Below are 138,479 nucleotides of genomic sequence, written 5' to 3'. Positions count from 1 at the left end.
AAAATGACCATGGGTATCTTGAAAGGTGCTAAATAAATCTAAGTTTCATTCATTCATTCTTTCATATTCCATTTCTGAGCCATGTTCCATTGCCATATTATCCCAGCCCTCATGGATTGCAACACTACAAATATTGACTTCCACCTCTACGTCTACTTGGACCATGTTTTATGCTGTACGTACCATACTCCAGTCCCTTTTGAGTTATCTTCACCTTGACTCCAGCATCCGTTCCGGAAGACTCTGGACAGGACAAAGCCAATAGGACCAGAATGCACCACCGAGACATCATTGGCATTCAGGCCTGGTAGAGATACACATGGACTTTATAATGGAGCTTTTTAGCATCTGTATGTAATCAGTTTCTCCAGATGGGGCCTACTGCAGAACTATCTGAGAGTTTCAGAAGTGCTTCAGAAGTGTTCTCATTTTGCCCTGTTAATTAAGCCTGTTGGCTTTAAAAGCCTGTCATGTGTTAATTGTCCTTTAATATGTGGAAACTGTATTGGTTGTCATGTATATGTTGTGGTCCTGCAGTGTCCAGATCTGTGTCCATTATGGACTCTTGCAAATAATTGGAATTATACATTCCAATATACACAGTTTTGAGACATTTTCTGATTGCCTTAATCTCAGTACAGTTTTGGACTGGTGGTTCTTCCCTCTAGGAACGTAACTTCCTCTTACGGGTGTGTGTAACTTCCCAACATGTCAAATGGATTCTCACTTCATAGCATTGTTTCTTCACAAAAGAAGAAGAAAGCAACAAAAAAGTGGAATCAAGCTTCATGGAGATTTTAGAGACCAAACGCCATCTAGCCTACAATCCAGTGTATACAATCAAGTGAATAAAATCCAGTGAATACAACCCAGTGTATGCAATCCAATGGATACAGTCAAGTGTATTCAATCCAGTGTATATTGGCCCTTCTACTGAATTGGTTCAAAATACAGCCAAAATAATATAAAAATAAAAATGTGAATTGAGTCTGAATGGGCCTTGTTCATTTTCAGCATTTTCTCCATTGTCAATGCATGAGAGCAGAAAAGAAAATAAGTGAAGAGAATGGATTAAAAATCTAGGAGAAGGAATCAGAGGTTAAGGCTGAACCTTCGGCTTAATTATTAATGTAGCTGTTGGTTTTTTTTTCTGTAGTAAGTTGACCAAGCTCTTCTTTACCTCTGACAATTGAAAAGTAATATGTCATTTGAAATAAAAAATGTATGCGATAGAAAGTATTGTTATGCCTTTGATAATTAGAGTAACACTGGGTGTTTGGTCAAAAATAAAGTACATTGAATTATCGTTTAAAGTTTTATGATAATGCTTGGTTGAATATATGCTTAATTTATTAATTCAAAGTCATTAATTCAAAGTTAAATCAATCAACTTTGAGCATTTTACAAAGAAACATCACATTCATGTTTTCATGTGTAATATAAATTGAACTGAAATCTGGTAAAAAATTTCATTTAAATGGGTTTCATGGAGAAAATCCATGGTGTTTTATTAAAATGTTACTTTCTTTTGTGACGTACGGGGTGGAGCGAAGGACGAGACACAGAATCCCTTGCTGCGACAGACGTTACCTTTTATTTTTACAAATATTGTGCAATAGCGCACGTGGCACATGTAAACAGACACGGAACGTGTAAACATTAGACAACGACGAGCACAGGACACTGCGCGAGCGCACATTAAATGGACAAACCACATTAGCCCCACGTGATTACGAGACGAGTCACAGGTGAGATGGATTATCACAAGACATAACCACAACCACGTAGATCCACAGACGCAGACGATACACGTGGACAATGTAAACACACACCCAAAAGGGAGGGGCCGGGGTCCTCAACGTGACATCTTTAAAGTAAAAAATCTTAATAGGTTCATATAATCCTTTGTAATTTAGTTTATTGTTCTGAATGTAAACAATTCAGAAATTGAAAAATCTTCAGAAATGAAAGATTTTGGGAGATGAAAAACATTCCATACAGTATTAAAATACAATATGAAAACTAACTGCACTTTTACCTGAAATGTGTAGATATGGTGCACTATACATATGCAATTAGATTTCAGAAATAAAAAAAAAACAAATTTCAAAGTGTTTCTAACTTTGACTGAACTAATTGAGTAGCGTGTGTTGGGTGAACAGTTGCCCTCCAACTCTCCTGACTGCAGACTGGATTTGTGAAGATGTGTCTAAGCCCTGTGTGTGTGTAATGTGATGTAGTCAGATACACACAACTGTGGTCAACTTAGTAGGGTTTTTTGGCATATTGAATTAGGCCTGGAATCCTGACACAAGACATCACGCTGCAGCTGATGTGCTTAGACATGTGATCTGATTTGACTGTGAATCACAGTGTGTGTTTTTCCCTCTGTCTCCGGACAACTGCATTTAGTAAGTAAATTTAGTAAGTAAATTTTATTTATAGAGCACAATTTAAAACCAAAGTGCTTTACAATGTCAAAGAAACACCATACCCTCTGCTCTCAAAACATATAACTTACATAAAATAGAATAACAGAAACATATGCTCACATAAAACATATAACTTACATAAAACAGAATAAGACATCCCTCCAAATGCAGTTAAAACAGTTTAACAATTGCAGAAAGCTAGCTTGTAAAAATATGTTTTTAGTTTTGATTTAAAAACAGTCACAGATTTGGTGAGTCTAATGTCATGTGGAAGACTATTCCAGAGTTTAGGTGCAGCAACAGAAAAAGCACGATCCCCACTCTGAGGCGAACTCGTGGAACCACCAAAAGTGACTTTGATACAGACCTTAACGATCTCGAGGGTGTATACATACAAAGCATGTTCTCTATATAAACAGGGGCATATCCATTCAAAGCTTTAAAAACCATCAGCGCTACTTTATACTGGACTCTGTAATGCACTGGGAGCCAGTGTAAGGATGCCAAGATAGGAGTAATGTGATCCCTTTTCTTGGCTCCAGTTAATAATCTGGCTGCGGCATTTTGAACCAACTGTAAGCGTTTAAGGGACGCTTCATGCATTCCAATATACAGTGCATTACAATAGTCCAGTCTAGAAGTAATAAAAGCATGGATGACTTTTTCCATATGTAGCCGATGTAACCCAAACGAATGTAAACTACGCCACTCCCGAATTATAAAAGGGGGGGGGAAAGCCCCATCCAATCGTAATGGTTCCCCGTGATGATCCCCATACAGTGATCACACAGCTGTAGGTACGATAACACTTTTATTATAACAAATGTAAAAGAAGGAGCGATGACATCACAACCCCAAGGTTAAAAGACTCTAAGATAGTAACACTAGGTACAGCCTCAAATGGGTCCCGTGGGTGGCAGCTACGCATAGCCCAGGTACAAGAAAATAATCACTGCAACCATTAGCTGCGTCCTCCAATTTGGACACACACCCAAGTGCGCAATGCCACTCCCCAGACTTTCAAACGTAAACTGTTTCAAACACCCCAAGCACAGCACACAACCCTGGGCTAAAGTGAACTGCCAACCACCAGACAACCCAAAAAAAGGGGACCCAGCTATAGAGTCTTACATAAAAAGGGGCTGTTAAAATACAACAATTACAGCTGGTTATTTAAAATAAAATACAAAGCAGATAGAGCTCACCTAACTGGCAATGCAGAACTATGACTAATTTACATCGACAATAATGCCCAATATAAAGTAAAAATCTGTAGAGTTCGTTGTAGGTGTTGTACTACACACCACAAACACAAATCAAGGTGGGAAAAAAACAGCGGCTGCACCACAGGCGCGTCTCCACTCCTCTGCAGCCTCCCCGGACAACTAAACAAAAATATTAGAAATAATTAATATATGTAAACGAACCCAGCAGTTAAAACAGGACCGTACCGAGTCACTCCTTAACAGAATTCAGTCCCCTTCTTCAGACCGTATCCAACTTTGCCACAAAACAGCATAATTACCTGCACTTCCAATCTTCTCCCCCAATATCAATGACTGTGTCAGCAGCCCAAACTCTCCGTACTGCATCCAGCTATAAATGAACAAGCCAGCCCATTGAGTCAATACACAGGCATCTGCACTACTATTTACACCGACACACACACCCAAAGCATTCACATACCGTTTCTCCTGCGTACAAGCGATCAACCCACGAACCCGGCAAAGTCGGCAACTCCAAACTCCGTTCGCGTTCCGAGCACATGTTTCCACAATGGCGGCACCTCACGGGTATCGAGGGAGCTCCTTATATCCACATTACGTGATTACCAAAACGCTGATGCTTCCTGCTGGGTCCTAGTGCCCCTCCATTTCCTTCCCCACTGGGACTAAGTCCCACAGGCTACATCCACCCCCACTTAAGAAGTCGCCGTCCCGGCGGCAACTAGTCTAACACCATGGTCTAAAATAGGCTTGAATAGTATCTACCTGAAGGTGAACTGCAGCCCCCACCTGCCCATTACCTTGGGCCGCAAAAGCCCGAGGAAGGTGGTGCGGGTTAGAGTGGAGTCCAGCCGTTGCTCTGCCAGTCCGACGGATGGGGCCAACGGTGGCTGGGGGAGCACAGGAAACTGGGGTCAACTCAGCTGTTGGTCTAGCGGCTGGAGCGGAACTGCGCTCCTCTCTTGCTTCCCCAGGTTCAGATGATGGTGCTGGGGGCCTTACAGTCGCAGGTTGCACTCTTAGGTCTGCATCACGAGGTGCCACTACCACTACTGGGCCACTCCAGTCATCCTCTTCATCCTGATCATCCTGTGCCTCGGTCCTACTCCCTGGGCAAGGGACCCGTTCCTCTCCTTCGCCAAGGACCACCTGAGGTGTTGGCCCTGGAGCCACTCGTAGTTCTGTCCGATGAATATTATGCCTCCTGCCCTCACCCTCAACAGGTGTAATTGTGTACACCCGTCCCACATCATCTAGGCACTTCACTATCACATACTTCTTAGCGTCCCACACATCTTGAATTTTATGCCTACCCAACACATGGTTCTTCTTGTACACTATTGTACCTGGCGGCAGGAGGTCAACATTTCCCTTGGGCTGTTGCTGTACTCTTTGGGCCGCTGCCTCTTGCAGATGGCGGCCTGCCAACTCATAGGCTGACCGAAGATGTTCCTGGTGTCTTGTAATCCAGTCCTCCACAGGGACCTCAAGCTGACCTTCTGGATGAGTTCCCAGCAATGCATCAACTGGAAGATGTGGTTTTTGTCCAAACATCAACTCAAAAGGACTGTAACCTGTGGAGGAGTGCACAGTGGTGTTATACGCGAACAGCACATGGGGCAAGTGTTGTGGCCATTTTCGCTTCTTCTCTGGAGGAAGAGTTCGTAGTAGGTCATGCAAGGTGCGATTGAATCTCTCGCACTGCCCATTTCCTTGTGGTCGATAGGGTGTGGTGCGGCTTTTCTCAACCCCATACAGTCTGCATAAGCTTCGCAAGAGGTCCCCCTCAAAGTTCCGGCCCTGATCAGAATGTAACCGCTGGGGGGCACCATAGACATAAAACCACTTTTCCGTAAGTATGCGAGCCACTGTACTTGCTTTCTGATCTGTGGTGGGATATGCCTGAGTAAATTTTGAAAAGACATCGGTTACGACTAGTACATTCTCTCTCCCGTCACTTGCTCGTTCTAGGATCGTGAAGTCAATGGCCACCACCTCCAATGGTCGAGAAGCCAACAGGTTGCCTGGGAAAGTTCGTACTTTGGGCTGAACCGCTTTGGCTAAGGAGCAACGCTCACACTCCTGACACCACTTCTCAATGTCCTTCCTCATGTTCGGCCAATAGCACCGTTGCCTCACCAAACTTGTAGTCCGCTCACATCCTTGATGGCCTTGGTCGTCATGTAGGGCTACAAGTACTTCATTGCGCAGGGAACGGGGTAACACTAATTGCCATGAAGGTCTGCCCCCCTCTGGTGGCTGCACATGTCGATATAAAACTCCATCACGATCTCCAAGCCTTTGCCACTGTCGAACCAGCTCTAGGACATCGGCGGAAACTTCCTTCCGTTCCATAGCAGTTGGTAATTGCCCCCTCCGCCAAAAATGTAGAAAGGATCCTATAACAGGATCGGCCTCCTGTAGAGTCTGTAAATCAGCCCTTTCCCGTACTGGAAGAGCATCAATAAGAAAACAAGGGGCTTCTAGTACCTGACTTCTAGCCAACGGACCCATGGACAATGGGCCCGAAATGCCTGGGGCAACTGCTGCCATTTCCTTGGGGGATGCAGGACAAGGCAGCCGGGAGAGTGCATCTGCATTACGGTTCATGGCCCCTGGGCGGTACTTGATGTCAAAATTGAATAATGCTAATTGAGAGGCCCAGCGCTGCTCAACCGCCCCAAGCTTGGCAGTCTGTAAATAGCTAAGGGGGTTGTTGTCCGTATAGACTGTAAACCTGGCACCCAACAAGTATTCTCGGAACTTCTCTGTGACCGCCCATTTCAAGGCAAGCAATTCCAGTTTCATGGAGCTATAATTGGACATATTACGTTCCGTTATGGAAAGACCCCGACTGGCAAATGCAACTGGCCTTCTCCCTTCTCCATGATCTTGTGACAGAACTGCTCCCAGACCTGCATGGCTAGCATCAATCTCAACAGAAAATGGCTTGCTGAAGTCGGCATACCCCAACACTGGAGAAGCCACTAATTTTCGTTTCAACTCTTGGAAAGCTTGTTCACAGACACTATCCCAGTGTTCGTTGAGGGAGTTCCCTCCCCTGGGTGTACGTTGACTCTGAAGAACCCCAACCAACTTATGCAGGGGAGCTGCCGCCTTGGCAAAACCCTCTACAAACCGCCTATAGTATGAGGCAAAGCCAAGAAATGAGCGAAGTTCAGTCAAAGTGGTGGGTTGCTTCCACTCTACCACCGTCTGGATCTTGTCCGGGTCTGTCATAACCCCAGCGGCTGAAATCACGTGCCCCAGATACTTAACTTCAGACTGGAAGAAGCGACATTTCTTCAACTTTAACTTCAGATTGTATTGCTTTAGTCGGGCCAAAACCACCTCTAACCGCTGCAGATGACTCCCAAAATCAGAAGAAAAGACGACAATATCGTCGAGATAAAGTAGCAAAGATTGGAACCGCTCATCCCCAAAAATGCGCTCCATCAAGCGCTGAAACGTACTCGGTGCGTTGCACAGACCAAAGGGCATCCTGTTAAACTCAAAAAGACCAAATGGTGTACAGAATGCGGTCTTGGCCTTGTCTTTGTCTGCCATAGGCACCTGGTTATACCCACTGGCCATGTCAAGTGTTGAAAACATGGTGGCCCCGGCCAAAGCGTCCAATGATTCTTCTATACGAGGGAGGGGAAAAGCATCCTTCCTGGTCCTAGAATTAAGTTGCCTATAGTCTACACAGAGGCGAATGGTGCCATCTTTCTTCTGTACCACGACAATAGGGGAGGCATAGGGGCTACAGCTCACCTGCACTACTCCCTGATCCAGCAGCTCTCCAATGTGTGTCTTGACCACTTCATACTGTGAGGGAGGGAGGCGGCGATATCGCTGCCGTACGGGTGCGTCCTCCAGCAAAGGTATTTCATGCTCTATGAGATTGGTGCAACCCAAATCTCCATCCCTACAAGAGAAGACGGAGCTATACTGCTGAAGGAGGGCCTTACTGCTCTGTTCTTGTGCAGGACTGAGATTAGACCAAGAGATATCAGACAGGTCAAGAATGTCCTTTGGAGTCTGGACGGACTGAACTTGCACTGTACACTGGGCATTAGTTTCCTCTCCGAACACCACCATGTGGCCACTGGCTGGCTGTACCTGAGCCATAAATAATGCACCCAGAACCACTCTGCGGGGAAGCCAGATATCCCTGGTTTCCACATTTACAATAGGCACAGAAACTTCTCCATTATCGATAGTCACGAAAGACCTAGAGGCTAATAGACCATCGGGCATTTTCCCACAGTTTGGTTCATACAGTACATGACGGAGAGCCTGACCAAATACCTTAGTACAAGTAGCAGTAACTGTTTGTATGGACCCCGCAGGGATGCAAACCGCAGCCCGGCCTTTAGACCTCACCTTGCCCAAATATCCTGAAGAAGGCAAACCGTCAAGTTTCTGACATGTTAATAAAGCTTCCTTCCATGCCTCACTAGCCCCCCGAGCTGGACCAGAAGTAAACAGAGCAGACCCATGTTGGCGGAAAAGTTCATCGTAGCACTCACTGATCACATTCATCCCCAGCAAACCCGGCGCCTGAAGAGTTTGACTACTAGCCAGCGGGCCAGCGGGGTCCTTTACTACTAAAACCCCCATTCCAGAAAGAGTCTTACCTAAAATCAGCATATCAAGTTCCATATAGCCTAGGTATGGGATCTCTAATCCATTGGCAGCTCGAAGCTGCAACCAATTACACTCCTGCAACTTACCACCAACCCCAGGCTGGAAGTGTTGTCTAAAAAAACTTTCTGGAATGGTGGTTACCATTGACCCGGTGTCAATCAAGCAAGAAACCTTCATGCCCCCCATACCAACTTCCACCAAAGGTCGAGTCCCCACCAATTTCGAGGACTGTTTTACCGGAATAGCTGAGCCCCCTAAACCCCCCTCTGACGTTGGGCTCCGTTCGCCAGGGGGTACTAGTTTCCCTGTTGTTGGGAAGCATAACCCACCACCCCCGGGTGTTGACTCTCCCCGACCACCCCTTCCGGTCTGGGTACACTAGAGCTAGTTCCCATATGCGTACGGCAAAATCGAACTATGTGGCCCGGTTGTCCGCAACGATGGCAAATAGGCTTTCCATCTGGTTGGAAACGATATGGTCTACGACTTACGCTACCATTACCCGTGCTGAAAGAGGAACCTGGAGGACATGTACTTAACTGTTTTAAAATAGCATCCAATTGCGCTTGTTGTTTGCGCAAACACGCTTTTACCTCCACCAGATCATCTTTAGGGCCGGCATTGACAGCGCAATCGTCCACCACATGAACCCTCGAATCGCATGAATAAGCTCTAGTCCTAGGGGCCGGCACATGCTCTCCCTCCTCAACCCAACGAACCGCCTCACCCCGAACTGTTAAAAAAGAAGAATCAGGGTTACATCTAACAAAACGTTTCAGTTCGCGTCGCAACATTCCATCCCTTGTATGCTCAATAAATTGGTCTCGTACCAGAATATCTGACTCTGGAACACCCCCTGGTTTAATTTGCATGATTGCCCCCATCAGAGACAGTAAAGCATGCGAATATTCACGCACAGATTCTCCCTCTCTCTGTTTGCGTTGAAAGAACTGTTTCTGCAAAGAGACAAATGACTGGGAGGCCCCATAGGTCTCTGATAATATATTAAAAATTTTGTCTACTGTATCCCTATGGGACTGTGCCCGGAACTTGACTTCATTCTTGGCCTCACCCTCTAAATGATCAAACAAAAATAAAACTTGTTCGCATTGAGGCATATGGCGTACACTCAAGGACTGACGGGCCTCTTCAACCCATTCCTCTACAGGTAAACTGCTAGTGTTGCCAGAGAATTTGGGGCATTTTCTTTCTCTGGGTACATAAACATAGCAATCTGGTCTATTTGGAACTGAAGGCACAGAACTACTAGATTCTGCAGCATCTCTTAACCTTGCATTATCTGCCTCCAACTGTTGAACTCGGGCCAATAATGCCCTTAGCTGTTCCCCCATACTTTCCCCTACCGCCCCGGGTTCAGTACCAGTAGACATTACAATAAACAAAACGCAACCTCCAAAAAATAAGTAGCCAATCAAAGGCAAGCCTCCACGATCCTTGCTGAACTTTGGTTTCCCCTTCCAATCCACTGCAACCACTGTTTTTTTCCCACTTCCAACACAACCAAAACTCTAACTTTCCAACAGTTAAGAAAACCAGCTGTGTGATCCTGCCGACTGCGCCAAAATGTAGCCGATGTAACCCAAACGAATGTAAACTACGCCACTCCCGAATTATAAAAGGGGGGGGGAAAGCCCCATCCAATCGTAATGGTTCCCCGTGATGATCCCCATACAGTGATCACACAGCTGTAGGTACGATAACACTTTTATTATAACAAATGTAAAAGAAGGAGCGATGACATCACAACCCCAAGGTTAAAAGACTCTAAGATAGTAACACTAGGTACAGCCTCAAATGGGTCCCATGGGTGGCAGCTACGCATAGCCCAGGTACAAGAAAATAATCACTGCAACCATTAGCTGCGTCCTCCAATTTGGACACACACCCAAGTGCGCAATGCCACTCCCCAGACTTTCAAACGTAAACTGTTTCAAACACCCCAAGCACAGCACACAACCCTGGGCTAAAGTGAACTGCCAACCACCAGACAACCCAAAAAAAGGGGACCCAGCTATAGAGTCTTACATAAAAAGGGGCTGTTAAAATACAACAATTACAGCTGGTTATTTAAAATAAAATACAAAGCAGATAGAGCTCACCTAACTGGCAATGCAGAACTATGACTAATTTACATCGACAATAATGCCCAATATAAAGTAAAAATCTGTAGAGTTCGTTGTAGGTGTTGTACTACACACCACAAACACAAATCAAGGTGGGAAAAAAACAGCGGCTGCACCACAGGCGCGTCTCCACTCCTCTGCAGCCTCCCCGGACAACTAAACAAAAATATTAGAAATAATTAATATATGTAAACGAACCCAGCAGTTAAAACAGGACCGTACCGAGTCACTCCTTAACAGAATTCAGTCCCCTTCTTCAGACCGTATCCAACTTTGCCACAAAACAGCATAATTACCTGCACTTCCAATCTTCTCCCCCAATATCAATGACTGTGTCAGCAGCCCAAACTCTCCGTACTGCATCCAGCTATAAATGAACAAGCCAGCCCATTGAGTCAATACACAGGCATCTGCACTACTATTTACACCGACACACACACCCAAAGCATTCACATACCGTTTCTCCTGCGTACAAGCGATCAACCCACGAACCCGGCAAAGTCGGCAACTCCAAACTCCGTTCGCGTTCCGAGCACATGTTTCCACAATGGCGGCACCTCACGGGTATCGAGGGAGCTCCTTATATCCACATTACGTGATTACCAAAACGCTGATGCTTCCTGCTGGGTCCTAGTGCCCCTCCATTTCCTTCCCCACTGGGACTAAGTCCCACAGGCTACACATATCTAAAACATTAAGAAATGATTTCAATTTGGCAATTGTTCTAAGCTGGAAGAAACTAGCCTTGACCGTTGCATTTATTTGTTTGTCAAATTTTAATTCTGAGTCGAAAATTACTCCAAGGTTTTTAACGTTTGTTCTTAAAAATGGGACTAAAGAACCCAAATTTGTTTTTAAATTTTTGGTTACCATAGAGGAACCAATTAATATGACCTCTGTTTTAGCGACATTCAGTTGGAGAAAGCTATTTGTCATCCAATTTGTAATGTCAGTGATACACTCGTGAAGTCTATCCAGGGAGGAACAATTTCCTAAACTTAAAGGTAGGTATAGTTGTAGATCAGGGGTACTCAACTGGCGGACCGCGGTCCGGATCCGGACCCGAACGCAGTCCTGTCCGGACCCAATCTCATTCCTGATTAACTGGATACGGACTAAAACAAAACCGTAGCATTTATTTCAGGGCTATTGAAAAAACACTCCGTCACGAGTGTTACGTTTGCCACCCCCGCTCAACAACTTACGTTCGCCACCCCCGCTCAACAACAAGCCTGCCTGGTTGACGCTTCGCGAGCGGCGCGAGGGTCCGCGCGGCGAAAATAACGTAATCGCTGTGGCTCCGCGTGTGCGCGAGTGCCTCGCGCGCTGTCGGTTCGCGAGGTCGTGCACCTCTCGAATTTTGTAACTTCGCGCCGCGCTTCAGCGCAATGAACAAAGTCACGTTTTCAGGGTTCATACACCTTTATAAGGTGGAATTCAAGCACTTGTACGTCACTTTCAAGGTTCATTTCAATATTTCCCAGCATGTTAAACATAATTAAGTTAAAAAAAACGCCCAATCTCATTGGTTCTCTCATGTTTCGTCCTGGAATTACAAGAGGCTCGTAGGCCTATTTGTTAACCTAATACAAGAGAACTATTCAGTCAGACAGATATTTGTTGTGAAACCAAGTAGTTACAATTTCAAGCAGTGCTTTAACCTAAATTCCAGCACTTTTCAAACCTGAAACATATAGCAACATTAAAATTGGTCAGGTAAATGTTCATTTTCCTGTTTTGAGGGGTGTTTCTACCACATATCGTTTCGGACAAAACGCCTATCGTTTAGGACAAAATGCTCGCGAAAGTATAAACGCCTCCACCGTTCGCGCACCGTTCGCCCCCCCCCCCCCCCCCCCCCCCCGCTCAACAACTTACGTTCGCCACCCCCCGCCGCACCGGACCTCAGGTCACAGGTATCTGCCAAAACTGGACCGCGGACAAATTTAGTTGAGTACGCCTGTTGTAGATCATCCGCATAACAGTGAAATGAGATGTTATGTTCCCGAATTATTTGACCAAGGGGGAGCATATATAATGAAAAGAGGACTGGGCCTAAAACAGACCCTTGCGGAACCCCGGAGGCCAGAGTAGTGGCGGCAGAGGAGAAATTACCAATATTAACAGAAAAAGTTCTTTGTTTAATATAAGAAGTGAACCAATTAAGAACTAAACCTTTAAGTCCAACACAATGTTCCAGACGTTCGATGAGTAAATCATGATCCACAGTATCGAATGCTGCACTCAGGTCCAGTAAGACCAGGATTGAACAATCACCAGAATCGGCATTAATAAAAAGATCATTAGTGACTTTTAAAAGAGTAGACTCAGTACTATGTAGTGCCCTAAAACCAGATTGAAAGATCTCATAAATGTTGTTGCTGTCTAGAAAAGACGCTAACTGACCAAAAACAACTTTTTCCAGAACTTTTGCTATGAAGGGCAGTTTTGATATGGGCCGATAGTTATTCAGAATTCCAGTATCTAGATTATGCTTTTTTAAAAGTGGCTGAACTACTGCATGCTTAAAATATGCAGGAACTATGCCAGAGGCCAAGCTTGTATTTATGATTGATAAAACATCAGGGCCAATGGTATCAAATGATTCCTTAAATAACCAAGATGGAAGAATATCAGCCGAAGAGGTAGAGCACTTCATGTGGGAAACAATGCCAGATAGCTGGGATAGAGAAACTAACTCAAATTTCTCAAATATTGGGATATCCAGCTCATAGACAGGACTAGTTGTGGAAATCGATATATTAGCTCTAATATTTTCAATCTTCGTCAGAAAGAAATCCTGAAAAACTTCACAGTTTTCCTGGGATGGCTCAGGACCATGATATGAAACTGGACTTAATAAAGAATTGATCGTGCTAAACAGAAATTTTGGCTTATGCTGATTTTTTGAGATGATTTCTGAAAAATAATTTGCTTTTACAGATCTAACAGTTTCCTGGAATCTAAGCAAGCATGATTTAAGAATCTCAAAAGACACTACAAGCCTGTCCTTTTCCCACTTGCGCTCAGCTTTCCTGCATTCCCTTCTAGCAGCTCTAATGGACTCATTCAGCCATGGTTGAGATTTAAATTTAGTCTTTCTCACTCTGAGAGGGGCAACCACATCGAGTGCATTTGTACAAGAAGATTTAAAAGAAGCAGTTAGGTCATCAATGTTCAGGTGAGGAACAGTGGAAGACAAACAGTTTCTGTATACAGCTGAGAACTGAACCGCTGCAGTGGGGCTAAACTTCCTAGAACGCAGCTCTGAGGCTCTGACTGGCTTAGCTTGTGCAGCTAGCAGTGAGTTGAACATAACAGGCATATGATCAGAAAATGCTGATTCTGCAATTTTCATATCACTGACATTAAAACCATGAGATAAAACAAGATCAAGAGTATGACCGTGCTCATGAGTAGGGCCATTTACACATTGCATAAAATCAAAAGAAGTGGATAAATTCACTAACCATAGGCTTATTAGGGCAGCAGATGTGGATATTAAAATCCCCCATAATCAAGTTTAGAGTGGTTTAGTGTCCAACATACCAGTCAACTTGCAAAGCGTCATTACTTAAGCAGTAGAAATATGAAGATCATGCAGTGAGATAATAAAAGTATACAAAGCAAAACTTATAAAATGCTAAAAGCTGAAAAAAAAAGGTTTATTGTTAAATTATTATTAAAATGCATCACAGATGCCACAGCCTGGCAACTACTGAACAATCACAGCATGATTTCTGTGAAGTTGTATGGACAAGGTTCCTCTTTTATGTGACATACAGTCCATGGTGCCTTTTTGGTGTATTTTTTGCTAACTAATAAACAGAACTGTCAAAGTTGTTAAAGCATGTTGACCAGGCCAGGAAGTGTGTTCTCTTAATCACTCTGTTCAGAACCTATTAGTAAGCTAATAATATATTTTACATGTAGGATTACCTTGGGATGTCGTAGTGAAGGTCTGTGTGAGACGGCTCGTCTTCACTTGTCTCTCTGACTGACAGAACTACTAAGTGAAAGCAGGAAGTGAAAGGCCTTATATTAACCAGGAAGAGACAGTCACATAAATGTTCACACCAAAAACCAGTTTTGCAGAATTCATATGTTTATGCTGAGACAGGAAGTTGTTGTATTTGGTCTAGAGGAAAGGGTATTGTTTTAGGTAATGTCCTGAGAACGTCAGGTCAGGTTGCTCAGGTGTGAAGGAGAGATTTTCAGAACCTCTCAGCGATGGGGACGTGTGCAGTAAAACAATCACACTAGGGTGCTGGAGGCCATGAGGCGTGGGTGAAAGACACTTGTACTACAACTCTCACCACAGGAACAGTTTGAGATTCATCTGGTCGTCTTAAACCTCTTAATGTCTAATACTTTAAGATGTCATGCTCTGGGATGTTTACGTAGGTATTCCAGGGAGGTATACCTTGAACTGGTGGAAAACATTCGAAAGATAATACCAGGTATCCCATCCTTACCAATCTTTCAGTATGTAATTATGAAATTATTGTAATCATAATTGAAGACTATGTGGGAATGTATAACTATATATGACTTATTTCTGCAGGGGTTAGTCTGAGCAGTGACCATCTGCTCAGACTGTGGGGAGACAGATGATGACCACCAGCAGTCGGTCAGAGAAGTGGGCTATAAACTTCTTCTTGTCTTCACGAGAGGCACTTATCTCTCACTCCTGCACTCCCTGGTTTTTGCTAGGCTTCTCTGTCTCATCTCAGTACCCTGACGCTGCTCTTTGAATTCGAACAAAGAAAACGGAACTGGTTAGGTGGTCTCTCAACGCAATTGACACTATTTTTTCCATGAGGAGTCATGGTGTGGGAGAACCCACATGTCCAGACGTTCTCAGCTGTATATGTATTTGACTCATGGGGGACATGGCGTGGTTTTTGTCTCGCGCCTCTTTTCCTGGAAGATGTTGAGGACGTGTTCTTATTTGGAACTTTGATCACTGGGTTTCTCCTGATTGGAGAAAATGTAAAGAGTGGGGTCAGTTATTGAACGCCTACGGAAATTACCCTGCGTGATTGATGCGATGGGTAGAGCTGTCAGAACGCAGACTGTGACAGTAAGTAAAAGCTTGGATTCGATTGGAGGGTCTCGGTACTCTACATGCAAAGTTGGATCAGTTGGGAGACCGCTGGCTGACTTAAGAGGAGTTTCACATGCTCAAGGATGGGCTCCTTGCTAAATTCTCGCTTTTCTACATTGGCGCCCAAACAAAATTTGCCCGGAAGGTCATCGTCTTGGTTACCTGCTTTCCCCCACACAGAGTGTCCTAGCTACAAGTTCTGCAGCCGATCGGGGGAGGGGGTGTGGGGCAGCAGCGTTGAATTTGTGCGGAGAGGACAACATGCTCCCAAAAATGATCCTGTTCATTTATAAAGATTATGCTGTTGTGAATAAAATAAGAAATAAGACATGTGAAGTCAGGATAAGAGATGGAGATGCAACCACTTCAAACTTTGTTCGACATTTGAGGCTGCACAAACAAAAGTAAGTCTCTGCTATGTATATTTAACATAATGCTATAACGGTTAACTAGCTAGCTGGGATGTGATAACTCAGGGGTCGGAAATGAACTTTTACAAGGGTCCACATGAGCAACTTGACTTGTGTCAGCGGTCCGCACCAACGATAATTCGAAAGCGGGTGACTTCACTAGGACTTGAAGTTTAAGACTTTGGACTTGACTCGAGACTCACTTGTATTGACTTGGGACTTGACTCGAGACTTGATTGTGAAGACTTGAGACTTACTTGTTACTTGCAACTTAGTGACTTGTTCACATGTCTGATTACAACTCAATCTGCCTGTGGGCAGTATTTTTCCTCAGGTAAATGTGAGAAAGTTCGGATGTAGTTCAATTATACAACCTCCCCTCTTCGCACACATTTTGAGTGAGGAAAAAGCGGCTCGCGGGTTTTCTCCCCAAAGTCCTGATCTCGACCTGCTGGCGCTGCCCGGTACCGTGACCCCATATCTCCACCCAGAATATACAGACATCCATCCTGGGCTCCTTACACTTGCAAGCTAGCTGCCATTTGCTAGACTTTCTGTGTTTGTTCGGGACTGGAACTGATGTTTGGTCTCATAATGCCTGTTGTGTACTTGTTACACTAATAAGATAAACGGTGAGGCATATTACCGGTGAACACTTTGTATGTGACCTTTATTTTTTTTACCCGCGCTAGACACACACCAGAAATGCCGACGAACATTTATATTCTTTCATCACAGCGACAGCTTCATTGCAAATTAAACGGATACACTTTCCATTACATTTACTTGATATTTTGATTTTTTCAGGGGGGTGTTAGTGTGTAAAATGGAGACAAATTAAGTATTATATAGCGATCGATTCTTAGTGTTGACTTGTAACTCCCGTCGTAGCACAACTCAAAAGTATGCCAAAAACCCGCACCCCGCGACCCCATAATTTTTACCCGCGGCTGGATTTTCAAACAAGCCCAATTTGGCGTGAAAACCGCGAACCTGGCAACTCTGCTTGGGCGGGCCATATTCCAATTGTATTTTCAGATTTTGCTGTGGGCCAATGAAAACTGGACATTGGGCACCCCTTAGTTTGGACACCCATGCTGAGGGCAGGTGCTAATTCCCTAAAACTGCCTTTCTCATGTAGATGTCTGCTAGGCAGTGTTGCGAATAACGGCGTTAAAAATAACGGCGTTAGGTAACGGCGTCATTTTGTCAGTAACGGGATAATATAATTAATTACTTTAACTGTCGTTACAACGCCGTTGACGTTACTGGTCATTAGAAGCGGTGCGTTACTATATTGATATACTAATGCGAGCTGACCGCTGCCCAGGCTAGTGAGGAGTAACAGATCTCGATAGGTCACAGTTCTCGGTGTAACACCTGTTTAACTTAACAAGTCAGTAAGCGATTGGCTAATGCAGCGTTATGGTAGCCAATCAGAGCCAGTGTTTTTACACGCGCGCCTAAATACTCCAGTGACACGACACAAACGGAGAAGAGGCAGAAATGGCGAATCAGGAGCAAGCCGAGGAAAAATGAACATTTTCAAGGTGGCGATATAAACATTATTTAAGAAAATACTTGAAGTTCCTGAATGTCTACCAGACTGAATGAATGTTCGATTTATATAGCGCCTTTCCAGATTCCCAAGGCGCTTTACAATTTAACACAGGTACAAGTCACAGACAATCAATCACACACACACCGGCGAGAAGCGGCAGCCAATTGCGCACAGCGTACTCTCTACCGGAAGCCACAGCCCCCTGGGGGACTGAATGGGGTGCAGGAAGGGGAGAGAGGACAGACTCTAGTGGCAGAGCACCATCCACCACTGGGCATACAAGCACACACACGCACTACTTTTTATTGAACATAGAGACACAGACACACACTCAGGGAGAATTTTTTGTTGACTGCCAATTTACCTAACCTCCATGTTTTTGGACTGTGGGAGGAAACCGGAGATCCCGGAGGAAACCCACGCAAACACAGGGAGAACATGGAAACTCCACTCAGATAGGGACTTGAACCCAAGACCCCAGTGCTGAGAGGCAAACGTGCTAACCACCAAGCCACCGTGTTGCCACTGACTGGGTATTTGATTTATTTAATTAAGAATAGAGGTTTTATTGTTAAGTTTACTTCTATTGTGAACAAACCAGTTGTCTCAGGTTGAGAGAATTTAATTTAATTTGATAGATGTAAATGCACTTTATACAGGGCTCTCAAGTCTCACGCATTGAGCGTGTGACACACGCATTTGACCGTCTTCACACGCTCACAAGCCACACTTCCGATTTCACACGGCGAGAAATAAAAATCTAGTTTATTTACCTCCGATCCATATCTATGTTGCCCTCCACTGGCGATCGATCGCGATATACAAACCCCCACCCCGCTCAACAACTTACGTTCGCCATAACCCCCCCCCCCAACAATTAACGTTCCTGTCCCTGTTAAAGCTGGAGACTATGTACTGGTGAAGGTGCGCTCTTACCTCTTCTTGCTTCACCTACATGGACTCTCACATTTCCAACACGTATACACGGGCTGTGGGTTTGTAGTATCTGTGATTTTTTTCATTAGTCAAACTGTATTTCTGTTTCAAGTCAGTGCTCCATGGCTATGTAATATACTGTACAGTCATGGCTACATGGCATTCCAGGTTCAGAAAGTAAAAGTCCTCACCAGGATTTTACTCAAGCTTGCCGGATTTTCTAATTAGTGCAAGCCAGGTAAAATTAGTGGAAATTAGTGGAGTTGTGTGTTAGTCTGCAGGTTCATCTCATAATATCAGGACTGTGTGGGTGTGTGTGACTCGTAGGCCTTCATAGCTCCAGTTCTGCTTTGTTCACCCAGCCAACCCCCCTGCTTGTTGTCAAGTGTGGTGGGGCAGAAGAGAAAAAAGTTCCTGGTTTAGTTGGAAAATGGCCTTATGGAATGAAATGAAATTATTTTTTAAAGTAATTTATTTGGAATCATGTTTGAAATAAAGATAACCATGATGAATTGTTGATTGCAACATGTATGTTTAATAAATGATCTGTGTAGGCAGATTGCTTTCATGAGTAAATCACATTTGTTCCACTCATTGGAAAATGAATTTGACAATACAGTCGACTAGCAGTTAAAATTGTGCAGACATCAGGGATGCTCATTCATATTGTGAACTGAACGTCTGTCCCAATCAGCACATAGTCCTGGAAGAACAGAGTGTATTTATAGCAGGGGCTCAAAGATGCACAAAACGGCCTCCAACCAGCTGTGCAGCAAACATTGTGGATTGAATCGTACCTTCATAATGACTAGTTGAGTGTTCACCAGATTCATATCTCCAATGGCCGGCAGAGGAAAACCCTGATTTAGGAGGTCTGCCACAAAAGAGAATTCGGATATTAAAATGGCTTACCAGTGACATTAAACATGTTGCATCAAATTGTGCACTCACCATTAACCTTGGGTATCACGACAGCCTTCAAGACCAACTGAAAGATGCTGGCGATTGATTTCACCTGTTGCAAAGGACATTCAATGTAGTAACAGAGTAACTGTGGTAACAGTAACTTTTTTTACTTCAGTTGACTTTTGAGGTTGTTTTCGTACCTCGAATGGGCCAACAAAGCTTGTTCCTAAGGTCACATTCATTCTGGGGGAAGAGGAAGTGCATATAGAGATGTAAACATGAAGCAAAATGCAGTAATTTAAGATTATTATAATCTTTATATTTATTCAATGACGTACGTATTAAGGGTCAGATTTCCAGCCACTTTGACCCCAGTTACATAAATCTGACCACTCACACCGGCGTCCTATGGGCAGAATGTGGGAGATGTGTCATAAAAAATATGGTCTGTAGCAAAATAATCAGAGGTGGACATTGCAGGTTCAGAAAGTAAAAGTCCTCATCAAAGATTTTCTTTTGCTCAGGCTTCCTGGATTGTGCTGATTCCACTAATTTTACCTGGCTTGCACTAATTAGAAAATCCAGCAAGCTTGAATAAATCCTGGGAAGGAGTTTTACTTTCTGAACCTGGAGTGTCCACCTCTGCAAATTATGAGCATCGCTGATGGCCTGACTGTCCTGTGTAACCCACCACATTAAGGATGAAGAGGGGTGTGAGGGTGGTATTGGGCTGGATGGCATAGGCAGTGATGGTGGCGCTAGCCTGCAGCGTCATGTTGTTGGGTGCAAATGTGACTGTTGGCGCCGTGGCCGTCTTCACCAGGAGATCCATCTTCAGACCAGGAAACTGCTTAGCTATCTAACCCAGAGATCCAGAGTTGGAGTCACTCATTAATGGAATGTTTCCTTTCAAAAATGCCACTGTTAAATATTTGCTCATGACAGCATGCTTCACCCAAACAGGCTTATCTCAAATATTATTATTTTCCTTAACCTAATTCTGCAACTGTTGCTTATGTATGTATGCTTTAAGATTCAAAATTTGAGTTTGAAATCTGTAGTTTCTGAATGCTGGTCTACTGAATGAAGAAACTATTTTGTACTTGAGGAATGAAGTTTCCAAATGTCTTGGTGTCCAGTCGAAATGGAGAACTAGAGGGAATCTGGAGGGGGAAAGAGTGTTATACTTTGTTTTACTACCTGGCTGTTTTTATTAACAGTTTCCAAAAATAAATAATTTGTTGATTCATTGAGTACACTCTAATATGCACAGTAAAATACAGACCCATTCCAAAAAAATAGAATATCATGGAAAAGTTTATTAATTTCCATAATTCCCTTCAAAAAGTTAAACTTTCATAGATTTTATATTCAAGGCCCATAATCTAAATGATTTCAAGTATTTGTTTATTTTTACATAATTTGGGCTTCCAGCTCATAAAACCCACAAAATTAGAATACTGTGGAGAAATCAGCCCAAACTACTTCAGTTTTTGCAGAAAAAAAAGAAATTAGGATCACATCAAATCAATAAAAATATGGTATGGTTTCAAAATGAGGTCAATCTTCAATACTTGGTTGGGAATTCCTTTGCTTTATTCACTGCCTCGATGTGACATGGCATTGAGGCAATCAGCCTGTGGCATCCGCACCTTTCCCTTAGCGATGGCTAGAAGGACATCTTAGCTCACCATATCATCTGTGATGGTAATACTGAGCACCCCTGCAGTGTTGTACACAAAGCCTGCTGAGTTGGCAGTGAAGGTGGAAACTCCCATGTACAGCATGTTGGTGTCCTCTAGGGGCAGGGAGAAAGGCACGGGAGAGAAAGGAGGTTCCTGGTGTGCCCCAATGTTGTAAAATTCCCCCTACAGAGAGAGAGGTGGGAGGTGAACTTTTGTTCAGGTTGGCCTGGATTGTCAGTTGCAGGTTCTGTAATCTTCTTTAAGCTCACCTTTAAACCGAGATCGATGCTGGAAGCAGATATGACAGGTGACTCCACCATGGAATATTCTATTTCAGCATACTGGTCAACTTTGGCCAGAACTGTGGAATTGAGGAGTATAAAATCTCTTTTTTGTAGTGTGTTGGAGAATAGATATGTAATATATGTTTGTAGCACATATAATAAAAAAAAGGAATTTAAGTATCATACCATTTAGTGTTTTTAGGTGGGGATTCATTTTATTTATGGCATCTGAGACCAGAGGACAGATCTGAAATGGGGTTTGAAATAACAACGTGCCATTTAATATGCTTTTTTAGTGGTTTTGTTGTCATGCTCATAGTGGAGGTACCTCACCTGGCTCTGTATCGCATCACGCAGTGCATCATTGATGAAGCTACTGAACAGATTATACAACCAGCTGGAGGGGGAGAGGAAGAGAGAAGGGGGGAAGTATGGTGTTATTATTTTGAATATCGGTTTGTCTTTCATTTATTTTTTCAGTTACTCTCTCCAGTTTCTGTCTGTGTAGCTCAGCTACCATGAGCTCAAGTTCTGCTCTGAGCTAAACAACAATACAAAGAGATTTCTCATGTATTTTAAAGCATTTGCTAAAGTGTTTTGTTGTGTGTACGTTGTGAACTGTGCAGTTCCTATTCACACTCTAAAGTAAATGGCAGTTTATTTTTTACATACGTACATCAGGACTGTATGTATGTATGACATACAGACCCATTCCAAAAAATTTGAACATTATGGAAAAGTCGATAATTTCCATTGTCACGCTACAGCCCCGGACCCCTCCCCTTTGGGCGTGTGTTCATGTTGTCTATGTCTATGTATCTCTGTGGGTGTGGTTGTGTCTGAGCATGTTCATCGGTCTCACCTGTGGCTCATCTCGTGATCACTTGGGGCTTATGTGGTCTGTCTATTTAATGTGCTTTCGCGCAGTGTCCTGTGCTCGTCTTTCTCAGAGTCGTTAATGTGACTATGTGTGAATGTTAGACGTGCATTGTCTGCGCCTTTGTATGAATAAAAGTCTCGTTTGTGCAAGGCAGACTGGACTCTGCCTTGTCCTTCTCCCAGCACCCAGCGTCACATCCATAATTCCATTCAAAAAGTTCAACTTTCAATCAATCAATCAAAGTTTATTTGTATAGCGCTTTTAACAACTCAAGTTGTCGCAAAGCAGCTTTACAGGGTTTACAAGGTTAACAATACTATGGGTCCAGAACCCTAATGAGCAAGCCAAATTATCATTGCATATTATCATTTCATAGATGATAGATTCAGGGCCCACAATTTAAACAATGTCATGTTTTTATTTGTTTATTTTTACATCATTTGGGCTTCCAACAGAATAAAAAAATTAATACTGTGGAGAAATACTACTTCTCAGTTTTTGCAGAAAAAATTAGGATCACATCAAATCAAACAAAATATGGTACTTTCAAAAAGATACATCAATATTCAATACAACATACTGCCGCCCTCTCCAGGACAACAAGGACATCAAACACAACCCAGAGAAACAACTCCAGTCTCGCTGCTAAACATTAGCACACAAACTCTGGCCACATGCGGACCAACCACCAGGCTGCCAAACGTGCTAGTCGGCAGCATGCTAACAAGCATGCTAATGGTATTAGCCATCAGAATGGTAAGACATGTGCCAACCACTACACTTCCAGTCATGCTAGGCAGCATGTTAAGAGTGTTAGCCATCTCTGCGGCCACACGCATCCCAACCACCAGATTGCAAACAATGCCAGCTTACTAATAAGCATGCTATGTTGCATGCTCAGGATGCCTCCAAAAGAACTAGTCAATGAAGTTAACTTCCAATGTGCACAGGCTGTAACGAGCCAGGGTATCACTTCACAGACAGTAACACGAGGAAAGCAATAGTCCTCACTGTTGCTCCATACATCTCTGACAACTGAGAGTTTTGGGTAACCCCATTAGCCATCGCCATGTGGCTTGCGTTAACCGCTGAGGTATGAATGGTGAAAGGAGATGAGGAGCACCTCCACAGCCCCAAACTCTGCTGATTGGGTACTGAGTCATCAGAGATGTATAGAGCAACTGTATTAAGGTCTTTTGCTTTCTCTGATTATCTCTGCAACTGGGAGAATTCCCTAGTATTCTGGATAAACCACTACTAAAGAACAGAAATCTTGATCCTACAGTTCTCAATAATTATCGACCTATAGCTAACATTCATTTTCTTGGCAAAATCATTGAAAAAGTTGTGTCAACCCAGTTGAAAGATTATGTTAAAGCAAACCAAATAAATTATACTTTTCAGTCTGTTTTTTGGCTTTTGGGATTCTGGAGGCAACAGATGAGTACAGGAGGGCCAAGCGGATTGTGGCTTTGGCTGTCACAGAAGCAAAAACTCGGATGTGGGAAGAGGTTAGTGAGGCCATGGAAAGTGACTTTCGATCAACTCTGAGAAGATTCTGGCAAACCCGTCAGGCAACTCAGGAGGGGAAAGGGGTTCCTGACCAACACTGTATACAGTGAGGCTGGAGATCTGCTGACCTCGACTGGGGATGTCATTAGGTGGTGGAAGGAGTACTTTGAATACTTCTCATCCCATCATCACGCCTTCCATAGAGGAAGCAGAACTGGAGGAATTGGATGAGAGTTTGTCCATCACTCTGGCCGAGGTGACCAGGGTAGTTGTAAAATTTCATGGCGGCAACATTCTGGGGGTGGATAAAATCTGCCCTGAGTTCCTTAAGGCTCTGGATGTTGTGGGACTGTTCTGGCTGACATGTCTTTGCAACATTGCGTGTACATCGGAGGCAGCACCTCTGGACTGGCAAACTAGGTTGGTTCCCCTTTTTACGAAAGGGGACCGGAGGGTGTGATCCAAATGCCAGTTGGAATCACAATCCTCAGCCTCCCTTGTAAGGTCTATGCAGGGGTACTGGAGAAGAGAGACCTGGCGATAACAGAATCTCGGTTACAAGAGAAACAATGTGGGTTCCGTCCTGGTCATGGAACACTGGACCAGCTTTTCACCCTTGCTAGGCTTGCTGAACCAGGCCACCTGTGTTTTGTGGATTTAGAGAAGGCATTTGACTGTGTCCCTCTGGGATTCCTCTGGGTGGTGCTCTGGGAGAATAGGGTACTGGGCCCGCTGCTACAGGATATCCAGTCCCTGTACATATGGAGCAGGAGCTTGGCTTGCATGGCTGGCAATAAGACTGGTTGCTAGTGGGAGTTGGACTCTGCCAAGGCTGCCCTTATGATGCCCTCACTGATTCTGTTCACAACTTTTATGGACAGAATTTCTCACCATAGCCAAGTGGCGGAGGGGGTTCGATATGGTGGCCTCAGGATTCCTCAGGTCTCCGTTTTGCGGATAATGTGATCCTGTTGGCATAATCAGGCCAGGACTCTTACCTATGGTCTCGAGCTCTGAGTAGTGTCTGAAAGAATGAGATTGCGAATTCAGGCGACTGAAATTAGTTTTCTCTGCAGGGTGTCCGGGTTCTCCTTTAGAGATAAGGTGCGGAGTATGGTCATCTGGGAGGGACTCGGAGTAGAGTCACTGCTCCTCCATGTAGAGAGGAGCCAGTTGAGGTGGTTTGGGCATTTGGTCCGGATGCCCTGGTGAGGTGCTTCAGGCATGGCCAACTGGAAGGAGACCACAGGGAAGAACCAGGACATGCTAGAGAGATTATATCTCTTCGCTGTTCTGGGCTCGCCTCGGGATCCCCCCAGAAAAGCTAGAAGAGGTGGCTGGGGAGAGGGAAACCTAGGCTTCTTTGGGCCTGGATAAGCGGATCACAATGGATGGAGTCTGGTTTCAGAGCCCTCCACCACACTGAAACAGCACTAGTTAAGGTAGTAAATGATATGAGATTGAATAAAGATGCAGGCAATCCCTCAGTACTTTTTCTGCTAGATTTAATTGCTGCTTTTTACTCTGTTGATCATGAAATACTTCTTGACCGACTCCAGAGCTGGGTAAGCCTTAGTGGCTTAGTCTTAGATTGGTTTAGATCGTATCTAAATGGGTGCAATTACTATGTTGCATAATTATTAAGGTACTTCTTTCTCCACACACTTCTTCCTCACACTGGACCTGGAGCAGTCATGGCCTGGTGGTAGGGAATTGGTCTTGTGACCGGAGGGTCGTGGGTTCGATTCCCAGACCTGAGGCCATGACTGAGGTGCCCTTGAGCAAGGCACCTAACCCCAACTGCTCCCCGGGCGCCGGGCTAGGGCTGCAGTTGGGGTTATGGGCCTTCATTAACCCCATTAGGGGTGTAGGAAGCGTCTCAACTGGGTCAATGAGAAGAAGGGCTGGACCGTTGTCCAGTGATCCAAGGTCCTCTTTTCCGATGAAAGTAAAGTGTGCCTTTCATTTGGGAATCAAGGTCCAAGGGTTTGGAGGAAGATGGGTGAGGAACAGAACCCAAATGTAAATGTGCCGCATTTTGTTAATTGTAATTTTTACACTGCAATCAAAATTTGTCCTCTGCTTTTAAAAGCGGAGGACAAATTTCGATTGGGGTGTAAAAATCACAATTGACAAAATATGGCACACACATTACATTGGCTCAGGTTCAGAAGTGGCTTGACCCAAGGAAACCCGACAATTGTATCCCATCTTCTCTTGCCACATTTTGTCCTTCCACTAGACTTTCCGTTGATATGCTTGGACACAGCACTTTGTGAACAGCCAGCCTCCTTGGCTATGAACTTTTATGGCTCACCCGGCCTATGGAGGGTATCAATGATGGTTTTCTAGCCAATCGTTATGTCTGCAGTAGTCCCCATATTGAACTGAACAGAGACGATTGAACCAAACTGAAGCAATTTAATGACACCTGCAGAAATCTGTGCAGGTGCTTTGAGTTTAGATGATTAGTGTGTCACACTCAAAACATTCATGCATTGCAAAATTTGGGCTGATTTCTCCACAGTATTCCAATTTTTTGAAATCCTGTTTTCATGGGTTTTCTGAGCTGGAACCCCAAATTATGTAAAAATAAACAAATAAATACTTGAAATTGTTTAAATTGTGGGCCCTGAATCTATAATCTATGAAAGTTTAACTTTTTGAATGGAATTATGGAATTAATCAACTTTTCCATGATATTCAAATGTTTTGGAATATAGTTGCTGTTACCTGGCACCCCCATGAAACGTGATGCTGGCGCGGCCAACAGAGGCTGCACAGTTAGCGCTGCTGACCATCGGACGGCCGGTCTCGTCACTCTGAACGCTAATGGTGACGGAGATAGTCAGTCCGCTCACGGCCAAGTCAAACGAACCGCTGTCTGATCTACAGAATTTAAAGCATGTTCGCTGCTCATTTCACTCAGTATCATTGAAATAGCGTATGCAGATTTCACACTTGCACAGAAAATATTTGCCGGCTTCTTCTGCTTACATGAAACCGAGGTATTTCACTCTCCAGTTGCCGCGCAGGTTGATGTAGGCATTGCTGATGGTCAAGCTGACTCCAGTACCCGGGACCAAACCCACTTCTGACTGAGGCAGGCCCACATCCACGATCTCAATCCTGGGAAGATCAGGGGTAAGAGCACTAAGCCAAACATTATGGGCCAGTTCCCCAGACCAAGATTAGTTTTAAACCTATATGAACTTCTAGTGGACCTTTAATGGTGAAACACCACTGGTATAACTTTGTCTAAAAACCCAGCCCTGTGTCAGTTTAGTTTATTATTATAAATTGTATACTGTATATTATATATTGTTCAAACATACTATACGGCAAAGAAATGTTTATGTAGGAGTGCAGGTCTGACCCTGTCAGACTGTAGGAGACATCACCAATGGGAAACACATCCTGTTTGCCGCTAATGTCTGGCACATTGATGGTTTTAAGGTTATCCAGCAGAGTGGCAATCCCAATCTGACGGCCTGCAGTCAAGCAAATAGAAACCTGATTGCACACAGCAGATTTGATAAACATCTACAGTGAAGTTTAAAAGTGGAACCACTCAGTTTTCAGCCCTGTTGTGTATATACAAGATGTATACAGGTATAATTTGTACCTGTGCTAATTGTAAAATGACCTTGGGTATCTTGAAAGGTGCTGTATAAATCTGTTTCTGTGATGTGTTGCCCCTCCCCATTGTCAATCACCTCTCTGTCAATTTTCCTCTACCGTGTTTTTACTTTTCCATGTGCGTTTTGTTTTCCTTTATTTTCACACCCCTGTTCAGCCTCCTCATTCCCAGCCATTACTGTCACCTGTGTCTTGTTTACCCTTGTTAGTCAAGTTACTTATACCCTGTATTTCTACCTTGTCTTTGTTGGTCATCGCTGGTATGTGAATTTCGTTGTATGCATTTTTTTAGCTTAGTTTAGTTTTTGTTAGTTCTAGCATTAATTTTTTCATACTTTGGGTTATTTGTCAGGTGCAGGATTCAAAAAGGTCAGAGTAAATATTGTGTAATAAAAGCTCATCAAAAGATACCATAAAAAATGTATTTGATTACTGTTGAACAACAAACTTAGTAATTTAGTGTCTTCTGAGTTATATTTTGCTAATCTTGTCAGCCCTGATATGTATTGTAATGTTGCTTCTGTAGTTGTTTATCTAGTTATCTTGACTTATTTCTGTGTGTAACCCTGCTATTTCTGTATTCTCTTGTTTAATGTAAGGTAGGTTGGTGTGTTTTTACTTTAGTTGGTTTTATCATGCCCAGTCATCAGCATATTGTACCTATTCTTCGTGTGTGTAGTCTCTTTCCTCGTCTCCCACAAAAGGCATGTATATTTAAATAATAAACCCTCTGATTCCTTGCCACTGTGTACTCGCGTAACCCCTGGGATGTTGGATTCATTCATTCTTTCATATTCTGTTTCTGAGCCATGTTCCATTGCCATATTATGGTGTTTGCAAATATTGACCTTCAACTCTACGTCTACTTGGACCATGTTTTATGCTGTACGTACCATACTCTAGTCCCTTTTGAGTTATCTTCACTTTGACTCCAGCATCGGTTCCGGAAGACTCTGGACAGGACAAAGCCAATAGGACCAGAATGCACCACCGAGTCATCATGTCCACTCAGGCCTGGTAGAGATACACATGGACTTTATAATGGAGCTTTTTAGCATCCGTATGTAGCATCCTGTGTCTCCAGGTGGGGCCTACTGCAGAACTTTCTGGGGAGTTTCAGAAGTGTTCTCAGTTTGCCATGTTAATTCAGTCTGTTTGCTCAGAAAACCTGTTTTATATTGCATGTGCTAATTGTCTTTTTAATATGTGGAACCTGTATTGGTTTTCATGTATATGCTGTGGTCCTGCAGTGTCCAGATCCGTTTAAGTAGTGATGGACAAGTGAAGCCTTAGGAAGAACTGAGTCTTTCCTAGCAATTGTGCCGGAAAAGATTCGAAGCTTCAAGGCTTCAGTGACGGTGACATCTGGTGGACAACTGAAGCCATAGCAACATCTAAAAAGCATCACTGAAGCAATGGCACCGTTTCAATCTTATAACGGCAATAATTTGACCGAGTGGTCATTCATACCAATTTATTCTTGTCATTACAATAAAATATGCAGATGCTCTCCGCCATACTCTAACAAATTTTCATAAATGCATATTATTGGTTCCCTAACCACCAGGCCATGACTGCCCTCTAATAAGCTTCGAAACATTTTGAATCAATGAAACGCAAAGCGAAACAGCGATGACGTTCGAAGCTTCGAATATCTTCGGTCAAGTGACACTGGTGTTTCCATACAAGCTCCGACACTATGGCGTCAAAATAGGACCTAATGTTTTGAGAATCAAAAAACAGAATCCATAACCAAGAAATTACGTTTTGTAATTGAGAAAACTGTCGTTAACATTGAGAGTTTAAAAAGCTGGTTTGTAAACACAATATTTATGTTTTCAATAGTCTATTTTGAGTTTAATATTCTTGAAGAATCCGTTTTCGTTTTCTTTTTCGTTGCGCCTTTTCTCGTTCGCGCTTCTCTCGGTCTCGCTCTCGCCTCCAGAAGTTTCTCGCTTTTGACTTTTGGACCTGTTTTTACGGGTGGTCGGGATTTACACAGTCATTGGCTGATGGAGTTAAGCCCCGCCCACCCATGCCATTCTACACACACACTATATACAACAGGGTAGTCGTAACTCCAAACAATCTACTTCAGTCTATCTACTGTGGGTTACTAAAATAGATAATCGTTAAAAATAGCTGATATGAGAAAACATAAACACACATCTTGCCTGTGTTTGCCGGTGTTGTGCCGAATTCCGACTCAAACTAAGAATTAGGAGAACAGTAACACACTTGATATACCGAAGTTCACCCCCGACTACGTGACCTTGCCATTTTACTTTGTTCCACGTCGTTACAGACAACCGTGCATCTTATATATCTTAATGACAGCGAAATAAGTTATAATCACAGTACCCGAACCCACCCCAATTAACGGGAGTACTGTGATTATAACTTATTTCACTGAGCACTCTAGGTTTGTCCTAGCTACATAATAAGATATATTTAGGTAATAATTGTCTATTTTATATTTTATTAAAAATTAATTAAGTCAGGTTGTCATTAAGATATATAAGATGCACGGTTGTCTGTAACGACGTGGAACAAAGTAAAATGGCGAGGCATGGCGAGTGTTGTGGCATGCGAGGAATGCGTAGTGGGTGGCACGTGGCGGACTGAGCCTGGCCTACCATGACAGGACTCTCGCAAATAAATTATACATTAAAACACAGTTTTGAGACCTTTTCTGATCTCTTCCCTCTTGGAACATAACTTCTTCTTACTGGTGCGTATAACCAGCCCCGTCGACAGGGGGGGACAACCGGGTCTGTTGTCCCGGGCCCCAGGGCCAGGGGGGCCCATCAAAGAGCCCAGCAATTTATTTTTTATTTAAGTCTATAATTTTTAAATAATCTTGAAATCTTTCATTAATGTAAAATTCTGTACTCAAAATAAGCTCAATGGCTAAAATATATATGTTTTTTTTTTTACCTATCTGCATATTTTCCATTAAGTGCATACACCCCCGCCTCCCACTGGAAAATGGTTTGATCCAGCACCGACCGTAACCGGCTGGTACCCGCCCAACAGCGGGAAATACAGTGGTGGATAGTTAAAGTAAATACAGAAATCTGGAGCGCAGAAAAGAAAGGAAAACATTTACCTGACGAATTTTAAAGTTGCATTGTGTTCCAGGTTTGGAAAGTGCTGGAATTTAGGCTAAAGTACTTGAAAATGAAATTGTAACTACTTCGTTTCACAACAAATAGCTGTCTGACTGAACAGTTCTCGTGAAGACGTTAAGATTGGGCGGTTTGAAAATAAACATGTGATAAAAAGCGAATTATTTCGAATCATTTCGATTATATGTATAAATATTTAACTTAATTAAGTTTAACGTGCTGGAAAATATTGAAATGGACCTTGAAAGTGACGTACAAGTGCTTGAATTCCATCTTATAAAGGTGTATGAACCCTGCAAACATGACTTTGTTCATTGCGCTGAGGCGCGGCGCGCGCGAAGTTACAAAATGCACGACCTCGCGAATCAACAGCGCGTGAGGCCCTCGCGCACGGGCGGTGCGACTGCGATTACGTCATTTTCGCGCGAACCCTCGCACCGCTCGCGATGCATCAAGTATAAACCAGTCAGCTGTCAGAAACAGCTTTGATGAGTGGCTATATTATATACTATATGACCTAACTCAAGGATTGTCTTCTACAGAGGAAATTCAAATGACGTGCGCGGGGGGGTGCGGGGGGGGGGCACGTGAAACTTTCTTGTCCCGGGCCCCAGCAAGACTGTCAACGGGCCTGCGTATAACGTCCCAACATGTCAAGTGGATTCTCACTTCATATCATTGTTTCCTCACAAAAGAAGAAGAAAGTGGGCTTAATATTCATGGAGATTTTAGAGACCATCTAGCCTGAGTTTATACCAGGGCCGGCGCCAGGACATATACAGTGGGGAGGCGTCAGAAAATTTCGGGGTGGCGAACGTAAGTTGTTGACGGGGGTGGGGGGGGAATCGATCGATTGCCAGGGGTTGGCTCCACAGCGAACTAGTAACTCATTGAATCATAAATATAGATCAGAGGTAAATAAACCCTGAACCCTGAATAATTGGGTCTTATTAAGGGGGCGGGACACTTCGCCTGAGGGGCCCCATTTCACCCCCCCCCTCCGGCCCTGGTTTATACAATCAAGTGTTGACACAATAATTACATTATTATGTATTTAAACTAGAGGTGTCAATTCCAGGTTTATAGACTAAAAGTCCTTACCAGGATTTTGCTCAAGCTTGCTAGATTTTCTAATTAGCAATCCAGGTAAAATTAGTGGAATCAACACAATCCAGGAAGCCTGACCAAAATCCTGGTGAGGACTTTTAATTTTAACCAAACCTGGAAAACTTTATTATGAGCATATGTAGAGCTGAACCAAGTTTGGAAGGAAGGGTTACCTTGGCTGCTGTGACCAATCTCTTCTATACCTCTTGAAAAGTAATATTTGTCATTTGAAATAAAAAATGTATGTGATATCAACTATTATTATATCTTTGTCATGGCCTGGCGGTTAGGGAACTGGTCTTGTGACCGGAGGGTCGTGGGTTCAATTCCCAGACAGGCCATGACTGAGGTGCCCTTGAGCAAGGCACCTAACCCCAACTGCTCCCCGGGCGCCGGGCTAGGGCTGCCCACCGCTCTGGGCACGTGTGATCCACAGCCCCCTAGTAATCACTAGTGTGTGTGTGTGTTCTGACTGCACAGATGGGTTAAAAGCGGAGGACAAATTTCGATTGGGGTGTAAAAATCACAATTGACAAAATATGGCACATTTCATTGATAATTAGAGTAACACTGGGTATTTTGTCAAAAAAAGTACATTGAAATAATTGATTAAAATTTTATGATAATGCTTGGTTGAATATATGCTTAATTTATTCAGTCATTAACATAATGTTAAATCAAGTTTAAGCATTTTACAAAGAAACATTACATTCATATTTTCATGTATAATATAAATTGAGAAAAAAAATTCATTGATGGATTCCATAGAGAAGATTTTAATGAAATAAAAATTAAGCAAAAATCTTTAAAGGTAGGTGGAAAAAGATTCAAAAAAAGAAAAATCTTCGGAAATGAAAAAATTTGGGAGATGAAAAACATTCTATACAGTAATAAAATAAAATATGAAAACTGCCTGCACTTTTACCTGAAATGTTTAGATATGGTGCAATATACATATGCAATTAGATTCAGAAAAACATCAAAGAAATTTCAAAATGTTTCTAACTGACTGAACTAATTGAGTAGTGTGTGTTGAGTGAACAGTTGCCCTCCACCTCTCCTGACTGCAGACTGGATTTGTGAAGATGTGTCTAAGCCCTGTGTGTGTGTAATGTGATGTAGTCAGATACACACAACTGTGGTCAACTTAGTAGGGTTTTTTGGCATATTGAATTAGGCCTGGAATCCTGACACAAGACATCAGGCTCCAGCTGATGTGCTTGGACATGTGATCTGATTTGACTGTGAATCACAGCGTGTGTTGGTCCTTCTGGCTTCAGACAACTGCAGTTAGAGCGGTTTAGTGTCCAACATACCAGTCACCTTGCAAAGTGTCATTACTTAAGCAGTAGAAATATGGGAGATAATAATAAATACAACAATGTATTGTTCTTTTTAACAAAAATGTAAAAAATACAAAAAGCTGAAAAGTGGTTTATTATTAAATTATTATGAAATGACATTATTATGATGTATCACAGATGCCACAGCCTTGCGACTAAACAACCATAGAATGATTTTTGTGAAGTTGTATGGACAAGGTTCCTCTTTTATGTGACATACAGTCCATGGTGTCTTTTTGGTGTATTTTTTGCTAACTAATAAACAGAACTGTCAAAGTTGTTAAAGCATGTTGACCAGGCCAGGAAGTGTGTTCTCTTAATCACTCTGTTCAGAACCTATTAGTAAGCTAATAATATATTTAACATGTAGGATTACCTTGAGATGTCGTAGTGAAGGTCTGTGTGAGACGACAGCGTCTTCTCCCGTCTCTGTGTATAAACAGTCCTCTGACTGGCAGCACTACTAAATGAAAGCTGGAAGTGGAAGGCAAGGCCTTATATTAACCAGGAAGAGACATAAATGCTCACACCAAAATCCAGTTTTGTAGAATTCATGTTTATGCTGAGACAGTAAGTTGTTGTTTTAGGTCTGAAGAGGAAAGGGTATTGTTTTAGGTAATGTCCTGAGAACGTCAGGTCAGGTTGCTCAGGTAGTGTGATGGAGAGGTTTTCACAACCACTCAGCAATGGGGACGTGTGCAGTAAAACAAACACAAAACCCACTGTCAAATGGTGATGTGTTAAGAAATCCGTAAATTTAATGTGTGCAAAGATGAGCTGACCAGCAGATAGCAGTGGAAGGAGACTTGTATGAGCTTTTTCAAATCTCATTAACTGATATAGAAATCGCTTTTCTGGGATGTTTCTGTGTTTCTGGGGCATCTTCATCTAAACAACAGTAAAATATCAAGGGGGTGGGACACAGAAGTTTCTGGCACGTTCCTGCTTTACATAGCAAGTGTCTTGAACTTAACAAACATGCTGAGTCAGTTTCAAGCTCTAGACCTCTTTGGATTCGGAAACCAAGTTTATTAATGTAATCAAATTACTGTACAGGGATACAAACAACAAAACAGTCTTCCACATGGCACCTCACAAAAGTGTAAGATCAACAATAAAGGTATAAAACAGGGATGTCCAATTTCACCCTTGCTATTTATTACAGCAACAGAAATGCTTTCTATACTTATTAAAAATGCAGAATTTGATAAATTATCAGTTTTAGATAAAGAATTCCCCATCAGCCAATTAGCTTTTTTTTTTTTTTTTTACAAACTTTCTTCTTTCCATAATCAAGTTGTGACGTGCGGAGGAACGGACACGACACGTAGCAGATAGGTGCAAACACGAACTTTACTTTGACAATAAAGACGCAGCTTCACTGCGGAGGCGCAAGCACAACAATGTGACACTCACACTGGCATGAAACTTAGACAAAGACGAGCACACGACACTGCGCGAACGCACATTAAATAGGTGAGTTACACAGACCCATGTGACCTCGAGACAAGGCACAGGTGTAACAAACGAACACGCTCACAAACAACCCACACCCACGGAAGTACAAACATGGACATAACAGCACGCAGACGACGTCATGACACGCCCACAGGGAAGGGTCCGGAGCTGTCACCGTGACAGAACCCTCCGCCAGGGGCTCGCTACTCCCGGAGCGTCCCGCGTAGCCGGGAAGCCCCGAACCAACACCGACGGGGCAGGTCCGGAGCCGCTGGGATCGTGAGCCTCCGAGAGCCGTCACCCCCGACGGCGGGAACCGCCGCGAACAGCTCTAGCACACCCTCCCTGGGAAGACAGGGGAGAAAACATTAAACAATGGCACGCTGACAAACACACACACTGGAACATGAAACACCAATGGCACAAAAGGGAACAGTGGGTTAGGGAGACACAAGGGGACAGACAGAAACACCGGAACACAAACATTCAGCCCCGAAGCCAGGCTTCCCGCCTGAGGCAACGCCGGTAGCGGCGCGAAGGCTCCGGGGGCTGGAGACGCTGCAGCAGGCGGTGCTCCTCCCGCCTGTTGCGCCTGCTCGCCGCCAGGTGCCGCACGGCCAGCGGACGCGCTGGGTGGAGCGCGACTGGTCGACCGCTTTGGGGCAGTCCCTCTGGCGGGCGCTCGAGGTGCAGCGTGACTGTCCGACCGCTTGGGGGCAGTCCCTCTGGCGGGCGCTCGAGGTGCAGCGTGACTGGCCGACCGCTTGGGGGCGGTCCCTCTGGCGGGCGCTCGAGGTGCAGTGTGACTGTCCGACCGCTTGGGGGCCGTGTTTCGGGCGAACGCGCGAGGTGCAGCGCGGCTTGCGGCCCGTTTGGATGCAGCGAAACCGGCGGGGCTCGCGGCGACCCACCCCCTGGGTCCGCGGCCCCCTCCGTTGCCAGGCCAGCCCCCTCTGGAGCCGGTATCGGGGGTGGTGTCCATCTCCGGCTCCTCCTCCTCGGCCACGCTCCAGTCCATGGACCGAGCGGGGGTCTCGCATCGGGAGTGTTCCATGGGCTCCTCCTCGCAGGAATCCCCACTCTCCGATGCGATCGAACTGTCCGGCCCGCTCCCGCCTCCCTTGTATACTGTCGGGAGCGAACACACCGACGGAGGGCTCTCCCCCTCGGTCTCCTCGCCGTAGTCGGAGGGAAGGGGACTGACGTCATCCCCCCCTTAGCGAACGGTGCTCTCCGAGCAAACCGACGGGGAGTACCCCTCTGCCTCTGAGTCCACCTCTGTCGCCTCACTCTCAGATGGCGGAGCACTGACGTCTTCCTCCCCGTAGCAGACCGTGCTCCGTGAGCACACTGACGGGGAATACTCCTCCTCCTCGGAGTCCGTCCCCTCCGTCTCGCCCTCCGACGGTGGGAGACTGTCCTCCTCACCTCCGTAATCCACCGTGCTCCTCGAGCACATTGAGGGGGGATAGGACTCTTCCTCCTCGGGAGGGGTGAGGGAAAAGGCGCCCATGCCCACCCAAAACGGCTCATCGGTCTCTTCTTCCTCGGGGAAGACCGAGAGCAGTGCGCTATCCTCTCCCTGCTCTGCGCTCTCGGGCACTGGCACGGGAGAAGACGCGTGCGGGGGTTCTAGGGACGCGGCGAGGTTCTGGTCCCTCCACATGCGGACCGCGGATTGACGTAGGTGTTCTGCCATCTCCGCGTCCTCCGCTTCCCGAGCCGCGCAGAGCATGTACGCGCACAACGGGTTCCTCATCATCTCCTGCTCGGAGACAGGGGCTTCGTGGTGACGGACCAGGGAAGAGCCGTGGTGGCGACGGCTCTTTCTCTTCCCTTTAGGCGCCCGGGTGGCGTATCCAGGCATACCTCTTTATCTTTGGCTCGTCTTTCTGTGACGTGCGGAGGAACGGACACGACACGTAGCAGATAGGTGCAAACACGAACTTTACTTTGACAATAAAGACGCAGCTTCACTGCGGAGGCGCAAGCACAACAATGTGACACTCACACTGGCATGAAACTTAGACAAAGACGAGCACACGACACTGCGCGAACGCACATTAAATAGGTGAGTTACACAGACCCATGTGACCTCGAGACAAGGCACAGGTGTAACAAACGAACACGCTCACAAACAACCCACACCCACGGAAGAACAAACATGGACATAACAGCACGCAGACGACGTCATGACACGCCCACAGGGAAGGGTCCGGAGCTGTCACCGTGACACAAGTCTTATTATACTGGAGGCTAATCTACAAACATAACTATAGCCCACACAATACTCCCTTATGGAATTGCAGTTACATAAAAGTAAAAAATGTATCTATTTATATTCAAACATGGTATGAAAAATGTTTGGTCAGTGATGCACTTATTAAATGATAGAGGTATTTTGTCATTTGAAGATTTCACTGCTAAATACAACTTGCAAATAAACAAAAATGGTTTTCAAAAAATTATCAAGGGTATTCCTCAAAATATTTTATGTACAGCATCTAATCTGTTTCAGAACCCAGACTGTAGAACACCAGTCATTCCAGAGCTTTTAGTAAATGGGCTCAACATTATAGCCAACAAACTCCCAAAATCCGTTAGGAAAAATTTCACTAACGGTCTTTTCTCCTATAGATCGTCCCCAAATTCCATTTCTCAATTATTTTCTTATGATCAAATTTTTTTTAAATCTGAACAAATTATTTGAAACTTCCCAATCCCCCAAAAGCTAAGGAACTACACTTCAAAATCTTTTCAGGTGTTTACCCTTCAAAAGAATTTCTCAGACATCGCTTTGCAATTGATAATAACATCTGTTCATTCTGTTAGGGTAATATTGAAATGACAGATCATTTATTTTATGAATGTATGCACTGTAAAGCTTTCTGGGATGATAAGCACTATTTGTGTCACGTAGGGCTACGCCCCCCTCTCCTAGCTGTCACTCCGGTTTCCCTGTTCCTCATGTCTGTGTTGTTCCCTGCTCGTTGATCCTGCCTTGTTGTCTGTTTCTATGGTTTCCCCTCCTGCCACGCCCGTGTCGTCAGTGGTTCCAGCGGTGTCCGTTTTAGTTCCGTGAACTTATAGTCCTTGCGTTCCGCTAGTCATTTATCCGTTGTTTTGTTTCAATGCCTCGTTTGTTCCTCGTGCCTTTTGCTATCCCCGTTGCGTTGTCTAGTCGTGAGTATTGTTTCCCTTAGCGTGTATATCTGCCTGTTCTGTGTTCCCCCATCGTGCTTAGTTCCCTGTCTGAGTATGCCTGTCTACATTTCGTGTTCTGATTGCCTACCTGATATGACTTATGCCTGCACTTACGACCACGTCTTTGGAATCCCCTTTAATAAATCTCGCTCTCCTCAGCATTTGTGTCCGTCTCCTCTGCGTCACGCAGAACGTTACAATTGGCTTTTCCCCAAAATTCCAAACTTACTTGAATTTTCTAAATTATTTTGGGGTCTCTAAGAAAATAAAAGAATTTTGAAAATATATTAAATGTAATCATTGTTTTAGGTAAATTATGTATTCACAAATGTCACTTTTTAAAAATATATCCATCCTTTCTCACATTTAAAAAAGAACGTCTGTGAAATTGATGGACAAAAAACGGGCAATAGAACTGTACCATACTATTAACAAACTAAAACTTTCAGATGGCCCCTAGTCCACAAGTGAAATCTCTTGTGTTTTTTCCCTTCTGTTGTTGATGTTTATTTTATTTGTTTTATATTTTATAAAATACTATATAATACTGTATAAAATATGTTGTAATAACCTGTTATGGTCTATGTTCAAACTGGCAAAATACTTTATCTTGATGCCATATTTGTAAATGGTTTTTTTTTTTTTTTATTAAAAAAAAAAAAAAAAAAAACATGCTGAGTCAGGAAGTACATAATCAACCACAATGTTGTAGTTGTTGTGCCATTTCAAAACACCCACCACAGGACAGAGGAACAGCAGCAAGGCATCGAGTGGGGTAATTATTAGTGGGCATTTGAGCATTTTAACCAAACCTGGAAAACTTTATTATGAGCATATGGTGTAGAGCTGAACCAAGTTTGGAAGGAAGGGTTACCTTAGCTGCTGGGGTTAGCCCAAACAATCTCGTGTTTGGTAATACAGTGTGTGCTACATTAGCTGCCCTGCAAAATTATTGAATTGTAGATGACTGCACTGTTTGTCTGAATATGTTAATGGACTGAGTCATGGCTTCACTTGACAAAAAATAAAAAAGTGACTGGAATGGTCCCAGTAAAAAAATGAAACAATTATTTCACTGTTGTGCAAAGCGTCAGTCTCTTATATCAGCAGGAGAGTAAGAGGTCAGAATGTCTGAGGTGAGAATGATGGGAAAGTGAAGGTCTCTGTTATAGCTGTATGTTATGAAATGGTGAAGGTGAGCTATTACCTCTGCTGTCATAATTGTGTGTGTGTGTGTGTGAGTGTGAGAGAGTTTGTATCAGTGGTGTGCAGTGCATTAAGCAGATAGCCCTTCAGCAACCCCCCCCCCCCCCACCCAAATGACACCTGACCTTGGATTGTTAAAGCAAGGCAAGTTGAGTTTATTTATATATCACCTTTTGTACACTGCAGTAACTCAAAGTACTTTACAGATGAGAAAATACAAGAAACATTTTTTTTAATAAGAAAAAATATATATAAAAGCATTCATGGGATCTAACACAGATCTAACTCACAAAGGATGGTGCAAAGATGGGTAATAAAGACAAGAAATTCAAACAAGGAAAATAATTTAAGAATTAACAGAGAACATTCATCTCCTGATCTTTGAGAGGAAATCGGATATCTCAGTGTCTGAAAGGATCTTTTCTTAATCCATGAGAGGATAACACAGTCTTCTTTCAATCCCTGAGAGGGTAACATTGTTCTCACACTCAAAAAAAACAACAAAACTGCTGTAGCAATAGTTTCCTAAACACAGCCCAGCCATCCTCAAAATGCTAGCTAGCTGCAGTTGTTAGCCAGGCACACACCTCATAGCCCATCTTACAGAAACTATGCACATAACCTTTTCCTTTCTGGCTAAGATTTATAGATGAAGTAGGCTGACCTCACCAAATTATCAATACTGAAGAGTGAGATTTTCACTTCACAGGCCTTTTAGTTAGGAACCCCTTAGCAAAAAGAAGTTTATTCAAGTGTACTATGAGTATACTTATTTTTTATTAAAACTGAGGAAGTATACTTGAAGGTGACTTTTTATAAACTATATTTTAGATACCTAAGAATAGTATAGTGAAGTATACTTGGCTTATACTGAAAAGTATAAACAGAAGTCTAAGACAAAGTACATTAATACTTATACTTTAGTATACTTTTTACATCTTTCTGCCACAAAATACTAATACTTACTATATCTTGCTCCAAGTGCATAATAAAGGTCAAGTGATTGACTCATGCTTAACTTTTAATTTATATAATAATAGTATAATGCTGGAGTTTAAAATGTTATGTTTATGTTTTTACAAGCATATGCACAAGTTTTGCTTTACCTGTCACACTACAGCCCCTGACCCCTCCCCTTTCGGTGTGTGTTTATGTTGTCTATGTCTAGTTTCTGTGGATCTTCGTGGGTGTGGTTGTGTCTGAGTGTGTTAATTGGTCTCACCTGTGGCTCGTCTAGTGATCACTCGGGGCTTAAGTGGTTTGTCTATTTAATGTGCGTTTGCGGAGTGTCCCGTGCTAGTCTTTGTCAGAGTCGATCATGTTTATGTGTATAAGTGTTTCATGAGCGCTGTATTCGCTTTTCATGTGTTAAATAAAGTGCTGTTTGTACCGCAAGATAGGACTTCCTGCCTTGTCCTTATCTCGCACCCCAGTGTCACATTACCACTTTTTACAAACAAGGACTTGATCTTGGAGAGACCATTATGTTTATATTTTTTTACATGCAAATGTGCACTTTTTTCTCCAGTAAGGAAGGACTTTATTTCATATGTATTTGGTTTTGAAATGTTTGAAAATATATCAAACTTGTTTTCAACATTCTGATTTTGTAAATGCATCACACTCTTGTGTATATACAGTAAATTTTAAGAATACTTTAAGGAGTATATTTCAAGTACATAAATAGTAACCTACCAAGTAATGTGCCAAGCAAACTTAAAGTAAACTAGTGAAATAACAGTATACTTAAAGTATATAATAAATATAGACTCAAAGTATAACTAGTACAATGGCAATATATTGATAAGTGTACTTGTGGTATACTTTAAGCATACAAGAAGGATATACCAAGTACATTGATAGCATATAGATGAGTATACTAGTTTTATACTATAAAGTGTACTTTTGAAAACTTAAAATGAACTTTAAAGTATACTTTTATAAACTAGAAATGTTCCAATTTAGTCCGAAAAAGTATAAAATTGGTATACTTTCTAGTACACTTAAAGTATATGGTCTGTAGTATACTTGCTATACTTATACTTATACTTATACTGAAGTATACTTAATAAAATGAACTTTAAGTATACTACTTTTTGCTAAGGGACACCACAAAGTCTGTGTCTATGTAGTCACAATTCGAAGTTAGCCTGTCTACGGTAGCTATGGTGTTTTTCTAACAATGCTGTAACCCTTTCTTTATAACCCTGTGAAAGGCCAGGATGTTATTTGCAGCTTGGGAACAAAAGCAGCCTCTGCCCATTGGCTCTCTGATGGATCTCTTTGTGCAGTTCTCCTGAGGACTCATAACAGCTTCAGCGCACTCTGACAAGTTCATGTACGGCCTGTATGGTATGCTGTTTGGTCTCTGAGCCGATGTTGATCTTGCCTGAAAGATTATTGGCTTTCCTGAGCTCGAGTGGTGGAGTATCAAAGAGGACAGACAGCTCTGGAGGGTCGAGCATGCACCCTGGAGGCCCCAGATCCTCACTGATGCAACATCACTGCACTGGCCATGAATGTGTTCTTAAATCTATAGAATTATATGCATCTAGAACCCCCATACTCAAATATCTATTTCTGGCCCGCGAGCTGTTTTGAAAAGTGTTTTTTTTTTTAGGAATCTTTTCTTTCAATCGCGCTATCCACTCTTATTACAAAATAAGAGTGGATAGCGCGATTGAAAGAAAAGATTCCTAAAAAAAAACACTTTTCAAAACAGCTCGCGGGCCAGAAATAGATAGATGATGCCGGGGATTGCCTTTATGGCAACAATAAACAGGTAGCAGACGCCCAAATGCGTTTGCCCCCCCCCCCCCCCCCCATAAAATGTGGCCCGTCATCATTTCTATTTGAGTACCCCTGATCTAGAACAACTGGTGCTGTTTTGAAGGTAAAGGGTGGTCACATCAAATATTGATGTGATTTAGATTTCTTATTCTGGTCTTAATCCATCAAGCACAGGTTCGCTGCTAGAGGCCTGGGAGCTTGAGGGCCCTGTGTCCGCAGTATCTCGGCTTTTCCCAGTACTGCACTCTTCTGGACGGAGATGTTGTTTCCAGGATGTGCTTCAGCCATTCTCCCAGTTTGGGGGTCACAGTCCTTCATTAATTCCCAATTAATATGGGAACCACTGTTGCTTTCAACTCCCATATCTTTCCTAGCTCTCAGCCCTATGTTATTTCTCGAGCTTTTCATGTTCCTTTTTTCTGAAGTTGCTGTTTCTTGGGATTGCTGTGTTCAGTGAAAGGGCGATGACAACTCTTCCTCCTCATGTCCGTCTGTCTTGGGTTTCGCTTGTCTGAGGTATTCACTTCATCAATTGGGACCATTGTCCTGTCGTAGATCTTCAACGTATAGTACTTTGCCACTGGAAATGACAAATCCTAAATTCTGATGGTTCAAAGGTGTTCAACAAACCCACCAGCAAGCCTTCTCTTGGTTTCTCTAATGTAAAGCTGATTACGTATTCCAAGTAATACAGTGGACGCCTCCTGCAATAAATGATGCAGTAAAACACAAGGAGGAATGAGTTATGACAGCTGATCCTTCTGTGCCAGTTACTGACTAGTGTTATATACATCACACGCATATGAAAAGGTATTATGTACAAGTGTTTCAAAAACCTGACCAGAAGATGGCAGTACAGGGATATTTAAATCAAGGTTTGCCTTGTCTGAGCCTTTTCCAAAGCCATTGACTGATATAGAAAGGCAGTTTCTTTGTGCTACTGGTGTATCTTCATCAAAATAAGTAGAATGTCAAAGATCACATGTTCCGGTTTTAGACTGTAAGTGCCATGTACTTAACACACTGACAGGCCCAGTCATAAGCGGTATGCGATCAACCAACGTGTCGATTCTCCTCTATTGGTGGTCGTTTGTGCCTTTTCGAGATGCCCTCCGCAGGGCAGAGGACCAGCGAGGGGTGGGGGGGGGGGGTGTACGGTCTGTCCGTGCCCGGCTGCTTAGCGTTCAGCTTTGCTGTGCCCCTACACAGCCTCCCTCTGCTCCATGTTGCTGATGCCACAGCGATGTTCTAGGTCCTAGAATCTAGGAGGAGACAAACGGGGTGCGGGTGGTGTGTATGTGTGTTGGGGGGTGGGGTGAGGGTGTGGTTGGATGCTGAGAGTGCACCAGTATATTTATATAACTCTAAATGCCAGAGTGAGGTGTTTTTGGGTACACAACTACTCTAAACACTGGGGTGGGATATTTACCATGACACAACTGTAAATGCAGGGTTAGGGCAATTGACTTGAGGCTAAGTGCAAAAACTGATGCATTTTGTTTTCTTTTCTATATCAAATCCCAAAAGGTGATTTGGAATTCATAGTAATGTTGTACAGAGCACACTAAGTTGAAGCACTCTAGAAGAAAAAAAAGTAAAAAATAAAATAGAAGAATAATAATCCTACATAACAAGGAACACACTGATCTGTTATCCCAGAAGATTCTTTGAGCTTTCGAGTAGTTGTTCTGTTTTCTCTGAAATCCTTAAAGGAGCAAAAAATCAATACACAGAAGTTTCTTGAGAGTGCTCAAAAACAACAGACTGTCTGGGTGTCAATTAGGTCATGAAAAATGTGTTAAATGAAAAATCTCTTGTATCTGTTTATTCACTGCAATGTTTTTAGCATAGTAGCATTAAGCTCTGTGAAACATCAATGTCCAATGGATCAAAGCCCCTGTGTACTGTGGATAAAGAGAGTTTGTGTGTGTTTGTAAAGGCCTTTCTGTGCAGAGTGGCTGGCCAAAATTCCCTCTGCTTTGCTAGATGCAAAATTAAGTCCACGAGGTGAGTGACTGTTTGTGTGCATGTGTATGTGTGTGTGGTAGAGTGAGATTGTTGGGGCAATCTCACTAATTCCCTCCCTAATTACAAATTGTGGTGGAGCCGTGTGAGTCGCGGGGTAGGTGTATCCTGGGGTTATAAATAGCAGGGGTGTGGTTATGTGGGCAGATCCCCTGCTGTCATCAGGTTTTTCCAGCACCTCTAATGGTGGCGAGTCATCATTGTTGGACCAGCTTAATACCGTCGAGGTATGGCGCTTCTTTTGGGCGTCTGATTATCAGTAAGTGCTGTGCGCGGAGAATTGACATGCTCTGCTGTTTCGTCGCAGTTCGGTGGGCGCGTCAAGAGAATTACTGTGCTGATATCTACCACGGGTGGGCAGTTGCTATTTGAGAACAACCTGGTTAGGTAAGGTGGGATTGCTGATTATTGGCACTTTTAATAAAGGGATTTGTTTTTAATTCATTTTCCTTTGTTTAGTCATCGCGCTGTTGTGAAGAATTCGCCGTGGCTGTTGGAGCAACCAGCGGATTCCAGTCATAAAGGGGAGAGAATACAACAGCAACTTTCACCCAAAAATAAAGTTTGCGCGTGGTTCCAGTAGCCGGCAGTGCTGCTGTTTTGTTTGGGCCGTTCGTGATTCACGTCGTTCGAGTGATCGTGTGTTTCGTGTTTTCTATTTGTTTTCCCTGTTACGTGTTTAGGCTCAGTTTGGCGGCGACCTTCTTAGTTTTACATGTTTGATTTGGTTGAGTGTCTGGTTTTTATTTCTTTATCCCTTTTTCGTTTGCAGTGATTTGGTGGTGTGATTTGTTTCGTGGTTTCTTTAAATAGTGTTGGTGCCAAACTGCGCTGCAAAGCGTTTGGTTTTTTTGGGTTGTGTTTGTGACTTATTGGTCTTCTTATTGTCCGGGTTTTGTTTAATTATTTGATTGTTTGTGCAGGGCAGGAGCTGCAGGCCGGACAGAGGCAGATGTCCCAGGTGGTGGAATCTCGTGCACGGGTGTGGTAGTGAGTGAAGAGTATTGAGTGTGAAGTGTGGTCACGGTGAGCGTACAGTATAGAGGTGATCTCATAGCTCTCATCTTAATTACCAAGGCCGCAGCCCTGTTCCCTCTTGTTTTACTTGTCATTGTGAGTCTGTGCAAATTATATATTTTTATATACGATCCATAAAGTGGTCGAAGTATATTTTTATATTAAAGAAATTATTGAAACTACCTCTCTGGTCCAGTGGTCTTGAACTTGTGTCCTTTTCGTTAATGGTTTTCGTTTGTGCTGAGGCTTTCATTTGCCCCAGTATAATTCCTTGGGGTGAAATTCCCCTAGGTGGCGTAGTCGTGCATCTTCTCTTTGGGTTTTTGTTAGTTCTGCTCGCCACATTTTGGCAGTAGTCGGCAGGATCCACTGAGTACCAGAGACGTAGAGTGTATTAGTTTGTATGTTTTGGGGATTGATTATTTTTTTTTTCTCTTTTTTTTTTTGATACAAAACAGCAGCATTTGTTTGAGGGACTGGTAGTTTGACTGGGTTGTTTTTGTGTTATAGCACACCTGCTATTAAAATGGAGGAAGAGATACAGCAGCTTCGAGACCTAGTCATGCAGCTTAAGGCTGATAATGAGCGATTACTCCAGGAAAGGGCTACTGTACCAACTGGTGCTAGTGTAGTTACCCCAGCTGTTCCTGTTGGTGTAAGTAATGCCCCTTCAACGGGTGCTAGTGTTACGGAGCGTTTGGTGGTTGTCCCTCGCGATCGTAAATGTTCGTTTTTTAATGGTAAGACTGGGATCGGTATAGTGGAATGGATAGAAGAAGTCAAAGCTTGTATGCGAGCCCGCCATCTCTCGGTATCCGATCAGGCTTTCTTTATTTTTGACCATTTGGAAGGGGAGGCAAGGGAAGAAATAAAGTACCGCTCTAATATAGAGAGGGGGGATCCAGCTAGCATTTTTACCATTTTAAAAGATCTTTACGAGTGCTCACAATCTTATGTAACATTACAGCAGGCCTTTTTCTCAAGAAAACAGCAGGAAGGGGAAACATTACAGGAGTTCTCATTAGCATTGATGGCGTTGATGGAACCGGTAAAGCAACAGGCCCCAGAGGGAATGTTAAACGCGCAGGTTTTACTTCGGGATCAGTTTGTAGAACATGTTTTAGACGGTGCTCTCCGTAGAGAGTTGAAGCAGTTTGTTCGGCAGCAGCCCACTGCCACATTGTTAGAGGTGCGTGGAGAGGCCATTCGCTGGGAGAGGGAAGGATTGCCAGGGGGTGCCAGGGGACGTTGTCTCTCCCTACCATCTGCATATGGCTTACAGTATGGTGTGCAGGGGAGTCCCTGTTCAGTTTCACCCAGTGCGTCAAGGTCATCTGAGTTGCAAGAGTTGAAAGAGTTGATGAAGCGTCAGCAAGCTCAACTTGATAAGTTAACTCAAACTGTTGCTTCTTTGCAGACGTCCTCAGAACGTAATCGTCCCTTTCAACAAGGGCGTGTCATTTGTCGCCGATGCCAGCGGCCTGGTCATTTTGCAAGAGAGTGTGATGGGGAACGGGTGTTGCACTCCAATCGGGGCCCACCCTTAAGGGCAGCAGAGTCCGCTCACCATCAGCAGTCGGAAAACTAATGCCCACTGAGCTGCAGAGCCACAGTTCAGAAGGGGTATCTTTGGGCTCTGAGGCAGGTACTGTTTCTAGGCTAATGTCATCTTGCCCAGTCATTGATATTGTAATTGGGGGCGTTTCAGTCTCTTGTCTGTTGGACACGGGTTCTATGGTGTCTACTGTCACCGAGAGCTTCTTTTTGCAGCAGTTTGAACCTTGGGGTCAGGACCGTCTCCAGTCCTGTCATTGGCTACAACTACGGGTTGCTAATGGGTTTGATATCCCATATATCGGTTATCTGGAGTTGGATGTAGCACTTGTGCGGAGTTACCTTTTGGTCGCTCTGTTCTATTTGAACCTCCTGAGGCTGGGTTGCCAGCCGGGCTATCGGCCTCTTCCTGCCTAGTTCCGGTGGATAAGGGTACAGTGTATGTTCCTGTCGTCAATGAAGGAACAAACACACCTTGGGTTTTTAAGCAGTGTTCAGGTTGTTAGCCTTCCTACTGGGGTTATGGATGTTAGGTCCACCACTGCTGCAATGCGAACCTTCGTAGCAGCTACTGCTGTGCAGCCTGGAATAGAGGCTGTGGACTGATCGGCACTGACAGACCAGGAACCGAGTGAAGTGAAGTTTCTTCTACAGGATTACAATTCAGTTGTTAGCCCATGGGTGATCTGGGTTGCACCAACCTTATAGCACCTGAAATTCCTTTGTTGGATAGGGCACCAGTGTGGCAGAGGTATAGACACATTCCTCCATCCGAGTATGACGTCGTAAAGGCTCATATCGATCAGCTTCTCGAGTCTCGGGTAGTGAGAGGGAGTAGTAGTGTATGTGCCTCTCCTGTCGTGTTGGTGACGGGGAAGTATGGGAGTTTGCACATGTGTGTAGACTATCGGTTGCTTAATAGCAAGACCTGCAAGGATGCGTGCGGTCGGTGGGGTTTGTGAGGCAGACGAGCCACACAGCTCTGTGTCAAATGTACAGTTGGCCGTGTTTGGACCATGGCACTAGTGGTTTCTACATGGGTTCATCGTCGGGGCGACGATATTAAATGTGGGGGTAGAATGTGGTAGAGAGATTGTTGGGGCAATCTCACTAATTCCCTCCCTAATTACAAATTGTGGTGGAGCCGTGTGAGTCGCGGGGTAGGTGTATCCTGGGGTTATAAATAGCAGGGGTGTGGTTATGTGGGCAGATCCCCTGCTGTCATCAGGTTTTTCCAGCACCTCTAATGGTGGCGAGTCATCATTGTTGGACCAGCTTAATACCGTCGAGGTATGGCGCTTCTTTTGGGCGTCTGATTATCAGTAAGTGCTGTGCGCGGAGAATTGACATGCTCTGCTGTTTCGTCGCAGTTCGGTGGGCGCGTCAAGAGAATTACTGTGCTGATATCTACCACGGGTGGGCAGTTGCTATTTGAGAACAACCTGGTTAGGTAAGGTGGGATTGCTGATTATTGGCACTTTTAATAAAGGGATTTGTTTTTAATTCATTTTCCTTTGTTTAGTCATCGCGCTGTTGTGAAGAATTCGCCGTGGCTGTTGGAGCAACCAGCGGATTCCAGTCATAAAGGGGAGAGAATACAACAGCAACTTTCACCCAAAAATAAAGTTTGCGCGTGGTTCCAGTAGCCGGCAGTGCTGCTGTTTTGTTTGGGCCGTTCGTGATTCACGTCGTTCGAGTGATCGTGTGTTTCGTGTTTTCTATTTGTTTTCCCTGTTACGTGTTTAGGCTCAGTTTGGCGGCGACCTTCTTAGTTTTACATGTTTGATTTGGTTGAGTGTCTGGTTTTTATTTCTTTATCCCTTTTTCGTTTGCAGTGATTTGGTGGTGTGATTTGTTTCGTGGTTTCTTTAAATAGTGTTGGTGCCAAACTGCGCTGCAAAGCGTTTGGTTTTTTTGGGTTGTGTTTGTGACTTATTGGTCTTCTTATTGTCCGGGTTTTGTTTAATTATTTGATTGTTTGTGCAGGGCAGGAGCTGCAGGCCGGACAGAGGCAGATGTCCCAGGTGGTGGAATCTCGTGCACGGGTGTGGTAGTGAGTGAAGAGTATTGAGTGTGAAGTGTGGTCACGGTGAGCGTACAGTATAGAGGTGATCTCATAGCTCTCATCTTAATTACCAAGGCCGCAGCCCTGTTCCCTCTTGTTTTACTTGTCATTGTGAGTCTGTGCAAATTATATATTTTTATATACGATCCATAAAGTGGTCGAAGTATATTTTTATATTAAAGAAATTATTGAAACTACCTCTCTGGTCCAGTGGTCTTGAACTTGTGTCCTTTTCGTTAATGGTTTTCGTTTGTGCTGAGGCTTTCATTTGCCCCAGTATAATTCCTTGGGGTGAAATTCCCCTAGGTGGCGTAGTCGTGCATCTTCTCTTTGGGTTTTTGTTAGTTCTGCTCGCCACATGTGTTTTGTGTATGTGTGCATCCATTTGGGTGTGTGTGTGATTGACAGTGAGACGCACCCTGCTGAGACTCCAGGTTTTTGATGCATGCACAAGGCCACCTGTCTCCAGTCATACTGGAGGTGAGAGACACGTGTGAAGAATGTAATGAGTCAAACAGAGCAGTGTGTACACAATGCGATACACACACACACACACGCACAACACCCAATGTATGCCCACACAGAGTAACGCAAAATCTCTCTTTTTCTGTAATGTATTAATTTATTAAATTTATTACATATTCATTTATTGTATGCTGGTCTCTCGGTGCCAGATGAAAACAAACCGTGGATTCTGGGGTGCTCTCCCTGGGGTCACCCTGTTCACTCTGCCGAGTTACTGCAAGCCTGCCCACAGCTGCTTTGCTAGCTTCATTAAACTCTGTACGAGAATAGACCTCATCTGCTGTGTAACAACAAATCAACCCTTCTGTTAGTTCTGCTCAGTAAAAACCTGCAAAAATGAACTTGACTGAACCTCCTCTGCTGAGGGTTACTGAGAAATACTGAGTTGTTCTGAATTCAGGTTGAATGTGAGAGTCTGTCACCATTACTGAGGGATCCGTGAGTACTTGTGTCAGCCTGTGTAACGTGTGTGTGTGTGTGTTTGCACAGATTTTCATGGTTACTGTACATTCTACATTTTACTGTACATGCTGCATTGTTGAGTGTGTATGTGCACACACATTAGTGAAAGTAAATTACATTCTGTATGTGCGTGTGTGTGTGTGTGTGTGTGTGTGTGTGTGTGTGTAAATTCAGAAAGGTTCCTCACAGTTCAGCTGAGTTTCTCTCCAGTCTCCTCTCTGCTGAATCACGTGCCTGCAAATCCTCCTCTGCCTGTTTCTCCCTCAGCTGAAGTTATTAATTCACTTGATTTTCTGTTTCCAGGGTGTAGGGAAGATTCTGAATTCATAACCCACTGTAGGTGTCTGCTGAAGAGACAGTAGGAGAGCAGCTGTAGAGGAGTCGTGCTCCATCTCACCTTTCACTAGTGCTCCCCTGGCTAAGTGCCCCCTTCACAATATTTTACACCTGTCACTGTACACATAATTTAGTGGAGCTAGTTATGCAAATAATATTTTAAGCTATTATTTCACTGGCACCATGTTATTGTTGAAAGTATTGTTAAATTTGTTCTCTTTTATTTAATATACTGTATACTTATATTCAAATGTATAATATAGAGCAGGGGTACTCAACTGGCGGACCGCGGTCCAGACCCGGACCCGAACGCAGTCCTGTCCGGACTCAATCTCATTCCTGATTAACTGGATACGGACAAAAAAAAACCACATTTATTAATTTTGACGGGAGAATTAATTTTAAACCGGAACATTTCTTTCAGGGCTATTCAAAAAACACTCCGTCACGAGTGTTACGTTTGCCACCCCCCGGACCTCAGGTGACAGCTATCTGCCAAAATTTGACCACGGACAAATTTAGTTGAGTACCCCTGATATAGAGCATGCTTACAACACAAATACCACAGGATTAATCAAAAGTTGTCAATATTAATAAAAAGTTGAAAAGTTGAAAATGACCACACAGAATGTCTGTGTATGCCTGAGTGTCACGTGTGTCCGTGGTTACAGTGGTTCATACGTGTGCATGGTTACAATGAGTCAAATACAGTAGATCTGAGTGGTGTGTGTGGGCAGGGTCAAAAAAAGACGTGTGGATCTGAGCGCTTTTATGTGGGCGTGGTCATGCAGATCTGTGTATGGAGAGTGGGTGTGGTCAGAATGGGCTATGGAGTTCAGCATGGAATGTGGGTGTGGTCAGAATGAGCCATGTGGAGCTCAGCACGGAATGTGGGTGTGGTCAGAATGGGCCATGAGGATCTGTGGTCATGTTCAGGTCTGCTGATGTAACTCAAGCCTCTGGCTGAGGGCACCCACGTCCTGTTCAGCTATGAAGGACGTGGCCCCACCTCATAACACTGTTCATGCCTCTGTGTCACAGATAGGCAATGGAGCATTCTAGGGCGTGTGCTTATCATACTCTCGTGTGTGTGTGTGTGAGAGAGAGAGAGAGAGTGAATGTTATGTTTTAAAAATGTTTTCTTATTTAAAACTGCCATGTTCTAGAAATTCAGAAGAACTTTATACAGCTGATCAAATGTCCAGTTTCTCTGTATTTAAGTATAATTTTGAATATCTACATTTTGCTACTTTTACTACACAGTACATTGCAGTCACTTGGAACCTTTGAATTTATGCATACTCTACTCACAGAAAATGAGGGATATTTGGCTTTTGGGTGAAATTTATGGAAAACATAAGAAGTTAACATTACAGTGAATTATATCATGAAATAGTGAAATAGGGCATTTAGGTAAAACCATGCAATAGTGATATCTATACTTCTTGAAGGGTGGCCCTGAGGATGTATACAAGTAGTATGGGCTTGATGCTGTACCATTTGTACCAAGTGTAGGGCAGTTGCCACCAAAGGCTGATCTGGTGACAACTGTGGTTGATACATAGTGCTCTCCTCGATGTCTCCAACATCGTTGGCAGCCATCATTTCTGCTCAGCCTGAATCGACTTCCATCAGTAAACAGCACTGAGGCCCACTGGTCCCTCATCCAGTGTAAATGCTCCCTGGCCCATGCAAGATGATGACGCCCGTGTCTGGAGGTGTGATCAGGTACCCGTGCAGGTCGTCTAGCACACAGACCACTCTGATGTAAATGTTTTCGAATGGTCTGATATGACACCTGGGTGCCTCTGACACCTTCACGACACCTCTCACCTCCCTTAAATGTGCCTGGAGTTGTGTGGCATTCATCATCCGGTTACGTAGGGCCCTGTTTACAATGAAGTGGTCATCAGTGTGGGATGTGGCCAAAGGACGTCCACTTCTATGCCTTTTTGTGACTCATCCAGTCTCTCTGGATCTAAGTTACAACTAGCTGATGACACTCTGTGACACTCTAAGCTCAGTGGCCACTTCCGACTGAGAACATCCTGTTTGAAGTTTCGTAATGGTGCGGTACTGTTGATATTGATACTGTTGTCTTGGTCTCATGATGTCAAAATGTGAACACCATTAAGAGGAGGACTGTTTAAATACCAATTGAAATTGAACCAGGAAATATTTTGGTTGATTTGTGGATTGGCTCCTGCTAGTTATCCTGTGCCACTAGCATTGCTAGCAGCTTTGCGATGTATTCCTTTAAAAGTCCTGCGGCAGACAGGAGGGGACCCATGCGGCTTAACACGAGCCATGACCAGACATCCCTTGAAGACCTCACCATGTGACATAAACCAAAACAGACTATTTGTGACCACTATAATAAGCTACTTATGTTGTTGCATCATTGCATCTTTATAAAAACTAAACACAAACACAGAGCTGTACCATGTTTCATTCAACTAAAACCTCATAAAACATGCATGGGCTCTGATGATCAGAATAGTGGATTAACTTTCAACTGAGACTGGCTGATAGAAATAGGGCAGCTTGATGTATTGTTCATTATTCATTGTTGTGGTATCAGCCTTTACAATCCTGTTATTGCAAAAGGGAGTTCCAAAACAAATCACATTGTTAAACCGTGTGCTATAGGCACCGTAACCAATCTGAGACATTCCAGATGAATGCTCCATGGGACTTTAAATGGCATTCGCATACAACAAACAGATATTAATGTCTGTTTGTAATAACCTTTTACATCGAGTATTTGCGAGTTCTAATATTGCAAGGCATATCACAGTTGCAAATATGTAGCAGTGTAATGACAGTAAAGTATTTATATGTCCGTATGTCCGTAACATCAAGCTGTGTAAAGCAGCACAAAGCACAGTGATCCCAGCCTTTCTCTTTCTTTCCGTTTTCCCTCTTTGGTTTTGGTCTGGTCCCTGGTGTATTGGCGAGGCCGCTCTGCTGAATGCAAAGAGACTCTCGTCGCTGGTGTGAGTAACACTGACTTCAGTCCAGATTCTTCCTTACGCATCTGCACAAATGTACCATCAATATACTGTAAATCACTGTACAAGTCATAACTCTGCAAGACCATGGAAATAAGTATAATATTCACATAACTCTGCAATATACTTTAAATAATGGCTGGGTTTGCTCTGATTTTGCTCACAGGCTCATATTCACATACTCAATATGCTTTGCTCTGTTACAGTAGGGCATTTAAATGTATTCTTCTCACTCCGTTGTGTACCGGTAAGTATAACTATCTCCCCCTTAGGTTTGTGTTTTAATTCTCATGAATATGTATAATTGAATATGTATAAATAATATAAATGAGCACTTCTCTGATCTGTCTAGTTTTACGTGTCATACATGTATATATGCACTAAGGCATATTCCTTGCATGTCTAACATACTTGGCAAAATGAAGTGATTCTGATTCAGAGGTGATAGAACAATGCTCATACATTTTACAATCTTTAATCAGGTCTTGACCATTAGTTGAGCCCAAATCACATAACTTCAAAAACCATGCATGATACATGGGATTAAGTGGCTTACAGCTAAGAGGTAAAAATCTTTTAAAAGGTATACAAGAGTGAATAAAAAATGTTCCACTCTGAGATGACTCACCCAGCCAAAAACGCAAGGGAGAATTAATATGAGAATTACATCGCCCACCTCAAGATCTCAGCTCATGGAAACAAGTATGTTAAATGGCCAATACGGAGCTGTGGAGAATGTAGGTGTTACGGACGTTTACACTGGGCATCAGGATGAATGGGAGACGTCTGTCTGGAAGGACATTATCTATCACATCCTTGGTCTGTAAGATACAGTACAGCATTGGCATGTCAACCAACATGCATCTTGGATACTGGTGAAAGTAAACTGATTGTCTGAAAACACAACAGTGGTAAGACAGGAGGAGAAAGGTTCCTGCAAGTGTGTTGAAGGACTACAGTGAGGGAGTAGCAGCCGTACTGACAGATGTACTTTTACATCTGTTAAGGTCCTGTCTGGTAGCAGGTTACTTTCCTACTCATTGGAAGGAATCTGTGGTCTGTACCAAAATACAGCAGACTACACTTCCCTTAGGACTTCTTACAGATGTCCTTGCTAAGTTGATATAGATATAAAGGAGACTTAAATATATTTGGCTTGATAAGACTGAAAATGCAATCAGAAAAAGCCAACAGATGAAGAACAGATCATCTATTTTCAGCAAACCATGGAAGGCACGTGCAGTCTGGAAGCTCACATTACCTTTACTGACATCTCCATGGCCTTCGACACAGTTGACCATGGTCAACTTCTATATGCATTTTCCTTGTATGCTATTTCAAAAATCTACGGCTGGTGCTGGGTAGCAGTCTGATGGGGGGCCAATAAGTTGTACACTGTGGGAAGCTGTGTGCCCTTGGTACAACCTCTACAAGGGGTGTATTATTCATCAAGTATGATGATGGTGTGATCTTTTTCTGGACAGATGTAAGCTGCAGTTGATCAGTTAGCCAGCAGAGGGCAGATCTTTTGTCTCTCAACTAATACTTTAAAAACAAACAAACAAACAAACAATAACAACAGGTCAGTTTTAGGAAGCCTCTCAGAAGACCTGATCGTGCTGCTCTTTTCCTTCAGGAACAGGGGATGAGGCACGTGGTCTTTCGGGCATTGAGGTGTTCAGATCAGTTCAGTGCTGCCACGGGATGATTATATCTCCTACATCAACAAGAGAGTGCAATATGGGAGGCTTGCTAAACATACTGGTCTCCCACCAGATGCTCTGCTGAATGTTTACCTGACCTCCATCCTGTGATGGATTAAGCTTCCCCTGTCTGGGTGGTGTTACCAAGCATCTTGTCCAAAGGAGGTCTCTGATAAATCAACAATATTCTACCGGCTCTAGAGGAGAGAAGAGGAAGCCGCCAGAGATTATATTAGCTGGACTGAAGTGGCCGAGGCCTCCTTTTCATACACATCTGACTGAAAAGTAGGACTATTATTCCTTACAAAGTAATATGGCTATTACGCTGCCCAAAAGGCACCAGTTAGCCACATTGCATTGTGTTCTTAAACTACTGTAATGATTTTTATTAATATTGATTGTGGACTAATAAGTCAGAAACATTTTGTATATTTTTTACAGTTGATATCATGTTGGATTTGTTCAGTGAGCTATGTTTTTTTTCACCTGGTTGTACAAACATCTAATTTCATACACTTAAGTGTTGTGCTATTATGATTATTAATGAACCCAAACACCCAGCATGATGCTGTTTGGCACTTGAATCAACATCGATTATCCAGGCACATTCTGGTCAGGTAACTGACAGCCGTAGCTTTGGTGGAAAGGGTTTGCTTGGGAAGCAAAAGCTATGTTTGAGTCTGCAGCATTGCCCACTCCGCCCCATCCACCCCTACCAACACCACCCAGAGCATGTGCACACCCCATCCGCCCCAGGCAGCACCACCCAGAGCACGCGCTCACCCCATCTGCTCCTGCCAACACCACCCAGAGAGTGTGCATACCCCATCCACCCCCCCCCCAACACCACCCAGAGCATGCACACACCCCATCTGCCCCTACCAACACCACCCAGAGCATGTGCACACCCCATCCACCCCAGCCAGCACCACCCAGAGCACGCGCTCACCCCATCTGCTCCTGCCAACACCACCCAGAGCGCGTGCACACCCCATCCACCCCCCCCAACACCACCCAGAGCATGCACACACCACATCTGCCCCTCCCAACACCACCCAGAGCGCACGCTAGTCCTACCTGCCTGTGAAAACACCTTGCAGGACGCCCTCTTGCTCATCTGCCCCTGCTTGCTGAGTTGAGAGGCGATGACTAACAGCAAGATGCAGGAATGAAGGCAAGCTGACGCAACCCACTCGAGCATCCCTGATGTTTCATTCCACACCAGCTACGCTCATCGTCTTCACTGCATGTAATGCTACAGTGCATGTGTGTGTGTGTGTAAAGGTACTGTACTCTGGCAGGCACAGCCATTGTATTTCCAGGTATGAATACATGGCCTTTCTCAGCAAAAGAGGGGTATTAAAAACCCAGAGCTGTTTGAGGTTTATTTATATGAAACTGTAATATTAAGAGCCAGGATGGAGCTCTTAATATGTATGTACATTTGTATCTATTAGTGTGTCTGTGCAATTAAGTTAAAACATATAGTAGCACCAACACTCTGCTAAGTCCTTAAGGTAAGACTCCAGTATTTGTGTCTACTTCAGTCATTTTTATCCTTTAGCTGCTCCGTTTTGATGTCAAGGTTTTACTCCAAGGTTCAATCTTCAGTCTTTAACAGAATGATCAAGTCTATACGTGGGAAGAATAAAAAAACAATCAATATTCAAAGAGAATGTGATATATTCCAAACGTCTATGCTGTTGTGACCAGAAACGGACAGATTTTAAAATTTGTCCCAGTAAACAGGTTATAAAAAACGAATATGGCAGCCAAAGGAAAGTAAGGCTGTGGGGTGACGAAAGGGACCGGTAGGTAATGGACTGATGTGCTTGCATGATTTATAATACGCTAATGTCTGCCCTTACTGGATCTTTGCACATTTAAAAATCATGTGCGTGTTAAAGGTTGCAGGACATTACCAGTGCTCTCCTGACATCCACATGCATTATAGATCTACCTATACCTCACAGCACTTTTAGAGGTGACTCGCAAAATTTGTGTCAGAATGCTCACTGGACATGACAATAAACATGTCATTTTGAAAAATGACACACGTTAATGCACAAAATTAGTTTTTGTCATAAGTTCAACAGTTTTGTTCACTGGGACGAGCACCGCACGCGTTCCGTAACGGTATGTGTGCTGTAAACTCACGCCTTCATTGTCGATGTCTTGAACTCTCTCTTTGGGGCTCATAGGCTGCACTTTTCAACTGAAGCATCGTTTGATGGAAAACACGCAGGAGTGCCTGCAGGCTACGCCGCCATACACAGACACTCCAAACAGACCTGTCGTTATTTACGTAGCTCCTCTTTGCTCAGTGGAAAAGCTGTTGTGGGTCTGAATGCAGGCACGAGAGACGGAAAATTCATCATATAAAATCACTCATTGCACCTTGCGACAAGATGTCGTGTAGTAACGCGCGAGTGCTCTCTCTCTCTCTCTCTCTCTCTCTCTCTCTCTCTCTCTCTCTCTCTCGCTCTCTCGCTCTCACACACGCACACACATAAACGCGCACATTCCTTTCCATACTATCTGTTATTGCATCAAATGAGTATGCCACCTTTTTCGGGATCTGTGCACACATTAAAACATACAGTACCACTAAAAGCCTAGGGTACAGTGCAAATGGGAAGTCATTTTCAAAATAGCCTATTTTTCTTTTTTAAAAATATGTGTAGCTGTGGTGGGTTTGAAGCCGTGCACTAGAGACAGGGCTTAGTATGGGCGTTAAACCCTGTGTTACTGTGTTATTCTTCCCCTTGTGTGAGCAGCTGTCCTTTACTTTCCTTGACAAAACACTCCTTGCGCAAGATAGGGTTGTAATTTATGCACCAAAGACAACTAAAAAATCAATCATCTTAAAACAAGGCGTGGGGACCAGATCCTGGCGGGGACGCAAGTCCTCCTCGGCCGTGCCACAGTAACCCTCCCTCTCAGGTTCTACTCACTGTAGCCACACGCGCACGTATTTTCGCAGCGCTTCTCACAACAGCGCTGGAAACGACGCGGCTGTGGACTGACTCGCGCGCATTGCTCCTCCAAACATCCATGTTCCACACCTGGAGGAGTGCGTGACAGCAGGTATGTGGGATTCAGAAAAAAATTCATGTTTACGTTTCCAACTTTGTTTTTTTTTCTTGAAAAACGGATGAATTCTAATACGCGACGAGTGTCATTCTTAACCGTGTCTCTGGAAAGGCTGGACCACAGAACTCGTTATTTGAGTATTTTGTCATTGCGAGGTTACTGTTCCTTACTGATCTGTAAGTCTACATGGTCTATACTAAATGACTTAATACTAATTATTAATTTTGTCTTTTGTAGCTTTTGGGATTACACAAAGCTCAATGTGTATGCGCATTTGATTTCGAAAAAGATGTAGAAGTATCGCAGGAAATTTTCCACGGTGGATTTAAGTTGATATGATCGTAATGTTACACAGTGGTCCATTTACACAATATGCACACAATATTTGGCAGACACTTCGCAATGCATTGGTAAAGCGAACTTGTCTAAATGTCTAAATGGACAGACGTGGGAAGAACATCTTGATTCGAGGCTACGGTTCGGCTTTTGCTTCAGAGGTTCTGTGTGGCGAGGACACTAGCGTTTTTCGCTCAGTCAAACACCCGGTTTTCGGTTTAATTTGCAAAGATGATAGAATATGACGTGTGGAATTAAAGCGGGTGGGCAACGGATCAAGTATTTTCGCCACTGTTGTTTATCTGATTAGAGTTCAGCAGTTAACATTTCACGTGCAGTAGTAACGCGTAGGCTATTTATATATTTTATCATAAAAATACGCGTGAAGTGCGGTGTCGATGGCTTTGGAAAATGACTCCGCAAAATCGGCTTGAAGTCCGTGGCGAATATCAGTCAGTCCCGGTCCGCAGGCATGCAGAGTTGATGCTTCCGCGTGTGTTTTATATTGTGCTGTTATTTATTAACACCGATTTCAAAATAGTTCATGTCGATTTGGCTCGGAATAGATTATTTTGTTCAAAATTGTCAACTGTGGTGAAGATTTATGATATTAATGAAAACTCAGTTCTGCTATGACATTTTGAAGCGGCCAGGAACACAGTAGCAATGAGAAAATGTGTGTTAAAGTATGAGCAAGTATTGGTCATTCTAAAGCAGAGCTGGCAGTAATGACCTGTCTCTCGTGGTAGGTTGCATGATAAATCTTCGTGTAGGCCTGACAGTTTACAGGCAAGCTACAGGCATCTTTCAGAAAGGACTTCTGTTAAATAGCTGTGGTCGTTATCACTATCTGAAAAGTGTTTTTCAGGGTACTCTCCCATTCATAATTTTAACAAAACAACAATTGTAGCAAAGCAATTGCTTTGATAAACCATTGCCAAAAGTATTTATTTACAACCAGGCCTTGAATTCCAATACATACAGCATCATAAATCTAACTGTTGGAGCTTCACGGTATATCCATACCAAGATGCATATGAATAAAAAAAGCCAAAGCTGGAAAGCACCATGTGAAAAGAATGCAAGTCATGCACAGACTGCACAGAGAGGCTTTAGAACGTTGCTCCATGTGAGGAGCTGCCAAACCGTGGGAGCTTCCAGCGACGTAATGCTGAATCGTCTCCGGCGTCTTCTGACCACCCCCGCCCAGTTGTGAGGGGTGTATGTGGAGTCTGGCCTGGACTCCCCGCCCACCAGGACGTCCCAGCAGACGTGATGTCCGTGACGTCCCAGCCGTCCAGTTGGGCGGTTTCACGCCGCCTCTTGCGAAACTCCCTCTGCTGGAGTTTGTCTCTGTCCAGCTGTCAAGCTACGGTGTGTTTTTTGAAGGAAACATACATGTGGCCTTTTCTGTGGGAACTGGACTGAGTGTAGTCCGAATGGTGCCTGGTCTTTCTGTGAGCCACCCGAGAAAACATTTAGGCCTGCAGATCCGTGACGCACACCATGCAAACAAACTCCAATGTTTATATTGGTGTCATTCACACACACTCCTACCTACACACACACTCCCTGTGGCTCAGACACACCAGTGAGTTTATTGAGGTAGGGATAGAGGCTCAGACAGTAGTGTGGCCCTTTTCATACTCTTTTATTGTTACTCTTTCATTGTTACTTTCTTGCAATTACTGCAAAGCAAGAGTTGCTTCATTCCAGCTGGGCTGAATGAAATAGATGCAAACGGTGCAAATGGGAGTTAACAGTCACTAGAAAACGCCCCGAAATTCAGCATGTTTAGAGAGAAGCACTTACCTCTGAGGAAGTGGCAGGACTGTGTGTGTGTGTGTGTGTGTGTGTGTGTGTGTGTGTGTGTGCGCGCGTGTGTGCGCGTGTGTCTGTGCACCTGTGCATGTGTGTGTGCACGCGTGTTTATCTGTTCAGGCCTCCAGAGGCTTGTTGAGACACATCCAGATATCGAGATGGAGTAAACTTTGTACGCCCCCAGAGTTCCTCTTCTCTCTCTGGGTTGGGAGTCTGCATATACATACATACATACATACATACATACATACATACATATATATATATATATATATATATATATATATATATATATATATATATATATATATATATATATATATATATATATATAGATATGTGTGTGTGTGTGTGTGTGTGTGTGTGTGTGTGTGTGTGTGCGTGCGTGCGTGCGTGCGTGCGTGCGTGCGTGTGTGAGCACACATGTCTACCATATCACCCCAGCAGTTCCCAGCAAGGTGTATTGTTTCCTAAAGAAAAGATAGTATCCCCACACATTTGGCAGATGACATTTTTCAGGAACATTTTATTCCATTTTTATGTATTGCATCTGTTAGTTTTGGATTTGTTTCTATTTGCAGGTTAATTTGTATGGTGACAGTATGCTGACTGTTTTGGGGTTGATAATTGAGTGTTCCTGGCAGTGTAGCACACAAATTTGTATTTCTAAGATATGTTCCTAATCCTTTCTTGAGAATGCTGTGTTTATGTACCGAACACTGTATAATTTGCTCCAAATGTAATTTTGTCAGTGAGGAAGGAAACAGGAGAATAAAACTCTTTCTGGTATTTTTGTAGTGGTGTTTCCTCCTTTAAATGTGTTTTCACCTTTCAAAGTGGCTCTCAACTGATCTATACTGTAAACATGTCAAAACATTTGTATATTTGTATGAGATCCTAGACAGTATAATTTGAGCTTTCTATTTCGTTTTGTTGAGAAAACCTTCTGTTCAGGTGTTTGACAAGTGTTTGAAATGAACACATTTTTGATGGTCCAATTGTTTAATGTTGCTATTCAGTTCTTACATAGCATGTCGGGACAGCTCTGTATGAAGTATGGGTGAATCTGGGAGAGATTTTCATTTGGGAACGCCTTCTCTTGGACGGTGCCAGACTTCTTTATGGTTAGACTAGATCCACCAGTCCAGCAGACAGCTCTCACAGGCCTGAAGAATCACGGTCATGCACTGACTCAGTGACAGTTGACCTGTCCTCCCTTGCTAATAGAAACTTGGACCTGACCTCCATGTTTCACCAGCCTCTGTCTTGCCCCAGCCTGTCTCACACCATCCACATCTTGCACCACACCTGTGTCTCACACTAGTCCCTGTCTCACACCAGCCTGTTTCACTCTTCCATGTCACACACTCCCCAATCCAGTTCTCTCTAACACCAGTTTCTTGTTTCTCACCTGTCTCACCCTGTCTCACACCTGTCTCACACCAGTGCTCTGTCTCACACTTGTCCCCTTTCTCAAACCAGCGCTCGTTCATAAACCAACTCCATGTAAGTACCAACCAGAGGAGCCTGTACCTGCCTTCCCTAAGGCTTTTATGTGTTTATGTGTATACATGTGTGTGTGTGTGTGTGTGAGTGTGTGTGTGTTTGTGTGTTCGGGGGTTGTGGAGAGGGTGGTGAAGGTAGGAATGTAAGTTGGTAGGTGACATTTGTGTTTACCTCATAGATTGATAGGAAAAAAACAATTTGCAACTCAAACATGCAAGGCAGCAGTTCAGACAGAAGCAGTCCCCTTGTCTATCAGTCCTATGCCTTAGTCATCACCAGTGTGCTCATGTAAATAGCACAAAGAGGTCTCCAGATGGTGCGAGCTTTGATGTCACACTCATATAGCCTCCGTAATGTGTGTAGGAGGGAGTGTGTGTGTGTGTGTGTGTGTGTGTGTGTTTGTGTGTTTGGGGGGCAGAGCAGGCTGATGGTGTGTGAGGAGACTGCGTGAGCTCAAACCGTTGCCAGTGGCCTCTCTCTTCATGCTGTCATAGCGGCCCATGCTGTGGAGAGTTCCCAAAGTGTCTGTGTTTGTTGCTGGGGGCAAATCTGGTCGTGTCACATGCTAAAGCCGTCACAGTGAGAAGAGAGAGAGAGATAGAGAGAGAGAGGCAGGATGGAGTGACTGAAAGGGGGGAAAATACAGTGAGAGAACCAGAGAAACATGAGATAGAGTAATGACAACAGACACAAAAAGACACTGTAGGTGAGAGAGAGAGAGAGTGAGTGCGTGATGAAAGTGTATCATATTAAGGCGTGATATCCTGCTGCATACTTCTGTTTGGAAGATGGAACTGGAAGAACTGGTACAGTGCTGATGCTGAAGTTTTAAATGGAGAGACTTCTGCCTGCTCTCAAAATAGCTCCTCACGCTGCTAGACTACGATAGCCATCATATCGACAGACATCATATTGTTCCGGGCTGTTTACTCTAAATAGGGAGGCTGCTAGATCTTCAGCGATTGCTGAAATCCTCGTTGGTGGCATTGCAGAGTACCGTGTGCATGACTGGAATAATGCGTCTCTCCCAGTGCACCAGGGCCCGCGAGGCTGAAGAGAAGGTACACGGCCGAGCGCCGTCGGTATCGCCGCGTGCAGTGGAGAGCTGAGCGGCATCTCTGATTTGCAGCGGCGAGAGGGGAAGACTGCAGATCAGCGGCAGGTCGAGGCAGAGCTGGACGACGGTGGATGGAGCGCTCATAATTCAGGACGTTCAGTGCTGTAGTGGTTCTGCATGGCCTTCTCAGCTTTTTCATCGCGTTAAGTGGTTTTCGCTCTGGTTCAGCTGATGACGTCGTGTGAGTGCAGCTGCAGTTCCGCTCCGTGAATGGCTTCCCTTGAGTGACTTTAATGGTGGGGCAGTGGTGCCTTTCAACAGATCGATTCCTGCGTGCCTCCTCCTCCCACTGCTTAACCCCAGAGCCCACGTGGAACGAGGCACGGAACAGGATGCTGCTGGGGTTACTACGTTGCCATGGTAATTAACGAGGGTGAGTAGGAAGGAATGAGTGCCGAAGTGCGTGGCGACGTCATCAGCGCGGGACCGGAGTGCGTGGTGACATCATCAGCGTGGTGCCGGAGTGCGTGGTGATGTCATCAGCACGGTGCCAGAGTGCGTGGTGATGTCATCAGTGTGGTGCCAGAGTACGTGGTGATGTCATCAGCGTGGTGCCAGAGTACGTGGTGATGTCATCAGCGTGGTGCCAGAGTGCGTGGTGCAGAACACGCAGGAATGTGCTGCGTCTTCGTGCAAAAGGCGACGCCACCGTGGGAAACAGCCCCCCCCCCCCCCCCCCCCCCCCCCCCCCCCCCCCCACCCACCCACACACACACACACATACGTGCACACTCCTTCATGAACCGTTCGTCCTAATCGCCACCAGCAAGACTTTTGAAGACTTACTTAATGGTGTTCTGGAGAAGCCTGGAGTGTGAGTCGATAAACCAAATCTTTACCTCCCTGATTGATCTTCTTCAGAGGTTCAGGGGAGGGGGATGGTCCATGGTCCCTCCTGCCGATGCCTTTGCCCCTGCTGGAGCTCTCTCTCTGGCCCTGAGTCTCGTGCTGCTTGGTCTTGACCATCTCGGGTCAGAAATGCCAGCTGCCAGGCCTCTGTTCTCATTGTTTAGGGTCCTGGTGAATGTGACTGCGACTGGCTGTGATTGGTTGGCGGTGGGAACAGTGATGGTGCTCTGTCCTTGCCGAAGGAGAGCGAGTGCTCCGCAGCTGATTACAGTGAGTCAGCGCTTTCAGATAGCCAGAGTGCCTACCCACTCTCCTCCACCACCCCCTCCCTCCTCTCCTCCATCCCTCCATTCCTTCCACTCTCCATCCCTGCTTTTTCTCTTCTCTTTTTCTCTTCCCCTCTCCCTGGTAGCCGCGGGGGTGGAGGAGGGGGAGGGGTATGGCCCGTGATGTGGGGCCCGTGGGCGTGTCACATGCTCAGACTGCAGGAACCCTCAGGAATCCTCAGCAGTCTCTGCTCTGGGACTTGAGTCCTGGAGACACACGCTGTTCGCTCTGAGAGCTCTGTCTGAGGCGTAGCTGATAACTACTCTGCAGTGTGTTTTGGGGGAAAAACAAATCCAAATATGTATCTTAGAAAACTGCATGTGATTTGGGGAAGTCGAGGTGTTTATGCGCTGTCTACTACATTTCACAAATCAGGCACAGAAAGTAGCATGAACAAGCTGTGAGCATGACTCATCCTTAAAACATGTTCACAAGTCATGTCAGATTCCCCCACAGTGCACTTTGGTCAAAAATGACACACTGACAACCTTCTTAGGCCAAAACATCCTAAGATCTCTGACACGTTTTGTCGTGCAAGTTTTCTTTTTAATTACTGTCAAAAATGGAAAGCAAAGCTTTGAATCTGGAATGTTTCGTTTGCTGCTGGGGTTTATGTTTTGATGATGACTGAGAGGTCCCAAAAACCCTTTTACACTTTACCCTCAGCGTTCTATATCACATCACCTGGGCTGCAATAATTGGCTAAAAGGGGTATGATTTCCTTCTTTGCGCCCTCCAAAGGCCACTTCATCGAAGGGAACTAGGGCATGATCGGAGCAGTAACACTCTGGAATATTTGGTTTTCCAGCAGGCCTACTCCCAGTCCCCGAGGGCTTGTGCTGTGGCTTTGAAACTGGCTCGACCGGTTCTGCTCAGGATGTAGCTCAAGTGCAATCCCTCCCGTCGTTATAGGACCAGGGATCAGGTATGGCTCTTCAGAGCTCACACAAAAAAAAGATTCATACAGCCAGGCCATATGACGCTGTTTTATGAGCAGCCTACATGCTGGGTGTTCTCCCCAATCACAAATTTACCTACAGGCTTTGTGGGACTTATTATTAATACGTTTGTGAGTGTTACCCAGGATTTCATGATTTAATGTGTGATTAGGTCTTGTGTGTATGGCTGTATGTTGTTGGAGTGTCCTTTATTGTCCCACCTCTCACCAAAGACACTTTGTCTCAATGCCTGTGTCTCAGTCCTGCTAATGCAGGTCTGCTTTTTGCTTCTCTCATCTAAGAGTTTTGCTTCTCAGTCCTGCAAATGCAGGTTTGAGTTGCAGTCCTGCTAAAGGAGTTCTACATTTCAGTCCTGCTAATGCAGGGCTTTGTTAACTTAGGTCTGCATCTCAGTCCTGCTAAAGGAGGTCTGTATCTCACGTCCAATTCCTCTTGATGCAGGACTGCATCTCAGACCTGATAGTGCAGGTTTGCTATGCTAGATAAGTTCCCCCTGCTGAATGTCTTCACATTACTGTTTTTCATATGGGGCCGTACCCTGCATGCCCTCAGGGACTAAACACTGTAACCAATGCTCTATAAACCAATTTAAAATGTTTGTTGCATATCATTTATTAATGAGAGACATTGCTTTCCATGATGAGTCATTGGGTCATGATGAGACATGCTGGAGTTGGGTCTCACCCACCGTTTTATTGCACCTCTTGAGAAGTTGAGGTGAAGTGTCTCATTCAGGACTCACTTGAGGTGAAGTGTCTCATTCAGGACTCTCTCAGGACTCCATTAAGAGCAGACCACAGGGTTTATCACCATTATGGCTTTGTGAAGACATTTTAACCAATGAGAATTATTCTGGTCAAAGATCCAACTGTGTTGCATGCTTCTCTATGTGTCTGTCTGTCTCTAGGTGTACAGAGTGTGGACATGTGTTTTTAGCACGGCCAGGTCAGGGCCGATCTTGTGTTTCACTAGAGCGTCACATGTTATTGTAGCAGTTGTTCCGCGTAGTTTCACCAGTAAATCCATCTTCCCTATTTTAGCACCTGCAAGCTACTCTGCAAGAAAGCTTTCTTCAAAATACACATGCCTGCCTCTCTGTCTCTCTCTCTGTCTCTCTCTCACTCTCACACACACACACACACACACACACACACACACACACACACACACACACACACACACACACACACACACACACACACACACACACACACACAGCATTGTAGTGAATGGCGAATCCTTTAGAATGCTCTGCGGTAAGCGGCTCCTGCTGGGCACTAATGCAGTCGTTTTTTAATTGAAAACTCACAGGAGCCCCTGCAATCTTGTGACAGTGCAATATGGTGTCTGTGCCTCACCGTTTAAGTGCACAGCTTTCGTTCTGGAAACATCCAGAAATAATGGCCTTGCAACCCGCGCTGTGCTTTGTGCACAACATCACGACTGGTTGACCTTTTGGGCTCTCTGTCGTGCTGGTCACCTCCCCTGACGTGTTCTGTAGACGTACATTCTGTGTCCTTAAAACGCTTCCAAACTGTTTCGTAAGAACAAAAATGCCTCGCAGCAGTTCTGCATTAAGAGCTTTAATGTCGCCTGCTGCTCCTTCTTGTGAACGTCCATAAGACCGTTAGCGCTGTGCAGTGCACTGTCTGCCAGTGATGCAGTTTAGCTCTCTGTCAGACACACTCTGCTCCTAATAAGGGCATGAAAGACCCTTCACAAGCACGAAAGCAAGCTGAGGACTAGATCCACACCCGCTACACACACACACACACACACACACACACACACACACACACACACACACACACACACACACACACACACACACACACACACACACACTCTCTCTCTCTCTCTCTCTCTCTCTTTTATCTTACTCTCCTTCTCTCTCTCTGTCTCACTGTCTGTCTCTCCCTCACTCTTTATCTTTCTCTTTTTTAATCTCAGTCTTTTTGGTCCCTTCCTTTTGTCTCTGACTCTCTCTCTCTCTCTCTCTCATTACCTCTCTCTTTTTCTGCAGTTCATAATTAGAATCCTCTTTCATGTTCTTTCTTTTTCCACCATTTTTTTTCTCACTCATTTTCTTCCTTTCTTTTTGGCTCTTGTGTTCTTTTGTTCCTGCTCTCTGTGCTGGCTCCTCTCTCTCTCCCAGGCCAGAGGTATCTGCTCTCTCCCTCCAGACGGACTGCCAGGTCCCACTGCTGGCCGGTTCAAGTGGACGGTAATGCGAAAGGCAAAATCACATTGAGGATGGTGGGAGAGGGACTGAAATAACATTGCCTTAAACGACAAACTCAATTTTCTCTACTCTCTATTTCCACACTCCTCCACCCCCCCCCCCCCCCCCCTCTTGCTAAACGGGTGCCATGGAAGAGAGAATGCAACAAGTGCTTATTGAAGGACCTCATAAGCTACTGTCAAGTACTGACAGGCTCAGTGTAAAGGAGCCATTGTCTTTCTGTTTTTAAGAGAGTGGAATACTGCTTTCTGTGACAGTGTATCTGCTTGGAAACCAACCATGTGCCAGTCATAGATGCCATGCATACAGGCTAGCGCTCCGAAAAGAATCTATCGTTTGTTTGTTTGTTTATTTATTTATTTCATAGTGCTGTCATGGCAACTCTCTGGAGAGGAACTGTAGTCTCAATCTTTGTAAACTTTGCTGTTGTAATAAGCCAGGCTGCCTCCATGTTTGTCTTTGACCTCTTCAGTATTATTAACAATGCTGCTTCTGTTTTTGTTTCAAACTGGTTTGATTCAGTGAAAGGGTCAACAACACCTCACACCCAAACAGAAATGAGAACAGCATGACACGTCTCACAATCCACCATTTAAAAAGAGATTTGCATCAGCAACCCAGCCATGGTCAGGATGGCTGTGAAGCTGCTGTGTGACACGCCCAACTTCATAGCCACACCTGTAACACCCCAGAAGAGTCAGCCAGACACTTCAGTGCAGCTTCAGCCTACAGAACTTCCACAGTCACGCTTGGTCCCAGAGGTTAGTAAGTTTGGGCAGAGCCAGTCACATTAGAAGGGATCTGCATGGGAATCTATTGTGTGAGGGACTCATGTAAAGTCCAGCAGTGTTGGTGCCCGTGATAAGAGGTAACGAAGTCCGTGTGTGGCTGCCCACGAGGGTGAGACGGGCATCAAGATGGCAGCATCGGACAAGCTCTCCCCTGTCACCACATGTGGCCTGTCTGACTCTCTAATAGGCCTCTGTGTGTTGCAGGCTGTGCCACCTGCTCCAGGTGACACCAGTCTGACTCAACCCTGGACCCAGCCCGCATCCAATAGCAGGCCGTGGTTCAAACCCTGGACCCAGCCCACATCCAATAGCAGGCCGTGGTTCAAACCCTGGACCCAGCCCACATCCAATAGCAGGTCATGGTTCAAACCCGCAGTCGAAACTCGTTACCTAGATGTAGGTCACCTCCCTGCTCACCGACCGCATCTGCGTCTGCACATTTAATGGTCACCCTGGCCAATGTCACACACACACACACACACACACACACACACACACACACACACACACACACACACACACACACACACACACACACACCTACCTAACGGTAATACACCTCCCTCCTGGGGCTGTTTACCCTGAATGGGCCAAACAGACAAATGTCAGCCCATTACAGTGTCTTTACATATCTGGGATGAGTAATGGCATTCTGATTTCACTAATCACCTTTCATAATAGCCCTCTGCTGAACTGCCTGTGAGCTCAGTATAGTCTTTGATAATTAGAGTAATAATTGTCCTTTGTAGCTGTTAGATATGTTGTGATATGTTGTGATATGCTGGGATATGATGTAATATTTTGTATTTTGCTGCGTTCTAATGTTAAAGGCTCAGTTAAGAACTGTCAAAAGTACACCAAATCCTCCAGTCATATAGTCTCAATGTGGCATAGACATTACACTGGTGTTTTAATAAAATTGGCTTTTCAAATAAATATCAAGTAGTCCAGTATTGTAAAGTATGTGGGCTCAAAGGACGTTGACACAATTTTCCAAACAGATTTGCACTCCATCAGGAACTCATCACGCGTTGATCCGCTAGTAAATCATGTTGACACAGACTCAACCTGTTTTTGTCTAGGAGTGTCATAACTGGGATTATTATCAGAGAATTGCCGTATTATGTTGGGTGCTGCCATGTTTTTAAAGTTTTTGCAGCTGTAGTATTCATCCAGTCATCCTGAAGGTCGTTGTTGTCATGTTTGCTTAGGAGGAGCACAGACGTATAGCACGTGAAAAGAAACTCAGGAAACAGTTGAATTGGTCAAGTTCTTTGTGGAAATACATCATCTGAGATCTTCTGAACAGGGCCAGCATGGTTAATGTCCAGTTGGCCTGCCCCACTGGCTTTGAGCCTGGGCTATCAGGACGGTCTGGTTCCTTTGGAATGACCCGGGACGGCAGCAGATCCGGAAAGACCCTGAGCCAACTTGAACCAGCGGAGAGATTTTATTCCCTTCCAGTGTTCACATTATCATGCAGAACACAGGACAGGACGGGGAGGGTTGATTCAGGGAGCGTTTGTTCTCAGCAGTCAGTGTGTTTGTTACCTGCGTGGTAGAGTTCAACCAGCCTGTGGTTATTCAGATACCAACTGCTGGGGTCATCGCTATTGCCTAAGAGCACTGTGCAGGCCCAGATCTCCAGCTCCCTGCTCTGCCTCGGTGCCGTTCCCTCACCAACGTGAACCACTCAAAATGAAACAAGGGCAGCCTCGTGGAGGCTCATTTATACATTAAAATTCCTCAAATTATACAAGCACATCCATATTATAATAAGATGAAGTAGGTAAAGCCAGAACTGGACACTCTACGTAGAATTTTCCACCACTGAATCTGAATGTCATGCTGTGTTTTTCGCTTTGTGACAGTAAATTGAATAAACCTCATCTCAGCTTTGAGTGGCAGGAGAAACTATATCCACTGAGTTCGGGACTTAGAGGTGGTTTCCACAGCAACTGGAATGATTTGCAGCTTATGGTGACAGGAACATTATTTGCATCTCCAGCATGGACGGTGTGGACCGCCTCTCTGACTAATGGCCTGGAGTGTCGGGTTTCACTAGCGCCAGTTTATTTCCATGCCGGATGCTTTCGAATCAGAGGAAGTTGTGGGTCACTGAGAGGCCTGGTATCCCAGGGCTTGTTTTTTAGACCTGAAAATACTCCATTATGACCAATAAACTGACCAAATAAGGCATGCGAGGCTTGGTGTTCTTAGGGAGCAGGGGTCTGACACAGGCTGGGAAGAGGGACCGAGAAAGTGCCTTTGACTGCCCTGCTATAATCAATATGATGCAACTAGGGCTGGGTATCGATTCAAATTCCAAGAATCGATCCGATTCCGATTCTGAAGATTAAGAATCGATTTATTTCGATTTAATCGATTAGATCCAATTCGATCCAATTCGGGGTTTAGTGTTATTAAAAATGTATTTGAGCTATTTCCTGACTATGTACAAAAGCAACATGTTAAAACTAGTATTATATCGATATTAATCAGCAAATAGTTACTGGTAGTTGGTAGTTACTGATAGCTAGAAGACTAGTGAAAAGGGTCATCATAAATCTACCTTCAAGAAAGGTAATCCAGGACAATAAACAGAGGACATCTTTGAGGTGTCTATATCTGCAACAGTGGACTCCTACTGGGACACTAACCAGTGCATTATTATTATGATTGAAATAATTAAGAATTCACCCAAAAGCTGTTGCTACCAAATGCATTTTTATTTTAAAAGTGCTCACACTTAATAAACTGAAAGTATAAAATGTAAACGTGTATTTTTCTTTAAAGTGCGAATATAAGAACAGAACTGTCACGTTACGGTCCCCGACCCCTCCCTTTTGGGCGTGTGTTAACGTTGTCTGCGTCTAATCGTCTGTCGTCTCCGTGGGTGCGGGTGCGTCTTGTGATAATCCGTCTCACCCAGAGACCGTATATACAGTCACTGGTCTCACCTGTGGCTCGTCTCGTCATCACTGGGGGTTTGTGTGGTTTGTCTATTTAATGTGCGTTCGCGCAGCGTCCTGTGCTCGTCTTGTTTGAGTCACACATGTTCTATGTAAACGTGTTTTATGTGCGCTGTCTGCGCTTCGGTAAATGTAATAAACGTAACGATCTGTGTCCATCGCCTTGCGCCCAACGTTACAAGAACATTTCCAACTTTTTAAAACTGTAAAAACACCGGGTAAACTGTCAGTGACATGGACTAACTGTAAATAGTCACTGACACTGGATAAACTGTCCTTCTGCTTTTAGATTGCCGATTTGACTATCGTCGTTACCGTCACTGTCCGACGCCATGTTGTTTTAGTTAGACCGAGCGCGCCTGCGTGAACTCAGTGACGAGGCGGGGGTAAAAGTTCAATAAAATATCGATCTTTGGACGTACGAATCGATTATCAGATCATCATATGCGAATCGATTCTGAATCGGAAAATCGATTTTTTCAACACAGGCCTAGATGCAACCTGACCCTGTTCATCATTATGCACTTAATCTCCAGCCCGAAGGATGAATCGTATTCATGGGCCATTTCTCTCGTGGCTGTGTTGAAAGTGTGGAGATGGCTCTCTCTCCCTCCTGCTCTGCATCTTTGCAGCTTTCTCCTGGACAGACTTGGCTGTTGCAGGCTTTCTCCACATTAATCTTTTCCTGAAGTAGTTGCACTCAGAGCAGAAGTGCATCGATTGGGCATGAGTCCATTAGCTTGGGTTTTGTTTAGGATGCAAGATCAACTAGCATTAGATCATTTTTGTTGTTGTTGTTATTGCTGCTGCTGTGTGTGTATGTATATATATATATATATATATATATATATATATATATATATATATATATATATATATATACAGTGTTCTCAAGTCTCACGCATTGAGCGTGTGACACACGCATTTGACCGTCTTCACACGCCACACTTCCGATTTCTCACGCCGAAAAAAAAAATCTAGTTTATTTACCTTTGATCCATATCTATATCGCCCTCCACTGGCGATCGATCGCGATATACAACTTACGTTCGCCACCCCCCGCTCAACGTTAGTGACTCTAACTCTATGACTCATAGAGTCAACTCTATGACCTCAATGCGTGAGACTTGAGAACACTGTATATATATATATATATATATATATATATATATATATATATATATATATATAAGGCAAAAAACATCACAGCCACTTCTAGCCTAAAAAACCCCCAAAGAGGCGAACTGGGAACTGGATACAAAAGAGATGAATCTGAAACAGATAAGTTTGGTAAACAGAGAAAATGCTCAAAAATGCACAGCCTAGCAAGCAAGAAGAAAGCCTTTTAAAAGACTAAATGGTGAATGGTAAGTGTTTGTGTAGGCCCTAATGGTTCCATGGATGAACTGCAGAGGCAGGTCCAGGAACACTAGGAAAACCCGGAGTGTTAATCTAGGAGTGAGAGCGGCCCTCTGTGTTACAATCATGGCACAGGGGGTTTAGCTCCATTCCTGGGGCTCTACTCCACTGTGTAGTTTGAAGGGTTTTTTAAAAAACTCATTATGAAACCCTTCATGAGCTGGACTAACAATCATAATGAACAGGTTTCTCAGACTGATTTCCCAGAAACTGGCTTCCCAGAATGCTTTGTCCTTTACTAACAAGTAGTTTCAGCAGAGACCCCACATCTGATGGACTCCATCTGCACCCACATATCCATCCCTGGTGGAGTATTTTGTGGAGTCTTTGGATAACTGACTGTCACATTAAATTTTCATTGAGCAAAAACACTGTGACCTATACTTCTACGTGCCCTTACCCTGAAAGACTGCTTCAGTGTGTATATGTCCTAATAATGCAAATACAGTTTTGTTTTTTATTCAGGCAGAATTTATAGGCTAGGATAATATTGTAGCTATATAAAGACAGCACTGTAGAGATGAGTTCAGAGCTGCCTGAATGGTCTTTGGAAACAGGAAGTGCGTTGTATTGTGTCTAGACTGTCAGTCAGAAGTTGTTATAAGTCCTCCCAATGGGGCGGTTGAAAGCACCGCTGGCATCGTTGCCGTTGTACCGTTACCGTTGTACCGTTACCGTGGCACCGTTGTGCCGGCTGTAATAATCCTCCAAGCCTGACAGATATAACCTCAGGAGAAGGAGCATAGCAGGAGAGACCTCCCATTGTTAGTGTGAGTATGCCAGACTGGTTTTGGGAGACAGACTCTATGACCTGAGGTTGCTAGGCAACGGTTGTCTTCCGGGAGGGAGATGAAGTGACCTTTATTTCCTTTGCTTGTAGTGTGTAACCTTGTAGCTTCTGTTTTGGAGAAAAAAAAACACTGTTTGACTTTTAAGTTGAGGGGGATCTGAGGGGATGGTGGAAACATTCTTCCTGTGTAAATGATAAAGACGGAAATAATTATTTGGAAACGCTCCAGGCAAAGTCTCATTTGGCTGAATCATTGTTCACATCCAACAGCTGCTAAATTTATGAATGACTATCTCAAGAAATACATTTATACATTCTGTTATATTCAGAATAGCTGATAAATGTTAAAAGGGTTTAGCTTGTTAGATATTTACAATGCAGAGTGGGAGTATCACATTGACATGGACATTGTAGTCCTTAAGCATATCGGGACAGAAATGGCACTCTGAAACTTAAGTCCAGAATTCTGTAATTGAGTTTTAATGCAGTCTGTGCAGCAGTAATCATTTTGGCTACATACGAATAGTGTCAGTCCTTTTTATAAAGAGTCCATCATTTCAGATAATTAAATGAATATTTATAATGTTAAATAAATCTGCAAAGTGTGGTACTTGATTCCAAGTCCTTTGCAGTTGATGAATGGCTTAAGCCTGCTGTCCATATAGACCAGATTCTGGGTGTATTCTGGGTTCGTTCTGGTATATTCTGGAAATGTTCTGTATATGTTCTGGGTACGTTCTGTGTATGTTCTATGTATGTTCTGGGTACCTTCTGTGAATGCTCTGGGTACATTCTGGATACGGATCAGGACATTGTCCCGCAGCAGTGTAAAATCCCTGCTCAGGAGTTTGAAAGTGTCGGCTTAGGTGGGAGCTGTTTGGACCCCTGAGCGTCCTCCAGACGAGATGTCCCTCGGCTGGTGATGCCTCACACGTCCAGGTGTTCATTTCACACATCATCTGGTGTCCTTTGGGGTTACTAGCACTTTATACTTTCTTCCTAACAATGGAAAATGAACAGTTTACACACTTGTCTCTGATTAATGTTCGTTTTTGATTTGTTCTGATTTATCGGTCTCATCGTGGCCTCCTTTATTGCTGGTGACATTTCGGTGAATCTCACATTGCGAGACCACTGACTGCGGACGCAAATGCCACATCTGCAATCAACTCCAGCCCTTCTGTTAGCTCTCTTCTGCCTGAGCAAATGCTGTGTCTTCCACACAGAAAGAAACCGAGTGAACGATCTGCTTGTTTTTTTTTTACTGGATAATAATTGGGCCACCATTCAATTCGGGTTTACAACACATAACGTAATTTTTCCAATTTTATTCCAATTTATTTTATTCCAATTTATTCCAATTTTTTTCAATTTTTCCTACATTCGAGTCCTAGCTGAAGTCCTAAATCTCATCTGTGACAGAGTATCATCGGACAAGGTGAAGGTTAGGCCAGAGTTATTTCTCACATGTTTGTCACCTTAACAGTTCTAATAGCTTTTGGCCAGTATGGAATGTTTGGTGTCTTTTTATAGCAAGGTTTAAGACAATTTCCTACCACCACTGACATTTTCTTAAAGCCAAAGAGCTGACGCTTGTAGCAGCAGGATGCTCTGTCACTGACAGCTTGCATTACTGACAGCTCGCTCAGCTGAAAGAAGCTCCTCCCCCATGAGGAGCCCCACCCCTTCCCACCACGTCTGTGTTGGAATAGAGGCTCTCTACTTCAGATGTAGACCCCTGCCAATGCCCTGCTCACGTCCAGGCGATGACACACTATCACCAGTTCCATCACTGCTCTCTAGGCAACAGCCATATATGAATCTCTATGAACTGATTTTTTCCAGAGGACTGTTCAAATTGTCACATTGTGTAAGAGATATGATTGTGTGTGTGTGTGTGTGTGTGTGTGTGTGTAGGTGTGCAAATAAGACTCACTGTTGCACAAACAGATTGTCACATTGATTTTTATATATGCAGACCTGGTACAGTAGGAAGAGTATAATGCAACACCAAGATCATGGGGTCAGTTCCTAGTAAGCGCATGCACTGACTTCAGGATAAACGTGTAAGTCACTCTGGATTCGCGTGTCTGCCAAATGCCGTAAATGTAAATGGAGTTGTAGGACTGAAAGCCCTTTCTGTGATCGAGGTCACTGAACTCTAAAGTCTCCCGTGTTTTGATGAGTCAAACAAGCTTTTAATCTGTGTGTTTCCGAGGTACCAGTTGCCTCTGTGTTCACACACGTTCCCCTCGCTGCTATTCCTGCTGTGAGTCCCTTGTTAAAACCTTTTGGCTTTCACTTCTGTGTGACTTTGTGTGACGCACTGAGTCACTGCCTCACTGCCTTTCAAAGTCAAATCACACACCTTCTTTTCAGCCAGTGCTGCTGGTCAGAGAATAAGCAAAATAAGAGACACAGACTCAGCATTGATAAGTCAGCATTGCCGACAGCAACCATCAGGAAAATCTCTCTCTCTCTCTATCACACACACACACACACACACACACATGAATATATATATATTAAATGAAACAGAATTCATATATTCTATGTAACAAACTGCATATTTTTAGTAATAGATAACACATACAGTATATACTATAATACATGATCTATATATGTTTTATAAAACATGACATATATATTCAGTACCTAATGCATATATTCCTTGTATGAATATGTGAATACATTAGAATTCTGATGAGCAATAACATGACACACCTTTCTTCAGTAACACTAGCTCAGGTTAGATAGGGCTCTCTCAGACAAGCCTCGTTGTGATAGATTTTTACCCTGAAGAAATGTAGCCCCTTGGTTGTCTGTGACATGTAGAGTTCATTTGATATGCTAATGTGTGCTATTGTCTCCTCAGAGCAGGTCTTTGGGCTTCGGCTTGCTTGAGGGTGTGAGAAGTGATGAGACAGGACAGAAACACAACTCCCTATTTAATTAAGACAAAGGATTATTCATGATGAACTGAAATGTGCAGAGGTGAAATTATACTGGTGGCCTGCATTTCTCATAATAAAATCAGACGGTGACAGCACTCCGATGAGGAATTAAGCATTGATTAGAATATGAGAACATTTTTCCTTTCAGTAAGAGATTTTCTGTTCATCTCTGAACTGTGACCCAAAGGTTTCTCTTTCAACCGGTTTTTCCGCAGCTAAAATGTCAGGTTACTCACAAATGAGATCCTGTAATTAATATTTGCTTAATTTGATTCAACATTAACCACTGAATTAATTTGCTCTACGTGACTGAAGTTTAACCTGAAGCTTTAAGAGCATATTCACATGTGGTCAGGAGTCGAGGGCATTTGATGGCTACTCTCAGATCGCCAAACACCGACTGTCAGAAAGGCTGGTAGTAAATGTTTGTAATCCCAATTGTCTGGTGCTGAGTCCTCTTTATTCTGCTGATGCTCCTGGCTTTTGGAGGTCATGAGGACACATACAAATGGGTGAACTTATCACTCTGCATGATCGTGACAGATTACTTGGGGGGCTTTTTGGTTAACACAGTCCATCTGACTTACCCCTCCTGTCCTCGGCTTCTGGTCCGTCTCATCCTTCATTCAGATCGGACTGATGGGTTTTATAAATGGCGGCATTTTACTAAAGATTCCGATTACCTCTCGAGCAGGGGCAGCATAGTGAGCAGGAGCAGCATAATGAGAAGGCGGCTACGTGCCCCATGGGGCTGTTTGAGATTGGTTCTCACTGCTCGGTTCTAGCAGCCATCTGAGGATGGGACGGTCGCAGTTGCTGATGTGCTGGGCCATCCGAGCTTGAAAGCAAGACGTTGAGTGCTTTTACACTGGCGTTACGCCAGCCTGCCATGCTAAAGACATACAGCCACTGATAGGCGACATGAGTAATATCAGATCTTCATTAAGAGTGGATCCACTTCTTCTACCCATGCAGTGCTTGGACAGCGCTTGTTTGTTAAGTCATTCTTAAAGTTTGCGATAAGCTGTGTCTGACGGACGTGGTAATTACATCTTTTATTTTGAAGAGAACAAACCTTTACACATGTACCCAGCGAGCAGATCAGAAGTTGTGCTGTGCCATCCTCTGCAGCAGAGGAGTGTGTTTGTGTGCAGGATGTCTCGTGAGCAGCTGTGTGTGAGCTGCCGTGTGTGAGCCACCTTTGTGAGCTGCTTTCTGCAGGAAAAAAAAAAGAACAACCATCAAGTTTCCAATAGTTCGATAAGATGGATGTCTTAGCAGGCATATGTGCTCTCTGATTATACACCTATGTTGCCCTACAATGATTGCAGCTATTTCTGTCAAAGGGTTTAGAATGTGTGTGTGATAGGTAAAGGACTAATGAATAATTGTGTGTGTGTGTGTGTGTGTGTGTGTGTGTGTGTGTTTGTGTGTCTGTGTGAGAGAGAGAGACAGAGGTTTTGATTTATAGTCCTCATGATCAGCTGCTTTACAGGTGCATGAGACTCAGGACAGACTTGGCTGACGCATGAGCAGAATATGTGAATGTTTTGCTGGTTGACTGTCAGTCCTGGCAGGGGTCTGCACATAGAACTGTGGCTGATTCTGTCCAGGGAGTGCTGAGCCAAACAGGCAGCCCAGACATTACAGAGGCTCAAATAGGCTTGCTTCAAAAGGAGAACTCTGCAGTGAGATAAACACGAGGCAGAGAGAGATAAATGTGAGACAGTGAGGTAAGCATGAGACAGAAAGAGAGATAAATGTGACACAGCTAAACAAACGTGAGATGCACATACAACAGTGGCCCTGATTACCATTTAGTGTGATTGTGGTTGGGTGGTAAATGAGATGTCCCTCACAGATGTGTCTATCATCATTAAATCAGCATGCATGACAGCTGACGAGGGACGTTAATGAATAAAAATCTAATAGCTTAACATGATTTTCCATGAGGACTTCACACCCAGCTGTCAGAAATACAGTCAGGAGGCCCTTTAAATCATCCATGTTGCATTTCAGACATGTGGACAGTGAAGCAGCAATGAAGAGTGGTTTGGAATGCTGTTGCATTGAAGGGGCCGAACTGGGTGTTTAGTGGTGGAATGTATGTCATGCCAAGGGCATGGGGAAAACACGGGGCCCCCTGGGGTCCCCGGGGCCACTCCTTCCCTTCAGCAATGCCATGCCGCACATTGCCAGCAAATCTTACCCAGGCGCGCCAGCTACGGTCGCTTTGTCTTCTGTCAGATGGGAACCTCTGTTCACGGGCTTCGCTTTCATCTGACTTCTTAAAGCAGGGCACCCTCAGAACAGGGGGTTCTGATCTAGGATCAGCTCTCTGTCACGTACATCCTCAAATGTCACGTTTGAGTTGCTAAAATGCAAATGAGTTGTTGGTTCACGTCTCTTCCGAGAGAAGACGCCTTGTGCGTGCAGCTCTGTCCTGAAATCCCCCAACCGGCAATGACATTCTCTGCTTTCAACAAGTCTCTTTTAGCGAGTCAAAACGAGTCTTTTATTTTCCGTGCTACAGAAAAGGCGAAGCCCTTGCAGTTGTAAAGTGGCTGGTTATGGCAGGAAGGTGCTCCTGGCACACGCCCATCTCCGCTGCTGCTGGAATGTCTCCGCGTGCTCATCTAGCCACACCCACTAAATAACCGCATGCCTGGGCCAACTGCGAAATACTGTACGCTGCTACTGATGGTCAATTCAGTGGCCTTAAATAACTGCCTAGAGTTTGGAGTGGAGACACGGACAACTTGAGCAGCACTCTCATGAAGGACGCGTTTGCCCTCACTCCCCACACGCTGTCAGCGAGGCAAATTAGTGGCCCACTTTCTTGTACGCTTATTTATTTTTTAATTTATGCGTCTTTTAGCAGAACTAAAGTGAAGGCTTGGTGCTGGAGGTTAGCTTTTGTGGATCTGTTTTTCTCACCTCCCTCGGTGGAAGCAGACTGACCTTGCACCGTTGGTACTTGGTCTCGGTAACAGATTGCAACACAGATGTCTCCTGGTACTGTGCGCTGCAGTGATTTGCTAAATGCGCCGCCATTTTTTTTAAAGGGTTCAGCGAGTAGGGCACAGAAGTGACTTTGTGAGAGAAAGATCAATGCTAACCAATAACATTGTGGGATAAAAACTGCACAATGAGAAAAATAAGTCCCTGTCACTTCTGTGGACAAAGCACTTATCTGGCTTCAGTCCGGGGACTGGTATCCCACCTCATCCTTTGTTTCTCATAGACCTGTAGGCTATAAGATGTAAGCCATAGATTACCTCTGATCATAGATTACCTCTGATCATATTAATCTTGCCCTGGATATTTTGCCAGGTATACATTCCTGTATCTTTCCTTTAGAGTATAACCATTCATGAATGACTGCATGGTTCTCCTCTCTTTGGTGTGTGTGTGTATGTGTGTCTGTACGAGAGACACCTTGAGGCTGTGTAATTAATCACATGACATAACAGACAATTCTTCTCCTATGTGTTTGCATGTTTAATGGAACAAATATGTCTTATGATCGGTTTCACCTTCCAGAGAATTTAACTGCCAGGGAGATTCTTCATTATTTAGTGGTTTCATAGTGGTTTCATAAGTGTTATCATAATTACAGCACAATGTCATCTCCAAAGAAAGTCTAGTCGTTGTGTGGTGTTACAACTACAGAGATGGCCTTCTTTTTATCTGACCTCTGCAACACAGCTGTACAGACAGCTATTACTATTACTAACCATCTGCCAGATGACCTTCGTAGGACCAGCCCTGCTTCTCATCTTGGAACACTACAGTGGATGGATTTTCACTATATTACAGATATTTCACTAAGGTTAAAATGTCATTTTTCATGTGTTTTCTCTTTGTGTTCAGAAATAGCCTGTACAGTTCCACGTTAGACATGCCAGGAAGTATTCTACCCACAATTCAACGTGCTACTCTCATCAGTCCAGTCATGAAAGGGAAAGGGTTCTTTTTGACAACTTGAGAACTGAGGTTATTGTTTTTGTATGAAAGCGTGGTTCTCTGCGCTGTGATTTACAGATGGATGGTAACTCCACTCTTCGGCAGGCCGGGTCAGTTCCGTTAGACTTCCGTTTGCGGCCCAGTCCGAAAAGCAAAACAATGTCTCTGATTCTGATGCCACCTCCCATCGTTACAGATCAGTCTGCCTGCGGCTGGTGGATGCGGCTCCTCTTACTGAGCGTGATATATTTACGCAGCAAAAGCATCACAGCTTTCTGCACCATGGGTCCTGGTAAATGCTCCGCCCCACTAGAGGACCCTCGTGGGGCCCATAGACCATCCCCCCGAGGACCCATAGATGCCAGATGCCCATTCCAAACACAATCCTTGCAGTTTACAGCCCTGTGGCTCTGATCTCCGCTTTGTCAGCTTCTTGTAATTGTCCAGTCAACGAATACATTTTTTTTGGTTGTCTTTCCAGCTGGAGCAGGCTGGCCCCTCCATCATGCCTTGGTGTGGTGTAGACACTTTCTTGTCCGTCTTGCACCACCACCAGTCAGCCGCTTGTCGTCTTCCCCGCAGGCTGACACAGAGGACAGTCCGTTCTCTACGAAACTCTACTTAAAGTTCACACGTTGCCCGAGGAATGTCATGTGGTGTTAGATTTTACAAAACAATTGTGCATACAAATCGTTATATAGGCTCCCTCCTCCCCCGATAAGGTTTACTTCCTTTCAGAGATCACTAATCTGAAAAGAAAAAAGCTCAGCGATGCTGTAACCGTCACCCATGTTCAGATGAGGGCGCATCACAGGGAACACACACATGATCGCTAATGATGTAAGTATGTTGAGCACATGCCAAACTGATTTAAGTTATTAATAGGGGTGTGACGAGATCTCCGTGTCTCGTGATCTCGCGAGACTCAACTCCGCGAGATTTCTCGTCGTGTTAAAAATCTGTCTCGCGAGATTTGATGACATCACAATGACGTGGGAAAATACAGGTATTACTATTGAAGATGCCCCGCCACTTTCAAATCGTTTGTTTGGCATCATTTTGGGAACCCGGCGGAAATGATAAATGGCAAGAGAGTGACTGATAAGACACTACATATGTAAACATTGTATGAAAATAATGCCGTACACCACGACTAATACGAGCAGGATGCAGAGACATTTACAGCACCACCACAGCTCAGTACTCAAATCAACATATCTCACTTGAACAGAGGTAGCAGGGACAGAACGGCGCTTTGGCAAGTTGAGACAGTAAAGGATATCGGGAGCAGTGTGGGGATGCTAATATTCTTAAAAATGAACATGGCAGTGTAGTTGCAGCAAATTCAGTGACATACTTGGTCAGGCTCAGTTTGCACTATTTGCACTCTGTATTGACAGAGAAGAACTTTTTGTTTTGTACATAATACAGTGAGTCCCCGCTTAACGCGGTGCGCGGAGGAGCAGTGGAGTGTTGTGTAGTGTAGTGGAGTGTTGTGTACGATAAGCCCATCTCGGTAACGCGATCGCTCTTTCTCACGCTGTACACACGAGAACATTGTTAGTTTTTTCTATACTGTATTTACGATCAAAGCGTATCTAAATATAGGGTCACGCTTAACGACGAAAACTGCTTTACAACGGACTTTTCAGTCTCTTACATAATGCATGTTAAGAGTTATAATAAAACATTTCAAAATGCATGTTTAAAGTTAAATAAAATTTAAATAAAAGTCTGTTGTCCAGTCACATAATTTGTAATTTTAGTGTTCTTAAAATCTCGTCTCGTCTCGAATCTCGTGAACCCAGTCTCGTGTCTCGTCTCGTCTCGTGAGCTGAGTGTCTCGTCACACCTCTAGTCTAGTTATTAATAATAGTTTTTCATCATGACTGAAATGATAAATACCATAATCATCACATGAGCTTATTGCAATTTGTTCCTGTATACACACACACACACACACACACACACACACACACACCCACACACAAACACAAGCACATACTCTGAGGCAGCGCAAAGCCAGAATCATGAGCAGCCGGGATATCTTTTGGCTCTGGACCTGCGTTTGTGTATGTGTGTGTATACACGTACTAGTGATGTGTCGTTCGCGAACGATCCGGCTCTAAGAGCCGGCTCTTTAAAGTGAACGATTGGAACCGGCTCCACAATGGGAGCCGTTTTAGGATCCTATTTGGGAGCCGCTTTTTCCTTCAGTATTGCGCTTGTGCTCTGCAAGTGCCACAGTTTTTTTTCCAACATCGTTTTTATTAGTCCTTCGGTGCCTCGCTGTCTCTCCCTCTCCTTGCGCGTATTGCTCTGTTTCTGCCAGTGGTAGAGCGTACTTGGCGCGTCGCGACCTGCGCGAGGGTCCGTGCGCCGAAAATGACGCAATCGCGGTGGCTCCGCCCCTGCGCGAGGACCCCCGTGCGAAGCGAGGTCGTGCACCTCTTCAGCGCAATGAACAAAGTCGTGTATGCCGGCTTCATACACCTTTACAAGGTGGAATTTAAGCACTTGTACGTCAATTTTCAATATTGAAAAAGGCCATTTTCAATATTTCCCAGCACCTTAAACTTAAATATTTATACATATACTCGAAATTATTCGAAATAATTCGCTTTTTTATCACATCGATTCAGTCAGACATCTATTTGTTGTGAAACAAAATACAGTTACATTTTCAAGTAGCCTACTTTAGCCTACTTTAGCACTTTTCAAACCTGGAACACAATGCAACATTAATTTTCGTCAGGTAAATGTTCCTTCCCCTGTTTTTGAGGGGTGTTTCTTTATACTACCACATATCGTTTCGGACAACACTGCAAAGAATGTCTCCACTGCCCGCATGTCAAGCGTGTGCTCCACACATCTGACCAATCACACGCAGCTTTCAGTTAATAATGTGGTGGGAAAACACTGAAGAAAAAAGTCTCCACTTTTTTTGTGGAAACGGCAGGCAATTGACCAAGCTGTATTGCGTTCTATTTTGTGATAATTTAATAATTGGTTATAATAAAGTTTTATTTATAAAGCATTGTTATGCAGCATTTTTACTCATCACAAGTGCTTAACAATGTCAATAATGAAACAAAATGAAATAAAATTAGGTTTAAGCTATTAATTAATAATGTAAAAAATATATATGGGGAGCCGTTTGGGAGCCGAAAAGAGCCGGCTCTCCACAGTAAGAAGAGCCATTAGAGCCGCATCTCAAAATAGAGCCGAAAATCCCATCACTAACACGTACACATGAGGTGTGTGTGGGTGTGTGTGTGTGTGTGTACACAATACTCTGCCATGTTTCCCTCATGACATTGCACATTTCAGCAGCTGTATTGGCCTCTTGCTGTAATCATCTGGGTATGCAAATTTCCAAAGTGTGGAACAGTTTAATCATAGTGTTGTGAAGTGGCCTGGGTAGGTGGTGAATAAGGCAGTGTTTTCATTTGTGGAAGCTCTAAGAAGATTATGAATTTGAAATAATTAAGATGATTAGAATAGTCTGTAAAGAATGAAACAAATTAATTTCTCCGTATATAAAAGAGCACATTGTGGATATCAGAACATTATGATGAACACAGGAGAGGTTTTGCAAATTATGAGTCAGATATTGACATTCGTGAAGGTCAGATACTCAATTCAAGCTCCTGTTTCAAATGGTTAATATGGTCTGAGAAATGTCAGAAGAAAGATGAGTGCACATACGAACTGTAGGATTTGAATATGAGCACAACAGTTTCATTTTGGATGAAATCTTAGAAGGCAGGATTGATTAAACACTGGGTCTGGAGCACTGGTTCTCAAAAACTAATTACAGCTTCACTAATGTTATGTTTCCACTGTGATGAAATTGACAAGTACAATTTGATTTGCTTAATTTGGTTGTGAATGTGTCATACAGCATTTTCTTTGTTAATAAGAACTAAAAAGTCTTTCCAGTGTTTGACAGATGCTCTTACCCAGAGCGGCTTACATATTTGTCATCATTCCATTACATGTGCTCCCTGGACACCAAGGTCACGACCTCAGTGTTGCTAGCCCCACGCTGGACCTGCTCTGTCAGTGGGCTTCAGGAACTTTCCTGGAACACGTTAAAGTTAAGCGCAATACCTTTATTGACCTTGGTATTAACAGATTATTTTAAAAACAGAAGTTTTACAGAGTCCTCGATAGGCAGGGGGATGTTTTTATTTCTCATGAATATTTCAGTGGAACGACCTTTATTAACCTTTCCTTTCCCTTTAACTGTGTGGAATCATAGAGATGTGTTGTGACAATGGCGCTCAACGGTAATGTGGTGCTGGGATGGTACTGGTTCAAAGGGCCTGTCCTGACAACCTGTCTTGAACTGTCCTGAAGACCTGTCCTATTGTCCTGTCCTGAGGGCCAGTCCTGAGGACCTTCCCCTAATGATTGGAAAGACATTAGAAATTAATACGGTGACAGCCATAGACTACTGCTGAGTCTCTTCCATAACTCTACTGATCCTGCCTCCTATGCTGAGAAGGTTGTGATGAAATCGCGTCATTGCACATCAGCTCAGCTATCGGGGGGATGAAAAGAGTGTTGCAGAGAATCCGGCAACCTCTGTTTTTATATCACTTAAGCAATGTGCTCATTGAGTGAGAGGGGAGTGTTGTAGTGATGATGTGTATTGGTTGTGTCTTGTAAGTGTTTTTGCTTGCACTCTGGTGTCTGTGGGAGTTAGCACCATGCGGCTCGTAAAAAATGCCAAACCGTGAAATGGTGGTCGTCTGGGGTTCCCTCTGGTGTTTGCCTGGTGTTCCTTCTGGTGTTCTTCTGATGCCCCTGTCTCCCAGGTGTCAGATTTGATTTGCAAGGAGATTCTGTGTATTTGCAACACCCCACGTCTGCATTGTGTTGCTGGTTGCATCACTCCCGTGTACGCCTGAGGGCTGTCCGCATGATTCACTGTGGGAGTGACTGTGTCTTTGTGTTTTCAGGTGTATGCAGGTATAGTTACATACCAAACAGGTACAGAAACATCACTGTACTCAGCCATGAATCCCATCTCCACTGGATCGTCTGGACCCACTCTGTTCATTATAGCACAGGGCTAATATGTCTGCACAGCTACCATAAAATAGATTTATAAAGTATGTTTTAGTATGTACACACAGCTAAGGGACAGTGATGGGTTCTACACAGGAAGATTTTTAAAATGTTTTTTTTTTTATTGCAGTGGAAATGTGTAGGATTTCTCAATCTAACCCAGATAACAGTGTGCATAAGGTATAAGTTAAAGGAGTCCATTTGCTGGTGCATCAGGCAGCAAATTGTTTGGTGGGGTGCATCAGGTAAGATGAATCACAGTACTCAAAACAAAGCCTTACAGAAACCTTATTCAATAAGTAAAGTACTCTGAGAAGAACTGTGATGGTTAGATGGTTGACTCCCCAGACATCATGAAGCAGATCATCCATCTCCGGCTACGGCAGCCACTTCTTACGCCATCTGCTATAGAAACAGCAGCAGTTCTCTCTAGACTAATAATTCATTACAGCGCTGACATGGTGGCCGGTGGTGACCTGAGGAATGGGTTCAGACTCTCCCTCTCCCCGTAGAGGGCCTTTCTGCTTCAGCTACCCATAATAAACCACGTCATGCCAAAGCGAGCGTTCTCCCTCAGGACCCTGTAAATGTGTATGTTTACCATGCGTAATTCAGCTCAATACTGATGCGCTCCTTGTGTTCCCAGTGGAATTTTCTTTGGGGCGAGACTGTTTCTTAAAGTAAAATAATCTCCCGCTCTTAACTAGCAGGACTGTGGCAGCAAACAAAGACCGCACTGTTTCAGCACGTGCGCTTGGGTTGTACATGCAGGCCTGTAATCTTAATGCTCCGTGACCTCTCTCTGTGGCTCTACATTGGGGCATAGTTCATAACCATGGCAATTAAATATAAACAAAATGTCCCTTTTTCCACGAACACCACCATGTCATATGTAGTTTATGCAGTGTGGTTTCATGGTATGTCACAGCTGAAGGTGAACAGATGCTGTCTAATAAAGCAAGCCAGATTTATGGTAAAAGAATTCATATTTTTTCTGTGGTTACAACACATTAAACATGCAGTCCCCCCCCCCACCCCCCATCTGATTTCTTTTCCGACTGACATTTCTTCCACTTTGAACGTGGCTCTAGATGAATGTTTCACCCAGATCAGAGGCGTCAAAGCACTGAGAAGCAGTACAATATGTCACAGCTTCAGTTAGCGATTGCGCCCTCCGCCGCGCGTTGTTAGATCTAGCCGCTCCGGACGGATTGCATGCTGCCCTCCTGCAGGCTTCATCAGCAGGGTTATGACATCATCCTCTTCCTCCTGCAATCAAGCTGGAGTGTTTACTATATTAAGACAACAGAAACCTGCCCTGTGTAGATTATATGGTAGATACCAAGATCGCTCGACAAGCAGTCCTCTGCTTGTGGCCTCTCATTACGCATGTTATAAAAGCCTCAAGCAGCTCAAATTATAGCCGTGCTGCCTACAGACCTCAGTGATGCTGAGAGATTCAGGTCTGCTCTGGACTGGTAGGGTCACATTTTCCAGTGACAACATCTAGTTGCAGCATGTCCCAGTAATGCTGAAAATGGTCCCCTAAATGTCTTCCGTGCTTTGAAGCATTTAAAGGTGGCAGACAAAAAAAGAAATCTTGCTACTGGGACGACATGCACTATTATGTGACATATAGACCAGAACCAAGTGAGCAAATGAGGTGTTGCTTATGGGACAGGCCCTCTGCTACCACCGATACATATGGGACGTGGCCTTATGCTTCTACAGATAACAGACACTTTTAAAACCAAAGCTTTTGCAGCTTAGAGCAAGTGTTATTCTAGTCAATAAAGATAGAGCAAAATTCTTATAAGGTCACTCAAAGGCTTGTTTGTCCTTTGGTTCGTTTAGAAAAAGCAAGCAGGAAGAACTCACTGACAATTTCTGCCACTGTGCAGTTCTTCTGTAGCGATGCTGGACTGATTAGCATGGCCTCTCTGTTCCATGTCATGTTTGAGCTTCGTCAGAGCGGGCTATCCCTCCGGTTCATCCATCTGCACAGTGGGAGGGTGGACAGGCTCGGTTCATCTCCTGAACACTGTATAAGGCTCTTGTGTTTGGGGTCTCAGCAGCGCTGCTGGGTTCCTGACGCAGTAGCGGTGTTGACATTAATTGCTGCTTTTCACAGTCGCTTCTCTTGCACGGTGGAGCAAAGCAGTTTTGGTTTTTTGATGTATTGTGCATTTTCCTAAAGAAAAGCAGGGAAGAGGCAATCGGATCACGGATCACGGAGGGTGGCGTGTGGAGAGGTCGGGCAGGCTGGGTGAACTAGAGCCAGGCTTTTGCTCTCAGTGCTGAAGTATGCAGGCTGCGTCCACACCAGTGTGTGAGGCAGGACTCTTCGTGGTGAGGGCATCAGGGTCTCCTGTCAAGACCTACCAGGGCCTGACAGCTTGCGTGTGTGTGCACTCTAGGTTCGCTTTCCGGAGCGCAACGGAAAACATTGAGTGAAAGCCTGTGATTTGTTAGCTGCCATGGTTGGCGTTGTTTAGACTGCTGTCACGGGTTGCTTCTTGCTTTCAGAGCCTTCTGAATAGAAGATGCAGTCTCTAAATCTTGGGATGAGACGATGACCTTCTCCTGTTTATCTGTTAATCCAGGTGCCTTGCAGTCATGATTCAGAATGTCGTGCATTGCTGCGTTCTGTTTCAAAAACTGCAGTATTGAATCAACACCTATAGCCCCTAAATGAAGGCAACTTTGTTTATTCATGTCCAGATGGACTTTTATAAACAAAACAAGTGTTATTGCAAAATGTATGTTGTGGTTTAGATGGGGACTGAGAAGGGGGCAGGTGTTAATGTTGTGGCTGGTAGGGCTGATCCTGGACCAGGTCATTTTGGTGATCTGTCAGATCCTGGACCAGGGAAATTGCGCCAGTCTGTCAGGCTGATCCGGGAGCAGGGCAATGTGGCGATGTGTCAGGCTGATCCTCGTCTACACCATGGGAGCAGGCAGTGACTCTGACTCGAGGTGACATCTCTGCATCACGTCCTCTCACTCCCAGTGTGTCTGTCTCTCTGCATGTGTCTGCAGCCCGTTATGTTTTTTTTTTTTTTTACTTGTTCTGCAGGGTAATCTTTCCCAGAACATGCCCCCTCCCACACTGCATGTCACTGCTCCCTCCAAGCGGCGTCCCAAACATCGTTAGTGCGGTGAGAAGAAATGCACCATCTTTCTTAGTTTCAACAGAAAGTAATGGGACCTGTGAACACTGCGTTTGTGCTGTTTCCTACACAGCAGGGCACTCTGTGGGGGTGGCGGCTGCTACCTTACCATCTCACCCTGGTCTAATCTGCTAAATCTGCACAAGCGATGGGCCACTATTGACTCTGCACGCTTGCACTGTTGAAATGTGCTCACAGTTTACAGTTCATTCTGTTTACAGTCGAGCTGCAGGGGCTTGGAGGCGAAACCTGGATGGAGGAGTAGACGCTCCCCCATAGGAGTAGTGGACGCTCCCCCATAGGAGTAGTGGATGCTCCCCCATAGGAATAGTGGACGCTCCCATAGGAGGAGTGGACGCTCCCATAGGAGTAGTGGACGCTCCCCCATAGGAGGAGTGGACGCTCCCCCATAGGAGGAGTGGACGCGCCCATAGGAGGAGTGGACGCTCCCATAGGAGGAGTGGACGCTCCCCCATAGGAGTAGTGGACGCTCCCATAGGAGTAGTGGACGCTCCCCCATAGGAGTAGTGGACGCTCCCATAGGAGTAGTGGACGCTCCCCCATAGGAGTAGTGGACGCTCCCCCATAGGAGTAGTGGACGCTCCCATAGGAGTAGTGGACGCTCCCCCATAGGAGTAGTGGACGCGCCCATAGGAGGAGTGGACGCTCCCATAGGAGTAGTGGACGCTCCCCCATAGGAGTAGTAGACGCTCCCATAGGAGTAGTGGACGCTCCCGCATAAGAGGAGTGGACGTTCTCCCATAGGAGTAGTGGACGCTCCCGCATAAGAGGAGTGGACGCTCCCCCATAGGAGGAGTGGACGCTCCCCCATAGGAGGAGTGGACGCTCCCCCAGAGGAGGAGTGGACGCTCCCCCATAGGAGTAGTGGACGCTCCCATAGGAGTAGTGGACGCTCTCCCATAGGAGTAGTGGACGCTCCCGCATAAGAGGAGTGGACGCTCCCCCATAGGAGTAGTGGACGCGCCCATAGGAGTAGTGGACGCTCCCATAGGAGTAGTGGACGCTCCCATAGGAGGAGTGGACGCTCCCATAGGAGTAGTGGACGCTCTCCCATAGGAGTAGTGGACGCTCCCGCATAAGAGGAGTGGACGCTCCCCCATAGGAGTAGTGGACGCGCCCATAGGAGGAGTGGACGCTCCCATAGGAGTAGTGGACGCTCCCCCATAGGAGGAGTGGACGCTCCCATAGAAGTAGTGGACGCGCCCATAGGAGGAGTGGACGCTCTCCCATAGGAGGAGTGGAAGCTCCCATAGGAGTAGTGGACGCTCCCCCATAGGAGGAGTGGACGCTCCCATAGGAGGAGTGGACGCTCTCCCATAGGAGGAGTGGACTCTCCCATAGGAGTAGTGGACGCTCCCCCATAGAAGTGGACGCTCTCCCATAGGAGGAGTGGACGCTCCCCCATAGGAGTAGTGGACACTCCCCCATAGGAGGAGTGGACGCTCCCCCATAGGAGTAGTGGACACTCCCCCATAGGAGTAGTGGACACTCCCCCATAGGAGTAGTGGACGCTCCCCCATAGGAGTAGTGGACGCTCCCCCATAGGAGTAGTGGACGCTCCCCCATAGGCATACCTGTCAAGTTTTGTATTTAAAAATACGGGACATTTCCCGTATATGACGTCATCGCCTAATTTGCATAATCAGTTATTTGCATATAGCTGCAATCGAGGCTGTAGTAGAAACGAAAACATCTTTGGAGTGGCAAAAAGTGAAGAAAAAACACCCCAAATATGTTTTGAACTACAAATGAATAAAACAATTAATTATCTAGTGGTATTTCTAGCTACAAATGGGGACATCTCCTGGGCATATTTCTATGCCTTTAACCCGCGTTTGTGCTTGGCAGATTGTTCGTGCTGACGGACATCGTTCCTTCCCCCATGAGAGACACTAAAATTACAGCTACATATCTTACAGAATGAGTAGCTATGCCCCTTCATGCTCCACTTTAGGAAAGTAAATTCCCTGTCCCAGTCGTCAAGGTACTTACACGTACGCTTAGCTTTTTAGGCAGGATTGCCTTCTCTCGTTAAATCCATCTCCAGGTTTGCTCCCACTGTCGACACTAAACCCGCGAGTTTTAATTATTATTATTTTTTTTAAAGCATTCGTGTCGCTCCAAACAGAATTCTGTCACTAGCCTCGCGAGAACTGTCATCTGCAGTAGTTTGGGTGGCAGTCCTCGCGAGGCTAGTGACAGAATTCTGTTTGGGAAAATAAAAATACGGGACGACGCCGGGACAGAGCGGTAAAATACGGGACTGTCCCGGCCAAAACGGGACACTTGACAGGTATGCATAGGAGTAGTGGACTCTCCCATAGGAGGAGTGGACTCTCCCATAGGAGGAGTGGACTCTCCCATAGGAGTAATGGACGCTCTCCCATTGGAGGAGTGGACGATTTCCCAGATGCCTCGGCATGGTGGATCCTTGTAGGAGTGGAGGGGGGATGTGGGCGACCAGCCCTGGCGAGTTCTGGACACAGACTGAGGGATGTTGTGTCCCTGTAGAGACGTGAGCGCCCCCTGGTGTGGACTCTGGAAGGGTGTTTCTTCCTCCTTGGTGCCTCCCTCATTGATACTCCTTCTCTCCGTTGTCTTCTGCTTCTTAACCCCCACTACAGCCCCGTCAAACCCAGCTTAGAAATAAAAATTGTTCACATCTGTTTCCATGGAAACCGAATCTCAGGCTAGCCCTCCCTCTCTTCCCCTCTCGCCGCTCGCGCTCTTCCTGTTCTGCGAGCGTTAAGAAGCAGCCACTGAGAGAGCAGCATCATGACGAAAACACAAACCCCAATCCGGTTCACATGCGGTGGTGAAACGGCCAGAGCGTTGGGCTCCATCCAACACTGTATCCCTCCAACACTGTATCCCTCCAACACTGTTCAGCCGGTCACTCAAATTAACTTCTGGCATAGAAACATCAAGCAAATTTCTGCCTAATTTTCCAATACCTTTGCAACCAGTTTTAATCCAGTAGTTTATGGATGTGTCACTTGTGACCTTCCAAAATGTGTAATTTTATACAAATGTCCCTTTTGTTGCAAATGTGCTTGTGAGCATGACAGCACCCCTGACCTTCAGATAAGATTTGTTTTAGAGCACATACTCACATTACTGAATGCTTCATTCAAACCCAAAGCAAAAGTTTTTGTGACTAAAGAAACATTTTTGAAGGCCAGTGATTTGACTGGTGCTTGTTTAAGACTCTTGAGAGTCATAGATAGAATTAGTCTTGTTTCCAAGTCAGAGTGTTTTGGGGTTTTTCAGCAGCAACAGACGTGATTTATTGGGTTCATGCGGGACCGCCATCACCCGTCTCTCATGGCGGCGACACAAGTGACAGCGCTGCTCTTTGCTCAGAGGACAAGGCTGAAATAAATGCCCATGGCAGTATGTATGGTTCCAAATGCCTGTCCCTCTTTCCCAGGTGACAGCAGTGCTCCTTAGTTGGGAAATGCATCTGAAGCCATTCAAGATCTCCAGACAGCAGAGCCAGTTTAAATCAGATGAAATGTGGGCGGGGCACTGCAAGTTTGTGTGTTTCTTGGCACACATGCATGTCTGTGTCACAACAAAGGCTTGGAAAGCCTTGCTTGAATGGCCAGGTGAACACAGCTGGTGTGTGGATGGCATTTGCATGTTCATGGTATTGTTTGTGCTGGTTTATTTGAACGTTGTGACTACTACAATCTGAATAAATAGAATAAAATATAATATTAATCAAATTCTTAATATATTATTGAATTAAAGGGTATGACCTACATTTGTCTATATTTATAATCTTTACTTTGCATGACACACTTTCCTTAATCCATGTTTTGCATCTCCAGACTGACTTATATGTGAATGTGGTTTAGCCAATTTGTTGGACATGAACAACAATAAAATGCTAATAGCTCTGAACAGTCAAGTAGATCAGACCGTTTATTTTATAGCTAATAGCTGGTGAGAAGCTAAATTTTGCCTCTGAAGACACGTGGATGAATTGGCTGCTACTCAAGACCTTCTCTGGAATATTGCACTCAAAGTAGCCTGCTTCATGATGGCAGGTTTATAGTCGCGTAATATTAGCACCTCAGGAACAGATGAAAAATTGATTTACCACCACTGTAGACAGTGTAACTTGTGAAAAATTAGACCTGCCACAGGTCACAGGCGTTTTTCTCCGCTGTTCCCAAAGAATTGAATCGATTCTTGTCAATGAATGTGAAAAACGCATTACATAAGTCTTTACAGGGCCAAAACGTACACCTGTGGCACCCCACTGATCTGGTGATAGACACCACTGTAAAGTGTTCAATCCAGCTCATCTGTGTTACTTACTGTAAGGTTTTGTCAGGTTAACTGTGTTTTATATTCTATTGTCCTTGGGCACTCACCCAACTGAACTCATTGGACCCAACTTGACCCAACTGGACCCACCCGTTCTTATTCTCATTGCTCTCTATTTATCACCCATCAGCACTGTGTATGTCATACAAATATGCTTGTATCTAGCACCATGGGCCCAGAGGACAATAAAGACCTACTTGACCTGACATGAGCTGGTGACCACTTTCCCTCTGACTGAGGACGAAAGGGTCCTGCTTCTTCTGTCCACAGGCCCTGACAGCATTATGTTGATGGGATTTGTGTTGTGTGGTTGGTGGAGAGGGCAGACACAGAGCGTAGATGTCAGCTTGTGATTGGTTAGGACTGACTCAGGGAGGTCTGAGGTTCAATTAAAGTGACTGACCTCCCTCGAAAGAGGGTGAGCTAAATTAAAGACCATGTCCATGAAGGCCTCCCTCTGAACAGATATGTCTGCCTGGCTGCCTGAGTGTGTCTAGAGAGCTATACAGATTCAGATCAAAAGTCCGCTTTTCTAGGCTAAAGTGCTGAACATGAGTGTGAGTCTCTTGTAGTTCATTATATATATTATATACCATTATATTTATTAAATATATACATTTATTTACTTTAAAATGCTAATTAATTCCCAAAAGAAAATAAGAGACTGAGTGATAATTTAAGGAAATGGTGAAGATGAAATGTTACAGACTTAAGAAAAGCTCACAGAGTTGTTAACATTTTCATTCAGTTTTGTGGCGTTTTCATTCCTTCTGTGAAACTGCTGAATATGGACAAAGGCACTTGACATTCTGCCAATGAAATGGAAAAATGATGCAGTAAACATTGATTTTCCCCCCTCTGTAGGACACAGAGAAGTTACCATGACGACAGAAACGGGTCCTGAGGCAGCGGTGAAGAATGCAGCAGAGGAGCCACCCTACCACAAGGGGGCAGCAGGGAGCATGCCCAAGTCTGCTTCTGAAGGCAGAATGGTTAGACAGGTGTGTCACATCGGCACTGCACATGTTAACCAAATGGAGGCTATAGGAAAGGCAAGTGATCTCCAGGGGCCAACTTTAATGTCAAGTTATTCAGTGATCTGCAACTATTTTAGGTACATTTTTAGTAATCTAGCAAATAGTCAAAAATCTCATGGGGAAAAAATTCATAGAAAATGTTCCAGAATGCTCCAGAGACACCACTGCAGGTTTGCTGTTTTATTCCACACATGAAATGTCAACATTTTCAGTCTAATCATAATCCAACATAACGTGCATTCCAACTCCGCAATACCTGTCTTCAGGACCAAGAGAGCAAACGTCTGGATGATCGCAAAGATACAGATGACACATCAGAACGAATGACACCAGGGAAGAGTCCCAAATCCCCCCAGAAGCCTTCCAAGCGCTCCAAGACTGGCCACTTCCGCGTGACCCTTCTGGACAACAGCGACTACGAAGCGGATATTGAGGTCAGAAATCACACCACCTGGTCATAATGCACTTAGCAAACTGTAAATTCTGTACGAGTCACAAAATCACTAAATGTGTCCATGCTTTTAATGAATTAAGGGTATTTTTGCCCCTCTGCGCCAGTATGTGCCTTAGGATGTGGTAACTCTGTCTCTTGACATGCTGAAACTGCAGAGTAATTGTGATTGCATATTTCTGGAGAATGACTAAGACGCGAGGATGCTGTAAACATATCTGGTGGCCATGCTGGGTCTCAACATCCACACCACAATCTAAAATTGCTGTTCCTTCTACTCCTCTACATATTTTCCATATAATTTCACAAGTATTTATTACATTATTGAGAACGCTGGTGGAGGTATGTATAAGAGATGTGTAGTCATAATCAGACAAACGCTGTTCACCAAGGTGCCTATTATGAGCACAATTACAAAGGCTTGTAGATTTTATTATTTCCATATACCAGATGATGGGGCTTGATGTCTTTAAAGAACAATATGAATAAAAAATAGAGCTTTTTTATACCAGTTCTAATTTGCTGTGCAGTATATTTAAAATCAAAGGTGAATCAGTGTCTTTGTGCCATAAACCAAGATCCTATGAATGCTGTGATCAAAACACCCACAAAATCCCTCATGTGGAATGATTGTGATTGGTCAGGATGCTCGCAGAGCACAATAATAATAAAAATAAAATTGTGATTTGCTAGCAAACTCAATACAGCCTTCAATATCAATCTTGGGATGGCCAATGGTGCAGTAATGATTAAAGCTGATATGCTGTGCAGCTCTAGTCCTCCTGACTGACCGCAGGTAACGGCAGGATTCTCCTACTAAAGGTAGCATGTTCTGATGCATGCCAATACCCACAGTGACACCACGGTGCTGTTTATAATTAAACATCCACGCATAGTGTTTGAGTAGGACTGCTACCGCATGAACGTTCTCCAAGGAATTAGAGAAGTGTGCATCTCAGCGTTCTGAATGTGAGTCGGCTGTAAGGTGCTCGTGGCTTTTTTTTTTTTTTTTTTAGTCCTCTGCAGGCCAAAAGTGGAGAGGCAAGCAGTCCTTCTGTGGACGGAGAATAATCGCAGAACTTCAAGCAGGATAAGATCTGAAGCAAACTTTTAAACTTTGTGGGGGCGCGTAACATTTTCTGCAGAACACCTCACTCTTCTCTCTCTAAATAGTACTGACAATCATCGGATTTCACACCAGTCGAACACCTGTGGGATGAACCTGGTCTCTCAAGTCAGAAAAGCAACTGAAGGAGGTTATTTTGAGAAAAGCAGAAGTTCAGCAAAACACATTATTAATGATCTGTTATTTCAAAACCCTTGGCTTTGCATTACACATTTTATGCATTACAAAAATAAATTTTTTTGTGTTTATATTTTGCAGAGATGCAAAGTTAGTTATTGTTTCCAATCCTTTGCCCTATAGTCTGTGTTGTGTTTTATTATAGTGTTGTGCAACCTGTGGTCTATGCTGTGTTTTATTGTAATGTTGTGCAACTTGTGGTCTCTGTTGTGTTTTATTAGGATATTGTGCAGTATCCAGTCTTTCTGAATGTGGGGGTATAGACTGATTGATTCAGGGGAGAGGTCAACAGTTCAGTAAAGAATGACAGGAATACAGTATATTAGAGCCAGGCAGTGTAATGTTATATACTGTGACACAGAGGCACAGAGATACAGCAGGCTTTGCAGTGGAGCGTAGGTTAGGCGATATGCTTTTTGCTCAGAGTGTGTGTGACTGAGAGATAAGAAATCTATATTTGCCTCATTTGCTACGTGGGAAATCTATATTTGCTATTTTTGCGCAATGTGTAAAAGATACAGGCAAGAGCTAAGGAGTGTATGTGAGAAACTGTTATTGTAAGCATTGTAAGCAGTTATTGAAACACGTGTGTGTGTGTGTGTGTGTGTGTGTGTGTGTGTGTGTGTGTGTGTGTGTGTGTGTGTGTGTGTGTGTGTGTGTGTGAGAGAGTGTGTGTGTTCGTGTGAGTCTGTGTTTGTGTGTTTGTGTGTGTGTGTATGTGAAGCACACTCCTTCTATTTTTGCTCTTGCTATAGGAGTAAACAGATTATTAGATAGACTGTCCTTTTCTCACTGTAACTGCTGTAAATTTCTCACTGTAAATTTCCAGGGTTGGCTGTGGCTCATTGAACCTCCTTTACATTCTCACCCCTGCTAATTGCAATACATGGAGTGTAAACCCTATTATTCATGCTACACTACTCTCTATTGTGCTAGCATCACCTGTGCATATGTTTCAAGAGGGTCTTGCTCTCTTCATGTCACTAATGATGGGGTTAAACATAAAATGTGCCCAGCCTAAAACCCCCAGTTGATAATAGCAGTTCTGAGAACAGCGAGGTGGTTCTTCTGCACATGAGCTGAGTTGATCGAGGGATAATGAACGCCTTCTCTTGTGCTGCTTGGGTTGTTGCTTCCTGTTATACTGAAAGGGAAGTTAAACGTCTATGAAGCAGGGGTGTGAACTTTCAGCTTCGCTATAGGAGTTTGGTTTGTGAGGCAACAATACAATAATTGGTCAATTTCAAATGTTTATTACAATAGGAGGGAATATAAGCAAGTCAATGTTTTATAGTTTCATTTGAATTCATAGTTGAGTCCATTGTAGTCCCTTGAAGAAATATTAAACACTACTTGATAAAATGTGTTTTCACCACAAAATAAGGATTTTATGCCTCTTAATGTTGAGAGAGCAGAGCTGTCAGACAAAACCAGTGTTTAGACTACACTAATGTTCAGGTTACAGCAACATCTAGACTACAGTAATGTTCAGACTGCAGCAACAACCAGATTACCAAATACACCAATGTCTACACTACAGACTATAATGTCAGACTGCAGACTTAACCAGTGTCTAGAATACACCAGTGTTGAAGATCATCTGCAGCTTGGATCTGTTGCGTGGGCCTGATGGCATGCACAGGAAGAGCTTCACAGAGATATTGAGGTAGAGAGTTCCAGAGTTCTCAAAAGAGATGGCAAGATCTCCATGAGGACCAGTTACTCCATCCACGATGAGACGTTGGTCAAATGTGCTGAGATATGGCTAGAAATCTGCATGACAGAAGGTGGAAAAGCCAGGATGAGTTTGGAAGCATCGGCATAGCAATGATAGGAGAATCTTATCATCATCAAAGGAGCGATTCTAAATAGAAAAAAAATACAATCAAGAGCTGAGCCTTGTGGGACACCAGTGGAGATTCTACATGGAGAGTGTGTGGATCCCCTATCTGTGAATCCCCTATATGTGAATCCCCTATATGTGGATGGCCTATTGGATCTGATCATAGCACCACATGTAGATCACAAGCTGTGCTCTGCCAAGTAAATGGGAGAGCTACCATGTGGAGTGTCATACCTGCCCCTGGGTCTCCCCCTCATCTACACCCCCAGAACCATCTCATTGGAGATGAGACATGTATGGCTGGCCATGATGCACCTTTCACCTTCCATGATGAAAGAAATCTTAAAGGGGGTTTAGGAATTATCAATGTAGCTTTTCCCTGAATAAAGAGTCACTTCCACCAAAGATATTATCAATTCTGCAATAAATTGATGTTATGTTAGGGATCAACATTTCTTTCAACCTGACATGAAAGGAAACTTTAATATATAATAATATTATAAAATCAATCTACCATGTGTCCACTACAGTCCTCTGTGTAGTGATGTAAATACAGTAGTGTAATGCTATGAAGCTTTGTTGTCATGAGGACAGCTACACAGCCTCTCCCACTCAAACATGGGGGACCATTTGATCGAGGGGATTTATTTCATGATGGTTTCATTGTCTTCTTTATTGTCCTCTTGCTCATTTTGTCCTGATACCTCTTCCTCCACCTTGCAGAAAAATATCTGTCTCCATTGTCAAAACCAAGAGGACAAGCCTATGTCCATTTATACTGGTCATACCTCTGCTGTCTCTGTGAGGAGATAAACGTCTCTTGCTGGGGAACTTTGTGTAGGCAGTTGGCTAATGAGAATTATGAATTCCATTTTGAATGAGTGTTTTCCAAACCAAACAAAGGACATTTCAGTTTTAGGCATTTGAATGCAAAATGTTTTGGAAAATTTGCAGTTTGAAATTGCAGACTGAGTGCTAACCTGAAAATGCACTTTCTGTTCTGCCGGCTGGGTTCAGAGATTTGCTACACGAGCATTTGCTAAATGGTTCCAGTAACTGTGGCTCAAGTACGGGTTTATATGTGGTACAGTTGGTACCTGGAAAGGGCTCTTTGAGGAATGGCTTGCTTTGTTTGACAAGGTCTGTACTTTTGCTATAATGTTTACTATCCAGGTAATAAAATGATAAATTAGCCAGTGTCTTAACAAAGCCTAACCATGTACTCAGTGTAGCCTAATGGGAAGATTCAGAGCACCAATCAGCTTTTCTTCTCCTCAGACCTAATGATGCAGATGGAGGAGAAATCCTTTTCTCTCTAGAAAAGCTAGCAGCAACACCCTTCATCAGTTCCCATGACAACGGCCGCCTAGCTGTCACTACAGAAATGGCATCCGGAGCTGGAGCCGTAACAGCTGAAGCTGTGTGTGTGTGTGTGTGTGTGTGTGTGTGTTTTTCTCATTGTGACTGTGGCACCTCTGGGGAACATCAGCAGAAAGCCAGATACCATGCTGATTAAAGCGCTGGTCACATTGGAGAGCCTCTTTGGCCTTTTGTTATTATAGACGGTGGTTGTAGTCAGAGGTGCTGATGTAAGTGACCTCTTTGGGCAGAACTGTCTCGTTAATGCTTCTATAACACTATAGGTGTTATTTCTGCTTGTGATTTTTTTTAGATGTCATCTTTAGATGTCACACTAAATTGAGAACAAAATATTGTGGATGGTGCCCTGTGTTGTGTGAGATGTTTTGAAATGGCCTCTCTGTCTCTTATCCCTACACAATATGCACAGGAACTCTAAGGAACATTTTCTCAGGTTCTGCTTACTGCGTAGCTCTGGGGAGGAGCTTCTTCTGGAATCTCATCTGTTGTCATCTGACTCTGTCTACAGAAGCAGTGTAAAGGTCAAGCTCTGATGGACCTGGTGTGTGAACACCTCAACCTGCTGGAGAAGGACTACTTTGGGCTGACATTTAGTGATTCTGACAGCCAGAAGGTTTGGACCCTTTCAAAGTCAACTGTGTTTGTACTAGTATCAATCTCAATGTATGTTTTAATGTGAATCAATTGTTACGATCTGAGGAATTAGAAAGAACATGTGCATGAATGCAGTGACTCCAAAAGGCTTATTTATTCCCTGCAGGACTTTGAGTCCTGTGGGGACAGGGTAATAGTTTTCTGAGCGAGGCAATTTTGGGTAATTATGCCATTTGAAAGGATTTTTCCAAGATTATGGTGGCAAACGCAGGTGTGGGGGTTTTGTTCAAAGACTGAATAAGGCATTATGACATTTAGGAAAACCCTCTGTCCTGAAGTTTCACCATTTGCCTGATTGTTTTTGTTTTATGCCGCTGTTTTTGTGTCAACAAACTGCCTGGTGCTGTATCATTTTCTGTCATTTGTAACACTTCCTTTCAGAACACAGAGAGGATTCAATATATCAAATGATACGATCCCACAAGGCATTACGTTCACATCAGTGATAATCTTCCGTCTTTGTGTTCAACATGTCTTCTGCGACATTTAAACTAAACACAGGCAATTGGAGTACGATTCCTCAGCCATCACAACGCACAACAATCTTACGCCAGTTGGCAAAGGTGCTCCATTCGGCCGTTATTACACTGTGATATGTGAAAATGTTGCTGAAGAGTAATAATGAACGCTTTGGTGTCCGGAACATTCCAGTAGAGGGGAGAGCCCAGCTGCTGATTAATAAGCATTCACTGCTTTGGCCAAACATCAAGGAAATTCAGGCACATAATAGACGCTCAGAGCGCATCTGGGCTTTTAAGCGTGCGGATGAATCACTCGAGCTCTGACTGTGTTCACGTGTATATTTAGGAGTGCAGCTCTAAATGCGGGCCTGCCTGTGCAATGAAATCGTTGACCAGCCCTGTTAAACATGCGCTGACTAAGCACTGACGTAGAGGCTTATGAAGGTCAGTGTGCTACCTGGATGAAGGCCAAGTCCTCGTAGAATTAGACCACACCGGGGCACACTGGGAGGAAGATTAATCTGTGGATAGTGTTTCTAATGTAGCTGTTGTTGTCTCCTGGGCAATGGGGTAAGTGTATCTTGGTTTAGCCTGTTATGGTTCTTTTTGCTTTCTCATTTAGTAGAAGCTTGACAGAGGAGGAAAGTGTTGAGGGAAAATGAAACTATTGCCACACCATAATGTCTTTATAAAGGACTTTTTTAATGGAGGGGACACTGGATACTGGAAAAGGTGTCACTGATTATGTTGATTGACTATGATCTATGCTGTCATTGAACATCGAACATACTGAAGGACAATTTGAAAGTACCATGCAAAAAACATAACAAACAATGAAGGCCCAGGTGCAGAGATTTGCACTCATCCGTGGCTGGCGAGAACCCTAGATGAGGCCAGAGGATAGATGCTTCTGCCTTTCAGTTAAAGCACGTGTGGAGGCAGAACTCCAGTAGAACGCTCGGTGCAATTACCAGAGATGATCTAGGACAGGCAGTGTGTGGTAGATGTGTGGCAGACTCACACACACAGACTCACAGACTCACACACACAGACTCACACACACAGACTCACACAAACACAGAGCCACACACACACTCACACACACAGACTCACACACACAGACTCACACACAGACTCACACACACACACATACACACACACTCACACACAGACTCACACACACAGACACACACATAGACTCACACACAGACTCACACACACGGACTCACACACACTCACACACAGACTCACACACACAGACGCACACACACAGACTCACACAAACACAGAGCCACACACACACTCACACACAGACTCTCACACACAGACTCACTCACACACACAGGGACTCACACACAGATTCACACACAGACTCACACAAAATCACACAAACAGACTCGCATACACAAACTTGCACACACTGGTGTGAATCTTGATCTCTGTCTTGCAGAACTGGCTGGATCCCTCAAAGGACGTCAAGAAGCAGATGCGAAGTGAGTGAGCGCATGAGAGGTTGTTGTTTGATGTACACACACACATACACACGCGCACACACACACACACACACACACACACACACACACACACACACACACACACACACACACACACACACACAAATCCATACACATAATTAATTAATTTACTGGGATTATTATGTGAGATAAAATGCTCGTAAGAAAATGCAATATTATGCATAATTCTAGTTCCTGCCTACAGCCCACAGTAATTCACACATTAAGGATACATGTACCTTGCATGTGTGATGATAAGACCCATTTTGAACAGCCTTCTTAACATTAACATTATTCAGCTCATGGCGGCAGCTGTGATGGTGAGATCTGTTTGTCAGTGCAGCACTTCAACACTTGGTGTGATGTGTTAGAATACACAGATGCCACAGGCACCATCTTACACACCTGAGACACACACTTACCCAAACACATGCACACAGTTGTGTATTTTATTGTGTATTTCACATTGTCTGTCAGTCTACCTCACACTACTACACACTGTGAGCTCCATTCATTCTATATTTCAGCCTTGAGATTTTTCTGCGGGAATGACTGAGCAGTTAGTGAGGTGTGGAAAGGTCTGACTGAACTTCATGTTCATGAACTTGTAGCTGGTGCTGATGTGTCCACATTCTTTGGGTGGGGGGGGGGTGGATGTACATCAATGTCTGAGCCTGTATATGGATTGTACTAAACAGAATTTAAGCTGTGTGTGTGTGTGTGTGTTTGTGTGTGTGTGTGTGTATCTGTCCTCATCTTCAGCTTCTCCCTGGCATTTTGCCTTTGCTGTCAAATTCTACCCTCCTGATCCATCTCTGCTCATGGAGGACATCACACGGTAAGCAACCGTTCACACCTGCAACACAGCAGGTCTGATGCAGATTTGATTCACAATTTTAAGGTTTAGACATACAGTACCTGCTTAGAGGATCCATTGTTGCATTTAAGCTAATCATTACAAAAACATACAAACCTTTCTACTGCAATTGATCAGTGTTTGGGAGGCAGTGTTGGTGTGATTCAGGGTCCAGGTAACGGCTTGAGGTTTCGTCTAGTGTAAATTAGGTTTATTTTTATCTTTGCCAGGTCAGCTGGCATTAATTGATCAATTTACAAGAAGATTTTGTGAATTAAACTGTTAATGAATTATGTATTTGTGAAATAGAACCCAATTCTGGTTTTCTGTGTATTGTCTGTTTAGCATGGCCATCCTTCTTACAAGGCATTGTGTGGTGTGCTACCATAAGTGTAGATTTGAGCAGGCCCCTCCCCCTCTGTCCCCTTGCCCCGCCCCTTTTCTCTTGTAGGTACTACCTCTGTCTGCAGTTGCGAGGGGACATCCTGTCGGGCCGCCTGCCTTGCTCCTTCGTCACGCACGCCCTGCTCGGCTCTTACACCGTGCAGGCGGAGCTTGGAGACTACGACCAGGACGAGCACAGTACCGACTACGTCAGCGACTTTCGCTTCGCCCCCAACCAGACCCGTGAGCTGGAGGAGAGAGTCATAGAGCTCCATCGCACGTACAGGTGGGTGAAGCACCATGTGCATCACACAAAAATGTCAGCTTGTTTTAATATTAGCTAGAGGATTTTATCAGGTGCTTCCAGAGCTTAAAAAACCCCATTTAATATTATCCCCTAGATCTCAGACTTAGCTGTTTGTAGTTTTATATGGTTTCTGAAAATCTCCCAAATGAATCTCTTATGAAACAGATATGTTATGGAACAGATTTCTTCTGGAAACTACATGGTTTACCCTCACCCATCTCAACATGCATATGCTAACAAACTCCACAATGTTAATAAGCATCCATTATTTTAATTTGTGGTGAACCAATGCCAATTGGTGATTCAATTGTTGAATCCTATCTCGTCAGATAGTAAATGGTAAATGGTACATGATAGATGGTAAAGCCCACAAACTGGGGCCCACAGTCCTACTGTGTTGGTAAAGTCAGAATCCCACAGTCCTGCTGTGATGGTAAAGCCAAAGTCTGGGTCCCACAGTCCTGCTGTTTCAGAGTCAGTAAAAGCTCCCATTTGACAGTCAGTAAAGCCCTGAGCTTGGGTCCCACAGTCCTGCTGTGTTGGAAAGCCTTGAGTCTGGGTCAATGTGGCTGATATGGGTCTGTGCAGGTTCTTAGGTCCACACTGAGCTCTTCGTGCCTTGCGAGAATAGAAACAGAGCCAATAGATTGTGATGCTCTCACCAGCGTTAAATGGGAGATTCCCTGCTGGTTGAATACATTTCTAATTTATATTGCATTTCAGGGGCATGACGCCTGCCGAGGCAGAAATGAACTTCTTGGAGAATGCTAAGAAGCTGTCAATGTACGGTGTTGACTTACATCACGCCAAGGTACAAATGTACAACCGTAAACCTTCAAAATGTGTCTATCAGATGTCCAGTAAGTGTGAAGCAAGTTTAAGCACAAAATCTTTTTTGTAAGTGAGAGTGGAAGAGTATTTCTAACTATGTTACAGTAAAGTATCTAGTGCAGTGTACCATTGTCTGTGCAAAGGTCGATGCAAAAGCACAGCCATCTTGACCTGTAGTAACACTGTACACTTTTCTTCTCTGCTCTCTCTGACTCATGTGGTAGGATTCAGAAGGGATCGACATCATGCTGGGTGTTTGTGCCAATGGACTACTGATCTATCGAGACCGCCTGAGGATCAATCGCTTTGCCTGGCCCAAGATACTCAAGATCTCCTATAAGAGGAGCAACTTCTACATCAAGATCAGGCCGGGAGAGGTACGATGAACTCCCCTTTGTTCTCTCACATATGCTCTCTGCAGAACAACCTTTCGTCTTCCAGCAACCTGACCACAGGGAGCTTCAGTGGGAAAAGTTTTCTAAGAGAACACACAGCCAACTGCTGACTTCAACATACAGCAGCTGCTAGGGAGAAATAACAAAGAAAAAGCCAGTGAAAAGTTTGGTTGCTTGTGCAGTCAGTCCTGTTCGACTGCTCGGTGGGGAAGAAATGATAATTTATTCAGCTGATTATGCATTAATGCCACTGGTGTGCCATTGGTGCGCATACCAATAAGGCTGGGGTGAATTGCCGGGTGACCTCTTCGATTTGTGAAGGTCCCATGGGTGGTTTCAGACTTCTTCTCCCCCAGTGGGTCCAGCTGCTGAGTCTGGCCCGGCGCGGAGCGCTGGAGTGGCAGGCCTGCTGAAGGCACAGAGGGCCCTGTGAGACTCTCACATAAAGGGCTCCTTCAGCTTGGCCATGACAGCTGCACCGGTGCCCAGAAAACTGACGAGGCGGACCAGATTTGAACGCCGTCCGAATGCTGCCACACTCCTGTTTATCTCTGCTGCCTGAACACAAAAAAAAAAAAAAAAAGGCTGGTGTTTGTGTCATAGCTCAGCTCAATTCGGGCTCTTCTCCCACAGATCAGAGCACAGGAATTAAAAAACGCCCCTCATTTTAATTATGCCCCAGAGCAGTGCGGTGTGTGTTAAATTAGCAAAGGTATCCAAGGTTAAAGAGTTATTTAAACAATGCAAAATGACCCTCTATGGGAACATCTCGTACGTATGTGCTTGGTTATAGATTTCCATGCTGCCTGTAGCAGGAATTAAGTCACTGTGTGAACAGTGTTTTGCTTTTCTGTAACAGTATGAGCAGTTTGAGAGCACCATTGGATTTAAGCTACCCAACCACAGAGCTGCAAAGAGACTCTGGAAGGTGTGCATTGAACATCATACCTTTTTCAGGTAATCTCTCCCAAGCAGAAACTGGTCTCATGCCGATTTTGCTGTGCCTTTGTCAGTACTTGCTTGCTTGTTCACCCTCATTAATCGTTTGTATGTATGCTGGTTGTTAGACTCTCAGCCGGCCTTTGTTTAAACTCCTGGAAGAGCTCAGGTGTGGTTAGGTCTGGCTCTGTGATCTAAGCCCTCTGCTGCTCACACGGCTCTGTGCTCAGACTTGTACCTAAATGCTTCTTGCCTGGAGCAGCTCTCACTGAACTGGAGTACCTGGGATTGTGATGTCCGTCAGTAGCACTTAAATCTACAGTTTCATCTAGGATTGTAATAATAATGTTTATTTATTTATTTAGCACCTTTTAAAAGTTTTTCACAAAGGGCTTTGAAATACAAAAAAACTAAATCACAATAAAATGAAAATGAAACAGGTAAAAGATACAGCAGGATTACAGAAGAGACGTTTTACAATTCACTGAATTCCATAAGAAAAGATGCCAGTTAGTGTGTGAGGAGGGATGGGGACATTCTGCCTTAGGGTTTTTAGCAGCAGGGGAATGCAGACGTGATGCTTCAGACGTGATGCTTCAGACGTGATGCTTCAGACGTGATGCTTCATATGTGATGCTTCATACGTGATGCTTCACACATGATGCTTCAGATGTTATGCTTCACACGTGATGCTTCATACGTGATGATTCATACGTGATGCTTCATACTGTCTTCATGCGTCACTGTGAAGCTTCCTTCAGTTCGAAATTAATCCATTCCATTTATGATCACTTTTAATGGTCATTGATTATAATGATTAACATTTTCAAAATTAAAGTGAAAAGCTCTCTTCCCATGCTGGCTTTTCCATGTGACCTTTGACCTCGACTGCTATCAGGTTGGTGTCTCCAGAGCCTCCTCCTAAGGGGTTCCTGGTGATGGGTTCGAAGTTCCGTTACAGCGGGCGGACGCAGGCACAGACACGGCAGGCTAGCGCCTTGATCGACCGGCCTGCTCCTCACTTTGAGCGTTCCACCAGCAAGAGGTTCCTCCTGTCCCGCAGTCTCGATGGAGGTGGGTAGCCTTGCATTTTTAATCAGCACTCTCTCCCTTCAAACCATCCATTAAAATCTGGAACTTTCCAAAGTTCCTGGTTTCATTTCATTTTAAAGCCTTTTCACTTTTAAAGCTGATTAAAGCTGCTGAATTAAAAATGAACTGGCTGCATAGAGGCCTAACAGGGGCCAAACAGACATGCATCTCTCAGACTCTGCAGATGGAAAAGCTCATTAATGCATTAATGCTGTTGTCCAATTGGCTCTTTTTGGCAAAGAACTGATCCCGCATCAGCTGAAAAAAGTGGTGTGGTGTTTGACGAGGCACTGAGCTATTTGCTGTGGTTGCTATAGAGTTCTCCCGCCCGCTCTCCACCATGGGGGAACCCACAGATGCCTTCTCCCAGAGGAGCGATACTCAAGGTCTCCTGGGAGATGAGCAGGAGACAGAGCAAGACATCAGTATTGACCAGGACCAGGACCAGGACCTGGACCAGTACCAAGATCAAGAAGAGCACAGTGTCACCAGTCCTAATAGGAGGAAAGAGATAAAGGTAAGGCCTGCTTTGAAAGGGTAAAATATCTCTTAAACTGTTCTTTTTCGATTCATACATCGATAGATTTTTTTCAAAACTGCTTAATTAAAATAATTAAAAGCACTTTGAAATGGAAAGCGACATACTGAAGCTTGTGTATCCATTGGCCATGATATGACATGAAGTTCTCCACAGCTTCACAAGATCGTAAAAATGATGTGTAGCAAGAATAGACAGAGTGAGGTGCTCTTATTTCTGGTAGGGTGTAGTAGTAGGGTGGAGTTTCAGACACGGAACTTCTCCCAAATTTCAGTTATTGCTCAACTTCTTATAATGTACTACTGTTTCTTTCTTGTCAGCACTTTTATTTGAGACAGAGGAGCGTTACTGGAGTTTTCTGGAGCTTGCACGCCTTACCTCCTGTTGATTGAATCCGAGTACTTATGATAAAATAAACCTGAACGAGTGTGTATATTTAGTTTTTCTTCCCTGGCAGACTCTTGTCATTTGCCATTTTATTGTATTTATTTTAGTTTGGATGTATTCATCATTTTAGTGCATATGTGGATATGTATCCATATAATGAACCTGGCACCCAGCCATCCAAACAATCCCAGAAAGCCAAAGGACAGAGCAGGATGTGTTTGTAATTATGCTAATGAAAGGGCTCGAGCTGCACTTCATTCAAAGTGCAGGGACCCTGTGCTAACCCCTGGATGTGAATGAGTGAAGATGATTATGAACCCCAATCTCTAAGTCCAGTGGTAATAACTCTAAACTCTCTAAGCTCTCCTGACACGCTTGAACACGGCGCTCTGCAGCAGTGGCTGGATTTGTCATCACTAACTCGTCCCTGTCTCTCCTACTTTGCCGTAAAGCATCATTTCGACCGGCTCTCCCCAGACATTCCTCCCGAACCCTTCTGTGTGTAATCTGCCTCTCAGCTCATGTCTGTCTTTCCTTTTGACCCCTTTGCTGGCGAAAGGAGGAGACCAAGACGGAGGTATCGTACAGTTCTGTAGCCGTCAGTGACCCTCTGTGGCGTCGTCCCTCTACATGTGTCACTGCCATTGTCCCCACCGGCCGCATACACACACACACCATCACAGTACATGTTCACACGGGCATATTTCATGTAGAACCGTGTGCACGTTAAAGCCTCATTTCTTAATCGCCTCATTCGTTTCAACACGTCACCATCGGCGGGTGACGTGCCGCCGTCCGAACCCGGCGTCATTTTGGTATGGTGGAAAAATTAGTTCATTCCCTTATCCGAAGCTGCGGATTAGAATCCCTCTGAGAGGCAGAGACGCGGACTTATTGCTGGGAAGCCTTTCAGACCTTTCATTGCTTATAATTCCACACCCGCCTGCATGCAAGCGGAGTGGGTTTCTCTCTCTCTCTCTCTCTCTCTCTCTCTCTCTCTCTCTCACTCTCTCTCTCTCTCTCTCTCTCACTCACTCACTCTCACTCGTTGTGCTTGCGTCTCTCATCTTTTGTGGGTCCTCCAGCCAGCCCTTCTTTGTGTCTTTGTGTGTTCATATCCGTGCCACCAGGGGGCGCTCTCTCCTTTGTTCTTCATGACCTTGTATTCTCTCTCCCTAATGTTCCATGTCCAACACACTTGCATCTCTCTGCCCTGTTTCCTACACCCCCCCCCCCCCCCCCCCCAACCCTGACCTCTCAGTTGGAAATGGAGTCGACACCTCGGCACAAGCAGGAGGTACCTGTTACTCCTTCCTGTCCATGGTCCTTGTGCTTTACGTAACATCTGTTTGTGTAGTGCCACAGACAAGAGCAGAAGCATTTCCTACACTGTAACGCTGTAACAGTTCTTCCTGGTTGCTTCCAGCCACAGGCCTCTCACTCAAAGTGCTCACGTTCACATGCCGGGCGTCCCCGGGCCGAGAGCAGGTGAGATCATCTCGTCTTGTCTCATCTCCATCCCTCTGTAGTTCCTGGATAAGTCAGAGGACATGCTGCTGAAGCACCAGGCCAGCATCAACGAGCTGAAGAGAGCCCTCAAGGAGCCCAACAGCAAGCTGGTGAACCGGGAAAAGAGGCTATCGGGAAGTTCCCCGGGCACCACCCCCGAGAAGAAGGCTGTGAGTATGGCTTTAGAGTCACGGGACGAGAGCCCCTCTGCATCAGATTTCATGCCTTTTCAACTGACTCAGTGTTTTTGTTACAGAGCTGACTATTATTATTATTATTATTATTATTATGTCTACCATGTGAGTGTATGTGTAATTATTATGGGAATGTGTGGTTCCTTTTCACAGTGTTATATGGTCACAACCAACTGCATTTTCTGTCATTGAATTTAGATTGAGAGCGAAATATATGTTCCATTGTAAATACGATATATATTGTTTTTGTGAAACTGCTTTTCCAATACGAAACATGGGAAAGGTTAGGATATTCTCTGCTGGTCAAAGTTCAGTGCTCTGTCTGGATTTATTTTCTGCTATTTTCCACTGGCTGCTTTTCCCTTCAGACCAAAAAAAATCTGTAAATGCTCTGAAAATGTTTGTAATTCAGACTTCAGATTGACATATGAAGTCATATTTATTTAGTAAAATTAGAAATATCAAACAGGTGCAATATTTTGGTGCATGTGAAATGATTGAACCAATGCCATTTCTGAACTTAAACTGCTTCCTGTCATTTACACTCAAGTTCACATAATGTCAAGTCTTGCGTGCAAGAAAGCTGATGAGTTCTTGTGAGTTGTTCAAGGGCCTTTGAAAGACCGTGCTTCATTAATTTTGCATGAAGGATTTTTACTGCATCCTGCCTTTAAAAGACATGTCATAATCCCGCGCTGTCACATCGATTAGCTGGCAAGGTAATCGCGGAAGGCCTGACTCATATCAGACAACAATGGACCCGTGGGGATGAAATTGAATTGAATCTCATTCAGGTCAAACCATTAAGATCAGATAAGATTTTCCACATTGGCTTAGTCTGTTATTTATGACTTACCTATATTCATGCAGGTTATCAACTTTGTTTAATCTCCTGACAAAAAAAAGATGTTCCCATATTAGACGGTTTGGTGCCTTGATGTTCATTATATATGTTTTTACCTTGTACTGGAAATAAGACCTCTATACCTAGAAAATGTTTCAATTGAATTTCAAAGTGTTTGATGTTTAAATTTCTTTGAATATAATATGCAGTTCAAGGAACAGGAAACCATGCCTCTAACTGTTGGTTGACAGGGTTTTCAGAGTCACCAGAGTCAGCTGCCAAACACTGTGTTTTTACAAACACACACAAAAAAAAACTTCTAATAATTACTTGCTTGCATGTGAAGGCTTGTTTTCATGAAAAGGCCTGACGGAGTGTCCAGTTTAAACATAAGTTGTAAAATCTGCATGGTAAGTTGATAGTTAATTACTCTTCTCCACTTTGACCTGCTGGTCTTGGCAATGACCAACCATCAGGAGGCAGTTGGAACAAGGGGAGGGCAGCCTGTAAACAGCCTCTCCGTTGAAGGCTTCATCCAGAAGACTATGGTGACTTCTCCTGAGGTTGTTTGATTGCAGATATTTAAACCCTTATGAAATAAACTTTCTTTCCTGATTATGTCTGCTATAATTAGTTTTAGAGAACTTAGTCTGGCCCTTGCAACAGCAAAACTAACGATGTTCCATCTGTACCAACACATAGGGTTCTGAGGAATGGGTGTTGATTGAAAAAGAAAACGATTACCAACAAGATTATGAAATGGAAGAGAAAGATAAGAGGAGAATCCATGTTTCTCCACCGCCTTTGGTTGCTGGAGCACATTTGGAAAGAAAGATGATACATATTGAGGTGATTCGAGAGGATGGTGAAGAAGTCCAAATGGACAGTTTCCAATCCCAGAAGATAGCATCAAAAGACTGGCCTTCTGATTCCAAGCAAAGGAAATACAGAACAAAAAAAGATAAAGTACCAGAGACCTCACCCAAACATCTGACAATGGATTCCGCTGTGTGCAAAGAACAACCATCTCCAGAAAAGACTGCAGTACCATCTCCAGAAAAGACTGCAGTAACATTTCCAGAAAATACTGCAGTACCATCTCCAGAAAAGACTGCTGCCCCATCTCCAGAAAAGACTGTAGAGTCATCTCCAGAAAAAGCTGCAGAATCATCTCTAGAGAAAATTGCTGAACATTATCCAGAAAAGGCTGCGGAACCATCTCCAGAAAAGGCAGTAGAGCCATCTCCAGAAAAGGCAACAGTGGCATCTCCAGAAAAGGCAGACATTTATGCTTTTAAGAGTGAGGTAAAAGTGGAACATCATTCAAGCAAATTTAGCCGGGAGAGAAGACCACAGAGTTTGAATTTGGGTATGTCACCAGAGTTTGTGTATGAGACAAAAACTGAGGAATCGAATATAAGGCAGGAGAGTGAGGAATCGGATGAAGACAATAATACTCCAATGAAAGAGGAGATGCAAATGAGTTATTCTGGTGAGTTCACCTCAAGAACTGAGAGCTGGTTGGTGCCTCTGCCTGAGAAGATAAAGAAAGATGAACATGCTGGCTCAGATGTGTTGACTGAGGAAAAAGACAAGGAGTTGAACAAAACCACAGAAGAAGATGAACAGAAGACCATTCAAGAAAAGTCAGTGTTTGATGATGCCCAACATAAAGTACAAGATCAAGGGGGGAAAGCATCAATGGAAGCAAAGAACATACATGTTAAAGATCAGCAGGAAGTCTCTGACAAGGTCAATGGACCTGTAAAAACTGAGCTTCAGAGAAGGTCTGAGGTCCAATTTGAGATCGCGAAAGTCATAATGATTGATAACCGTGAAAAGGAAACGGAGCCTGGAATTGACAGCAAGCAGAAAATGGGGTTTGTTCACGAGAAGAAGATCAGTAACATTGAACAAGAGAGTTTTGAAGAGGTCATGCGAAGATCAAGGCTTACAGGACATGGTCATAAAGAAATAACAAGGATCGTCCCATTAAAATCTGAGAGAGCAAAGAGTCAATTGTACAAAGATGACATAGATATTGGGGAAGAGTCTGAATTGATGAAGAGACAGTTTAAAAGATATAGCATGAATGAATCCTTAGAGAGACAGTTTGATAGGTTTGATTACAGGGATACAAGCTCCTTGCATACTTCCACCAGAACCAACACGGATCAAGAAGAGTCAGTGTCATCTGCGATGGACCACAACGTCTATGAGCAACAGTCAACAATCTACAGTGAGAACTTGGTAAAAGCGAAGGCTGTTCACGATGAAGAAGAACCGAAGACCTCCAGCCGAGCAGAGTGTGAAGATTTCCGCCAGTCTGTCGAAGGAATGGCAGATGCTCTTCCGTTGTCATCCAGGACCATCGTGCTCCAGAAGAGTGCTCCCCCAGCTCCTCCAGTCAAAACCAAGAAGGCCAGGGAATCGGGTCTGATTCTCCGCAGCAGCCGCAGTGCCAGCAGAGATCCTGCCCTGGAAGCCACTCGGAGAACACACGGGGTAACTCCACATGGCCGCTTCTGCTTTTCAGTCATTGGAAACAAAAGGCATCGCATGAGCTTCCGATCGACTTGAGCATCCATCATTTTCCTTGTTGTGACTTTCTTTTCGATTTTCCTCCGATCTGTGAAGAGAGGGGTTGGCGAAGACCACATTAGCTTTGGCAGTTTTTTTGTTTTCTGTTTTTGTCTCCATTTCTCCATTTGGAAGCCCTGTCTCCCTGTCATAAGGCTTGAGCGCTCTCACCACAGACGTCTGCTGTGCCATCAGCATCTGTACATTCCTGCAGTTTAGCCAAACCTCCAAGATAGGTTTTTGGCCTTTTTCTTTGATAGCCCCTCTCTTCAACTGCAAGCCGTGGTTTTTCCTTCCAACCGAGTACAAGCTCTGGATTGTGAAGGTGTTGTAAGGAAACCCAGGCTCCTGCACTCTGCCATGACTGACATGCTCACGACTTCTCCAGTGCTGTTTGTTGCAAACGCTGTTTATGCTGAAGAAGTCAGTGAGTTCAGAAATGGCTCCTTGAAAGGTTGTGACCTTGCGTTAAAATACTATATGGAAATTTGCTTGGGATGCCATTTCTTATCCATGATGTTTCTGTATGAAAACAGTGATGCTCATTTAAATTTTAGGCCTATTATTATATTCTTAGAATTGCATGTAGTGAATTTGCATGCCTAAATATGGACGTAAATTTTGCAAAACAAAAACTTGTAACAAATAATTGGCTTTTGTTTCTAGTTTAAAGCTAAACTGAGCAACTGTTATTTTACGGTACATTATGTGGTGATTTAACTCATAAAGCGAAATGTTTACTGCATGAGGATTGCATAAAACCACTAATACACAAATGTGTGCATTTATGAGGCTGAAAAAGTTGATGATTCCCGTGGGACATCTTCCTCTTGCCTCTCACACTCAGATTTCTCACACATTTATTAGGAGCAAACAGGTTGTTTTGGCAATGGAATGAAAGGAATTTGAATTGGGCAGAGATCTGACGGTTTCTATCTCACCTCTGCCGTGGAAGGCGTGGAGGTTCAGGGACACATTGGCAAGTGTGCAGCATGGCGTGATGTCAGTGACAGCACCGAGAAGTGAGAAGCATGTGAGAGCAGTCTATTCTCATGGACTGTGTCAAAATCCGTGCGGGTGTATAGACGGGCCCTTGAATCACATCGATCCTGACTGTTTTGATTACCTGCCACAGAGCAGGTGAAGTGACTAGCAAATGCTTCTGCTTATATGACTGTGATATAAAATGCTGTTGTAAATCCACCCAGTTTTAGAAGTAGCAGCTCACACTATTTGACCAACGGTTGACATTTGGAAAATGGCCTGTTTTGAGTCCTCTATATAAGCATAAAATCTGGTTGGATTTTGGTTAATATGATACGTTTATAGTCTTGGTAATGCTGTAAGTGTACTGTTGACATGGATAATATGTTCCATTTCCACTGGTTGTCATGGAATATCACAGCATATATTCTATTTTGGACTAAATGTTAATGTTGATTCCATTCTATTTAATCTGAGATGTCTTTAATCTGAGATGGACATAAAACATAATTTGGGCCCTGCACTGTCTCCAGTGAGGTGATTCAGAAAGATTAGAAATGATAAATGGTTTCAACATTTGCTTAGCAAATGATTGCATGTGAAATTTGCAATTACAATTAAAAATTGAATATAAAACACGCAATTTTGAACTCAATCCAGAAAAGTTGCCTCTTTACTCTGATCAGTGAAATTGAGCATTCCTAAGACTTCTCTGGAGAATCGAAGGACACAAGTGATCCACATAATATAAGCGTCTCGCAAAGCTCCTTGATCCATTAAAATTATTTGGATGCCTGTTGCTGATTGATTTATAGTCCTGCCTGTTACTGATTGACTTTTAGTCCTGCCTGTTACTGAATGACTTCTAATCCTGCCTGTTACTGAATGACTTCTAGTCCTGCCTGTTACTGATTGACTTTTAGTCCTGCCTGTTACTGATTGACTTTTAGTCCTGCCTGTTACTGATTGACTTCTAGTCCTGCCTGTTACTGAATGATTCTTGTCCTGCCTGTTACTTATTGACTTCTAGTCCTGCTGCTTGTGACCTCTCCACTTAACACCTTCCCTTGCATTATGCATGTCATAAAGTGTCTTTCTGTTAGTTCTGCGCTAGTGGAACTAACTCAAGGTTGCTGTCTTTCTGCTCTCTACCTTTACAGGAGCCCCTGTCCACTCCTGCCATTTACGAAGACACACTAGATGAAGTCAAGGTCTTTCAGATTCTCTGGTTTCATGGCCACCGGTGCATTCTTTCTGTTTCTTTTTGCATGGCATTTTCCTAATGGCATCTCTCCCATTTATGTTTCTTTCAGTTCTGAATTGACCATATCGCAAGTGAATTTCCACTGGCCCACATTCATATGCCCGTCATGTCCTTGGGGCTTGCTGTTTCTGTAATTGTGAATCTGTTCCATTGCATTTCATCCGGGTTATTGTGCCATATGTTCGTCCACATCTGCATCTCATTCCTGCTCTGCTCACTCAGTGGATCTTCACGGCATAAACTGACCAATCAGCACAAAGAGGAGCCACAACTGCTCCTCCTCCAGCAGCCTCCAGCGCCTGATTAGTGTCGCTGGAGGACTAACCCCACCCAGTGATTAGCATCGCTAATCCCACGCCGCTGCTCCTCCTCTCCCTTTGTCTCCCGCAGCGACGGCCGCCTTCCTCCGGTGAGGACGACCGGGAGGCGGCCGGGGTGGCAAGGGACGCCCACCTGGGCATCGAGCGCAAATGCTCCAGCATGACAGTCAGCTCCACCTCCAGCCTGGAGGCCGAGGCTGACTTCTCCATGTCCGCCGACCTCCATGTGCTCGCGGCCGATCCGGGGGAGGGCGGCACCGAGGACCCTGGAGACACCTCTGGGTTCTACTACTCCGCTTCCATGTTGGGGCCACATGATAGGTCGCCCAGGAAGGAAAGAGCGCATGGGGGCAGAGCACATGGGGCAGGGCAACAGGACGAGTACGGCCCACAGGAAGTGGAACCTGTAAGCAGCTTTGCTCGATCTTCACCCTGCTGTGGATGTCATCTTCAGAAACACCCTTGTTAGGACTCTCTTCTTGTTGCATTTCCACCATGGTTTTTTTTTTTGTTTGTTTGTTTTTGTTTGTTTGTTTTTTTATAGCATTCGAACATTGTACCATTCCCCGTTTTTATATATTTGTTTTTTATGTTCCTGTCTTTTGGTTCCCTCTGTCATTCACTGTGCATTCTTTTCTATTCTCGTGTTTTTGTTTGATTTATGTGTTTTGTATTGTTCTCATTGCTCGTTGTTTGTCCTGTACTTTAAAACAGTGTTGTTCTCTGCTCCTACTCAGTACTCCACTTTAGATCCGCCTTTCAAATGCCTGCAGCCCACACTATTCATAAATAATGTATCATGCTCTGTTCTGCTGGGATTACACTGAAATCAACAACACTCAACATTATTCAAAGTAATGGTAGCGAGTGTTGGGGTCCATGCACTAAAGTGATGGCCTTGTAACTGCCTGCTTCTTCCCAGCCTCCCGTTGCCAGAAAAGACCCCAACGCTGTGACTGTTGCCCATCTACTGAGGAAAGAGCCCCGCTTGGGTTCACATGATGACGACTCAGATGTGGTCCACTCTGCTGAAGACTTTCCAGATCAGGTGAGCGAAGATTCTGATTGGCTACGATTTACTGTAAAAATGAAACACATTTCATCACATGATATTAAAGGTCTGTGATGATGACTCTCATCAGCTCTACTGAGCTGTATTGGTTTGATCATTGCATAACAGACTAATTTCAGTCATAATGTATTACATAATGCACTAATTTCAGAAAGGGGAATGTTTTGATTGGTTACATTTTCCTACAACTGTTTCCCATGTTACGCCTGATTCTGGCAATCAGTATTTTCTACTGCTGCAGGATTACAGTGTTAAGAAATTAGAAAATCGACAGGAAATTAATGAGATAAAAGAAGGAGGACTATCCATTAACCTCCAGAAGCTCTGTGCGTGCGTGCATGTGTGGATTGCCTGCGTGTGTGTGCATGTGTGTGTGTGTGTGTATGTGTCTCTGGATTGCCTGCCTGTGTGTGTGTGTGTGTGTGTGTGTGTGTGTGTGTGTGTATGTGTCTCTGGATTGCCTGCCTGTGTGTGTGTGTGTGTGAGTGTGTGTGTGTGTGTGTGTGTGTGTGTGTGTGTGTGTGTGTGTGTGTGTGTGTGTGTGTGTGTGTGTGTGTCTCTGGATTGCCTGCCTGCCTGTGTGTGTGTGTGTGTGTGTGTGGTTTGCCTGCATGTGTATGCCCCACAGGTGTCTTATTAAAATTTAATCACAGCATTCCCTGTGCCATTCATCTTGCAAGCCCGATTGCAAGGCAATTATTTTTAGCAGTTATCTTTGAAGCTGCTTCAGGAACTCTTGACTAAGTTTGTGTGTCTAAAAGACAGTTAGGACACTGGACTAGACTCTTAGGTGAATATTCAGTGTCCTAATGTGGACATGCGTGTGCATCAGCAGTCTGTGCCGGAGGCAGGTGGAGTTCTGCAGGAGATGAGTGGAGGTGATGTCAACTGTGAAGAGAGGCTGGTCTCTGGAGGTGATGTCATCCAGGCCCAGCAGGGAGATCTGGTACGTTCTCCTTACAGTCTGAGCTCAGAAGACCAGCCCGTCTACAGGCCTTTACATGCACCAGTACAGGCTCAGACCTTCACTTCTCCATGTTTTGTTTGTTTATGTTTGTTTGTTTGTGTGTGTGTATGGGGGGGTGACACTGTGTTGACATTGTATTGTGAATGAAATGGCAGTGCTGGTCTTATTAAAAGACGACATCAAGAATCGCATCCCCTGCTGATATGTGACATGCTTCTTCCTTCTGGTGCGACCACACTGCCCCCTACAGTTCAATGGGCAGAACTGTTGAGCTTAGTTAGGGTTCACCATTGCCCTCTACTGTTAAGACACTTTTACACTTTGTGTGTTAGTGATTGATTAGAAATACTGCTTCCTAATTAAAGTGCTGTAAGGAGCCACTGCAACCAACAACAACAATAATAATAGTAATAATAGAATATGTGATTTTTTTTTCTCTGATCAAACTGACTGGCACTTGTGTGTTTTAGTTTCAGAGGGAGATCGGGTTCAAGGAAGCCAGAGAGAACGGCTCCCCTGTAAGTGTACACACCCCACCCACCCCACACACAGCCCACACAGCCCACCCACCCCACACCCAGCCCCCACACACCACACCCAGCCCACACACACCCCACCCACCCCACACAAACCCCAAACAGCCCACACACACCACACACACCCCAAACAGCCCACACACACCCCACCCACCTTACACACACCACACACACCCCAAACAGCCCAGACACACCCCACATTTGGGTTTGGTGTATTTGGGTTTGCATGGTGGGTATTTAAGCTCCTTTAAGTACATGCACCATACAAACAGAAAGTCCAAACACACCTCACAAAACCCAAAAACGCACCACACAAAGCCAAAACACACACCAGCTAAAACACAAACACACACAAACACACCAATTGAAAGTGTTACGAAGATCCCAAGACACCCAAAACCCAAAACACACCACACAACGTTCAAACACACGTTGCACATAGCTCAAACCCAAATATGCACCCTACGAAGCCCAAACACACACCACACAACGTTCAAACACACGTTGCACATAGCTCAAACCCAAATATGCACCCTACGAAGCCCAAACACACACCACACAAAACCCACACACCACACAAAACCCAAACACACCACACAAAGGCCAAACACACTCAACTCCAAAGACCAAATGTACTACACAAAGCCAGACCCAGACATTCTAGCAAAAACTCGTTTACTGTTTATTGCTTTAGCAAATTCTTTATCCTGTTCAGCCATCTTCCTGGCCGTTCTGTTCCAGTACTGTGTAGCAGCAGCCATGTCAGGACAGCCCCTGTGCTTAACTAAGATGTAAACAGTGCCTGCTGTCTGGCTCCTTCCAGGTGAAGACAGGTGCTGCGGGCAGGGCCTCCGTCGTCTCCCCCCTCACCATCACCAGTGAAAACGTTACCTCAGCAACTACAACTCAAGTCACCAAGGTAACATCGGTTGGTAACAAGTATGAATTGGAAGTACTCTTAAAAGCTGGGGTTTTCCTCCAGTGGGACATGCCCTGCTGGTGATGTGTCAGTGAGATTTTTAGATTAAACACTCGTGTGAAAATATTTGAACAGCAGTGACACCGTTCCATCTGTTCCAGAATTTCTTCTGTGGTAAAATGTTTTTTTTTTTGTAGTGCAGGGTGCATTTTCTAACATGATTCCAGTGTTCACACTGTCAGATTAGATAGGGGTACCATCAAGTCTGTCGGTACGTACAGTATATTTATAAACATTCTGGTCCGTTTCCTCTGCAGACAGTTAAAGGGGGATACTCAGAAACCAGGATCGAGAAGAGGATCATCATCACTGGAGATGACGCTGTGGACCAGCATCAGGTAAAAACAAAACTCAGCCTGGAGTGAAACTGTGGTGTTTGTGTGGAGTTTTTGTAGGATCTCGTCCCCATTGCACTGGTCACATGTCACTTTCCCTGCAGGCTCTGGCAATCGCAATACAGGAGGCCAAACAGCAGCATCCCGACATGCTTGTTACGAAAGCAGTGGTCGTCAGGGAAACAGAGTCTTCCTCCGAGGAGAAACACAGGACGTCTGAGGTGCGTCTCAAACTCAGCTGCGGCGCCCGTAACGGACCATCTGCGTGAATCTGAGCTTTAAAGGAAGTGAAGTCATGCCAGCCTCTTACTACACTGTATCTTCCTAGCACATGGATTTCTGCAGAGGATTGTTAGATGAATCTGTAATCCTGAGTTTATACCAGCATTTGGAATGTTGTTTGTGTTTTAAATCCCTTCTGTGTCAACTAGCCACAGATTTAGCCGAATATAGTTCAGGTCTGTAGTAATAGACTGTTGCTTCTGTCAGAGGTCATTTAGCATTAGTGACTTCACCTTGCATGCTGACTCAATGTTATGTGTGTGTGTGTGTGTGTGTGTGTGTGTGTGTGTGTGTGTGTGTGTGTGTGTGTGTGTACAGTCCTGATTGCAGATGGACATCGTAAATCAGAGTGAGGAGAGAAGTCTGACCTTCAGTGGCCCCTCCTTCCACCCAGCTGAGAGAATAACCTCTACTGAACAGTGTATACGACACACACCAGTCCTGCATCCCGCCAGCCCATTCAGTCATCACGTGCAGTCTGAGAGACCCCCCCCCAAGCCCAGCGTGACCCTTCACACTGTGTCACACACAGCAGACCAGTCACTAACCCCCCCTCCCAAAAAAAAGTGTTCACTCTGTACCTGCCATCGAAAATACACTCACACGTTGCCTAGCTAACGCTACTCACATTGCCACTAGCGTCGCCATCATTGTGTTCGACATCGTTACGATCAAACAATCGTAATGGTGATAAAGTTTAAGGCTCCCCGTTTAGCCTGTTAACTGTGGATCTCAGCAACTCCGGAGCGCAGGCTCTGGAAGTGGTTGACTGTGCAGGACCTCGCGTGTTTCTCACAGCTCTCTGCCCAAGAATCGATTGAGGTTTTCTCACGGTTTGTCCGTTCCGAGAGCGTGACGGTTCGCCTCATAACTCTACCTGCTCGTGTGTTGGCCGTGTTTAGAGGTGCTGAGGGTCATGGTGAAGGTTCCACAACCCCCAATCCTGCTTCCTGTATGACTGTGGACGATGGGTGGAGGAGAAGAGCAGGTGGCAGACAGCCCAGGCAGGAGAGGGGAGGCAGGTGGAGGCAGGTGGAGGCAGATGGAGGCAGACAGCTTCTCCCTTAACCCTGGCACAAGAGGCCATTTTCCTGCTTTATGTCACCTGTGTGACAAATGTAGTCAACTGCTCTCTTTGTAGCTTTGTAAAGGTTTTTAAAATGATAGTTAACAAAAGTCAAGTGTTTGCCTGTTAATTACAATTAAGTATATTTATCGACTATTACATATGCATGATTGGAATAGCTGGTGAGGAGCAGTAAACACATAGAGCATCAATGCATCAAGTGTTTCATGAGTTATGTTGAACCGACAGCATCAGTTTAGGAATTTACCAGAGAACGTCTCATTCTATTAACCAACAGTAATGTGGACACCTTTTCTAAGTGGATTATATCAGTTCAGTTTCCACTACACATACTGAGATGTGAATTGCGTCTGTGCATCGTGCATAGCAAGAGCTTCAAGGTTGCTGTTTTCTTTCTTTAATTGCTTCTTGAGAATTAATAGAGGCCTGTTTAGTCTCCACGTTTACCCTCTCATTCCCACTAACACTCTCCTCCAGTGAGTCAATATATTGCAGGCCACATAAACCATTTATATTGGTTACAAGACGGTTTATAAAAAAATTATGTATGTTTTATCTACGAATGTTTCCATATAAGAATGTGTTTGTATTACTTGTTTGTTTTGAGCTATATTTTAAGTTATGCTCTATGGGTTCAATACAAATAACGTATTTATAATTATTTTAATTGTGGATGTGATGTTTGGGGTTTTCCTTCTCCCAGTACTCTCCCTGTTTTGATCTCATGTTGACTACGCCTGGTTTCATGGTGTGAGGGTCAGACAGCAGCTAACCTTTTCAGATAAAGCTGCCTTACAGTCTGATAGCTTACAACCCAGCCCTGTCTCTACAGATGCTGTGTGTACTCACACACTGCTCCAAACAGTCAAGATTACATATTAAATATGTTATATAAAATTGCTGTCCAATACAGACGCTATCAAATGCTATGGTCTCTATGCATTGTTTAAAACTAGCCCACCTAAGAAACAATGCATAGAGACAATGGAATGTTTCTACTGAAATACACTTCGGTCAACACACATCTGAGAGGTACACAGTAAAACCACTAGTGTTGGTACATTTGTTACAGAGACTTCGAAGCTTGTGTCGCTGATGCGAAGCACACCGATTCATCACAGAGTACTGAAGGTAATTAAAGTCACTCTTACCATGTGACCATTTGACTAAAGACGTCCAAAGTGTCAGACTTTACTGAAACACTGGATGGGGCTGGGACTGTTTCACAGTTACATAAGTTAGAACAGGTTTGAAATGTGGAAAATATGAAAACAAAAGGGGGAAGAAATGTTTAAGTCTCCAAGTAGTAGCCTATAGTTTGCAACTTTTTATGTATTATATTTCGCATAAAAAGGGACACAATTATTTTAAACTCACTACTGCCGAAATTCAGTGACTAACTATCAATATGGATCATCAAATCTATATGAAACGATGGAGTTTTGTATAGTTTGAAGTGCAGTGCATTTTTGAATCTATGGCTGCTATAATTTCTGAAAACCACCAGGTGTCACTATTTTGTTATTGGCTTTCGGTGCTTCAATGCAATTAATCTTGTATTAGAACAATCAGAAGAAGCCCCAATCACTTCACAAGGCATTGTCTGCCCATCGCTAAAAACACAATTATGGTTTTTAATAGCTGAGCTACTTACATTTCTTTCTTTCTGTAGCCATTGCGCTGTACTTTCTTATTATAGTTCACTCCAACCCTCTATGGGACGGGAAGACCTTTTGGGTGTGTCTGATCTGCTGTTCAAGTTGTATCTGTGAAAAAAACTCTATTAGATAATCATTTCTTCTTTTTTTAGTCTGTCATCACTGGAGTCTCTGATTACTATTAAAGCTTTTGGTTGTTGATTATTTTTGTGTAGAAATGTTAAAATGCAAGATTCCACAGTCTTGCACTGAAAACATGCTGGATGAAAAATATTTTCCTTTAAAGCTATTATTTACTTGTTTTGGTGTGTTAAAGAAAAGAATGATCTGGTTGCATAAATGTAAGAATATTCATGATTTACTCTAAAGCAAAAATGGCAAATGTGCAATCTAGTTATAATATGTAAATGCAATTTACATGTAATGTGAATTACATGTACATGTAAATACCATCACAGAGACTCCACATGCAAGGACTGTTACAGTGCTAAACGGGAGGGACCGTCATACCAATACTGGGTGCCTTACTGTCAGACACTGCCACCTCAGGCAGTGGACCAATGGTGTTGCATGTGATCCACTAAAACAATGGCGATTTAAAGGACTGCGTTGCACTGGAATAAGGCTAAGTGCCTTGTATTTACTTGCACAGAGAGTTTCTTCCATTCTGCATCGTGGCTCATGACGCAAGTTGTGAAGGAAGGCGTTCGGGATTCCGTGGGAAGCTTCCGTGATGGTCGAGCGCGACCCCCTGTCCGCCGTCCTTGTATGTGTCTCCAGCGGTTAGGCCAGCCGAGCGGTGCCGGCGGCCCGGGCCAGCTACTGCTCCACGGGAGTGCGCCTCGGCTTCCGCTCCTAATACCGCGTACACGCTACGAAGCGCCAGTCTCCCCAACGCCACTGTCCTTCCCCTCCTCTCTTACTCTCTCATGGTTGCCTAGTGCCCGGTGGTGTTTCTTTTTGTTTGTTTGTTTTGGGTTTTTTGCTGTGTTTGCATTCGATCTAAATGAAATACATGAATATGTCAATAAATGTCTAAATCCATTGACAGTTGGATATACTTTTTTGCATTTGATTAACGTAAGCTTCATAATAGTACATTTGTGGTTTTAAAATTTGGGTGAATAATGAAATTTTAAAATGTGGTCGATGAAACAAATGTGCTAACATAAGACAAAGGAGCACAGAGTGCATTCTCAAAGAAACAGAACATTTTGCAGACAAAGACACTAACCCGTTTTTACTTTAGGCCATACTGTACTGTATGTGTTCAGCTTACAAGATGGCCACCAGATGGCAGCACGGAACCGCCTGAAACGAACCTAAAGCCAAAATTAAAACGTAATGTTGAGGATGTCATTACATATCCTGTCATAAACCAAATAACGACATATCAATAGAAACAACAGCAAAAACGAAACCAATATTGAATATTTTGTATGTTCACTGGAGCCTGCTGCGATTTGTCATTAAATCCCATGTGTCCTTGGCGATGTATGAGAGCCAGTGAGAAATACGAACCTGAACAGATTGCTGTAGATCGGAACCTATCCAGATTTAATTGAGAATCTCTAATTTTAGGCATTTCAATTAAGCTGCCGTGCCGTAGAAATGTGGACAAAAATGTCTCAGTAGAGGAGAGATTCAGTAGAGGAGAGACTTGAGTTTAATTTGAACTGGGTTTCAACCAGGATCCAGGTTTGTCATGCTAAAAATGTAAGTTTGGTGACTTAGGTATACTGCTGTGAAGCTAATGAACTCATAAAAAGATAGAAATAAAAATGTTCTTGTAGCAAGCAAAGGGCTAATTTGCAATGCAAATGATATTGATAATAATCATGTCACTTATCCTATAACATTAATATTGATTTACAGTGTATTTACATAATGCATTCTTTGTTGGTATTCAACAGCATGTTACCTGATATAGTGTAAAACTACATTAATCATCACATGCTTCACATCACAAATGCTTCAGTGCTAAAGCTGACACGGATTTGGCTGAATCAGCACTGCTGAGCTTTCTTAGCCTGGATCAGAACTCTCAGTCCAACAGAACTCTGTGTCTTCCTCTTCTGATGTGAACACTGATAAAGCAATTTTCCTGCATCATAAACAGTCCCCCCATTTAAGTGGAACTGCTTCCTCGTTCGCGTTTGCTGGGAAGTGGCACACCATGCTTCATATAATCCCCAACCTGTTGTGTCATCACCACACACTGTCACACAAACACACACACCCAAATCAGGATTCCCTGTTGTGAACCCAGGGATGCTTGATCTTGACTGCCAAGAAGCAAATAAATGCTGTTGCTGGTCAAAAGCTTGTAAGAGGGTGATTGACAGGCACCCTGAATGGTTTCCATGTGGCTTTATCAGCAGTAAGGTCAATCTTAGCATGTTCTTCCTCTGTTCTCAGAGTGCCATCTCCCTGTGTTCACCGTGCACAGTGTGATTTTGAAGTGAAATTCCCGTTCACCTTGCCCCAGTTCTTCTGCGTTTTTAGCCATGGCTTTCACACCTGGATCTTCTTGTGAGGAGCAGAACTCCAGTCAGCCAATCAGCAGTCAGATGGTAGTGGGTGTGGGGGATGGGGAGGTTCAAGATAATAATAGCAACAGTGTCGTCTTGGTAGAAGCCAATGCCAGTCAACAATGTAATCTATGGCTGTTAACTACATCTGTTGCCTGGCACCGACTATCTTAGGGGGCTTTTCCTCTGCATTAGTACTCTGTATCTGTCACTCTCCATTCTGGTTTTCCCAAGGAAAGTTCTGCAGGGAGGTAGAGCTGGGGGGGGGGGGGGGGGGGTGCTTTAGCATCTCCGCAGCCCCACATCCCCATTGGACGCTCTCCAGCCCTGCCGCCTCTCGAACTTCACCCGCCTCCTCAGAGAAATCAAGCCAGCAGTGGGGCGGGGAGGTGTGGAACTGATTAGTCTCACTTATCCATCCTGGATCTCAGAAGATTGCAGGGGCGGCTGGCCACTGGGGGGAAGGGGGGGGGGGGGGGGGGGGCTTTGGTCTGATCGGGCTGATCTGCATGAGAGCCTGGCCAAGCATTTGTCAAGAGGGATTTCCCAGCAGCCCCTGTTAGGGAGCACACGAGAAGATCATTAATATAGACCCTGGTGCTCCAGCGGACCTGCTCCTGTGTAGAGTTGTGAGACATTATGCTACACATTTTGTTTCACACTTTACGGCCAGATACTCACCAGTGCAACCTCAACATGTTAGATGAAGCTGCTGGCGTCTCGTTTGTTTGCTGGCACCTGGGGCTGCATTTCACCTGCCATATGATTCTGTCTGGTGCATTACAGAATGCTGAGCCCCAGCACACAATATACATCTCTCTCCAGTCCAATCATTTGAGTAATCGCAGGGCTGCTGCACACTTATGGCCCACCAAAGCAAAAGGAAACAAAGATTTAATTATCTGTAATTAACCTCAGCCCTCCATGTTCTTGAGTTATCATCTTTCTTTGACTCTATTTCATTCGCACTGTTCTGCAGAGACATTTTTTTTCCCTCTGCTTCAGGTTAAGGCTCATTTCTCCCGAAATCACTCGCCTTTTTGAGAGAGTAAAATTAATGACCATGGTACTGGCTGTAAAGAAAGTTCTCTTATAACTTTGTACATATGGCCTTCTGATTTTACAGCAAAAGGCAGGCAGTGCTGTTTAATACACAGTGTTGACCTTGTATTTTGGTGGTCAGCTCACAGCTTTTTTGGCAGCAGTAGACATGAAGCAGGGGTGGCAGGTTCAGCACCTTGGACAGCACCACACCACCATGGCAGCCACTTCTGTTTGCAATCTCTGCAGAGATGTGACATGTTTAGGGCTGTAAAGGAACACGCATGGTCACGCCTCTGCAATACACTCACCTGGAAGATGCTTGAAAAACTGCAGTAAAAAACCTGCATGTGTAAATATGAAAAATGTTTTTTTTTACTCTGACACAAGGGAGGAAGAAAGCAGGAGTACAAATACTACAGTAAAGAAGACTTACATATATACTTGCAGAGTATAGCATATTTATACTGATTGGGGCTTGCAGGAAATTAGGACCTGGATTCATAGTCAGATTTTGCATGGGTAGCTCTTGGTCATGGGTCCCTGGCTCTTACCACATCCCACAACCAAACCCTCATTTACTTTTCAGATAGCTCTCTGTTTGAAGTGTTTCTTGCCTGATTGATTATTGCTGAACCTGAAGAGGAATCAATGCTATGAATTGCCAGATGGCAATTCTGCCTCTGAAATATTTAAAAAGGTCAAAACACAACATACATCCCATCCTGACAGGCATTTTGAAGGCAATTTTTCTGATGTTTTCTGGTCTGTTTAGATTGTGTGTATACCTCCCAGTAGGTTCCAATACCCAGCACTTCATACATTCTCTTAGATGCATTTTGAAATGCTACAGACAACTATCAACAGGAGAACACAGTTTCCACAGAGTTCCCCTTACCGAATGCCCAGTTTGGAGCTCTGGTAAAAACCTCTTCATGAGGCTTGCTTGCTCTTACATCCAACCTCACTTTTTGCATGAACTCATTTCAAATAATGAATATGATCTGCCAGTTCTGTAACTTTGTCTTGGCTCACAGATAATGGCCTTCATCCTTAAGTACTCTTCAGTACTTCTCCTGAAGAGCTTCCTTTCTGCAAAGCAGCACTAAGGCAGCGGCCTATTTTACTGTAAGTTGAGTACTTTGAAATTATAGAGTAGCTTAATTTTCTCCACAGACAATATTTGCATTTGCCTTCTAGTGCAGCTATGGGTGTTGGGGGGGAGGGGTGTGATTTTCAAGCTGTATTACCTTTCCCATTAATTCAGAGCATCCTGAATGGTAAATGAATTATTCTGTTATAATTCAAAAAAGTTGATAATTTGTCCTGTGATGCAATTTGGTTCTGCAAAAATAGAATTGTTTTGTTTTAGAACAAGTGCAGAGCAGTCAAGGGCTGTATAAATTTCCATTACAGTTCCTCTTTCAGTACTTTTAATTTAATCAGATTGGATGGCTGGGAATTCTCAGAAAGCTTGGAAATCCAGGAGAAAGGTCCACCAGTGACGCTGTGTCAGACGGAGCCCTTCTGGTGCGTCCGCCTGACGGAAACAAACTGTCTCCAGCCGAGCTGACATGTGCTCGTAAATGTTTGCCAGCAGGTGCCTACAGGACCCTGTGTAACTGGGCCATGATCGTAAATCACCAGGAAAGCTAGAAATGTGTCTCCTTGAACTTGTCAGTACATCAACATTAATTTCCTATTAATATTCAGGGGCTCTGTTCTCATCAAAAAAGTCTCCCCACGAGACAAAAGGCTGTCTAAACATTTAGACTGCCAGGGAGCCCGTCCAAAAAGCTACAGTACAAAAATCCTCCTTCACATTCACTCTTTCTCTTTCTTTTTGGTTCTTGCGGATTCCTGCCCCACAGGCGATTTCAGGCTGATCGGCTCTATCGTGTGCTGCTGCAACTCAATTTGGAAGCCCTCAAAATCAATTATTTATTCAGTCATTACGTGTGACAGTTCATTGTGCCTAATGATGACTCTGTCTCTCTTGTTGTGGAGGCGTTTCAATACCAGCCTGACAACAAAGCCATCTAAGACTGAAAGGCTTAGTAACTCCAAACATTTCATATGGTGTATACAAAGGCTTTAAACATATAGACACTGACTATCTCAGTTTTGGAAAATGCTTTTTTTTTGTGTGAGAGGGGAATTTGCTTTACACTTTTTTAATTTCATTAATGTGTCTTGTGGTATTTAAAATCAGAGCAGTAGTATGGAGATTATGTGGATAGATGATTATTGAAGTGATCTCTTGTAGAGGACCATCTACACATTTCATTTGCAGAAAAAAAATTATCTAGACCAGTTCTTACACCCTTTAATAAATGTGCAGTGTGAGATATGGAGAAACAACAGAAGAAAATAATTAAATATTGAAAATATTGAAAGTGTAGATGTAACAACGGCAAGTTATGATATCAGCTTCACTGCTTACCTCCTGACGCCCCACAAATGGTGCGGTTCTGTTCAGCGGACACATCTGGTGGTGTCTGTGTATTCCCCACCTCTACAACATCATTCTTCCTCAGTCATGCGGCATCACTTGTGCACTAATGTGGAAAGGACAAAAGGGCAGTAAATTCAGTGAAATTGTGAAAAAGTTGAACTTATCATTTAAAGCCCTAATTAGTGTCTTTTATGGGCAGTATATGGTACCAGTCCATGGTACAGAATGATGGAATGAAAATTCAAGGAAAGATACTGTGGTGTCTAAGCCTATGTAATACTTTATGTAGTGATTAAGTTTAAATGTAAGTGTCTGAAATTAATTTCTCTTTCCTTATGAGTGAGCTATAGTCAGAGAAGAGGGGCAAGAGCATTGGTTTCATATGGTTCTGATGTACGTGAAAGGAGCCCTAGTCCAGGGGTCAAAGGTCTGGTGGGCCCTTTTCCTGTTTCTGTTCAGACTAAATATTGAGGTCCCTTCCTCTCCTACTCGTCTTTCTTTATCAATATGTATGGCATAATATGCAAATATGAGGGGTGCTAGTCTTCATGAACAACTAACATATAAAGGCGTGGAGATGTAAAGATTCACGCTGGCCGGAGACCTCTCCTAGGGCAAAACCTAGGGTGCTTGATTTGATGCTGTTTATGTACTAAACTTATTATTGACAATGTCAGTGTCAGCGGAGACATCTTCATTTATCCTCACAGCATTGCTACAGAAGAATACACTTTGAAAAAGCTCTATTTAGGAGAGAGAACAAATTCAGATCCGACCAGCTTCTCCTGGCTGTATCCAACATTAGAGTAGAAACAAGGATACGTTCCTGTGTGGCATTTCTATTGATAATGAAGAATTATTTTCTAAAGTAAAACATACAGTGAGGTCTGTTTATACTCAGCCATTTTATTTTAATGAATGAAATAATAAATTTTTATACTGTGCTTTCCAAGGAACCCAAGCTTGCTTTACACACACGTCTTATTAAAACACAGTGCGTTATTAATTACTTTTTATTTCACTTTACTGGAAGAAAGTGGTTGTGTTTTTAAAAAAGTGATATATAAATAAAACAATGTTGTTATTAGTCAAGTGTAGATTGAGGCGACAGTTGGTACAATGGCTAATAATTAGCACTGAAAAGCCATAAAAGCAGGGTGCACTTTAGTCTCGGCATGCTGCTCCGATGTTTACTAGAAGCCATTTCAAGGACAGCTGTGTGCTGCCAAATATAGATTTTAAACATCTGTTTCATTAGGAGTTGCACACTTCGTAAATATGACATGTTTCTACACCACTGCTACATTTCCTTCCCTTATGACACAAAGCTAACAGCAGGAATGATTTCAGCGGGAGGGCACAGTTACAGTTGCTCCTCTAAGACGACACACAGCATGTGATGGTTCTAAAAGACCAGTCAACCTGCGCCAACAGTTCTGAGAGACCATTCGGAGTATGTTAACAGATTCACAAGACTTTCCTTTTTTGTCCTGAATTGAGCTCCAGATGTGATTAACTAAAGCCCAAACCAAAACATTTACCATTCTTGAGTGATCGGTTTGTGTTCAGGCCCTTAACAGTTAAAAAAAAAGCTGTGTGGAGTCAAGCATAAAATTAGATACATTCACTGAAATTGTGCCCGTTATGGTTCCAGTGCACGTTTCCTCTGTATTGTAATGTTCTAGATGGGGATGTCAATACCCAGACAAGTGCAGATTTACCTTCCTTTTTGGATGTATCACAGACCATTCAAAATCTTTTCATTGAGATGGGAGGGGTACATTCCTGAATCACACAGGAGCTAACAAAGGTATTTTGTCTGGGCTTTCATTTTCCTTAATCAGTTGTTCACCTCTGTAAGGTTTGGATTTTGGAAGTTTAGTTGATGATCGCAGAAAGATTTTCACATCTCTAAAAATAACATCAATGCGCTCTCATGCCATCGTCCTGCACGCTAGGGCTATTGTTAGTGTGCTTCTGTTTCTCTCCCTGTTTCCACTGTCACTCGTTAGTATTATGACCTTTTCACCCCACCGCTTCAATGCTCTTGGCGGTAATTAGGTTGTCCGTTTGACCAGAATAAGAAGAATGGTCCTCTCAGCTCTGGAAAAGTAACTAATAAGAATGTAATGGCTTTCCCTCAGCACAAAATAATACGACATCTCTTTCCCTCCATGCCTCTCCCTCCGCCTTCTGACACCTTTGGGGAACATATGTAACTCTCTGTCTTCCCTCGTTGGCCAGAAATCACTACTGGTGCTCTAGTTCCTCTTTTTCCAACTCAGTCTTCCCTCGGAGGGTTTCTCAGGGACTAAAGGGCATTAATTTTTAGCACTGAATTTGATGAATTGTGGGTTTTGGGTTGTTTTTTTTTTTTGTTTTGTTTTGCTATTTTCTCCCTACTGGTCTCTTTGGTTTCTTTCCATTAAAAGGGTATTTAATATCTAGAAATTCAGACCTGAAAGGCAGAAGAGTCTGCACTGGTGTGACTGTGTGTTCTAGCCTTCTTTAGTTCGTCCTTCTCTTTCCAGGGACCTCATTCAGATCAGATGTGGTGTGTGATTGGACCGGAATTAGTGTGGGTGCAAAAGGGCATCCGATTTCTCTGGCTCTGTCGCTGGTTTGATGTGTGAAGCAATGACAAACATAGTCATCATCTCTGAAACGAGTTACATGGCCTGGACCTGTTACAGAGCTTATGTTAAATGTATTTGAGAAAATACAGATACAGATACAGTACAAATCTGATTTCTTTCAGCTCTTGCTGTCAACGTGGAATCAGAGGCGTCCATCCCATAATATTTTCTCCAGTGGTGAGGGGCTGCCAGACGGCAGTGTTGGACTGGATCAGGCAGATGAAACGAGATGCTGTAGACAGACCTGGTCAAAGTCCCTAATGAGACATGTGGCAGGGCTACAGAAGAGTGAGGCACGCTCCTTAACCCTTCATTAGCCCGTAGTGTGAGGAGCAAGCAGAGGTGAGCATGTTCAGTCATTACAAAATGCTTTGCTCACCGTTTGAAGGCGTTTGAACCAGTTGCCAAGCAAAGGCGGCAGATAACGTATATAACGGATTTGGAGCTTTGGATGTTGTGTAGCCTTCATTATGTGCCTCAACTTATGATCTTAATGCAGACTGGGGGAGTGTTTAATGAAATGCCACAGAAACATAAACTTTCAAACTTTCACAGAATTTATGTTCAACTTTGTAGATAAATTGGCCCTTGTGGAAAAATTAGCCAGTCCTATGACCCCAGATAAGCCACACCTTTTATCCATTCAACATCAGGGCTTTTGAAGCCACACCCCTTATGAATTCCACATCTGGGCTTTTAAAGCCACACCCCTTATCCATTCAACATCAGGAGCTTTAAAGCCTTAATTTGATAAAAGCGCAAATCGTTATGCAAGTGTGCTGTTATAAACCTTTAAAAGAAATACAGTACTGATTTATATTCTCCATGGGGCTGTAACCAGGACATGAGAATGGAACTGACATAACCCATAATAAAACACACTCCCTGGTCACTGTGTTGGTTATATTACTGCCGGATTTTAGGAAAATCATTTTGTGCAGTCCATCTGCTGCAGTGCACTGCTGGTGGAGTTTCTACATGTACGAGCATCCCTGTTGGGTTAAGAGAGATAGAGCTGCCCCCCAAAAGCAAGCAGCCAACTACAGCCTTGCAGTAAGAAACAGACCAGGTAACACACAGTGTCCATGACTACAGGTTCCATAGACTCTAACAGGACCCAAAAGGTGCTTCTAGTAACAACTTACAATCACTTAATATTTCACTGATAGTAATCTTTTAAAGGGTTCAGATTACGTGAACATGGAAAGATGTGGAACAAATATGTGGTCTGTCGCAATGAACTGAACTGAGTTTATCAGTAATGTTTTGGGGCAGGTAATTTTTAAAAAACAATATAGTCATATTTTTTCAGTATGTTTCTTTCCCTCTGTTTCTTATGTACCATTCAGCATGATATTGCTTTATATGGAGTTTTCCTAGATTTATGTACCACGTCATCCCATTCTTATACTCTCACAGTGAACATGGTTTCTAACTGTAATATTAAGAAATCCAGAATTAGCAGGCTGACAGATAATCTAATTAAGGGAATAATAGCTTTTGAAATGTGAATTTGAGTGATGATGATCAAATCTATAAATATTTAATTTGTCTTAGTTTTCTTTGAAACTGCTATGTCAGAAAAACAACTGAAGGATACATTCAAGAGTTTTTCTATACTAAGAGTCTTGATCAGATGGTTGGCAAATGTGAATTAGATTTGGAATACATCATTTGAATATATTTTTGCATTTGCATTTTGATAAGTGCAGACTAGTTGAACCAAAGTCACTCTTACAGAATATCCTCATCGGTAACTAAGTGTCAGTCTCCTGAACCTATGATTTAATACTCACTATAAGTATGCAATAGATTCCATTTCCCCATCAATCTGGTGGAGCTTTTTATATTCACAGTTTCTTCGTTGAACTCATTTGAGGGCCTTACTTTTGAATAATTTGAAGCTCTGAGGATCTGACTAAGCCAATTGCTTGTAGCAATTTGTCTACGATGAAGGTCTGACTAATGAAAGAAAAGGAGATCCGAGGAGTAGCATATCCAGGGTATTTACAGAATGGCAGTTTGTCATCACTTACCTTTGCCCACAGGGTTGCTAGTGTTCAAAGGGTCATTTTCTTGTTGCCTTTTTCAAGGTATTTGCTCATTGGATCAAGCAGTTAAAACTAATAAATACAGAATGATGAAACAGTTGTTAACAACCAAACAATGTTATCTGAAATATTTTAATATACACTATACATTTATGGAATAAACACTGGATGGAGATGAAACAGTAGCAACCTGGAATCAGTAAAATGGAAAGAAATCTAACTAAATCTAACTAAATATCAAAGACAAGTCAGACACAATAAAAATAATGTGTTTTTTGGTGCCTCTTAGAATGTATATGAAAAAATCTGAAAAAATTACTATTCTGATTACTGTTACTGTCTATAATCACTGTTAGTGTTACTGATCAAAAAATGTTGGCAACCTGTCCTGAATTTCATTGTTAGATATTACTAAGATGAACATCTTGTGTCATTTGCTTTTCACCTTTAAAAACTTGAAATAAATGGTGGTTTTAATAATAGATGATTCATTGCTTTGACATGCACCTTTTAATTAAAACACAAAGTGTACTTGTGTGAACTGCAGCTAAAACACTGATCAGGATAATGGAGCAAACATACACATGTGAGGTCAAACATCAGATGTACACACGTGAGGTCAGATGTACACACTGGCTGCTACATCTCTGGGCAGATTTTGAAAAATGTTTTCATGTGATTAGACATATGTATGTGGTATGTATATTTGAATAGTGTACATCCTTTTATCAAGACAGAAACTTGAGAATATTGAGTCGACCTGAGCCAAAATGATAAAATAAAAGCATTTGGTTCTGAATCACCATGTTCACAGCTGTTAGTTATACATGGCAGGACGTTTTTTTTTTTAACTCTCCATGTCTCTGGCCTGCATGCTGCATGCGTATCTGCTCAATTCTGCTTTAGCCTTCTTAAACTTCCCTTGAACTTTGTCTTCAGAATTTTCTCCTGCTCTTCTGAAGACAGCTTCTCCCCCGCGTTCCCTCGTACACCTCCACAATGCTCTTCCACCATCTTCTTTGATTCACAGCAGCCTGGAATAAACAAACTGATCTCTGCTTCCCTGCAGTAAGTGCACTAGAACATTTGACATGTTACTATTGTCATTTTGACATGGAGCACACATTGCCTGCTCTGTGTGTGTGTTTGTAAGATGATGTATGTGTTTGTAAGATGCATACATTTTGCATTTGAATAAATTTTCTGGTGAGCAACTGCTTGCTAATTATGAACAAAAAAAGTAGTCTGCTGACTGATTCTTTCTTCTTCTTCTTTTTTCTTTTGTCCTTAGCTGGCAATCTGCTGTGGACGATTCCGCAACCAATACGCTGCTGTAGGTGCCATTGGATCCCAATCTTTCTTCACGACGCTCCTCCATTCCTTTCAGTTCATTGCTGCAGCCTTTGCCTGGGTTGGATTCAGGCGTTGGTTCCATAGATCCACTTTTATGTGCTTTATCCAGATTTTCTTTGGTGCAGAGCTTTGAATTTTCCAGTGGTCAGGCAGGTCTTTCCAAAGCAGTTTGTGTGGTAGCCAGGATTCGTTCATCCTATACACGTCCAAAACACCGGAGGCGTCGTTGTTGGATTGTTTCTTCAATGGTCGGTTGCTCCAGACACCTTAATCGTGTTGGTAAGATGGTCTTACCAAAGTCAAAGGGAAACTTTGAAAATTTGTCTTAGGCATCGCATTTGGAAAGCCTCGATCTTGTTTGTGTCCATCTTGAGTAAAGTCCATGTTTCAGATCCATAGAGCAGGATTGGTAGGATGAGTGTACGGAAAAGGTGGATCTTTGTCGCCGTTGCAATGTTGTCTTTCTTCCAGAGACACCACCTGAGTGAGGAGAATGCTGAGACCACCTGCCCAATTCCGGCCTGGATGTCAGCTGAAGAGGCCATTTTCTTCTCTTGGACGAGAGATCCGAGATATTTGAAGACCACAACTTGCTCTATCTGCTCTCCATCAAGGTGTACATGGGCGGGTGATCCATTCATTCAATGTCAGCACCTTCGTCTTGGCCGCGTTGATCCTGAGGCCGTGTGGCGCGGCAATGCGGGCAATATCATAGAGAATGTCAGTGGCTTCTGCATCATCAGCAAACATCAGGTCGTTTAGATGGTGGTCAACACTGAACTAGACACCACTTCTTTCTCAGAGGACTTTCCGCATAATGGCATTGATCACAACGTTGAAGAGGAGCAGTGAGGTGACATCTCCTTGGCGGACTGCGGCTCTGATGATAAACTCTTCCGACGTTTCGGATTCTTCGTTTTGGAATTGCACCTAGCTAGTCGAACCATCATACGCTTCTTAGAGGAGAGAGATTACTTTTGGTGGGATGTGCTCGGCCTCCAGAGTTCTCCATAGTGCTGGCCAATGTATGCAGTCAAATGCTGACTTGAAGTCAATGAAGCAGAGGACTGTTAGGTGGCCACATCGTGTTCTTTCTTCAATCAGTTGGCAGAGGGAGAAGATTTGATCTACATCCCCGGCCAGGTCTGAACTCGGCTTGTTTCTCTCGACTCCCGGTGCTTCTGGAGCCATGACTGGATGACCTTCATGAAGACTTTGCCTTAGATCGACAGTAGGCTGATGCTACAATCTTGTGGATTGGGATGATGATCGCCTTCTTCCATTGAGATGGTATGTCCTCCGAATGCCAGATCTTTGTGAAGAGGAGGTGCAGGCGACATGATAGGACTTCTCCGCCGGCCTTGATGGCTTCCACAGTAACTTTGCTTCGATTCCTGGAACCTTTCTGTTCTTTAATGCATGGATCAAAATCTGTATCACATTCTGTATCGGTTCTGTATCTGTGGTTCTGGGGGTGGTTCTGTCGGCGGATCATGACTGTACAGTCCTTCAAAGAATTCTATCCACCTTTCAAGCCGTTTGTCAGATGATTTCACAAATGCTCCGTCTGCCTTCTTGATATTGTCACTGATGGATGTGGTTCTTCTGCTGAGTTATTTCAGGTTTCGATAGAGAGTTTGGTATTCATGCTTCGTCGCCGCTTTTTCAAGCTCTTCACCACCAGGTTTCAGTAATCGTCTCGTTCTTCCTTCAGCTTTCAGGGGACCACATGGTTGAGATGTTGATACTGGTTGTGGTCAAGCAGATTTGCTTGTTTCCATTTTGCCACCAGGTCCAAGCAGTCATCCGATATCCAAGGCTGAGTGCGGTGAGCGATTGGCGGGCAAAAAGGCTTGATGCACTTCATAATGGCGATGGAGATGTGTTGCTACTCTTCATTCACATCGTCTGACACCGTCAGATTCTCAAAACAGTTTGCAAGGCTAATTTGAAACACCTCCCTGACAACTGGGTTAGTTAGCTTCCTCAAATTTAGTTTAGGCAGTGTTCTGGATGTCGTTTTGACATGTTGCAATTTGAGGTGGATTTTAGCACGGACAAGATGGTGATCAGATCTACAGTCTGGTCCACTCATAGCTCTAACATCCCGTAGTGATGATTGGAACCTAGCACTGATCAGGATGTTGTTGGCTGAAACGAACGAGAGCAGGCAGAGGCCGTTGTCATTAGTGGTACCATGTCCAAAGGTCCCCATCGTCGATTCCCATTCAGGTCTTTCCAAGCCAACATGGGCGTTGAAACCGCCAGCCAGAATGATCAGGTCCATTTGGGGGATCAGATCCAGTGCTTCTTGGAGTTGGCAATAGAAGTCGTCTTTGGCTGAATCTGAGCTGACTTCTATTGGTGCATAAACGGAAAGGATGTAAGTTGTGACTGTTCTGTTCAATGTAATATTGCCAGTCGGTTGGAGATAGGCTGGAACGCGATGACACTCTGGCTGACACGAGAATCTAGCATAAATCCAACGCCAGCCTCATGTTTGGCGCCGCTGGAATAAAGTAAAGTAATTATCTCATTGGCCGATGGAAGATGAATTGTGATTTGGCCAGAGCCAGTGAGTCGTAGTTCGGATATGGCCACGATTGATATCCCTGAGTTGTAAAATTCTTTGGGAATAATTTATTTTTGGCCAACTTGGTAACCTGTTCGGACGTTCCAAGACGTGGTGATTTTGGTTCCAATTTTTGGCGTGATAAATTTGGTCGGATATTGGCCCATAGCTACCTTCCGACCAGCATCCTGGAACCATAAAGCTGGCACATCGGCTGTATTAGAAATTGTTGATACATTTCCTTCGTTTTCCTTCGTTTTCTTTCGTTGCTAATTTTACATAGTTCGCAGCAACAACCCTCCTAATTTTTCAGCCGGGCTTGGGACCGTCCTTGGCGGAGTTAGGACCGTCCTTGGTGGAGTTTGGACCATTCTTGGCAGAGTTCGGACCATCCTTGGTGGAGTTAGAATGACTGACTGACCGTCCTGACTTATTAGAATCGAATTCACTACAGAAACCTTCAGTAGCAAACCAGAATGAAGTAATGGACCTTACATGTTAAAATGACATTTAAAAAAAAGACTTTTCACCTAAGGCATGTACCAGATGTGATGTCTATGTGATGGATCCATGTGATGGATTCTATGGATCAGGCTGTCCTTACAGAATTCCTTACATAATTCCTTATAGAGTTACTCACAAGGTTCCTCATAGAGTAACTCACAGAGTTCCTCACAAAGTTCCTCACAGAGTTCCTTACATGGTTCCTTAAAGAGTTCCTTACAAGTTTCCTTAAAGAGTTCCTCACAGAGTCCTTAGAGAGTTCCTTACAGGGTTCCTCACAGAGTTCCTTACAGGGTCCTTAAAGAGTTCCTTACAGAGTTCCTTACAGGGTTCCTTATACAGCTTTCCTCTTAACAGTAGGCCGTCCCCAAGCAGTGAGGGAGGGAGATGCCCACACACACATACACACACACACACACACACACACACACACACACACACACACACACACACACACACACACACACACACACACATCACACACTCCTCCTTCCTTCCAATCACTCGTCTATTAACCACTTATCATCATTGTGTACACCTGATCCCAATTCCCTCTGTTCACTATTGGAGCCTCTGTCACTATCCTGAGCCTTCAGTTCAGCTCTTCCAGTGATGTACATTGGTCTCACACCCAGAAACTGTGACGCCACACTGCAAGAACATCCACTGCCACTGCAAGAACATCCACTGCACACCCTCCTCAACATGCTTTAGAGACCTAAAAGTGCCATACGTGATTGGCTAACTTACTTTATTTTTGTACTGCACTAAGGTTTCCATCACTTCAAAACGAATCTTTTGTTGTGACAGTTTTCCAGTGTTACTGATAGTAACAGCAAACAGAACTGTGAATGTTGTCTGAAAGCGTCAGCATATGGTGAGTGGCATGGTGAATAAAAAATGCATTGGGCAATACCTGTTATTTCCTGCACTGCCAAGTCTTTTCCACTGCTGTATGGAATATCCTGTGATAATAGTTACACTGTGGAGATCCCCTACTGCAGAATGGGAATGAATCCCTCCCAGTTGGAACACCCACTAAAGCTGACCTTACCCTGTGGGCTGAATTATCCTGCTGACCAGATTGGTCGGACAAAGGTCGGTTTTACTTGCAGATTCAGGTCACATCACCGGTGGGTGACAAGCTTTGACTTTTATGGGCAAAACACAAAGAAAAGCCAGTGAAGTAATCATATGCTTGTGTAAGGGGACAGACATGATGTAGCCTGGTTTTTGAGCAGAGTGTAACTGTCTAGACAACAAAAGATGTCCAGGTGACTGCAACCTGACAGCGTACACCTTCATTAGTAGTCTTATCCATCATTCCAAAAGCTCCTTTATAGCAGATTGTAATAAGAAATAATACTAATATAACATAGAAATGAGAAAAGAAAGTGTTATTCAAAATATAACATTTGCTCTGGTTTACTATCCTAGGTAGTACTTATAGACCTGCTGCTCATCCACTGTTTCATATCAATGAGACAGTGAGTGAGAAAAAATGGGGAGAGAGGGGGAGAAGAGGAGAGGATGGAATGAGTGAGAAAGGGGGAGAGAGAGAGGGAGTAAGGGAAAGGAAAATAGATTGGGACAGATGGACAGAGAGAGAGAGAGGGAGGGAGGGATAGAGAGCTTAGAAACAACCCTACTGAGAGAGTTTGGTGATTCCAGGTAGATCTGAGCATGCCTAGCTTGACTAAAGTGATGTTATTAGCATTTTGTTGTCAGATGGCACATTTTTCATCAAGTCCTAGAGCAAAGAGTTAGCTCTAAATATTCAGCACAGGAATAAACATCACAATTAGTATCAAAAATAATTGACAAAAGTGTAATAATAGTTCATTAGGACACAATATAATGTGAATGGTCACAAACATCTTAACCTGCAGAAATACTAAACACTAGGCTTTGGAGCTACACATGAAAGCATGCAGAAATGCTACACTAGGCTTTGGTGCTGCAAACTTGCTGAATAAAATCACAAGGACAGTGCAGTTGTCTTTTGAGCTTAGCTTGGACTTGGTTCAAAAGACACTGGTGAATCAAAGCACATAGTGTGATTACCCATCACTGCTGCTCTATTCTCTGGTATGTTTCTACTCTGTGCTGAGCTCTGTGCTGAGAGGGGTGTGACCACACTGAAACAGTAGGGAATCAGTCGTTTCCACTGGCAGTCAGTAACTCACGCCATTGGTTCCCCTTGTGCAAGAAAGAATAATTTATGCTGTGTCACTGTAGCCTACAATTGTCATGATTCCTTTGACTCAAGCCCCATTTATCTGTGAGAGTCCTCCAGTAGTAAC

The 138,479-nt window shown here is 43.9% G+C and overlaps 2 protein-coding genes and 2 long non-coding RNA genes across 13 annotated transcripts; 2 read left to right on the top strand and 2 right to left on the bottom strand.

Moving 5' to 3' along the window:
• Positions 1-18,978: 18,978 nt before the first annotated feature.
• On the bottom strand, positions 18,979-33,459 carry LOC143516397 (bactericidal permeability-increasing protein-like). Its single transcript, XM_077007948.1, has 16 exons — positions 33,327-33,459; positions 28,266-28,386; positions 27,110-27,224; positions 26,731-26,862; positions 26,467-26,622; positions 21,675-21,738; positions 21,528-21,588; positions 21,327-21,418; positions 21,064-21,240; positions 20,476-20,535; positions 20,064-20,231; positions 19,711-19,778; positions 19,573-19,615; positions 19,418-19,481; positions 19,264-19,340; positions 18,979-19,169 (listed from the first exon to the last, which is right to left on the bottom strand). Exons 2-16 carry the CDS (start codon positions 28,372-28,374, stop codon positions 19,128-19,130), a joined length of 1,428 nt encoding a protein of 475 aa, XP_076864063.1. The 5' UTR covers positions 28,375-28,386; positions 33,327-33,459; the 3' UTR covers positions 18,979-19,127.
• Positions 33,460-43,675: 10,216 nt separating this feature from the next.
• Positions 43,676-48,466, top strand: LOC143516373 (uncharacterized). Of its 5 annotated transcripts, none has more exons than XR_013131670.1 (3): positions 43,676-43,860; positions 43,941-44,659; positions 45,161-48,466. It is a non-coding gene; the product is annotated as an uncharacterized LOC143516373 (long non-coding RNA). The 5 variants fall into 5 exon arrangements; XR_013131668.1 differs by having other exon boundaries at positions 43,676-44,659; positions 45,161-45,305; positions 46,068-48,466; XR_013131671.1 differs by having other exon boundaries at positions 43,676-44,659; positions 45,161-47,494; positions 47,575-48,466.
• Positions 48,467-50,032: 1,566 nt separating this feature from the next.
• On the bottom strand, positions 50,033-56,730 carry LOC143516391 (uncharacterized). The gene is made up of 3 exons (XR_013131672.1): positions 56,464-56,730; positions 55,384-55,938; positions 50,033-52,629 (listed from the first exon to the last, which is right to left on the bottom strand). It is a non-coding gene; the product is annotated as an uncharacterized LOC143516391 (long non-coding RNA).
• Positions 56,731-57,083: 353 nt separating this feature from the next.
• On the top strand, positions 57,084-122,083 carry LOC143516331 (uncharacterized). Of its 6 annotated transcripts, XM_077007910.1 has the most exons (26): positions 57,084-57,393; positions 64,164-64,280; positions 92,915-93,051; positions 93,354-93,521; positions 98,573-98,677; positions 100,630-100,672; positions 101,456-101,531; positions 102,001-102,219; positions 102,964-103,051; positions 103,296-103,448; positions 104,326-104,423; positions 105,304-105,479; positions 105,815-106,014; positions 106,982-106,999; positions 107,952-108,101; positions 109,446-109,532; positions 109,672-111,474; positions 113,694-113,744; positions 114,188-114,523; positions 115,040-115,165; positions 116,022-116,135; positions 116,627-116,674; positions 117,516-117,611; positions 117,929-118,009; positions 118,111-118,227; positions 118,607-122,083. In XM_077007910.1, the coding sequence occupies exons 3-26, from the start codon at positions 92,932-92,934 to the stop codon at positions 118,610-118,612; spliced, it is 4,479 nt and encodes a 1,492-aa protein (XP_076864025.1). In that variant the 5' UTR covers positions 57,084-57,393; positions 64,164-64,280; positions 92,915-92,931; the 3' UTR covers positions 118,613-122,083. The 6 variants fall into 6 exon arrangements, with proteins under 6 accessions (XP_076864025.1, XP_076864020.1, XP_076864002.1 ...); XM_077007905.1 differs by lacking the exon at positions 64,164-64,280 and having other exon boundaries at positions 57,086-57,393; XM_077007887.1 differs by lacking the exons at positions 57,084-57,393; positions 64,164-64,280 and adding an exon at positions 61,757-62,552.
• Positions 122,084-138,479: the final 16,396 nt, after the last annotated feature.

Source organism: Brachyhypopomus gauderio, chromosome 1, assembly GCF_052324685.1.
Source record: "Brachyhypopomus gauderio isolate BG-103 chromosome 1, BGAUD_0.2, whole genome shotgun sequence".
NCBI lineage: Eukaryota > Metazoa > Chordata > Actinopteri > Gymnotiformes > Hypopomidae > Brachyhypopomus > Brachyhypopomus gauderio.
Note: the sequence above shows the minus strand (reverse complement) of the source record. Positions and strands in the feature narration are given on the sequence as shown.

Excerpts from the sequence above, each read along its gene's own strand:
- LOC143516331 (XM_077007887.1), top strand. Across the intron at positions 98,678-100,629 it reads GTGATTCTGACAGCCAGAAG|AACTGGCTGGATCCCTCAAA; the intron begins GTTTGGACCCTT and ends TCTGTCTTGCAG. Across the intron at positions 114,524-115,039 it reads GCCCACAGGAAGTGGAACCT|CCTCCCGTTGCCAGAAAAGA; the intron begins GTAAGCAGCTTT and ends GCTTCTTCCCAG.
- LOC143516397 (XM_077007948.1), bottom strand. The coding sequence starts at position 28,374 with ATGATGACTCGGTGGTGCATTCTGGTCCTATTGGCTTTGTCCTGTCCA. Across the intron at positions 26,623-26,730 it reads GTGAAATACCTCGGTTTCAT|ATCAGACAGCGGTTCGTTTG; the intron begins GTAAGCAGAAGA and ends TAAATTCTGTAG. Across the intron at positions 20,232-20,475 it reads TTGGAAACTTCATTCCTCAA|ATAGCTAAGCAGTTTCCTGG; the intron begins GTACAAAATAGT and ends TCTCTGGGTTAG.